We start from the raw sequence: 117,004 nt of genomic DNA on the forward strand, positions 1-117,004 counted from the left end.
GACTGATAACGATTGCTAATTTTTAAAATTTTTAAGATTATTTTACTGTTCCCATTTAGCCCAAAAGCTAAATACTTAGACAATTAAATAAAGTACATTCATTTATGAGATAGTTATATATAGCCATCTCGACGCTTTTGTTGGCTATCTACCATCTCATATCGAACGTGCGCTCATGGAATAATCGTTAAATATGCTGATCTTCTCGACCAATCAGAATGTTCCATTCCTATATTCACCTCTGAAGATTATCCTAATGTTATTTTATACCAGGTTCATATTAAAAAATAAATCTTACCATTATCGCAAAATGGTGCGAACTCCTGTTTTCTGTGTATTTATCGGCGCTGTAGTATTTATCTGACGAAAGCAACTCGCACCAAAATTTTCCATCGGCTCCTTTGGAGGCTGCCAGGTTCACAGAAAAGCACAAAGGATTGCTGAGACATTCAAAGGTGCAATCAAAGTCGTCGTACGCCGCAACTGTTCCGACACCAGGCGCATTCAGATAGTGAAACTCGTGTTTTGAAAACAGACGCTGTCTAAAACTCTGTTGTAAAATGTATGTTTCTATGGGCGGCAAACACATTGCGTTAAAAATAAATGTTTCCTTAACTAGTTTTATATTACATCTACCAAGCTCTATATATAAAATCTTGAAGAAAACTGCGGTTAGGATCTTAGGTACTTAAAGAAAAACGGCTTTTCGTGCCATAAAATAGGAATTGTAGATGATATTAATATTTATTGCACCAAAGGAAACGGTTCAAAATGTACTCTAATCGTTTACAAAAGGTCTTCTTTCGATCTTCACCGCTTATGTCTCGTTATGGCTAGTATGCAAGTTACAAAATTACTGGTAGTTTAAACTGCTGGACTCAACGAGGTAAGCTGACTTCTTAAACAGAAAATATGTACGTTTATTGGTAAATATTGAACGGGTTCCAGTAACATATCGAATAGATAAAGTGAAATTTTTTTACAGGAATTTCTAGTTCAGCAGAGCTGATTAAGGGCCTGTTTATACAAAGAAAGTTTGTTCCTTGTAGAAGATAGCCCCTCCCTCCAAGCCACATTTTCAAGAGCGTTTATGTCATGAAAAGCCAAAAAAGGTCCACCCAATTTCACGCACGATCTGTATGTATAGAATCGATCGCTCATAGTAGACGAGTCAAAAGTGTCCCCTTGGGAAAAGGATGGCTCGTCTTACAGGGTCACTCCACTTTCCAAGCGGGCACTCTTCTATTCTCAAAAGAGTAGGGAGAGAGGAGTGGGCTTGAGAACCCAGCTCACACTGAACCAAATTTGCGATTTCTCATATAAGCGGTTTAAAAAGTTAGGTGATAATTAAGGCTTGGGTTAGGCTTGCTCGGAATGGACAACGCAATCAGGCCCAAAATGGAGCCCTTAATCATATCTATAAATCGTTTGCATAACAGTACTGACAATAACATGAGAAAATTACAGTAAAACACACAAACAAAACCACGAAGAAACAGAGATCAATTAATGTTGCCTGAAGAAACGTAGGGGCACTTTTGAATTTAGGGCAGTTAGAAGGTAGAGATCTGAATTGAAGAGGAAGTGTATTCTGACCAGTCGTCATCAATTTATCGGATTTGCGACACGCCAAATTTAGTATTTTTCAAAAAAATATTTATGTTAATGTTGTATTTAAACAGCACGGAGGAAAACAAACATCGCCTATTTACTTCAATTCCCTCCTTGAGCTTTTTAGTATTTCTTTACGAATTTACTGTTCAATACTCATTATTCACCGGTCTAGCAAATTAAAATCAACCATCATCGAAAAAGGATTTACTTATTCTTACACAGACATGTTAATAACAAGGCTTTTTTCTTTAAAACAAGTTTTACTTACATTTGCATATTGCCAACAAAACAAAGGGAAACTAACCTGTGGAACAGCTGGTCTCGTTTACCAGAGAAAACAGCAAGATGAAAACACTACAGATGAGTTCGGTAGGCATGATCGGTAGAAAATCCTCTCGCGAGGGTTGGAAATATGATACAATACAGTTTCAACGTCGCGTTTGTGATTGTAAGGCAGTTTCCAATTGTAATTATTCTAAAAAAGATTTACATGTCTAAACGTTCTCTGCGTACAACGTTGCCGCCAATTATTGCTCAGAGCTGTCACGATTTGCAGGTGGTCAGTGAAGAAAAACAAAAAGGCCGAAATTAACTTTTTAGACGGATGAATTCGAAATCGCTGACATCAATTATTAATATTCATTTATCGTATAGTTAACACCGGTTCTCCAAGGTAGAGTTATAAGCTAATCAGGCATTTATTCGAGGCACAATAAACCTTAGGAAAGATAAGGCAAGATATATGGCTGTCTAAAACAATGAATGATTACCCTTGCTTAATAAATTTCGGGTTGACCCGGCCAAGTTAGAAATAAATGCCAGGCTTGTTTAATCACGAAAATAAGGCATGCTGTTTTCCTCAGATCAACACTAATATATTACAAAGGCTGTTAAAGTTAACGTTGTATTTTACAGGCTCTTTTCGTTGACGAGCGTGTTCAAGTTGATTGTAACAAACTCATTTTGGGAGTCATGTGAGAAAAAGTGCAAGTAATGCAAGGAAAATTGTGTGTTCGAGTTGTGAGCAACATCCACTTTTACAAACGTATTTTTCGTCCTTTTCAGTGGCCTCAGAAGTAATTATAATTCTTAAAAAGTCCACGTTTGACCCTCGCCAAAATGTATTAGTAATAAAAAACTTTGTTAAGCGAAATTGTGAGCAAATTGGACTCCGTTGTTATGAAAGTGTTTTCTTGAAAATAATATTATCTTTATTAAAAACGTCAAATTTGACGTTGAGGCCTCATGTATTATTGATTATGGCTTAGCATCTGGCATCGCTATCTACAACAATCAATTTGCTTGAGTTTTGTTGACAGTAGAAAATTAAAACTTCCCGGGTAATAAAATTGCTTTTGCACAATATCCAAGCAACTAACAACTTTTAACAGGACTAACCCAACTTATGTGAATATTTGTTTGAGTTATGGTGACAGAAATATAAGCTGCTCATGTAATATAATTGCCTCTTAGCCATAGATAGCTTTTAAAGTTTCGGGATATTAAAATTACAGTGTAATGTTACGATCCTGAAAATAACTGGAAACAGTGCAAAACGATGAAAAGCAAGACGAAATATAAATAATCAAGATTTTTTTTTACTTTAAGACATTCAAGATTGAATCACTTGGTGGCGACTTTAATCTTTCCTGGCTGTCTTAAGTTAAGAATTGCTTCTACTTTAAATTTCGCGAAAGACGTGCGACCCTTGCCAAGAAAAAACGCTTGAAAATAGCTATAAAAATGTTATTATTTACAAATCACGCATTTCAGAGACATTTTTGGTAAAAAAACGGTGAACATACACCTAAGTGCAATAACACTGTCATAGAAAAGAAAAAAAGGTAATAAGAATTAATTAGCGTAGTTTCATAACGGAGAGCATTTACAGCAAACTCACGACTTTTTTATCTACACACTTTGAGGCCATTTTTTTATGAGATAAATTGATTTATTTGTATTTTGAGGCATTTTGAGGTCATTTCTACGAATAAATTTCATGCATGGGCTTAATTAATTCCAATGTGACTTTTTCCATTTTTTTTTCCTTTCTTCTATGACAACCTTATTGCAATGGTGACAACGATTCATACAAACCTGGTAATATTTGAATACTTAGGCTTCTATAGGAGCACACAAAATCGCGTTTGTTGTCGTGAAATTGAGGTCGTAAGTGCAAGCCCGTATGATTCAAACATTGCCTATACACTTCATCTTCATTATTTATCACCGAGCTTAAAATTTACCATTTTTATTATTTACTATTTCCTATAAACTGTTTATACTGATCATATTTTTTGTTTCTGGGGCTTGTTAGGGGAGGGGGGGGGGGGGGTGTATAGCCAGCATTGCTTTGTTGTTACTACTCTTATTTTTGTACGTACAAACATCGAAATTGGTACAGTAACAACCCGCGAGTAAGAACCTAACATTGGAGAACCTGTTAGGCTAAAATTTGCAAACCAATTTTGCCTCAAATTTGGAAACAAGTTCTTATTTTCTATAATTGATTAAAAATATTTACTTTTGGCAAATAAGTTTGGACAAAGCAATATTACTGTGCATGTATATAATGACATATTCTAAATAATTAGTGCCTAATGTTTACATAAGCACTTATGTGGTAGGCAAATTTGATACAAGGAATATGCCAAATACCACTTAAAGTGCTATTAGCATCGAGGTAAACTTTCTTCAGAAAAAAGAATCTATTAGGAACCTGAATAGCGTCAATTTGTGTTAACTACCATTTATATTAGAACCTGTTAAGGGGCGGGATTTTACTGTATCACAATGAGTGTACATGTCGCAATAGGCCATTTCCGAGTTACCGTTTGCCTCTGTTTTAAAACGAGTCTACGTGTGAAACCATTCAAATGAAAATGAGTTTGATTTGCATGAAAATGGACCTGTAGGTGAAACTCATTTTCATTTGAATGGTTTCGCGCATAGACTCGTTTTGAAACAGAGGCAAAGGGTAACTCGGAAATGGCCTATTGTATTTGCTCCATTTCTGTATAATATATAATTATTGTTACTTTTAAGACGATTAGCTTTGCGATGAGAATCACAACTCTTGATGAACCGCAATGGATAGTTATTGTTCCTCAAAACTTTGACCACATGCTCCTTTTCTTTGCGTTTCAATCGTGCAGCGGTGGTGGAAAAGTCAGGCGATTACCACAAGAGGCTTTTCCTAGAAGCGTGGCATTCGCAGAGGGACCAGAATGCGGGAAATGAACACATAGACATCCCTGATGTATATAAATCACTTACATAATGTTCCTAGTCTCGCACAGCGTTCGCGTGTACTTGTATTAGTCACTCGCGCGCGCGTACAAATGTAAAACCGTTAAAAAAAAAACGGTTGCTTTTTCTGCTATGTTAACAACCGAAGAAGACCGGAGATTCTCGGTCGAAACGTCTTGAGTACATTATGAGCGTTGTTTACGCTCAAATAAGTCAGCGTCAGAATTTATAAGGACCATTACACCCAATACGTGCTTAGAACGAAATAAAATATTGTTTCCAAAACAGTGTAACCATGAAAGAATCATCGATAGTAGACACATAACAAAAGATCATGTGTGAAAATCTTGATGAATTCTTCTAAAGATAAAAACGCAACCTTCGAATTTAACCATCAAAGAAACCACTAGTATACTACAAAGACGCTAGTTAATTCGAGGGAACAAGTAGTCGTCATGCACGCCCTTGTACAAAACTTCCATTTTTTAGATAAAAATCATTACGGAAACATATAACAGAAACTTATTGACAGCTGCATTACTCTACGTAATGGATACAGAAACTCCTTTACAAAACGATTAAACAATAAACCTGTTATCAATGGTCCGCCCGTGAGTTAAACAACGATATTTGGCAAACATTTTGGCACTACATTTAAAATCCAGTTTGTTTAAACTTCGATGTCCATTTTCCTGTGTCAGTATTGTTTACATTATTTTTACAAAGCAACACCTTCGAAGGAGAGGTCGTCCTTGATGACTTCCTGAATTATTGACAGAAAAGTGAACTTTCGTGTTAACTAAGGGTTAACTTAAAGTACTACTGTATTGACTACAGTCAACTCTCGTTAAAGCGGACACGCTCGGGGCGTCGTTTAGTGTCCGTAATAGCGAGAGTCCGTAATAACGGGAGTCATTTCCAGTCAAACCTTATTCGCCGGGGATCTGGATTTTGTCCGTAATAGCGAGTGTCCGCAATAGCGGGGTGTCCGCAAGGCGAGAGTTGACTGTAGTTGTTGTTATCTTCATTCTTTAATTCCTTCTCACTGGACTAAGATGTATCCCATGGCTTTGATGTGTGCATATATTTCATCCTTGTTTCCACACGTGTTAGAGTCATCATGTTTCCCTCCTGTACCAAACCCGATTCTGGAATCACAGGTGATGCAGTCATTTTCGTTGTTACCAAGGATACCGATTCGAGCTTTACCCATGTCAATTCTATCACTAGCTGCATTGAAGCCTTCCTTGTTACAGTAGGGCTGCAAATAGGCCTGAGAACCAATCAGCGTCTTCCACGTGTTACGACCCAGTAAGGTGGCGCGGTATTGCCCATCAGCGATCAGTGAGTACAGAGAGTTGGCCTGCTTGTTGATGACAATAAACTTGATCTGTTGGCCGATCTTCATTCCAAGACAAATCTTGGAGAAGGATGTGTTCCAGTAGGTCGGTAACTTGGTCTCTTGTATGTCAAACCCAGTCTTCCCTCCAGGAACGTTGTATTTATTTTTATCACTCCAGTACCCCGAGTTGAAATGAAAGGTGTTCTGAGGAAATAGAACAAGAAAAACATATCATTAACTGTCATATATACAAACTAACACATACCCCGCCGTGGATCTTATAATGATACAACACATACATGTTGTATTAAGATATAGTCCTAGAGAGATAAGAGAAAGTCGTAGGAATGCTGTATAAGATGAGATGATTTTGTTCGTTATGACGTCATACATAGTCAACCTTGGATGTTGGCTATTTTTTTCTGGAAGTCATAAAATAACGCAAATTTGAGATCAAAATAATCTAAAATGATAGAGAAATGTAAACTGTGTTGACTTTGCAATGTTGCTTACAAAAAGTGATGAAATTCATTAAAATTAAGAAACATCTCAAAAAATATCGAAATTTTCCTTAACCTGCGTATGAAAACGTGATAGCCACGGCGACGTCAAAAATAATAGAATTTCAATTCATCGTGTATATATCAAAGTTTCCAGAAGGTATACGTTTAAGCTAAAGCTTTGTTGTCGAGGAGTAAATCCTCTTTTTAAGATTGTAAAAAAAAAAAACTGGAAATCATGGGAGTTGTATACTTCCCCTAATAACTCCCTACCCCCATCCCTTCCCCTTCTTGTACGTCTAAGGATCAAAATTACGTTTAACTTAACCTTTGCCTTCTTCGTTTAGACGTTTTAGACTTCTGGTGTTTTGTTTACTTGTGCTGTCGCTTTCCGCGAGTTTCACCATACCTTAGTGCCATCAATCTTCATGACCGGCGTCCATCCCCCATCTCCACATCCAAAATCTCCAAAGTGACAGAGAACGGAAGTTTGTTGTGAATCAACGTCGAGCATTACCAGCTGACTTGCACTTGACCTAGAGATCGTACCAAAAAATAGGTTAAAATTGATGGTGGTCTTCGAAGACTCTTGCTCGTAATATTTTTACCTCCAGAAACAAACCCTTATGTGGCTTAAGTCTGCGGATAAAAATCCTCTATACAAAAAAAAATGCATAAAACAAATTTCATGTGGTACAGTTTATTCTGTCGTACATGATATGGTTTCGTCCTAGAAAGAAAGCAAATATCGAAAAGATTTCACCTAATGAGCGTTAAAATGGGATACGTGTATGTTAGACTCAGTAATAGGAGTTTAAAATGTCATAAAAGCGACTCATACGACTTACTTGTAGATGTTATACAGTTCCTTGCATGACTTTGCAGCTGAAAGTGATATAATATTAGCTGTTTTAAAATTGTCTTTGGAGGCGCGTTGGTCGAATGGTTTTTTTAGCGTGTTGGACTGAGAATCGAGACATCCAGTTTCGAGCCAGACAAGACTCTAGGTTGCGTTATGAGCACTTTACACAGTGCCTCTCTTTATTCAGAAGCATAAACTGAAACCGGTAAATGGTTGTTGCAACCTGACAGATTATTGAAAGGTAATCTACGAGGGTAATGAGTGGGAGAAGTAATACTCCCTATCTTTGCACGCAGCCAGAGTAAAATGCTGACACTAATAGACCAGTTAGAAGACTGTTAAAAGACTGTAATCTTGCTTTATTTAGCAAGCTACCCAGAGGCTCATTTGTGTAATCGCGCATACCATTACAAAAGCTAAGATTAATAATCCTATAAAATATATTTATTTAATCTATACATTTCGTCTTCTGTAAAGCGAATACAAGGGAGTTTGTTTGCCCCCATCCCCCATCCCGCTTATTGTTCTTGCGTTTCGCAGCAATTCTAAAATATATTATTCTGTAGAGAAGTAGACAAATGGCTGGCCTACCTTTCTCACAATATTCTCCAACAAAACCCCCCTCACAGTGGCACTCATAAGTGTCATCTTTGTATTTTGTCACACAAGTACCTCCGTTTTGGCACGGTGAGGAAGAACAAGGCGACTGTAGTAAGAGCAAATAATTGATTAATAATATTGCAATCCATTTCCTTTAAAAATATTTTTTATATGGAATAATTAAATAAATAAATAACGAGAAAAGTGCAAGTTCTACAAGTTTTTGACACACTAAACAAATGTTATTATTATTAAAATATTGTAATGAATTATTATTGTTATTATTTCCTGGTCTGCAGTTCTCTAGATGACTGTTGGCTACGTGAAAGTACCTAAATCAAGAAAATTAAAGAAAACTGCTAAAAAAAAGGCCCACCTTGATCCAGTAGTGATGCCAACTATTGTTTTCTTTGTACTCCTGGGAGTCTCTGTACTTATCAGAAGACAGCAACTCGCACCAGAGTTTTCTATCGTCCCCTTTGGGGGCGGCCAGGTTCACAGATAGGCACAAAGGATTGCTGAGACATTCAAAGGTGCAATCAAGGACGTCATAAACTGCCACTGTTCCAACTCTAGGCACATTCAAATGATAGAACTCATCTTTTAGGAAAACATGTTGCCGGAATCTTTTAGAGAAAAAGAATGGCGTTGATATATCCTCTTGTTGTGAATAATCCACTCCTGTGTCGAAAAACAATGAAAACTAATTAACTCGGAGAGGAAGAGCAACAGTGTCGACTCAAGATGTATAATATACCGTAAAATTCCGGTTATAAGCCCTGGGCTTATACAACTTCGTAAGGGGTTTTGGGTGGGCTTATAAGCGGAATAAAAGAAACGTTTCGAAACGAGCCACGGGAGTGTTGATTCAAATACGTTTTTAGGTTAATAACGCATAATAAAGCAACATTTAGCCCTGTTCAGTACTGTCATCCAACAGAGGGGGGGCTTATATCCAGGGGGGGGGGGGGCTTACAACCGGATGTATTTTTCTATTTCCAGGAAGATGGGCCTATATAACCGGGGGGGTTTATAAGGGGGGGGGGGCTTATAACCGGAATTTTACGGTATGTGAATAGCGGAGCAATTTAAAGTGTCATTTGCTGCACTTGGTCGCGTGTATGGATTTTTTATGCGACAACCACTTTTTTTTTCGTTTTTAGTGAAACTTTTGTTTTTTAGTAGTTTTTGCATGCTTATATGTTTCTAGATTTTTTTTAATAACAATTGAGAGATTTTGTTACATTTTTTTTGAAAAAATCCAAGAAGATGGATCCAAAATGGTAAACTTTTGATGGAAATGTATTGCAATGCTATAGGCGCGTGTAAGGATGTCATAACTGACAGGTGTTTGCCACCAAAATAAGCATTACTGGTTGCTTTGCACACCTTATAATTTCGGTTACTATTTTTGTGGGGGCAAAGCCGCCACATTGTCATCGACTGAGGTATTTATTTATTTATTTATTTATTTATTTATTTATTTATTTATTTGTGCGTGGGTTTGCTTGTGTCACGTGGTCTTCTGCGAGAGATCCTGGGGATGAGTCGGCGGTCTTGTCGAGTAGGCCATATTGGATTTTGGCGTGTCGTTTCGTGTGGTGATTTCAGCTGTTCCTGTAGTTGCTCGTCATTACAGCAGCTCACGAAGTCATACTAGCCAACATTTCGTTTGGCTGGAAGTCTGTGCAGGTTGCACATCAATTCAAGAGGAGCTTTTACGCTTACGCAAGCCAATATTGAGAGCCGCAAGATCGATCTCTTTCGTATCTGTCGAGCTAGCGTCGTACATGTAGGAGCATTCGAAAACTAAATCGGGTTTCACATAAGCTTCATTAGCGATGGATCTATCTAGAAACCAGAGCGTTGGCTAAAATCGAGTGCGTGGCTGGACTGCTTGTTCGCAAGAAAAGGAAAAGCTTTTCAGATGAAACAGCACAATTACATTTGTACCTGAATCAGTCTATATGTTCTGTTTTATTTTATTTACAGCGTTATTACTTAACAGCTTACATGTAAATTATTCTGCAATGCATACCTACGGAGCGATATAATAAACAAACCATTTTAGTGCTATGGGTTAAAAAAAGAAAAAAAAATCTCTCCTCTGGGATTCGAACTCGCGACCTCTCGATCCGCAGTCAGATGCCTACCCAACTGTGCTACTTCAACGTACTTAGTCACGTGAGACGAAAATATCTTATATCAATGTAATAGACATTCCGCTGTTTATCTGTTATCATGTGCATCAAAGAAATGTTTGAATCACCTGCTGCTCATAAATTTTCAAGGAATGAATTTGCAAAAAAATCGCAAAGATTATTTGCCGCAATAAATAGCAGCCTTAAGGTAATTGAATGTACTAAATGAATTCATAAAAAAGAAGAATCAAATTTGAAATTATCAAGCCCCCACACGTACGCATCGCGGACCGATTTTTAGACTAGTTGTTGTCGGGGATTAGCTCTTCCTAGTCCAACACTCAAGTTATGCACGAAAGGCTCTGGTTAGTTCTAGTTTTCATTGACGCCTCAATTGAACTCGTCTCTGGTTTTTACAATTCAGCTCTGTCGTTAACAGTTTTTCAGCTCTATCTGTTAGCCAGTTTACAGGAAATCATCTAAGAACTTGCATCAGTGCTAAATTAACCTTGGCTTGCTACTTCTGGAATTGAATTTTCAGGCTCTTAACCAATGGAGAGAAGCGGTGGTTACTTCAGAAAAACTTCAGTAATAATTGAACGAGTTTTGATTAGACAGATTAATTATGAGGGTAAATAGCTTATGAGCTTGAAAGGAAGGCAGATTTGGATGGAACCTGGCGAAGCGTGCAAAGGTCTGAGTAATAACACTAAGATCATGCTTTAGCCTTGTTTACTGAGGCGAAAGGCGTAGGCAACTAAGACAACAGGTGAAAAGCCAACATCTGAAAGCTGGTGCCTAAAAAGTGCCAGCGAGTGGCAACTGATATCCTGTATTGGTTCTGGCCATCAGATAGTCAACCATTTCTTCTACTGAGGATAGAAAAAATCTAATTTTACAATAAGTAGCGCCTTAGGAAACCAAGAGTTTTTAGAGGTTCACAGTAAGATCACTATCTGGCTAACAAACAACCACGGGTGGCTAAACCATAGCAGGTGGCCACAACGCCCTAATTAAGTACTAGTTTACCAATGCCTTCTTTTCCAACAACAAATCCTCAAATCCTTTGAAGACAATATCCCATAACAGTAAATTGCATCTCAACATTTAAAACTTCCAACACCAAAAATAAGTTACGGCTATCAATAAATAAGAAAATACTAAATTATGTGAAATAAATGAACGTGTGTCAAGCAGTAGCAATGAAATATATATGTGATAAATGCAAGTGCGGCCATACTACTGAAAACCTGAAAAAACTTTTCAGTCTCTGAACGGGAATTGAACCCACGACCTTTGCGTTACCGGTGCAATGCTCTACCACTGAACTATCAAAGCCACATAAGAGTGGTCGTATATGGGCTAGCCTAGACTTTCCCAAAGACCTTCGACGCGCGGTTTAGGTATGATACTCGGCCGAAGTATCCGTAAAAAAATGAATGTGTGCGAATATGTGTAAAGCTTCATTGCCTGCTTTTACACTGTAAGATGTTTTACACGGTAGCGTTAATACTTCTGGAGATGTATGTAATCATTGCAGAAGTCCTTCATTTCAAAGTGGGTAAGTAAAAATGATGGTTGTCCGTTGTCAAAATGGTTCACAGGTATAAATTTATGTATGTATAAATTTACTCAAGGTGCTATTGTATGGAATAGATTACCGGCTAATATAAAGGAATCAAGTTTTGTAAAACTTTCAAAAATTCGTTAAAAACATATACTCAGCAAGAATTACTTTCAAATTGATCCCGAAATTAGCGGTAATATTAAGGTTAATTCTCCTCATTATGTACAATAGTATTGAATCGACATCAATTGTGAAATTATCAAGAACATTTATCCACATCCTATCTTGAAGCCTAACTTAATGTCACATATATTACGGAAGACCATTATAAGAGAGCTCCCTCAACATGTTACCTATATATAGCGGTAACATGTTGCACAATTTCCTTGGATAACAGTTAAGGAAGTCGCTGCTACAGGTCTTAGCAACAAGAGCCCTCACGTATACCGCCGACATTTAATTCAAATAACATTTCAATTTGAATAACATTGTAACATTTAAATTTGAATTACATTGCAATACCAAACATTCTGGAACTTTGAACTTTTGATGTTCGTTTCACAGTCCTCGAAAAACTATCCAAAATCTAGCTGCAGAAAAACATGTGTGCACGTGAAACCTTTCTATCGTTCTGTTGCCAAAATGAGCTAATGAAGAATTGCTTTTCCACAAGTTGAATGCATTTTCCGCCAGTTTTTATAGAAATTGCCAATTTCCAACTACCCCTTTCAAATCAAGGAGAGACAAGTATAAGTATCATCAGCGTGCTTGCACGAATTTTAACCGTTTACGCATATACTTGCCATGATAAGGTGTACCAAAGTGAACCCAATGGGGAGTTCAGGTTATATTGCATAAAAAGTAGGTTTAATCACTAACCTTCGTTTTCAGCTACGATGAAGCGAATGCAAACTCCCCAGAGAATAAACGTAAAGATTTGAGTCAGCACTGAAGAGCAATAGCATTGCATTTTAAGAAGCACATAAGAGAGCTTCAACAGAATCACGCATTAGTTCACAGCTGCAACTTATGACAAGCTCACCCTACCGCTAATACTTCGTTAAGGTCATGAAATGTACACAACGCATTACTAGTATTTTATTATTCATAGCAGTAATCCTAATGGTAACTCTCATCTTCTTTAGGCGATACAGTGGAATCTTGATATAACGACGGGCCAAGGGACTGGCAAAATATGTTCGCTATAACGAGGATTTGTTATATCGAGGTTCTTTTCCATATATTTTGCTATTACTGGGGCGAGGAAAATCGTTCGTTATATCGAGGACTTCGCTATAACAGAGGTTCGTTAAATCGAAGTTCCACTGTGTAGCGCTTATCCTTATGGATATAGCTGGCGGCTTTCTCAAGGTGATATTAACACTATATACTTATGTGGGATTACGTTTAAAGTTCAAGCAATGAGTGCAAAAATTAAATACCAAAAATATACTTATAGCACGGCAACATTTTGTATACTATTTAAAAGGTCGTATTGAAATTTCAAAATTCTTAGTGACCCGGCAAATAAATTCTAAAGTAATCTCGAGAAAATTAAAATCAAACCTCGTAAAACCTAGTATGAAACGTCCATTTTGATTGAAATATAGATTATTTCAAATCTATTTTGCTCTCGCTGGGTCAGTTGGAGTGCTAAAGCTTTTGCAGGTTTTTTGTTAGCTGTACTTAAACTATTACTATGCTAAGAGTTCTCTTTGGTACCTTTATTTTTGCCTGTATTGCTCGAATGATGGGCGCAAACCATTTTAAGTTTTGAGGGATAAGCTCGGATAGCGCGACGAAATTTGAACGAAAGATTGTCAAATCGTCTGGTTTAATTTTACTCCTGGTACAATTTGACATTTTTTCTTTATTCTGGTAAATTGTTATCTTCGATAAAGAATATAAAACAATGGGAAATAACAAACAGCTGTATCAAGGGCACAATTAAACCAAACATTACCACACTAATGGGAGCAAGGTTTCGTAGCAAGCGTTGCATACGAATGAGAGACAATTTCATCTTTGGCATGCGATAGGTATTATTAGCAAAAGCAAAAAAAGCAAAAAGCAAAACTGAGTAACATCTTCTTCTTATGCTTTGTCAAGTGGGGTGTCTATGAGGCAAACGAACGAGATACGTGAATACAGGCGGTGCACCTGCAATTTTAAAACAAGTTGCACGAAATATTTGGCGCCTTACTTCACTAGAAATATCAATAAAATCTTCGGTTGTAGAGTTGTTAAGCATAAAAAGCTGTCAAAATGGTAACAACCTTCTCTTCTCTTCTCTTTGTGACGAGAGATGGCTTTAAAATGAAAAGATGGTTTTTTTAAGGTATATTGTCTTGAAGGCAATGCATGATTTAAATGTAATTTAAATATACAGCGCCCTCCTTGCATAAGAAGGAGATGATTTACTTTAACGTAAAAATGTTTCTTTATTACTCTTCCCCGATGTAAGATAGTATTTTGTAAAATTTAAGCACGGTCGCTATTTTCTATATATATATTTAAATTCCCCTTTCCTGGGTTTCTGAACCTTTCTGAACCTTTCTGACAGGATAATAATAAATAATAATAATTTAATACTTATTCGGCGCAAATTAGCATGTGAATATGATCAAATGCGCCTACATCAAGTTAATTTAAAACTTAAAAAGAAGAAAAACAAACAAATTTACAAATATTATATGAAGATATATAAGAATACAATTAAAAACTTTCCTAGTATAAAAATCGAAAACTCAAGATTAAAATTAAAACTAAATCTAAAACTAAAATTCGTGGAATTCATGCTAAAAAAGGAGGCTCTAGCTGTAACACGCAAATGCTTTCTTGAACAAGTATGTCTTAATTGTTCGTTTAAAAAGATCGTAGCTTTTTATCGATCTTATGTCCGATGGTAATTTATTCCACAGTCCAGGGGCTGTTAGTTCAATTTCCTTAGATGAAGAATAAAGAATTTTTCAAGATTTCAACTTAGAAAGTTGCTTTTTTGTAAGAAAATGTATATTTAAATATTGTAAAGCTAAAATTATAAACCGGTTTGGTTCCGCGCCTGTAAGTTTCATGCCATTTAATGACAGCCTATTGTCGACACATAGGAAGAAAATCATGTGTAAAAAAAATTCGCAAACTTCGATTTTAACCGTCAAAGAATTGCTTGTATATTACAAGGACGCTAGTTGATTCGAAGGCACAAGAAGTTGTCATGCTTACCCTTGTACAATAATATATTTTTAGACTATAATATACTAATTAGGAGCTAGTCATTCATAATGCAGTTGAAAAACCTTGCTTAATTCGAAATTCATCATACAGAAAGTCCTTTGCAAAACAATTACACAATAAACCTGTTATTGATGGTCTTCAGATGAATAATCTTAGTATCCTCATATATTTTAAAATATTTAACTTCCATTTTAGGTATACTGTAAGGCTTTTTGCGACTTTTTAATTTTTAATTTTTATTATTTTTTACTAGGGCCTTTATTGATAACAGTTTTAATTGTAAAACTGAAAGAGCTACCCTATTAAAATAAAGGTTTTTAATAATTAATTAATTAATTACAAATTAAAGAAAAATATTTGGCAAAATGTTTGGCACTACTTCCTAAATCCAGTTTGTTTAGACTTGGATGTCCAATTTCCTGTGTCAGTATTGTTTACATTATTTTTACAAGGCAACACCATTGAAGACAAGGTCCACTTAGATGACTTTCTAAGTTATTGACAGAAAAAGTAAACTTTCGTTTTAACTTAGTGGAGTGTATTGACTAGCTGTTATCTTCATCTTTTATTTCCTTTTCACTGAACTAAGATATATCCCATGGCTTTGATGTGTGCATAGTTTATATGCTCGTTTCCACACGTATTCGTGTCATCGTGTCGCCCTCCTGTACCAAATCCGATTCTGGAATCACATTGATAGCAGTCCTTCTCATTGTTACCAAGGTAACCGATCCGAGCTTTACCCAACGTGGTAACACCGCTAGCTGCATTGAAACCTTCCTTGTTACAGTTGGGCTGCAAAGAGGCTTGTGAACCAATCAGCGTCTTCCACGTGTTACGACCCAGTGAGGTGGCGCGAAAATTTCCATCAGCGATCAGTGAGTACAGAGAGTTGGCCTGCTTGTTGATGACAATGAAGTTGAGCTGTTTGCCGATCTTCATACCAAGACAAATCTTGGAAAATGACGTGTTCCAGTAGGTCGTTAACTTGGTCTCTTGATTGTCAAATCCAGTCTCCCCTCCAGGCAGATTGTATTCATTTTTATCACTCCAGTACCCCGAGTTATAATGGAAGGTGTTCTGAAAAATAGAACAAGAAAGAAGATCGTTAAACTTCATATACACACAAGCGAACCCATACCACATCGTTGGTTTAATATGAAACAACAATCACGTGTTGTATTATTTAGACAGTCCTGAACAGGTGTATAACATGAGTTAGTATAATTTCCAGAGGTGAATTCAATTCTGATTGGTCGAGAAGCTCGGACTATGGCGCTATATTCACCGCGCTAGGCGGTGAATATTGCATCTGAAGGTTTGGCTACTAAGCCATGCCACGTTTGCCATCCAAGCCAGTGAACATGGCGGCATTTGCTGAATGAAAATTTCTCTCATTTAAAAGAAATCACTCCAAATCCTGGATATTTGAAACATTGGGAATTTTGCAAATTTACTTCCAAGGCTTTTGGACCGAAAATATTTTAAAGCGTTGGTTTTTTAAGGCATTAGAATTGATCGTAAACATGGTGATTTTGGAGATTGCACACGGCCATGTACTCAGTCACATCGACTGGCAAAACATTATTTAGTTCCCTTCTCACTGGAGCAAGTAATTTCGAGAGGGTTCACACAATTGCTCAGAAGTCTCCAACGATTAAACAAAGGTACCGGATATCTATATTTTTCGTAGTGTTTGTTTTGTTCCGTTTTATTGCTAAAACTTGAGTGTAAATTATGATTTCAATCGATGAATTAAACTGGTTTACACGTATGCAAGCGAGCACTGCTGTTTGTTGTTTTCGTGTTTTCTATTGTTATTTTGCAGTTTTTGATATTCACCTCTGAAAATTATACTAAAACAATTATTCGCCTCAGGCTCAGTGATTATTGTTGAATAATCACTTCGCCTTCGGCGAATAATTGTTAAATAGCTTTTTGTTGATCGTTATGCCGGCAGATGATTATGACTTTGACAAGAAAACGACAAAATAATGGAATTTTAATTCAAGGTAGACACATCAAAGTTTCTACAAGGGACGAGTAACGTTTTCGTGGCAATCATGTTTTACATGAGTAAAATCCTTTTTTTTTTACTTTCTAGAGCAATGCTTAAGGTGAGAAGAGCTCGTGATAAGAAGAAAGTTGTCTTGGGAGGAGTTTTGGGCATGGCAATCGGCGCGACTGAGCTTCTTAGTAAAGTCAACGTATGACACGCTGCCATCTTCAGCCAATCTTGCACGTTGCAAAGTGGACAGTGTGGCACATTGCGTCACATCTTGTCCGCCTGCCCCATGAGACTTAAAGATCGGTGCACCTGACGGCACAACCAGGTACTGTGCGTAATCGTAGAAGCTATTGAAACGAAGGTAACTGAAATTAATCAAGGTAAGTTGCCCGTGAAGGAATGCCGAAGCAAAGTTATGTTTGACCAAGAAGTAAAGAACGGAGCGTCAAAACCATCCTCTAAGAAACAAGTGGTGGATGAGAGGTGCCAGGGAACATGGAGGGTGGCGGCTGACTTCAGCAATTCCCTTGTCTTTCCTATTGTAGCAACTAGTCAGCGTCTAGATGTAGTGGTGTGGAGGATGATGCCAGGCAAGTAGTCCTGCTTGAATTAACAGTGCCTTGGGGAGAGAACTTTGGAGATTCAGAGGACTGGAAGAACAGGTGGTACGTAGAACTGATTGATGCTTGAAGAGAGGCTGGCTGAAATCCAGAGTATTACCACCTTGCTGTCGGTTGCCGTGGCTATGGTAGCCAAGAACTGGCAAACGTGATGCGTGGTCGTTTTTTTTCCGCGAGACAACTGATAACGCTATTAACTGCTCTGCAACAGGCAGCAGAGAAAGCCTCATATTTCATCTACTTGTAGTTGAAGCGTGACGACAAAGTGCGGCTAGGCTAGTAACATTAGGCCCCTACTTTATTTTTTTAACTCATGATGCCAACTCTTCTGAAGCCTCCTAAGGGAGAGGCCTCGCCATGGCAGAATACAATTAAGGAGTAGGGGCCTAAGATATTTCCTAGGAAATACTATTATCCTTTTTTATTATTGCTCAGAGTGAGAAGATAATGATAAGTGCCATACCTTTCTGCCATCAATTTTTATGACCGGTGTCCATCCTCCATCCCCACATCCGAAATCTCCAAAGTGACAAAGAACGGAAGTTTGTTGTGAATCAACGTCGAGCATAACCAGCTGACTTGCACTTGACCTAGAAATCGTACAAAAACAACGTGGTATGAGAGCAGATTAGTTCCATTTTGTGCCCCTTAACATGGTTTTAATCGAAATATGTTTACGTTGACATTTGCTTTTTTTCTACCCCTTCTTTAAACCTCTTACAAATTCGATCAAATTTACATTTACTTCCAGAATGTAGCTTAAGACTGTGATAAAAATCTAATGTGGTTATCGCCATCCAAATGAAAGCTTTTGCATAGAAATAGGGTATACATGCATGTTACACTAATGAAAGATTAAAATGGTAGAAATATTATGACTTACTTGAATTTGTAATACAGTTCCTTGCACGACTTTGCAACTAAAATGGATACAATATTACCTTCGTTAAAATGGATTTAAGAAGTGCAGTGGTAATCTAGCGTGTTGGACTACGAATCGGAACATCTAGTTAATACTGTTGGTAACGCACTTTGAGCGTTTACACAGTGCCCCTCATTATCCTTAAGTATAGATGGAAACCTGTAAACGGTTGGGGCAAACTGATAAAATAATAATAGGGTAACCGAGATTAACAAGCAGGAGTAGCAACACTACATATTGCTACACGCTACTGGAGTGAAATGCTAACACTCGAATCCCCCAATAGAATTTAATCGAATACGTATACAAGAAGTTCGTTTTCCTCCCTCCCCCCCCCCCCCACCCTCTCCACTCTTCCCGCTTGACGAGGGAAAGGATTGTCAAATTAGATTATTGTTATTCACGTTTCGTAATTTTTAGAAAGTATTCTTCTTCTTAGTAACATGGCAGGCCTACCTTTCTCACAATATTCTCCAATAAAACCCCCCTCGCAGAGACACTTATAAGTTTCATCTTCGTAGTTCGTTACACATGTACCTCCGTTTTGGCACGGTGAGGAAGAACAAGGCGACTGTAGTAAGAGCAAATAATTGATAAATAAGAGTACAATTTATTTCTAAAAATATATGTTAAATATAATTAAATCAATAACCGATAGCCCGAGTTCTTAAACTTCTTTGCACACCCATGGTTCCGATTATTCGCCAGGTGGTTGAGTTGTTAATGCAATTGTTGTTGTTGTTAAAAGAAAAATGCTGTAATTCGACCCACCTTGATCCAATAGTGATGCGAGCTCTTGTTTCCTTTGTACTCTGTGGGGCGTTGGAACTTATCAGAAGACAGTAACTCGCACCAGAGTTTTTCATCAGCTTCTTTGGCCGCCAGGTTCACAGAAAAGCACAAAAGATTCCTGAGGCATTCAAAGGTGCAATCAAGGACGTCATAAACTGCCACTGTTCCAACTCTAGGTACATTCAAATAATTGAACTCGTCTTTTAGGAAAACATGTTGCCGAAAACTTTGAGAGAAAACGAAGGGCCTGGATATAGAACTCTCTTGTTGTAAAAGATCTCCTCCTGTGTTGAAAAAAAAAAAATTAATGAACCCCAAAAAGAAGAGCAAAGCTTCTAAGGAGTGTTACTGAAAATGTGGGTAAAATACACCAGTGAAGCACCAAAAACTTTAACAAATAAATACAGTAAAACGCCTTGTTTGTGTGTTTCAGGATAAAATACCTTCAAATTTTGCCTTCGAAAGTTCTATCTAGAAATATACCGAATTCTGACAAAACTCAAAACAACCACTGAATGTTGGCTTCATTTTTATTTTTATTTTTTTTTAATTGTTAGTGAAACTTTTGCTTTAAATTAATTTTTGCATGCTTATATTTTTTTCTAAAACAATTAAGAGATTTAGATTAATTTTTAGAAAAAAAACTCCAAGATGGCGGATCCAAAATGGGCGAATTTTAAAATTTTTTTAGGTTTTTGGCGTGCGAGGGCGTCATAATTGACAGGTGGTTGCCACTAAAATAAACACCACTGGTTACTTTCCACACCTTATAGTTTCGGTTACCATATAGCGCAAATTCTTCTGGAGATATATGTAAAAATGCAGACCTTCATTCGAAAGCGGTTGAGTAAATAATGATAGCTGTTTCTTGTAGAAACAGTCTATTTATTTTACCGTTTACAGATCAGGAAAGGGCAAATATATTAAGATTTTAGCCTGATATACGTGTTATTCATTGCTGACGCTGAGTCAGCCTTTCTAGATATATGTTTTAGGACAGTACGCACACGGGGACATGTAAGGGGACATGTCGCAGTGACATGTCGCGACAAAATCCCGCACTGTTCACAGGTCGTCACACAAATTAAAGGGACATAAAGTATGGACAAAATCACAACATGTGTACATGTTCAAACACAAAAAAGCGGCCACAAGTTACGGGATGCATGTTGCGAGTTTTACCTTTGTGTTAACAGTGAATGAAGTCACTGCTACAGGACTCAATTTGTTTCATAGTTCAATTCCCGAAAATATATCCGCCTGTTGCCAAAGCGAGCTGGTAAAAGCTTTTGTATCAGTTGAATCTTATTTCCCGCCACTTATTATAAAAATGCCAATTTCCACTTCCCCCTTTCAAAGAGGGAAAACTGAAGTGTAAGTAGCGTCAAGTGGCTACTTTGACTTTTGAACTTCTTACGCATTCTTGCATAATGTGTACCAAAGTGAAACAATATAGAGTTCAGAATATATATTGTATAAGAAGTAGATTTACTCACAAACCTTGGTTTGCAGATACGATGCAGCGAATGGAAATTCCCCAAAGATCAAACGCAAAGATTAAAGTCAGCACAAAAAAGCAATAATATTGCATTTTAAGAGAGCGGCAAATATCCATTTGTTCAAAGCGCAAATTTTTACAAGTTCTTTGTACCACTGAATACGTCGTCAATTAAGGTAATGAAAGCTCCACAACTCATTGCTAGTAATACATTATTCATAGCAGTAATTATAATGATTATAACACTTCGCTTCCTAACGGCGATATAACACCGCATACGTAAGTTGCGTGGGACTGGCCCTGATGTTGCGACACAATAATGAACATGGAAACAATTTTTATGCCTTGCCCAGCGGGGTGCCCTCAGGCAATCGAGCGATACGGAATTGAGGCGGCGCACCTGAAATTGCAAAACAAGTTGCACGTAATATTTTAAGCGCCTTACATCACTTGCAATCTAATCTAAATCAGCGGTCGTAGAGCTGTAACACATAATATAAACTTTCGTTAGTGGTAACATCCTTCTCTATACTCTTCGTGACATATAGTCTTGCATGCATATATTTTTTTTTAATTTACAAAGATGGTTTTGTAAATGAAAACGCCTATGGATGTATTGACAACTTTCTCGAAAGCACTGCATAATTAAAATGTAATTTAAGACGGAATTTATCAGGAAATCGTGTAATATAAATTTTGGTTGCACAAAAATCGAATATCAGAATAATTTAAATCGCACTGCATTATTTTCTGTTCTTTTAAAAGCTAAAAATGTAAGTTACTATCTGTGATAACACCAACAACAATTTCTTAAATATTAGAGTCTGAGAAAATGAATTTCAAAGCTCACTTGCATCAACCATGTAAACTGTAGGTAAAATTTCACGTGTAGCTATTTTGTAAATTCGACTTTTAAGGAGGCTCGATGTAGTTTTTTTTTTTAGCCTCAGGGTCGCTGTGAAAACTAAAATTATCTAGGAAGCCGATTCAATTTTTGCCAAAATACACAATAATGATCAAATATGACCAAAGTTTAATTTTTAACTGGTCACTTGGTCACAAAGGTTACCATAGCAACGATTGTCGTTTTCTTTTGTTTTCAAACAACCTTGATTTTCTCAAAATATAGATTGACTCTTGGTATTCATATTTTGATATGTTAAAGTATAGTGAATTGACTACCTGTAGACAAAGTTTTGGAAAAATCTGTAAGAGCGTTTTTAGAGTAAATCAAGAAGGAAGTTTTTTGGTAACTTCTCGTAGTATCCTACAATCGGCATTCGATATATTTTGACAATTTAAAAGCGCACATTTCACATTAAAACGGGATATTTCTGAAAACTTCATTCTTGATTTACTCAAAAACGCTCTTACAGATTTTTCTAAAATTTTGACAACAGTTAGTCAATCTATTAAACTTGAACATATCAAAAAAATGAGTACCAAAAGTCAATCTAGTTTTCGAGAAAATAAGGCTTGTTTGAAAACAAAAGAAAACGACAATCATTGCTATGGTAACCTTTGTGACTAAGTGATGAGTAAAAAAATAAACTTTGGTCATATTTGATCATTATGGTGTATTTTGGCGAAAATCAAAGATTGGCTTCCTTGATAATTTTCGTTTTCAAAACAACCACCGAAGGGCTAAAAAAACTACATCGAGCCTCCTTAAATAAGCGATTCAGTGGAACTTCGAAATTTGTTTCCGATGTTTGGTGTTGTTAGAAATAATTTCTTTTGATAAGATATTTAAAACAGTAACAGTAGTTTGTAGTTAAGACGTAAATAATTTTGGTACATTATTTTGTCCAATTAATACTCGAAGTCCTGGCGGATTCCGTCTTGAAACTTTCATCAACACACATCAAAGAAATGATGTTTTTATGTAAAAGAAAAAAGTTGCTCTCTTTCACTGGCGGACTTCCTGCTTTACTTCTCAATGATTTTAAAATTATGCGCGGTGATTGTGTAGTTTTCTTAATTTAGAAATTAACGGAACTCAATAGCCATTAAAATGGTTTATATGTGAAATGAGCTAAGTTTGTTTACTCGTGCAAAGATAAGCAAAAGGGAATATTTCTTAAGGACCGGATTCTTATTCAAAGAATTATTTCCACTCCGAAGAAATCTCAATTGAGGTCAATTTCAATTCTGGACGTGAAAATCATTTAACCGACTAATGATTGTAAAATTAGTTGTTTATACTTTTTTTATGGCGTTTTCTTTAGTGGCAACTTTTGAGCCATGGTAACTTGCATTTTACGAACACATTTGAGCGCTCAAATTTATTTTTAATTTATTATACTGAAAGATTGGGCAAAACAAAAGGATTCGAGCAAAGAATATTTCTTTCAATAGAAACAACATTTTAATGCATATCGTCAGTTCATTAAAGTTTCTTAGACTACTTAATGGGGTTTGACGTAAGCCTGCGTAACTGGCAGAATTAACGCGGCACGAGAAAAATCGCGGGCAAAGCCCGCGTGCACTAGGTCGCATATCCCGTCAGCTAACGTAGGTTAGGTTTGACATCAAGCGTTCTTTACGGTCATCAGTCAAACAAAATCATTCAAAAAACAGGTCTTAAACGTACTATGTCAGCAGCTTACCTCTGAACTCCTGCCGGAGTTTTAGTAAAATTTTAAATACTAGTACTTTTTCCATCCTGAAACACGAAGAAAGTGAGGAATGCACGAACCTTACCGTTTTCTAGTGAGAGAAACCCCTTATGATGATGATGATGATGATGATAATGATGATGATGATGATGAACACGAAGAAGCTTTTCGCATGGTTATTCAATCGGGAAAAACGGAATGAAATTTTCAAGTTAACCGTTCTTCCTCTTCAGAACGGATACTTTACTACTATCCAGTTTTCGCCACGTAAACTGAGCTTTTGTTACCCGTGTGGTCCAATCAGAAAAATTACCTTCAAAGAAAAGTTTATCAGTAATAATTTTAATTATTTTCCAACATCGTGCGAAACGTTAACAACATTGATGTACTCAAAGCGATGTGCGTGTGCGGTTAAATTCAAAGACAGATAAATTCCAGCTGAGGAGCCTATGGCACTACATTCTTAATCCAGTTTGTTTAATCTTAAATGTCAAATTTCCTGTTTCAGTATTGTTTATATCTGTTACAGCAACACCTTCGAAGGAAAGGTCGACATAGATGACTTCCTAAATTATTGACAGAAAACTATGAGGATGTGAGTCCTAAGTAAGAGGTGTTAACAAAGAAAACTCATGTATTGACTTCTTGTTATCTTCATTCTCCAGTTATGTTTCAGTGCACTAGGATATATCCCATGGCTTTGATGTGTGAACCTTCACCCTCGTTTCCACACGTGTTGGAGTCATCATGTTTCCCTCCTGTGCCAAACCCGATTCTGGAATCACAGGTGATGCAGTCATTTTCGTTGTTACCAAGGATACCGATTCGAGCTTTACCCAAGTCAATTCTACCACTAGCTGCATTGAACCCTTCCCTGTTACATTTGGGCTGCAAATAGGCCTGAGAACCAATCAGCGTCTTCCACGTGTCACGACCCAGTGACGTTTTTTGGTGTTGCCCATCAGCGATCAGTGAGTACAGAGAGTTGGCCTGCTTGTTGATGACAATAAACTTGATCTGTTGGCCGATCTTCATTCCAAGACAAATCTTGGAGAAGGATGTGTTCCAGTAGGTCGGTAACTTGGTCTCTTGTGTGTCAAACCCAGTCTTCCCTCCAGGAACGTTGTATCCATTTTTATCACTCCAGTACCCCGAGTTGAAATGAAAGGTGTTCTGAGGAAATAGAACAAGAAAAACATATCATTAACTGTCATATATACAAACTAACACATACCCCGCCGTGGATCTTATAATGATATAACACATACATGTTGTATTAACATATAGTCCTAGAGAGATAAGAGAAAGTCGTAGGAATGCTGTATAAGATGAGATGATTTTGTTCGTTATGACGTCATACATAGGCAACCTTGGATGTTAGCTATTTTTTTCTGGAAGTCATAAAATAACGCAAATTTGAGATCAAAATAATCTAAAATGATAGAGAAATGTAAAATGTAAACTGTGTTGACTTTGCAATGTTGCTTACAAAAAGTGATGAAATTCATTAAAATTAAGAAACATCTCAAAAAATATCGAAATTTTCCTTAACCTGCGTATGAAAACGTGATAGCCACGGCGACGTCAAAAATAATAGAATTTCAATTCATCGTGTATATATCAAAGTTTCCAGAAGGTATACGTTTAAGCTAAAGCTTTGTTGTCGAGGAGTAAATCCTCTTTTTAAGATTGTAAAAAAACTGGAAATCATGGGAGTTGTATACTTCCCCTAATAACTCCCTACCCCCATCCCTTCCCCTTCTTGTACGTCTAAGGATCAAAATTACGTTTAACTTAACCTTTGCCTTCTTCGTTTAGACGTTTTAGACTTCTGGTGTTTTGTTTACTTGTGCTGTCGCTTTCGGCGAGTTTCACCATACCTTAGTGCCATCAATCTTCATGACCGGCGTCCATCCCCCATCTCCACATCCAAAATCTCTAAAGTGACAGAGAACGGAAGTTTGTTGTGAATCAACGTCGAGCATTACCAGCTGACTTGCACTTGACCTAGAGATCGTACCAAAAAATAGGTTAAAATTGATGGTGGTCTTCGAAGACTCTTGCTCGTAATATTTTTACCCCCAGAAACAAACTCTTATGTGGCTTAACTCTGCGAATAAAAATCCTCTATACAAAAAAAAAATGTATAAGACAAAATTCGTATAAAAATCATCATGCGAGATTATAACCATTAAAATGAAAGCTATTGGATAGAACTTTCATATGGTACAGTTTATTATGTCGAAAAATATGTTTTCGTCCTAGAAAGAAAACAAATATCGAAAAGGTTTCGCCTAAAGAGCGTTAAAATGGGGTATATGTATGTTACACTAATAGGAGATTAAGAAAGGGTCCATCTGAAATCCATGCAATATTAAAATTTGAGTCTACATCGACCCTCTCAGATTTCCTTTATATTTTGCATGGGGCTACATATTGAGATGATAATGCTGTAGGTAGAATATTATCGCAAAATTCTTTAACGTGTGGAAGATATCGTGGTCAACGTGCCCATGGTCGGTTTTGAGCCAAAAAATACACAAATTTTGACCCATCTTTCGACCAAAATATCTCTGCAAGAATTGAAGCTTTCCATATCAAAACACCACTGTAATTAGTATCACCTAGTACAATTTAAATGATGTCATCAAGATATTTTTTATCGCTCTCTGGTTTGGTAGTAAACCTATTTTAAAAATAAGGTCTTTCGTGCAATGTGTGACACTAGAGATTTTAGGGTAAAATTACGTTTGAATATCGCCGATGCGGCGTTATTCTGATGGTTCCATTAGCCATTATTTTGTAAAACATTTACCAAATAATAAATTAAAGTCAAAAAAAGTATGTTAAGTTCAATCGGCACGTATGATTTTAGCGTACAAAAATGTGCTACATGTGAGCAAAACAAAAACAAGTTCTGAAAGTTTTAGAACGAGTTTCATAACATGATGGATAGGTCGCCTGAGGACGTGAGAAATACCGCTTACATAAATCCAATAAAACTTTTAGCATCTAAAATGGTTCGTGATGTTAATTATCCGGCTATTTAGTGCCCATAAAAACAGACTTACGGCGTGAGAAAAGGTAAACAAGCCACTTGCCATGTTCATCATCGATCGAATTCAAGCGTATCTTCACGTGCAGATTGGAAAGAGAAAACGTCGCTCACTTCTGTCTACCCGGTAGATATAATGTTCACAAACAATTCTGCAAGGATTTAGTTTCCACTTGTCTCGTAAGCGATGGCCTCAGTACTTCACATTTTCATAAGCCTGGCAAGTTACTTTTCACCTGGGCGCCATGTTGTTTTGGACTAGTACCCAGTCTCTCAAGACTTGCCTCAGTGCTCGATCGAAACGCTGGAATGGACCATTGTTTTACTCGAAGCGTAGTATAGTACAGTACAGACGATTTTTTCCGTGGCGCTCTCTGTCCAAACAATTTTTCCAGCTGCATCTTTCTGCAGACAATGTTTTTTGATGTCTTCAAACAATTTATGTGGGCATTTTGCTATTGCAAACAATTTTTTTTCCAGGATTCTTTATCCCACTTGGCCACTCCTCCAAAAAAATAATGACTTTATGTTGCGTCCCTAACTGAATGTTTGATTTATAGTGTGGATGTGAAAACCATTAATGCCAATTGAAAGGTCTTTCAAAGGCCTTGTTAACAAAATCGAACGACCGCGCAGTTCGATTTTGTTAATAACGCGTATAATTACATACCCAATTGGACTTCACTCAGTTCTTATACACTGGGGTTATATCCACCATCTCTCTAGCTCCTGTTCATGCCATATTGCAGATCAATGTGATATATGGAAATGTTAAAGTAGCTTATACACAATATTCCTTTCAAATTAATGAAAACACCAATGAAGTACTAATAAACCTTAAGTGAGGTTCTCTGCGTCGCATCGTGTGTACTACTTCAAAAAGTCCCTGCAACAAGGCATTTATTCGGTGCACCTGCAGCGAATTTGGAAGAGGGAGAATGTAAACTAGTTTTTGAATTCAATACATGACGCTCTCTCATTGGTTAGTTTATATTTTGTCGCAGTGACTTGTCGCAGAAGTGCACACACGCTGCGACAAGGCTGCTTTCACTCATTTTGTCACTGCGATCAGTCGCACGAATTTAAACTGGTTTGAGTTCGTGCCTGGTGCAGCCTCGCCCTCGTGGATCATGTCTTTCGTGCGCTGTCGACATGTGGTCATGCTGACGCGTATATTTGCATTCTGCTCGCTTGCTGCAAGTAGTTTCTTTTTCGTTGCTCTAGCCTTCACTATATCCTTCTTTCTTTCATCCGTGCTCTCCACTGGCTTCGGGCAGTGTGACTTAGGGCTTTTCACAAGTTGCTCCAGATTTCCCAAAAAGTTGCCCGTAATATCTCAAAAAGTTGCGCAAAAGTTGCTCCAAAAATCCAAAAACGTTGCTTCTGATAATAAACGTTGCTCGAAAGTTGCTCCAAAAAATCCAAAACGCTACTTCTAACCAAAAGAATTTTTTCTAAATATATGCTAATTTCCCTTTGAGAGTAAGATCTTCAAAGCAGTTTTATGCAATTTTACAGAAAAAGAAGTATCTAAATAACATATTAAGGGGAATTCCTTTAACTGGGAAAAATCGTGAAGATATCGATGACGTCATGTTTGCTGACGAGTTTTGTAATGTTTTAATGCAGAATGAGCCGAATGTTGAAACGTCTTCAGATGTCCCTCGAAAATCTTCGGCAAACTTTCTAAGTCTTCGGAAACGTTCGTTTTGCCTTAGAACAGCACTCGTATAATCTTCGAAAATCTTCGGTCTGTAAATTGCTCAAAATGCAACAAGTTGCTCGAGAGGAAAAAAGTTGCTCCAAAGGGAAAAAGTTGCTCGAAACATGAAAAAATGCCAAAAAGTTGCCGAGCAACTTGTGGAAAGCCCTAGTGTGACTCAAAGGGCCTCGATAAGGAGCCGGTTTCTATAGCAACCGTCCAAGCACTTACTTCTCAGTCGGGTTTCCGCTTTCGCCTCGGGGCCACTCCGCTGGTGCCTCATCCCTTTTCATTCCCAGCCAAACCCCGCCTTCTATTCGTTGCGTAGCTTAACAGACATTAACGGCAGAGGTCTCGATCCCTGGCGCAGAACAGAAGGACCGTAGACTCTGGGGGCGAGAACGGTTCATTTCATCTCAAGTCTCCGGTGCATGCGCACAATTAAACCGGAACCATAAATGGCCCAGAGGGCAGAGGACGGCCCAGTTCGGTCAAGGCTGACGGAAAATGCGCAAGTTCTGGGAACGAAATTTAATATCTAAACTCGTTTATCAACCGCTGGTTTAGGGGAACGAAGACCCTGGGAACTAGGATCCAGAGCAATTTCAACAAATTTGGAATCACCTGTATCTCTGATAGTGCTCCTACTGATTTCCTAATTTAAAGCTAGAATGACGGACCGACGTATCGACGGAATTAAATATTTGTATTAGTGTAGATTAGCGTGCCTTTTTACAACTCATGATTCGTCTTTGCCTTGACCAGGTTGTTGAAAGTTCATTTTCACTGAAACTCTCATAATCATACTCTTTTCTTCTATTTTGTGTTCCCACTTTTCCTGTAGGCAATCCTTAGAATAAATGTAAATGAGTGAAATACTGTAAATGATCTAATAAACGCCCACTCTCAAATAAACGCCGCGTAGCTAATAAACACCTACCCCCTGAGGTGTAAAGTTTGTATTAGAGGCCCCCACTAATAAACGTCCCGTGTCTAATAGACACCCCTGCTCCCCCCCATCACCCCCCCCCCCTCCCCAATAAAAAAAGAAAAAATATATTCGCCTCAAAATTCAAGTAAACGTTTCATGGAGTAAAAAGCACGCAATTTTCTTTAGTTAGTTAATTTATTTACGGTAAGTCGGTATTAAAGGCTAATTTTTCGATTTCAGATTTTCAAAATTAAAAAAGATGGAAAATTAAAGCCATGGCGATTTGTGGCGTATTGGATCATTTATAGATGACTCAAATACATATTCCATGGCCCCTGAATGTTAGGTCCTTCTTGAAAGCACATAAACGAGGCCATGACGATCGCAATATGATCTGAGTCAGAGTGAAATTTGAGACATGAAATTTGAGATAAAATTCTCAAGTCGGTCTGTCACGCAATCAACTATTGTCGGTGTTCTTCGAAGAACGACAGCACCAAAAACCACTTGTGCCGCAGATTCTCACTGGATGGAAACGATGACTGCATAATTTCTTTGCAGTGGAAACATGTTTTTTATATGTGAACAAAACACGCGACCGAATTCTAAAACAAGTCGGTTTTCATGATCGGTGGATGTTATATTTGATGCCTCGCCGCCAACTTGTTTTGATAACATCTAAAAATTACTATGGTGCTGGCAAATACGACAAAATGCAGCTTACACACCAAGAGGGCGATGCCAAAAACCCTTGAAGGAAATGACTTTTATGCAATGATGCTTGCTTGTGGGGATATCTTTCACATTGGTGCGGTACGACCAGCAGGTCGGTATGACCTTTGTGTTCGTTTGAATTTGTTTAATTTGCTTATTACCAGCCAACGACTTCCAGTAGTTAAAACTACTAACGATTTAAAAGTATTTTTATGCAAAAAGCTTCATAACGATGTTTTACTTCTTATAGCAACATTCTATCTAGTTTATATTTTACAAACTCTGAACTTATCACGATTTCCGTGTTGAGCTCATTTGCATATTGTCACGAAGTTAACACCATTTATTGATGCGAACCTGTAATTCCTCTTAAACTTAACAGAGATTTTATTTGATAAATAGAGACACCATTTCCTTGGCAATCTATTGATACTTTCAAATTCGATTGAAGAAACGCCGCATGTCTACAAACAACGACTTTTGAAACCCCACTTTTTTGATACGAATTGAATAAGGAGATTTGGAATTTTGCTTTCAGCCAAACGCAGCAAATGACACAAGCTTACTGAACGTTTTTCTATTGTTCGGGACTTGACTTGTCTTATGTAAAAGTTTCGTATCATTTCTTTTTATATTTAGCATGTAGCAGGGGATCAAACATGGTGAATATTTTTAGGTCAAATTTAAGTACTTTCCACTGTCTGACAGTTTGATTGACATTTCTCCAAAACAATAAACAATTGAACCAAAATGTTGCACATGGTTAATGTACTAGTGAAGTTACACAAGTGTGCCAAATTTGAGGGAAATCGGTGAGATGCGCTGTAGACTCGCCTGCATGGCTCTCGTGCGGACTCACTCTTAAAATATTAGAAATGCGACTAATACGACTTACTTGTAGATGCTATACAGTTCCTTGCATGTATTTGCAGCTGAAAGTGATATAATATTAGCTTGGTTAAAATTGTATTTGGAGGCGCGTTGGTCGAATGGTTATTTAGCGTGTTGGACTGCGAATCGGGACATCCAGTTTCGGGCCAGACAAGATCTGGGTTGCGGTTTTAGCACTTTACACAGTGCCTCTCTTTATTCAAAAGTATAAATGGAAACTGATAAATGGTTGTGGCAACCTGACAGAATGATGAAACCGGCCGGGGGTAATAAGTGGGAGAAATAATACTCCCTATCTCTGCACGCAGCCAGAGTAAAATGCTGACACTAATAGACCAGTTAGAAGACTGTTAAAAGACTCTAATCTTGCTTTATTTAGCAAGCTACCCAGAGGCTCGTTTGTGTAATCGCATACTGTGAGGTAAAAATCCCTATTAACATGATTCGTATACAAAAGCTAAGATTAATAAAATATATTTAATTAATCTATACATTTCTTCGTCTGTAAAGCGAATACAAGGGAGTTTGTTTGCCCCCATCCCCCCCCCCCCCCCATCCCGCTATTTGTTCTTTGCATTTTACGTTTCGTAGCAATTCTAAAATATAGTCCCCCGGTCCTATTCCCTCCCCGGGGGCAAGGAACTAAGAGAGTCAAATGGCTGGCCTACCTTTCTCACAATATTCTCCAATAAAACCCCCCTCACAGAGACACTTATAAGTTTCATCTTCATAGTTCGTCACACATGCACCTCCGTTTTGGCACGGTGAGGAAGAACAAGGCGACTGTAGTAAGAGCAAATAATTGATTAATAATATTGCAATTCATTTCCTTTAAAAATATATTTTATATGGAATAAATAAATAAATAAATAAATAAATAAATAAATAACGAGAAAAGTGCAAGTTCTACAAGTCCTTGACACATTAAACAATTGTTGTTATTATTAAAATATTTTAATGAATTATTATTGTTATTATTTCCTGGTCTGCAGTTCTCTAGATGACTGTTGGTTACGCGAAATAAAGGAAAACTGTTAAGTTAAAAATGGACCCACCTTGATCCAATAGTGATGCGAACTTTTGTTTTCTTTGTACTCCTGGGAGTTTCTGTATTTATCAGAAGACAGTAACTCACACCAGAGTTTCCTATCGTCCCCTTTGGAGGCGGCCAGGTTCACAGAAAAGCACAAAGGATTGCTGAGGCATTCGTAGGTGCAATCAAGGACGTCATAAACTGTCACTGTTCCAACTCTAGGCACATTCAAATAATTGAACTCGTCTTTAAGGAAAACATGTTGCCGGAAGCTTTTAGAGGAAACGAACGGCGTTGATATATCCTCTTGTTGTAAATAATCCAGTCCTGTGTCGAAAAACAATGAAAACTAATTAACTCGGAGAGGAAGAGCAACAGTGTTGACTCAAGATGTATAATATATGTAAATAGCGGAGCAAATTAAAGTGTCAATTGCTTGGTTGCGTGTATGGATTTTTTATGTGACAACCACTCTTTTTTTCTTTTTTAGTGAGACTTTTGTTTTTAATTAGTTTTTGCCTGCTTATATTTTTCTACATTTTTTTAAAAAAAATAATCAGAGATTTTCTTATATTTTTGGAAAAAATCCAAGATGGCGGATCTAAACTCGTAGATCTTTGACGGAAATGTGTTGCAACGCTTTAGTTGTGTGAGGACGTCATAATTGACAGGTGTTTGCCACAAAAAATAAACATTACTGCTTGCTTTGCACACCTTATAATATTGATTACTATTGTTAGACAAGTTGTTGCCCGGGATTAGCTCTTCCTAATTGAACTCTATAGTTATGCACCAAAGGCTCTGGTTTATTCTGCCTTTCATTGACGCCTCGACTGAACTCTCTCTGGCTTTTACAATTCTCTATCGTTTACAGTTGTTCAGCTTTATTTGTTAGCCTGTTTACAGGAAATTATCTAACATTTTACATCAGTGCAACATTAAGCTAGGCTCGCTACTTCTGGAATCGATTTTCCAGGCTCTGAACCAATGGAGAGGAGCGGTGGTTACCTCAGAAAAACTTCAGAAATAATTGAACGAGTTTTGACTAGACGGATTGGTTATAAGGTTGAATAGCTAATGAGCTTTATGGGAAGGCAGATTTGGGTCAGGTCGGAACCTAGCGAAGCGTGCAAAGGTCTGAGTAATAGCACTGAGATCCATAGCCTTGTGTACGGAGGCGAAAAGCGTAGCAAACAAAAACAACAGGTAAAAACCTAAAATCTGAATGGTGCCTAAAAAGTGCTAGCGAGTGGCAACTGATATCCTGTATTGGTTCTGGTCATCAGATAGTCAACCATTTCTTCTACTGAGGATGGAAAAATCTAATTTCACAATAAGTAGCGCCTTAGCTATATAGGAAACCAAAAGTTTTTAGAGATTCACAGTAAGATCACTATCGCGCTAACAAACAACCACGGGTGGCTAAACCATAGCAGGTGGCCACAACGCTCTAATAAAGTACTAGTTTACTAATGCCTTCTTTTCCAACAACAAATCCTCAAATCCCTTGAAGACAATATCCCATCACCGTAAATTACATCTCAAAATTTAAATTTTCCAACACCAAAAATAAGTTACGACTATCAATAAATAATAAAATACTAAATTATGTGAAATAAATGAACGTGTGTCAAGCAGTAGCAATGAAATATATATGTGATAAATGCAAGTGCGGCCATACTGCTGAAAACCTGAAAAAAACTTTTCAGTCTCTGAGCGGGAATTGAACCCACGACCTTTGCGTTACCGGTACAATGCTCTACCACTGAGCTATCAAAGCCACGAGAGCGGTCGTATATGAGTTAGCCTAGACTTTCACAAAGTCCTTCGACGCGCGGTTTAAGTATGATACTCGGCCGCAGTATATGTAAAAAAAAATGAAAGTGTGTGAATATGTGTAAAGCTTCATTGTCTGCTTTTACACTGTAAGATGTTTTACACCGTAGCGTAAATACTTCTGGAGATGTACGTAAACTTTACAGACCTTTATTCCAAAGTGGATAAGTAAATGATGGTTGTCTGTTGTCAAAATGGTTCACAGGTATGAATTTATGTATGTATAAACAGTTACTCAAGGTGTTATTTTATGGAATAGTTTACCAGCTAAATATAAAGTAATCAAAACTCCGTTAAAAACATATATTTAGCAAGAATTACTTTCAAATTTATCCCGAAATTAGCAGTAAAAAGGTATTATCCTCATTATGTACAATAGTATTGAATTGACACAATTGCGAAATTATTAAGAACATTTATTTACATTAGTCCAGCGGCTTAGCTCAATATTTTAGTTGAATTGTGCACTTTTTGATACAAGCATGAAATTTGGCACACTGAAAGAGGTCACCAACAGAAGTTTTTATAGATATAGTGCCAAGTCCGAAAAACGCCAGTTTCCATGGAAACGGTAATTTTTTAAAATCAATGAAATTTCGTGAAATATTTGTACTATTATGTCAGGTAGTGATACCAAGTCGCACGTACAAAATTATTTTTCTTCTGTTAGCTAACGGCGAACGCTGGCCTCGGGAAATGAATCGCGAGAGACCAGGACGCTTGCGCAAAATGAAAGACGCGAGGATTGTTTAGCGAGCGAGAATTGATTAGCACTTGAATGCTTGTAATCCTGCAAAGTTTGGTGTTTGTATCAAAAATCGCACAATTCAGAAGCTAAGCCGCTGGACTGCATCCTTTCTTGACGCCTAACTAAATGCCACATATATAACGGAAGACCATTATAAGAGAGCTTGCTTACGTTCTCCCAGCCCAAGTTTTGTTAAATTAGTATGTTGTAAATGATGTTATGACAAAAAAATATACATCTTCTATTCCGTACCTCTATAGCGGTAACATGTTGCACAATTTCCCTGGATAACAGTGAAGGAAGTCGCTGCTACAGGTCTTAGCAACATGAGCTCTCACGTGTACCGACATTTGAATTCAAATAACATTTCAATTTGAATAACATTGTAACATTTAAATTTGAATTACATTACAATACCAAACATTCTGGAACTTTGGACTTGTGATGTTCGTTTCACAGTCCCCGAAAAACTATCCAAAATCTAGCTGCAGAAAAACATGTGTGAAACCTTTCTATCGTTCTGTTGCCAAAATGAGCTAATGAAGAATTGCTTGTCCACAAGTTAAATGCATTTTCCGTCAGTTTTTATAGAAAATGGCAATTTCCAACTACCCCCTTCAAATCAAGGAGAGACAAGTATAAGTGTCATCAGCGTGCTTGTACGCATATACTTGCATAAGGTATACCAAAGTGAACCCAATGGGGAGTTCAGGTCAGGTTATATTGCATAAAAAGTAGGTTTAATCACTAACCTTCGTTTTCAGCTACGATGCAGCGAATGCAAACTCCCCAAAGAATAAACGCAGAGATTAGAGTCAGCACTAAAGAGCAATAGTATTGCATTTTAAGAAGCACATAAGAGAACTTCGACGAAATCACGCATTAGTTCACAGCCGCAACTAATGACAAGCTCTTCCTGCCGCTGATAATTCGTCATGGTCATGAAAGCTTCACAGCACATTACTAGTAATTTATTATTCATAACAGTAATCCTAATGATAACTCTCGGCTTCCTTTAGGCGATATTAACGTTTCATAGCAGTAATCCTTACATATTGAAACTCTACTTTTGGTTATAACTTTCGGCTTCCGAAAGCCGATATTAAGACTATATAGTTAAGCTTTAAGGGACTAGCCCCGATGGCGCGACACAATTTGAAAAAAGGATTGTCAAATCGTCTGGTTCAGTTTTACACTTTGGGGGGGGGGGGGGGATTTTTTCATTTTTTTATTTACTATTTTTAAATTAACAATTCATCACTTCAAGACTACATTACAATACATTATCGTTTGAAGTGAAAAAAAACATAATTACAAATATATTACTTAAAAAGGAAACACTACATCACCTACAACACAATATAATGCTCATTATTATAGCCTCATAACCTCATTTAAAATACTTAATATTGGCATACACAAACAGTCATATGCACACACACATTTCATCCCGAACAAACAAACCTGACCTTGATGTGTTCAAAAATACAGCTGGAAATCACACCTATTTATACACTTTAGGTACAGGTGCAACTTACGGTTTTAATTGTTCGCTTTCAAGAATTTATTCCATTTTTTCGTATAATCAGAAAATGTATTATTAGACTTAGCTATCTCTCTTTTGAGGTTGCGGATATTTCTTAGCCAATTAATAAAAGAGGAAAAGTGTTTTTACATCTGCATGGATACAAATATTGCTTAGCAATTAATAATACGTGGTTTACAAATAACTCGTCATCGCATTTTGGCTTTCCTAGAATAATTTCTCTGATGCTAAACGGTTGCCGATTATACAATGACCTCAGCCCAAAATTCCTTAGCATAATTACAAGATATTAATAAATGCTCGAGGGATTCGTTTTCGTCACCACAAAAGGAACATGCTGGAGAGTGTATAACACCAATTTTATAAAGAAAATCATTTGTCGGAAGATACTGAATTGACAATTTAAATTGAATTGTAATATTTGATAAAGAACATAAAACAATTGAAAATAACCATTTGTTTTCAAGGTTAAAATTGAACCAAACACTACCACACTAATGAAATCGTCTAGCGAGGTTTCGTAGCAAGCTATCTACTATCCGGTTTTGACCGCGTAAACTGAGGTTTCTTGACTTTTACGGTCCAATCCAAGTCGTACACAGTACATTAAATTCAAAGAGAAGTTGGCCACGGCTATTTTTAACCCTATTCAGACCGGGGGGGGGGGGCTTTTGAGGCCCGCGCTGACTTTGAACTTTTATAACTTTTTTAAGGTTAAACCAAACGCTGCCAAACTTTCTGACTTTTCCTAAAATTTATCTGGCAATAATTTGGTGGGGTTGGATGACATGTCAGGAACTTGACATCACCATGGCAACGGCATTTTGACAGGCATGTTTTCCCAAATTTGTAATTTTGCGTGTTTCTGTTAATAAAAATCAACTTAAATGGAATTATTTTTACATTTTTACGGGTCTAAAGCACATTTTTATTTATTTTGAGTACTTTGCAGTGATTTTGGGTGGTTTTCTGGCATTTTGGAAAAATTTTGAAATCCAAGATGGCGGATCCAAGATGGCGGCTGTTTTGACATCATCATGTAATCGCCACGTGATGTGACGTCACCATCCCACGTGACGTATACCAAAATAAAGAGTTTCGGACATACAATACATCCTATAAGTTTCATGGTGATTGCTTAAATATTCTGGAAGATACATAGGGGGGGGCTTCCGAAGCCCCCCCCCCCCGGTCTGAGAAGGTCCAAAAAAGCCCGGTCTGAATAGGGTTAATCATTTGCCAGCAGCGTGCGAAACAAAAATTGATGTACTCCATTCGGTATGCGTGTGCAGTGCAAACAATTGACCGTCAGAGAAAATCCAGCTGAGGAGTTTGGCACTACATCCTTAATCCAGATTGTTTAATATCGGATGTCCAATTTTCCTGTGTCAGTATTGTTTACATAATTTTTACAAAGCAACACCTTCGAAGGAAAGGTCATCCCAGATGACTTTCTAAATTATTGACAGAAAAAGTGAACTTTTGCGTTAACTAAGAGCACTTTTGTATTGACTAGTTGTTTTTTTTTTCTTTTCACTGGACTAAAATGTATCCCATGGTTTTGATGTGTGAACCTCCACCCTCATTTCCACACGTGTTAGTATCATCATGTCGCCCTCCTGTGCCAAACCCGATTCTGGAATCACATTGATAACAGTCATTCTCGTTGTTACCAAGGTAACCGATCCGAGCTTTACCCAACGTGGTATCACCGCTAGCTGCATTGAACCCTTCCTTGTTACAGTTGGGCTGCAAATAGGCCTGTGAACCAATCAGCGTCTTCCACGTGTCACGACCCAGTGAGGTGGCGCGGTATTCCCCATCAGCGATCAGTGAATACAGAGAGTTGGCCTGCTTGTTGATGACAATGAAGTTGATCTGTTGGCTGATCTTCATACCAAGACAAATCTTGGAAAAGGATGTGTTCCAGTAGGTCGGTAACTTGGTTTCATGTGTGTCAAACCCAGTCTCCCCTCCAGGAAGGTTGAATTCATTCTGTTCGCTCCAGTATCCCGAGTTATAATGAAAGGTGCTCTGAAAAAAATAGAACAAGGACAGAAAAAAGAGATCATTAACCTTCATACACACGGACGAACACATACCGTGGTTTTAATATGAAACAACGAACACTTGTTGTATTGAGTAGAAAATTCTGAGCATGCTGTATAAGATGAGACAGTTTTTTGTTCGTTATGACATCATACGTAGTCATCCGCCACCTCGGATCCCGCAGATGACTTTGCTAAGACAACGTCGAAAATAATGGAATTTAAATTCAACGTGGACACATCAAATTTTCTACAAGGGACGAGTTAAAAACTTGAGTCATAAACTAGATTAACTTTTGACTCTGACTTCATCTCGTCCCTAATGGAAACTTTGATGTGGTTTCCATGCTGAATTGAAACTCCATTTATTTTGAAGTTTTCGTGGCAATCATGTTATCACATGCAGGTTAAGGCAAATTTCGACTTGAGACGATTCATCATTTTAATAACTTTTGCAGTTGTTGTAAGCAACAATTCACGATTAGCACAGTTTGCATTCTTCTATCATTTTGGATGAATTTTATCTCAAATTTGCGTTAATTTAGAACTTTCAAAAATAATTCTAACGCCCTCCAGGTTAGTTTTTAACGTTTAAGTGTCAAGGAGTAAATCTCCATTTAAATTAAATCTGCGAAATAACCTGGAGGGCGTTGGTATGGTATCCATCTTCTAATCACTTACCACCCCCACGCCTTCTTCTTCTTGTACGTCCGAGGTTTACAAATTACGTTTTACTTAATCTTCGCTCTCTCCGTTTAGAAGCTTTAATTTTCTATTGTTTTTTTTTAAAAAAACTTGTGCTGTCGCTTTCCATGAAGTTTAACTCTACCTTAAATAAATCTTGAACTCAGATATGTATACAATGTTCATGTGCTCTACATAACAGACAAATAAGCAACAGTTTTCCAATATGGTTGAAGAAGCGGGAGGATGTGTTTTGAAGACCACGTTGCATTTTAAAAAGTTCATAGCTATTTGAACTTTTTAATTAGTGTTTAAAAACAATAATTAATGTTATATTAATTATTGTGATAGTTAAAATCAACAAAGGCTGACATTACTCTACTAAGAACACCATTGATAGCATTCATGGATGACATCACTGTACTTGCAAAGTCTACGAACGCAGCACAAAGAGAGAACAGAGAGAGATTCGCTTCTCAGTAGCTAGAGACACTATACACACTGTGAGAGAACAACCGGTGAAGAGTCTAGGGAGATGGTAGAAGGGCACACTGAGTGACCGTCACCAAGGAGCAGAGGAGATCCTGCAAAAGGCATTGGAAGGCATCAAGGCTATCGATAAGACTAGACTACACCAGCTCTTTTGAAGCCTCCTTAGAGAGGGGCCCCGCCATGACAGAAGGCAGTTGAGGAGTAGGGGCCTAAAATATATCTAAGAAATACTTTTATCCTTGTTTTTTTTATTTTTCAGAATAAGAAATTAGATGAGGATAAATGTCATACCTTGCTGCCATCAACCTTCATGACCGGCGTCCATCCCCCATCTCCACATCCAAAATCTCCAAAGTGACAGAGAACGGAAGTTAGTTGTGAATCAACGTCGAGCATAACCAGCTGACTTGCACTTGACCTAGAAATCGTACAAAAACAACTTAGCGGGATTGCATGCACATGAATGCCAATTTTAGCCGCTGGGTTTACTGGCAATATCTCGTTAACATTTCAAGCTAATTTCTGGTTGATTTTGAAGGATTTGTTGGAGAAGGAGTTGTAAATTTTATAGAAATAAGAAAAATTGAATACATAATGTAAATTGAAAGTTAGAATTTAAAGTTGAACATTAGACGGACACCGAATCAGTCCTCTAAAATCCTGAGGTGCTCTTGCGTGCTCTGTTTTCTTCCCCTTCTTTAAACCTGTTACAGTTTCGATCAAATTTACATTTATCCCCTGCCGGGGAAACTTTACTTCCGGAAAAACCCTCATGTGCCTTAAATTCTGCGGATAAAATTCTGATGTAATTACAACCATTCAAATGAAAGCTATCGCATAGAAATAGGGTACGTGCATGTTAGACTAATAGGGGATTAAAATGGTAGAAATATTATGACTTACTTGTATGTGTTATACAGTTCCTTGCATGACTTTGCAACTAAAATGGATATAATATTAGCTTTGTTAAAATGGAATTAGGAGGTGGGATGGTTATTTAGCATGTTGGACTACGGATCGAGACATCCAGTTTCGGGTCAGATAAGACTTATGGTAACGCACTTTAAGCGCCTTAAAGTGCACCTGTTTATCCAGAAGTATAAACGAACAACACGTGTAAATGGTTGGGGCAACCAAATAAAATGATAAGAGGGTAACCGAGGGTAAAAAGTGGGAGTAGCAACACTCCATATCTCTACACGTTAATGGAGTGAAATGCTGACACTAACGATCCATTTAATTTGGCTTACTTAGCAAGCTTCCGGGAAAAGTTGTTTGTGTAATCGCACACCATGAGACGAAAATCGCAATCACTTCATTCGTACGCAAAAAATTAATAATCATAGATTAATAATCCTATAAAATATGTTGATCTATACATATCTCTACTCATCTCTTCGTCTATAAAACGAATACAAGGGAGTTTGTTTGCCCCCCCCCCCCCCACCCAAAAAAAACTCTACCCCCTTCCCGCTCAACGGAGGAAAGGATTGTCAGTTAGGATAATCAGTTATCTACGTTTCGTAAATTTTAGAACGTACGTATTCTTATTTCTTACTAACATGACAGGCCTACCTTTCTCACAATATTCTCCAATAAAACTCCTCTCACAGAGACACTTATAAGTGTTATCTTCGTAGTTCGTCACACATGCACCTCCGTTTTGGCACGGTGAGGAAGAACAAGGCGACTGTAGTAGAGCAAATAATTGATTAATAAGAGTGCAATTCATTTCTTTTAAAATATATTTTATATGGAATTAAATAAATAATGCGGACAGAGCAAGTTTTTCAAGTTCTTGGCACACTTATGGTTCCGATTATTCGCAGTAGACACACAGGAAGTTGAGTTGTTGTTGCTTTTTGATGTTGTCGTTGGTCACGTGAAATTGCCTTAACCCTATTCAGACCGGGCTTTTTTGGACCTTCTCTGACCGGTATGTAACTTCCAGAATATTTAAGCAATCACAATGAAACTTATAGGATGCATTTTATGTCCAAACATCTTTCTTTTGGTATACGTCACGTAGGATTGTGACGTCACATCACGTGACAATTACATCATGATGTCGAAACAGCCGCCTTCTTGGATCCGCCATCTTGGATTTCAAAACTTTTCCAAAATGCCAGAAAACCACCCAAAATTACTGCAAAGTACTCAAAAACAATAAAAAGGTTCTTTAAACCCGTAAAAATGTAAAAATAATTCCATTTAAGCTGATTTTTATTAACAGAAACACGCAAAATAACAAATTTGGGAAAACATGCCTGTCAAAATGCCGTTGCCATGGAGATGTCAAGTTTATGACACATCATCCAACCCTACCAAATTATTGCCAGGTAAATGTTAGGAAAACTCAGAAAGTTTGGCAGCGTTTGGTTGAATCTTAAAAAAGTTATTAGAGTTCAAAGTCAGCGCGGGCCTCAAAAGCCCCCCCCCCCCCCCCACCCCGCCCCGGTCTGGATAGTGTTAAGTATTAGATAAAAGGAAAACTGCTGAAAATCGACCCACCTTGATCCAATAGTGATGCGAGCTCTTGTTTCCTTTGTACTCGGTGGGGCTTCGGTACTTATCAGAAGACAGGAACTCGCACCAAAGTTTTCCATCGGCTCCTTTGGAGGCGGCCAGGTTCACCGAAAAGCACAAAGGATTGCTGAGGCATTCAAAGGTACAATCAACGACGTCGCAAACTGCCACTGCTCCAACTCTAGGCACATTCAAATAATTAAACTCATCTTTTAGGAAAACACGTTGCCGAAAACTTTGAGAGAAAACAAAGGGCCTGGATATAGAACTCTCTTGTTGAAAATGATCTCCTCCTGTGTTGAAAAAAATATTAATTAATGAACTCGAAAAAGAAGTGCAAAGTTTGTAAGTAGTGTTACTAAACATGGGGGCTTAAATACCCTAGTAAACCACCAAAAACTTTAACAAACCAATCAGGTAAAACGCCTTGTTTACTTCAGTTCAGATTTAAGTCGTGCTTAACCAACCCTTAAAAACTTTTTTTAGTAATAAAATTGAGTTTCAGGATTATAACGTAAGTAAAAAGGACTCTCTTTTTTTCAAATAAAGCCCTTGGCGTTATTCAAAGCCCTCCAAATTTTCCATCGAAAGTTCTATCTAGGTAATTACCCAATACTGACAGAATTTAGTCACCTTTCCACAGAACAAATTTCGGGGAACATTTTTATGTGTCAATTGCTTCGTCGCGTGCTTTGATATTTCTGTGACAACCACTGAATGTTGGTTTCATTTACATTTTTTTAGTAAAACTTTTGCTTTAAATTAATTTCTGCATGCTTGGGTTTCAGTTTTTTAGACTTTTTCTAAAAAAAAATTAAGAGATTAAGTTAAATTTTTGGTAAAAATCCAAGATGGCGGATCCAAAATGGTAGACTTTTGAAATATAAGGCAACGCTTTAGGCGTGCGGGGACGAGGACGTCATAATTGACAGGTGATTGCCATTAAAATAAACATTATATTACTGGCTGCTTTACAAACCCTATAGTTTCAAGTATTGGAGATATATGTAAACGTGCTGACCCTTATTTTAAAACGGTTAAGTAAACAAGTTGTCCCGAGAAAGGTTATTCTACCGTTTACAGGCCAGGACAGGGCAAACATATATATTCAGATTCTAGCCCAATATATTTGTAATTTCTTTTTTCTTGCGGACGCCGAGGCGGCCTTTCTAGATATATGTGTAAGGGCAGTACTAACAAGGGGTCATGTTAGAGGGACATGTCGCAGTGACATGAATTAGCGACAAAATTGTGCACTGTTTACAGGTCTTCACACGAAGGAACATAAGGCAGGGACAAAATCACAACATGTATACATGTACACACAAAAAAAATTAAGCGGGAACATGTTACGTGATTAATGTTGCGGGATTTAACAAACCAATCAGGTAAAACGCCTTGTTTACTTCAGTTTAGATTTTAGTCGTGCTTAACCAACCCTTAAAAACTTTTTTTTAGTAAACAAAATTGAGTTTCAGGATTATAGCGTTAGAGAAAACGACTCTCTCTTTTTTTCAAATAAAGCCCTTGGCATTGTTACAGTGAATGAAGTCGCTGCTACATGACTCAGCAACATGACCCTCGCGTGTACCGACATTTAAATTTAAATTACTCTGTAATATCGAAAATTCTAGGACTTTCGCATTTTGATGCTTGTGTAAACATAGCCGAAATCCAGCTGCCGAAAATCATTTTTAAGTACTTCTATCCTCCTGTTGCCAAAGCGAGCTGCTGAAACTTTTTCCACGAGTTGAATCTTATTTTCCGCCAGTTTTTATAGAAAATGCCAATTTCCACCTTCTCCCCTTCAAAAGGGGGAACCGTATAAGAAGCGTCAGCGGGCTAGTACGACTCCTTTTGAACCTTTCACGCATTCTTGTATAAGGTGTACCAAAGTGAGCCAATATAGAGTTCAGAATATTTTGTATAAGTAGCAAATTTAGACACTAACCTTGGTTTGCAGCCACGACGCAGCGAATGCAAACTCCCCAAGGATCAAACGCAAAGATTAATGTCAGCACTAAAGAGCAATACATAACAGAGCGACGAAATAATCCATTAGTTCACAGTCACAACTTTTAACAAGCTTTTCGTACCGCTGAATACTTCGTCAAGGTCACGAATTCAAAGCTCCACAACTCATTACTAGTAGTTAATTATTCATAGCGTTTATCCTAATGATTATAACTCTCGGTTTCCTTAAGGCGACATTAACTATTCATAGCAGTAATTCTAATGATTATAACCCCCCGCTTCCTAAAGGCGATATAAACACTGTATACATAAGTTTTGACGAACTTGCCCCGATGGCGCGACACAATTTGCACGAAATATTGTCACATTGTCAAGTCTTCTGGTTCAAATTTACGCTTGGTACAATTTGGCATTTTTCTTTGTTCTGATGAATTGTAATATTAATCATAAAGAACATAAAACAATGGAAAACAACAAATTGCATCAAGGGTAAAATTGAACCACATCATTCACATACTTATGAAAACGTCTGGCGTGGTTTTGTAGCAAGCGGTGTATATGAAGAAGAGACAATTTCACCTAAGGCAATGGGTGGAGCAAACCTGTGTAACATCTACTTCTTATGCCTTGCCCAGTGGGGTGTTTACAAGCAATCTAGGGACGTGACTCACGGCGACGCAACTGAAATTGCAAAACAATTTGCACGAAACATTTGACGCCTTAAATCATAGGAAATATGAATAAAAACTACGGCTGTAGAGTCGTAACGCATAAAAATCTGTCAATAATGGTAGCAACCTTATCTTCTCTTCTTGACGCACAGTCTTGCGTATTTATGTAAATTTAGTTTTAATTTAAAAGATGGTTTTGTAATGAAAACACTTAAATAAATTTTGAACTTTCTTGAAGGCACTGCATAATTAAAATGCAATTTAAACCTTTAATCTACAGCGCGCTCCTTGCATAAGAAAGTGTTGTTGTTTGAATGTAGAAATGTTTCTGTATTCCCCTTTCCCGATGTAAAATATTATTTTGTGAAATTTAAGCACGGTCAAATATTTATATCCAAGTCGAAAATGTTATATCAATATATAAAGTCCAGCCTCGTGGGCGCACATATATTAGCTTCACTTTTGTCCCACGCATGCTGTTAGGCGTCAAGAGTTAAAATGGGAGTTGCAAGGAATAAAAACAGCCTCAGGCTCCTGCTTTTTAAGAACGTAGCCATAGGTTGATTTTAAAATTAGAATTGATTCTGCGATCACTGAAAAAAAGAAGAAAAGTAAGGGATATTGTACCATAAAAATGGGATAAAGTTGTTAAATCGCAAACCCTCATTTTACTTTAAAAAAGAAACAATATTAGTAAACTTTTATTACTCATTATGCCTTTGTTGCAAACGACACTCGTGAACGAAGACAGCCTGTAAAAGGACCGCTTTATGCAGTGTTAATTTGCTACAACAAGATGAAAATATCAACTGTGCTTGACAACATGATATCAGCAATTTCATTTGCCCAAAATAATCATTTTCCGGTCTTTGTTTTTCAACTAACCACCTGCCGGTAGCGAGATATCTCAAAGTTTACTGGCTGTTACTTATTAACCGTAGAAAGCGTTTCAATATGCACAGAGTTTAAAGCAAATAGAACTGCTAGAGCTGGATACTGGTTTACAAGAGTGTCGTTGGCTTTTCCGACCGCCGAAATTCGGCCGTTTTTAATCTGATCATGGCTTCCACTACTATCAGTTGCATTTTCATCTTGGTAGCTTTTCTGATAAGCGAGGCCAGCTGCTCTTCAGGTTAGATTCCCTTTAGAATTTCAGTTTTCTCTTTATATCACGCAAATTAACACGTTAACGTTTATTCAAGAAAGCAACGTCCTTCGCTGTTTTGGGATAAGGTGCTTTATCGAAGTGTCGTATTTTGATACCAGGACAGAAGGCAATTTTGTAAAAATCCGCCTTCTGCCGCCATCTTTCGAGAAGAGCCCGGTTATTATCTCACACTCATATATATATTTCACAACGATAAATGAGACCCTTTTCGATGAGTGGTGATTTGAACCTGTTAGTTTTTTCAGATTTAAGTGTAAAAAGGAAAAGTGAATACTGTCTGAAATAATAAACAAGGAACATTGAGCATTGGCTTAAGAGGTAAAATTATGAAGTGATATTAAATACATGACACAGTATTTATACTGCCGCTTCCGTCCTCTAGATAACATCGGTAAGATCATCATTATCGCTGATTCTTGTATGAAAGAAATTGTTGCAGTTGCCAAAGTCAAAGTTTACGCAGTAAAAAATATAAACACAAGGATACACTGTCTTTCAAGTCTCCGTTTTCCTAAACTTCACAGCATGACACCTTGCATGGAAGTAAACACACTTCGCTGTAACCATTTCAGCTTGTTGTTGTTGCTGTTCTAACGTTAACGTTCTTTTGAGATTCTTAAAATCGTGGATTTTACTCTGTACGGAAAATGGTAACATATGAATTTTCGGCGAAATAATTTTTAAAGTCGACAAAAAGGCGCTTACGTACTGAGTACTACTATTACGTAGACCTGATTGGTTGAAGAAGATATAAAACATGCGAAATTTCCCGCATTTTCAGGGCAAAATTCACATATTGAAGACCGCTGAGTGTGAAATAGAAAAGCAAATCCCCCGGTTAAACGAAACAGTATTCTTCAGCCCGCTGATCAAAATTATTTGCAGTAAAATGTATTCGAACAGAACCCCGGCATAACGGTCTCCTGTTATAATGGAAACTTTTTTCCAGTCCCTAAGCACTTCAAAATTTGTCTTGATGTACTTTTGACATCAATCATTAGTTTTGTTTGAACATTTTCTTTAAATACATTGCTTATTTTAAAGTACATCACTGTTTTCACCACAGGTCTATATTTAAAAGACGAGTTCCACTATCTGAATGTTCCTGGTATTGGATCGATTAAAGCGTACGACGACTTTGATTGCACCTTCAAATGCCATCGCAATCCTTTGTGCTTTTCGGTGAATCTGGCCGCCTCCAAAGGAGCTGATGGAAAACTTTGGTGCGAGCTGTTGTCTTCTGATAAATACAACAATTCTGATGAATACAGAGAAAACAAGAGTTCGCATCACTTTGCCATGATGGTGGGATTTGTTTTCTAATATGCGCTGATATGTACAGTAACACTATTCAGACGGGGTGTTTTGATCTTTTACGACCGGAACAAAGGGTGGTTTCGACCACTGTTCCTGTCTGGGAGAGGGTAGAGGGCATATAGCACAAAACGATTTATTTAAGGTCGACAACGTGAGAAAGTGACGTCATATGATGTTGGAATTAATCATGGTTTTCGATAGCCAGTCACTTGAATTTGCCCTCCCTGAGTTCATAATGTTTTCATGACGTCAGAAAGCCACTATTTGTTTCTTTAGAAGTAAATAATCAGCCAAGCACTTTACGAGGTAGCAAAGCCTTGAAATTCTTGCCTATCCAAGATGATGGATTGAAGATGGTGTAAGTTTAAAAATCATGACGTCATTAAATTGCGATATGGCGTCAAAACAAAGTAATGAGTACAAATAAATTTAGATAAACTTTACATTTTTTTTTACTGTAATAAAGTACATAAAATAAGCGTAATATAGCGCACACGGTCCTTAATTGACTTTTTAAAATGTCAATAAAACACTAACGTAAATAAATAAATCATGAAGACTACATCACAAAATAAAAGCTAATAGAAACATAAACGAAAAATAAATTCTAGGATTATTAAATAAGTCTTAACATCACGCTAACATAACATAATAATAAAATTATATTATAGTGATCTCATCCCCGTAGCTTTTCTACTTTTATGACACTGCCCACCCTAAGTCTCAACCATCAAACAGTAAGCTCAAGTTTAAATAGCTGCGACCTATCGTAACTGCTTTTAATAAATATTCTCGAAACAAACCAGAATATTTCAACATTTTTATTTTACTTTTATTCCAAGAGTCGCAGTAGTAAGCTTCATTGACTGATCAACTACATGTTCTTATTTCAGTCACCTTGCTTACCGTCACCATGTCGAAACGGAGGTACCTGTGTGGCGAACTACAAAGATGACACATTTAAATGCCTTTGTGAAAATAGGTTCACAGGAGAATATTGCGAGAAAGGTAGACGCCATTAGTTAGTTCGTTAAACTGTTTTTAGCTGTTAAACCAAAACAGTTGTTGTGAAAATTAAGTGCTTTAGCCTAAATGAGCTACGTCACGGAGATTTCGCAGATTTTTGGTCTAGACTGTTTTGTAATTAGTTGCAGGGAATTTAACCCATGAAAAACATTATGCTTTAACATCTAAAGAAAGATATAACCTTAATTTGCGGATCAAGCTCGGGCTATAAATATCGATTTTTTGGAAGATGCTCGGAAACAACTTGAAAAGTTGCAATCCCTTTTTCATCCCAGCCATCTGCAGCCAAAGACGCTTGTTAACAGTTTCAGTGTTCTAATACAGCAATTTCTAATGAAAATGGACTATTATTTTTAGGTTTCCTGCGACAAAAATATAAATTTTGTCCGTTCAAAAATCTTGTAAAATCGTGACAAAGTCCCTTTAAGTTTTATTAGTGTTCGACTGGATTATGTCAGTTTGATCAAAACGTTTTTAAGTTCAAGTTCAACTCGAAAGGTGCAACATCCCCTAGGATGCACGCGTTTGACTTCATACATTTTCAAGGGTACTGTGCGAACTTAACTTTATAAAGCTAATATTGATCATTCTGTATATTGCAGCTGTGACGTCATGCAAGGTCGTATATGATACTTACAAGTAAGTGACTTCAATTAACGTTTCAATTATGTTTCACTTTTACTGAACATTATACGGTTAATAATTTGGTCAATGTTTCATGAGATATTTTCCAAAATATACTCGGATAGGTTTTTTCATATATACATGTAAAAGATCGTGACCAGAAAATATTCTGCAATTTAAAAATAGACTGATATGCAGTTCGTTTTTGTTTTTGCTTTTTTGTTTTTATTATTTTTTGTTCTGTTTTGTTTTTTAATAGCTATATATGTACTCATTTTGACGTTAAGAAAAGCGATAACAGAAACAGACCTGAACACATGCATGATCGTGTGGTTCTAATGATCCAGTAACGGAATCCAAGCTTGAATTAACAAGTCCAATCTTATCAGTGGCCCAAGACTGCTCCAATTGGGATAATGCATGTGCTTTGGAGTTGTTAAACCTGAAAACGGCTTGATGAAATCGAAACGGTCTAAGCTTTTTTAAAAACTTTTTTAAACGGAAAGCATTGAGCAAACTTTTAATTGTTTTATTGCTGTCGAGCCTTAGCGAGACAGCACACTATTCTTTTCTGTAGGGCGAAAAATCCAAAATTTTCTCGGATGTAAGACTCGAAGCCTGCGCAGTAGAGTATTATCCGGGACAGTTGAAATTAACGACAATCACGCGCACATCACATGGCTGTCAACTTCGAAACGGATTTTTTTCTTCCGCTGTTTAGAAACGTCCGACATTCACAAAAAAATAATTATAATTCTCCGCTTCTACAAGCTTACGAAGGTGTTTATAACAGCAAAAACCTCTGTAGTCAATGAAACAATTCACGATTTAGACTAAATCGATGCGAAAGTTTTTGTTTGATCTCGTGAATAAACACGCGCCGACAAGAGTGATTTTATCTTTCGAAGCGTCGCGACAACAATTAAATCTCCGCTTCTACAAGGTTTACGAAATTGTTTCTAGCAGTAAAAAAACTCTGTACTCAAAGAAAAATAATGTGATTTAGCTAGAAACGATGCACCGAGTATGCTTGCGACATTTTTGCGAGCGAATTTTCTTGTTTCATCATTGAATAGAAACACGCGCCGACAACTGCGGATTTTATCTTCGATGTTTGAGAAGCGTCGCGACAAGAAATAAATCTCCGCTTCTACGAGGGTTTCGAAGGTGTTAACAACAGTGAAAATCTCCCCAGTCAAAGAAACAAATACGCCGAGTATTCTTGAGCGAAAGATAATCACGCGAGCGAAAGTGATTGTCTGTTGATAATTAACACACTCCGAAAAACGTGATTTCATATTTCGTTGTATCGAAAGCGTCACGACAAAAATTATATCTCTGCGTCCACGATGCAAAAAGTTAATTTAAGTGGCGGAAGACTCTATTTAACCACTTTCCCCACCCAGCAAACAACAAAGCCTTTTCAGCAATTTCCCAGTGTGGGTCAAACAACGTTAACTCCGTTAGCCTTACGATTGGGCCATTTTTCAATAACACCACTTGCTGTATTAATTATTACAAATCATCAGCTAGGGCCTACTCTGGACACCCCTACCCTCCAAAGTTCAAAAACTATCCAGACCTGTTGACTGTTCAATTCAGTTAACCCTGTTTCATTCACCTTCGACAGCACTCACTTTCTTAATGAAATTCCTAGTTCTTACTTTAGATTTTAGACATTCTTCCATTTTGAAATCTATGTTTTCCTCTTTCTTTGCTATCGTCGCCATGTAAAACACTGGGTCGCCAGTAATGGATGTTTTGTTTACGTTAAATATTAATCTTGTTTTTAACTTTGTATTAAAATAGTTATTCAAAGTTGCTTTCTTAATTTTTCAACAGGTTTAATGTAAGCCAGGTAGTTGAGCTCTACTTTAGTGTCGAACAAACTTCCGTTCTCTGTCACATGGGAGACTTTGGATGTGGAGATGGGGCATGGACACCGGTCATGAAGATTGACGGCAACAAAGTAATTAAGACTTTTGGGTTTTTATTTAACCATCGGAAGGACAGTCGTTTTTTCCTTCTCTTGCTTCATCAGTATTAAGCTACAACTATGAAACTCAGATGATGTAACGTAAGTCTAAAACTGTTTCTTTTGACGTCGGCAAAACAAACTTATGACGTCATTTAACGTGTGGACTACGTCATGATGTTCGAACAGCCGCCATTTGGTTTCCTTTATTTTTTCACTGATATCAACTGAGCCACGGAATAATGACAGAAGGCCTTAAAAAACTTTTGATTAGTGGCGCTATTATGAGCTAGATTGTTGTTTGTAAGAGTTAATTTCCAGGCATAACAAAATATGTTGTCGATTTTACGTCATTGTTGAACGCCGAGACTTGAGTGACCCTTTACAGTGGAAATAGAAAGCAGAAAAACGAAACGAGCATTAATAGGACTGATAACGTTTGTTTATATGATCAATATTTTAAATAAAACAACCCATGTTTTTTTATTATTCTTTTAAAGAACACCTTTCATTATAACGGTGGCTACTGGAGTGAGTTATCTGCCTCTATCTTAAAACTCGTATCTAGCTCTTGTCAATATAACACGATTTGTCTAGCTTTTTTTGCATTTGTATCACTAACATACAGTTTTCTGATAAATATTCCTCCTTCAGCAAAACTTTCACTATGATTCTAACCTCTGGAGCAACAAGGAAAGCTTCAATCTTGATGGAGGGAAGACTGGGTTTGACACACAAGAGACCAAGTTACCGACCTACTGGCACACATCCTTCTCCAAGATTTGTCTTGGTATAAAGATCGGCCAACAGATCAACTTCGTTGTCATCAACAAGCAGGCCAACTCTCTGTACTCACTGATCGCTGACGGGCAATACCACGCCACCTCACTGGGTCGTAACACGTGGAAGGCGCTGATTGGTTCACAGGCCTCTTTGCTGCCGAACTGTAACAAGGAAGGGTTCAACGTAGCTAGCACTGATGTCACTTTGGGTAAAGCTCGGATCGGTATCCTTGGTAACAACGAGAATGACTGCATTCAGTGTGATTCCAGAATCGGGTTTGGCACAGGAGGACGACATGTTGACTCCAACACGTGTGGAAACGTGGAGTTTTATACACAAATCAAAGCCATGGGATACATCTTGGTGCATTGATAAAATGTAAACGTTAAGATTATTTTAGAGCAGTTTTCAATTGAGTGTCATAAAACCAAAACCAAAGTAATCACTCTTGCCAATCACAAAGAACACAGACAATCCAGTAAACCAATCAACACTCGAAGAAAATACGTGTAGCTGGCACGAAGGGCGGGAAAACGTGCGCGAGCGAGTTCCAATTGGTTTTGGCTTTACTTCTGATTGGCTGAGAAAGTGGCGCGAGAGCTTTAAACCAATCACCAAGCGTCGTAATGCAAAACCAATGCCAACGCGAACTACTTTCGACACTCAAGTAAAAACCGCTCTTTGTATATTATTATACCACCTAGCCTTGTTGAAAGGATTTTACTCCAACGTTGTCGTGGAAAAAAAAAACATTTGGTTACTGATAAATATGTAAATGAAATATCAGGGTTTTTTCCTTTTACTAGATAACTACTATTCTCAGTACCGGATATAAAACAAGAATATTTCCATAACAATTGATATCCCACAATCCTTAGCGTTGTATATATTACCACCTTTCTTTGTATTGTGTACATTTGTCAAACAACATCTCAGAGTAAAGACAGCGACCCACCCACCCACGCCCCCGGCCATGACGCGGCGCACTACCTTCAATGCATGATTGTATTTAATTTTAAGGTTAAGATTCATTTTCCTTATTATATATCAGTTTTTATGGCTCGAGTTAATTGTTTCACACAAACTGATATTTCCTTGTGATAAACGTACTTTCTTTTTAGAAGTTGCCATGATATTTCACACGCGATTTCATAGGTAGTTTTACTTTGTTTCTAGCAGTTTCAGCATATATATATTGCTTGTAATTTTCTTTATTTTTTTTAAAAAAAATTGACTTTTATCCTTGTAATTAGTTTGAGTATATATTCACGCACGCTGATTGGTTCACTTAGAGGTGATTAACAAAATACTATTCACCACCGAGCAGCTGAAGAGAAACAAACTGCTTTCGCGCGTCGCTTTGTTTACCGAAAGTGATGTTTGGTCCGCTAGTTATTCAAACTATGTGCGTGGTATATATTCTAAAACAATTATTTCCCTCAGTTTCGGTGAATAATTGTTAATTATTTGAGGATTTTTTCTGAAAAGCAGGTTATTTGACGGGAGCCTCCTCTTGAAATATTATTTTGTTAAAATTATTTCATTAATCCAAAATATACATGGATAAAATATACGTTACCTTATCCTAATATTACCACTAGATTTCACATAATCAATGTCACCAAATTAATTAAAAATGCGTTCACCGTATTTTACCAAAAATATATCTTAAATGCACGACTTGTAAATAATAACATTTTTCATAGCAGTGTTTTAAGCGTGTGTCCTTGCTGTATGCATCAATGTAGTTTGGCTAACGTCAAACGTCTTTCGCGAAATAAAAGGTGCAAGCAATTCTCAATTAAAGACAGCCGGGACATATTTAAGTCGCCGTCCGGCAAGAGTTTGTTTATTTTTATCTTTTTTTTTTACAAAGACAGGATCGTTCTTCATCAGAAACTTGTCTTGCTTTTCATCATTTTCCATTGTTGTTGGTTTTTTGGGGGGATCAGAATATTACGTCGTATTGAAATAAAACTTCAGAAGCTATGTAAGACTTAGAGGTAATTTCATTGCCTGAGTAGCTTTTCGTCTGTCAATATGACTCAAACGAATATTAAACATTAGTTGAGATAGTCCTGTTAAATATTGCAAGATACTTGAACATTGTACAGAAGCAATTTTAATTACACGGGAATTTTTTTTACCGTCAATAAAACTCAAGAAAATTAATTGCTGTAGAAAGCGGTGCCTGATACAAAGCTATAATCAATAATACATGTGGCCTCACCGCCAAATGACATCGTTTCTTTTAATAAAAAATAATATTTATTTTCAAGAGAATGTCATCTTTAGAACCACAGCGTCAAATTTGCTCACGATTGTGCCTAACAAAGTGTTCATTTATATGGTTTGGCGAGGGCTAAACTTGGCTCTGCATGGTCACCCCCACGAACCTAGACTTTCTACCTAATGATGCCACCGAAAAGAAAATTCGTTTGTAAAAGTGCATGTTGCTTACAACTCGAACACACACGTTTTCTTGCCTAATTACACCCGCTTTCAGTGTTACGTGCATAGCTATCTTTTCACATCCATCTTTCGACATCATCTTTCGACATCGTCTTTCGACGTGCTGTTTGAAATGATGCTTTCTCTCCGCATTAGCATGAATATGAATAAAAAAATAAATTTAGCTTTTGAAACATGCAGATCCAAGCTTAACCCCTAACCCTAAGTCATAAGTTTTATTACATTATTTTTATAAATAGTTTCAAGCCGTTTATAGGAGTAATCGCAAATTTGGCTCGGAATGAGTGGGAGATTCTTCCACCCGCCCTTCTCTTCCTACTAACCGGAGTGGAAGAGAGTGAGTGGGAGATACTCCCTCACTCACTCTGGCGACGCGCCAGCAGTTCCCCATGCAGACACTGCCTATTCTGACTAGTGAAATCGGGAAGGTCAATATTTTGGCTTGTTTGGCAGAGACAAGCTTTCTGATAAACGCTCGTTAAAATATGGCTCGTAGAAGAGGGAATCCTTCCTTCAATTAAGCGACAATTTTTCTTCATATTAACAGGCCCTTAAAAGTATTTATGTCCAAGAAATGTAATCATTAATATATCTGTTGCGAATAGTTATGTTACGGAACCCGATCAATAATGACCAAGCACAAACCATGAAAGATAAGACGAACAGGATTCTGGGTAGACAGCATTGGTTTATCTTAGTGATATATTTATTTATTTATTAATTTATTTATAATCAAGATATTTTCTCTCTTTGAGAGCTTTTAGAGTATGATCTATGCAACCTGTGTTACTATAATGTTCATTCTGTCACAGGTGACGATTACTTTTTTCTGGTTTGGGTCGCATCGTTTATGGTTAAATTATGTGCATATCTCCTGTCAAAAGACGCCTAACTTACAGCGTTTTTTATGCATGGCTCCAGCAGTAAAAACGACAGTTAAATTTGTATCTTTTGTTTCCTCTAAAGGCAACGCAAACAACCTCGCTAACTCGAACAAACTTCCATTTCCCTTGTATTTGAACCCACCTTTCAGTCTTATTCAATCGACCCCGATAACTTGAAACCCCGCTAACTCGAACTGCTTTTCGTTTCCCTTCAGAGTTCGAGTTACAGGCGGGTTCTACTTTATAAAAATTATAGACTAGTGAACATTTATTTTAATCGCTTTTAAACACTTACTCAAGGACAAATTTAAATTCTCCCCTGATAAAGTTGTTCTTACCGCCCACAGAAATTTACACTTTACAACAGAGTTTTAGACAGCGTCTGTTTTCGAAACACGAGTTCCACTATCTGAATCTGCTTGGTGTTGGAACAGATATGGTGTACGACGAATTTGATTGCACCTTTGAATGCTTAAGGAATTCTTTGTGTTTTTCTGTGAATCTGGCCGCCTCCAAAGGAGCCGATGGAAAACTTTGGTGCGAGTTGCTGTCTTCAGATAAATACCACAGCGCCGATGAATACACAGAAAACAAGACTTCACATCACTTTGCCTTAATGGTAGGATTTTCTTTCTAATGTGAATTGTTTAAAAGAATAATCGCCGTAACGCGCGCAAGCCTTCTATTGGTGGTTTTCATGTGACGTCTGGACTGTTAATCTGTTCTTTTTATAGGGTACAGAAGAGGGTATAAAATCCCATTTCCCAGCCAATTGTTTTTTTCCGATTTTGCAAATAACAGTCACGTTCTGTTGTTAATTTGTTTTTGATTACAAGTCCCAGGGACCCAAATCCCATTTTCCCAGTGAAAATGTGCCCAAATCCCATTGCAGTTAACATTTTACCCCCTCAGGTCCCCAGCATTTTTTACATATTCTAGACAAAAAGAACATAAACCCATATGCACATTGCTAATTTTGATAACGATTCAGTGTTTCGTTACGGAGATAAAGCATTCTGAAAGTTGTAAAGTCCAAGGAGAACGTGTTTTTTAACCGTAACACAAATAAATAATTTTTATCGAATTTTTCAATTTTCAGACGGGTTAATAATTACGAAGTGATAACTATAATTATCTTTAGTAAAAAAAATATTAAAGGGAACCTCCACTCTTACAACAAGCTGACGATGAATTTTTTAAAATAATGCCTAAATTCCAAATTTGACAGGACAAGGGAGAAAAAAACATTTAATAGCAACAAAAAGTGGAAAAGATTATGGCTTTGCACAATATTGTTTGATCTGTTTTCTAACAATAGCGGAACAATTACACGTCATAAAATCCAAAATGGCGGCGCGCGGGAAATATAAAAGACATAATCTTTTCCACTTTCTAAAACAATTCAAAGTCACTTAGGGCCTATGGACAAGCAGGTAGGGTAACCCTAGTGCTAGGGTTACCGTAGCAAGAGGGTTAGAAGATAGCCCGGGTTTACAAGCAAAAATTCGCAGGTAGAGTAACCCTACTACCCGGGTCAACTTACACCGGTACGCTTCAGTTAACCTTGTAAAATTTTGTCGTAAGATGCTGTTATTCGAAAATATTTCCGTTCCAGTGCAAAAATACGACAAACTGTGAATGAACACGATGTTTCTTGGTCACAATTCGATGTTTTTGTCGGTATTTTTAAACATATTTAGCTTCTTGGAGCCAAAATAAAGTTGTCCCGGGTAGGCGAGTTATCCCTAGCAGAGCGTTTACAAGGCGCTAGGATTACCCTGGCGCTAGGGTAACCCTAGCACTCAGCTAGGGTTACCCTAGTGCTAGGGTAACCCTAGCTGCCTTGTAAACACGTCGATGAAAAAAAGAAGAAATGTGGGAGCGCTAGGGTAACCCTCCAGCTAGGGTAACCCTAGCATTAGGGTTACCCTACCTGCTTGTAAACAGGCCCTTATTGTATGAGTGGAGGTTCCCTTTAATGGTAAAACCTACTCCTGATATTTATTATGCGAATTTATATGGAATATTAATGCCAATTTATATGTAATATAAAGTTAATGTGATAACCATGAAGGGATTTTAGAGAAGTAAAAAGAACGCTCCAGTCAAATATACAGATCTGTCACGCAATAGGCTGCAAGACTAATACTCTTGCATTACATTCAAAGGTCAAATTCACTTCTGTACCAGTATGATGCGCAATTTCGGGCTGGCCAATCATAGCGGAGCTCTACAGCGGCCCGCAGGGCCGCAGAGCAGAGCACCATACGCATGAAAGAAGGAACACTATCGAAATGAGTTTTCATGGTCAACATGGATAGCGGCATGGTTCGCGGGCGCGTACGGCGTACGGAGTCGCGCAACATGGCCGCCATAGTTTGATGGTAGAAATAGTGAAGCAAGAAGGCCGTATAAAGGCGGCGGTATAAAGGCGGCCTTTAAAATTTAAAGAGGTTTTAAAAGAAAAACAAGAAGCAATGAAACAAAATGTGGCTGAAAATTACGTGTAGAAAGTAATCGACCGCCAAAAAAGTGGACATTGAGAGCCATAATCGATCGATGACTTTCGTGTCTATCTGTAAAGCCAGCATCGTACATGAAGGAGTATCGAAAAGCTAAATCGGGTTGATATAATAAACAAACCATTTTATTGCTACGGGGTAAAAAAAAAAAAAAAAGAAAAAAAAAAAGAAAAAAAAAACTTGACCCTCTGGGATTTGAACTCACGACCTTCCGATCCGCAGACTGGCACCTTACCGATTGAGCTAATGCGACAGACTCAGCGATTCACGTTGAATATATTCTATATCAATGTAATAGATATTGTGGAGTCTACTAAACTGCTGCGAAACTTTTACAGGATGGCGAAACTATTTTCTATTGCTAGAAAGCAGATAATTTACTGTACTCTAAAGTAATTTTTCGTGCCATGAGTAATGATTTTGCCCCGCTTTAAGATTATTATTTTTGTCGTACTGCTGACATTCGGTTTAACCGTGAGCTATTTAAATTTGTCTTGAACCTATAAACCGCCATAAACATTAGTACTTTGGCCGCTTATTCACTAGAATGAAAACATTGTAAGCTCCAGTGAAAATTAAATAAATGGGGAGCTCCGCTTTTAGGCTTGCCTAAATCTATATATTATTTCCCCTATTCTATCATGTCAATCAAGACCATGCGGTTTTGTCTAGACATCATTAATTTTACTTCAAATTCTCTGAGCTCTAAAATGGTTCTCACAATAATTCCCACCCACCCAACCCTCTTTGGTTTTCTTTTAGCATAGTACTCGTAGACATTAAGGCAATGTTGAAATTCTACACACAAATACTGCTATGTAGAGGGTTGTCCTTTATTATAATTATGAGTATTATTATTTTCAAACATTAGCCAGAGCTGATGGACTAAAGCAGCAATTCTGCTTATATAGAAACTGTTATAATTGTTATCATTTCGTATGCTAACTCAAGTTTCAGTAGAACTAATGGACTTAAGCAGCATGCCTGCTTATAGAGACATTGTTTTTTATACTGTTACCATTTTGTTAACTCAGGCTTAGAGCTTATAGACTGAAGCAGCATGACTGCTTATTAAAATGTTGTTAGTATTGTTAACTTTTTGTATGCCAACTCAAGCTTACAGCTGTTGGCCTTGAGCAATATCTCTTCTTCTTGGGACATTGATATAACTGTTACCTTAAGTGCTAAGCTGGCATATACTAACTCGACCATTCTGTTATTTGTTTACTGACTTTCATTTCTGATCTACTTCAATAGGTTTAGGCCATCTTACCTAAGTGTTGTTTTTCTTAAAGTAAATAAACCACGGGAAGGGATGAAGTGCTCCATACAATTCGCCCTTTTGCCTCATAGCCTCACAGGGTCAGCTTTCCCTGTAGAGTGGGCCCCCCAGGGTTGCTGTACTTGGCTGTTGTTTTTGTTCCCAAGGGTCCTGGAGATTAGGACCCCAGTTTCTTGGGAACCAGGGAATGTGGTTGTGTTTGTTCCCAAGGGTCTAAGGACCCCAGTTTCTTGGGAACCAGAGAATGTGGTTGTGTTTGTTCCCAAGGGTCTTAGGACCCAGTTTCTTGGGAACCAGGAATGTGGTTGTGTTTGTTCCCAAGGGTCTTAGGACCCAGTTTCTTGGGAACCAGGAATGTGGTTGTGTTTGTTCCCAAGGGTCTTAGGACCCAGTTTCTTGGGAACCAGGAATGTGGTTGTGTTTGTTCCCAAGGGTCTTTGGACCCCAGTTTCTTGGGAACCAGGAGTAGTGGTTGTGTTTGTTCCCGACCTCTCGTTGCCAACCAACTAACCTGTGATACCCTGCATGATTCCTATTGGCAACTCGAGCACTTCATCCCTTACCCCTTTTCTCCCACTGAACTTGTTGTCTTGTTTTCATTTCATGGGTTGGGAGCATTAACTGATTTTATAATTCATTCTATGGCCGTCCTATTTGTGCCATAAAGAGCAACACAAACATGGCAGCTACATATTAAATACTGTCGGTTTTTGCAAACTATTTTCTAATAACTCGCTTGTGAAGAACGCTATAAAACTTTGATTTGGGCAAAACTTATTAATTTGCCTGCTTTATAATCTAATAGTTTTTTGACAACACAGAAAAAAACAACCACCATTTATCAAATGATTTTTTTTTTTGCAGTCGGCATGTTCTTCCTCGCCGTGTCAAAACGGAGGAACCTGTCTACCGAACTACAAACATGACACGTTTGAATGCCTTTGCCAAAAGGGTTTCACTGGAGAATACTGCGATAAAGGTAGACACTATTACCACTGTTACCTATTTTGATTCCAAAGAGAGGTTTACAGGGTTTACAGGATACTTACACTACTTAACAATGTTACGTTACGATGTTTTTTACTTAAAAGTGACTTAAAGTAGTAAATATACAGCCGCCATCTTTTTCCTTACGGTGACCTTAGTGTGTTTACTAGGTTAATACCCTATCTGTTTATTACAGCTGTGACGTCATGCAAGGAAGTGTACGATGCACACAAGTAAGTCACACAACTAGTGTTCTACATGACGCAATTCTTATTTGAGTCAGTGCCTTTCAAATTTCACTCGTACAGTACATGCTTCTGGGAATTGAAATGTAGAGGTCTTCTGGAATAGCACTCTTAACTTGACATCAGCTGTTTTTAATAAAAAAAACTAGCCATGGTATATTGCAAATTCTGAGTTTCGATTGGTTAACAGGCCATAGTATATGAGCTCATATTCCATGGACCACAAATATGGTAGGTGTACGCGTCAGCGAGAACAGCATGGGGAGCTCAAATATTGCAATTCTTTGGGTGTTTTAAATATAACAATTATTCCACTCCTCCTTGGTAGTTATGAGATAGTTATAGCCAACTCGGCCCTGCGCGCCTCGTTGGCTATGTACCATCTCATATCCAACGCACGCTCATGGAATAAATGATAAATATAAATACCGAGAAAATGTATTTTCAACGACTTTTGTCCTTGGACAGATTTTGAACTTACCAACTTAACACTTTCAATGTTTTTCTTGTTATATTTATAGGCCCAAACTGAGTCAGCTGGTTACTCTCCAGCTGGACTCAACACCAATTTCCGTCCTCTGTCACTTTGGAGATTTTGGATGTGGAGATGGGGGATGGACCCCGGTCATGAAGATTGTCGGCAACAAAGTAAGATAATCAACATCAACGAAATTTTCGGTTTTTCTTTTACCATCGTAAGCACAGTCGTTTTTTCCCTCTCTCTCACTCCATTAGTGTTAAGCTACGACTATGAAACTCAGATGATATAAGACCATATAACGTAAGTCTAAAACTGTTACCTTTGACGTCGTCATAACAAACTTATGACGTCATTTAACTTGAGGATTACGTCATGATCTTCCAACAGCCACCATTTGGTTTTTCTTGACTTTTTCACTGAAATCAACTGAACCACGAAATAATAACAGAACGCGTCCAAAAAACTATTGATTAATGGCACTATAAAAAGCTATAAGGGTTAACTGTTTGTAAGAGTTAATTTCCAGGCATAACAAAATATATTGTCGATTTTACGTCATTGTTGAACGCCGAGACTAGAGTAACCATTTACAGTGGAAAAAGAAAGCAGAAAAAGGAAACGGGCATAGATAGGACTGATAAATAAAACAACCAATGATTCTTTTCTTTTTCATTCTCTTAAAGAACACCTTCCATTACAACGCTGGATACTGGAGTGATAAAAAGGAATACAACCTTCTTGGAGGGAAGACTGGGTTTGACACACAAGAGACCAAGTTACCGACCTTCTGGAACACATCCTTCTCCAAGATTTGTCTTGGTATGAAGATTGGCCAACAGATCAACTTCATTGTCATCAACAAGCAGGCCAACTCTCTGTACTCACTGATCGCTGACGGGCAATACCGCGCCACCTCACTGGGTCGTAATACGTGGAAAACGCTGATTGGTTCACAGGCCTCTCTGCTGCTGAACTGTAACAAGGAAGGGTTCAATGCAGCTAGCGGTGATGTCACTTTGGGTAAAGCTCGGATCGGTATCCTTGGTAACAACGAGAATGACTGCTTTCAGTGTGATTCCAGAATTGGGTTTGGCACAGGAGGGCGACATGATGACTCCAACACGTGCGGAAACGAGGATTTCTACACACATATCAAAGCCATGGGATACATCTTGGTGCAGTGACTAATTAAACTTATTAATCATCAATACTTTTTTATTTAATTAATTGCAACAACAGTATGCAGTTAATACGATACGTTACTTACAAATGCAACACAATGCAATACAATAACTTAAACCTAACTTAAAATACGTTATTTTACATGTGCTCTTCTTATATTAATAGATACTACTAACGAATTACATTCAACTTATACATACAATACTACATGCTATTTATAAAAACAAGGTATTTGCACCCCAACATTTACTCTTACGTTTTGTCTGTAATTTTACTTATATATAATTTTTAATTTAAGATAACAATTTTTTTATTATTATAGTTAGTTTACATCTACAATTAATCTTACAAAATAGAAATAATCACTTATTAAAGCAGGAATGACCATCTTTAATTGAACTTTTGGAGTGTTTTTTGAGCAATCGCAATTTCTTTTAATATTTGCAGTTTGTCTTGCAGTCGCAAAAGAAAGCCTTGGTGACCATTTGAGCAAAAGATGTGATATTTTTCTAGTATAATTGAGTAGTTTAGTGCCTGCCAGTGTGATGTTTTCTCAAAGCAGCCATCAATACACTTTCATCACAGTAAACATAAAATTATGTGTTTTATAGTATATTCTAGCAAGCCTTGTTCAAAAGATTTTATTTCAACTTAGTTGTGGAAAATAAGACATTTTGTTACTGATAAATATGTACATCATGCCAATATATATATATATATAAAAAAGTTGTAATTAATTTATGTTATACAGATAATGATAAAATATCAGGGTTTTTCCTTTTGCTAAAAATCGATCTCTTCGCCATTTGAACATACTATTTTTCATCTTTGTCATATGAAGATATCAATATCGCCATGGTTACTGACATGATTACTTTTTTCTTTTGAAATTGTGAGCACGTTTTCGCATTTAAATATTTATTTTCTTCTTTATTTTTCTTCAGCTCGATTAAACTTTTTTGGAAGAAAGACTAACATTTTCCTGAAAAAAAAAACGTACCTTATTTTTAATATGTTTGTCAAGACATTTTTTGCGAACTCGGGCTTCATTAGCTATATAATATCACTCGCGGTCCCGCAATATGCTTTATATATATTAAGTTACATGTATCTACTTTTTTTCCGGAAAAGTTAGAAAATCTATTTTAAATGCATCCAACGAACTGTCTTTTCAGTGTGTGATACCCGGATGTTAATAACGTAACAAAACCGTGTTTACACATACAGCCTAATATAAAACAGCAGCTATAAAGGTAATAGCTTTATTGGTATCGTTTTAGTGCCCTTTTGGAGCGACTTATTTAGTGTTTTAAATGTCTAAAGAGCGGTCTGCCTTGCACCAGTCAGCAGTTCTCTGAAGATGTGACTATGAAACGCTGTTGTTTCTCGATGCTGCCTTTCGTGTTTGTTCTCTGGGTAGCTTGCCTTAACTTCATCATAGTAACTACGCAAGGTCTAACACCCTCTTACACCCAAAATTTAGGTTAGCTTAACATATTTTTTCTTAAAAAAATAACAATAATTATACAAAATGAAGCGAATACAAATGCGGCATAAGTAAGATTTTTGTACAAATATAAGAGGAGTAGAAACAAAGCAATACTGCCTATAAAATCAAACCTGGACCTCTAGCCCTACAACCAAAAAGTAGTATATCAGTACAAGTATAAGGATGGCCATGCGGTGTCGGACCCCGCGCCCTCCGTTTTACAACCACGAACGCGATTTCATATAAAGCTTTACTTTGTTTCTAACAATTCAAAATAAACATAGTTACCTATCTATTACCCTATCCTAATATAATCACTAGGTTTCACATAATCGATGTCATCAGAATTAAGTAGAGCTGATACGTTCACCATATTTTACCAAAAATATCTCTTAAATGCACGACTTGTAAATAATAACGTTTTCACAGCAAATTTTTAAGCGTGATTTCTCGCTGTATTATGGTAGTTTTTCGCGAATTAAAAAGTTGCAAGCAATTCTTAATTGAAGAGAGCCAGGGAAGATTAAAGTTGCCGTCCGGCGAGAGTTTGTTGATTTTTTGTCTTTTTTTTCACAAAGACTCACAATGCTATTCATCATTTTCCACGCTTGTTGGTTATTTTTAGGATCGCAATATAACACTGTAATTTTAAAATAAAACTTCAGAAGCTATCTTTGGCTTGGAGATAATTTCATTTCCTGAGTAGCTTTTCTTCTGTCAATATGACTCAAACGAATATTAAAAATTAGTTGAGGTAGTCCTGTTAAATATGTAAAATAGACCAGAATCGTTTTTATACTTATATTATATTTTAATTTAAACAGTGTCCCCGATTAGTAAGCTTAAGGCTAGCTAGAAGACCAGACACTTAAATAAAGTTATTATTTTTTTTTATGCTAGACACTTGGACATTGTACAGATGCAATTTTAATTACACGGGAAGTTGTAATTTTATAATGTCAATACGGCTCAAGCAGATTGATTGTTGTAGACAGCGATGCCTGATGCTAAGCTACAATCAATAATATATGCGGCCTCAACACTAATTGACATCGTTCGTTAAGTAAAAATAATATTTATTTCCCAGAAAACATCTTCAAAACAACAACGTCAAATTTGCTCACGATTGTGCCTGACAAAGCGTTCATTTATACCGTTTGGCAAGGGTCACCCTTGGTCACCCTCACGAACCTGGACTCTGTGACTTACATAATTACTTCTGAGGCCACTGAAAAGGAAAAAAATGCGTTTGTAAAAGTGGATGTTACTTACAACTCGAACATTCACTTTTTCTTGCCTAATTAAAATAATATGACACAGGAATAAAAAGCACACATGACTCCCAATCTGAGTTTGTTACAATCAACATAAACACGCTCGTGTACGAAAAGAGCCTGAAAAGTAAACGACAGGCTATGCTAGTAATTATATTGATGATCTGTTCAAAACAGCATACCGGAATTTTGAATGTGGGTCAACCTGGCGTTTATTAAGCAAAGGTTGTCATTTATTATTTTTGACACCGTATGTCTTGCTTTATCTTTGTACATAGCTAAGGCTTATTATGCATGCCTCGAATGAGTGCCTAATTGCCATGGAGAGCTAGCGTTTGCTCGATAATAACCGGAGTTTGAATAAGAGAACACTGTGCATGAATAATTGATGTCAGCGATTTCATCCGTCTAAAAAATTCATTTCGTCCTTTTATTTTCCTCTCCTGACCACCTGCAAATCGTGACAGCTCTGAGCGATAATTGGCTGCAACGTTATACGTGAAGAACGATAAATTTAAACACGTACATCTTTTTAGAATAATTACAATCGGATACTGCCTCGCGATCACCAAAAACGACGTGGAAATTAGTCATTTTTCCAAACCTTGTGGAAAGATTTTTAATCGATCATGCCTACTGAAATCATCTGTTGCATTTTCTTCTTGCTGTCTTCTCTGGTAAACAAGACCAGATGCTCTCCAGGTTAGATTCCCTTTATTTTGTTGATAATATGCAAATGTAAGTAAGTTAAACTTGTATTTAAGAAAAAGCCTTGTTATGATCACAGGTATATATAATTCAATAGAATACGTACATCCCTTTTTGACAAGGAATGATTCTAACTTGCTTTACGGGTGAATAATAAGAACTGAACAGTACTGGCTAAATTCGTAAGGAAATATTGGAAGTAACTAAGGCGATACTTGTTTACCGCCGGAGTGTTTTCTCTCCACATTAGCATAAATAGTAAAAAAGATTGCTTGTGAAACACGCAAATCCAAACCCTAACCCTAAACCCTAAGCCATTATTTTTTTCATTTGTTTATAAATAGATTCAAACCGTTTCTATGAGAAATCGCAAATTTGGTTCGAGTTGAGTGGGACGCAGTTCCACCCACCCTTCCCCTCCTACTAATCGGAGTGGGAGAGAGTGAGTGGGAGGCACTCCCTTACTGACTTTGAAAATAAGGTGACCCTGGGTGTAGACACTTTGGCTTTTTTGACTCGTGAAATCGGGAATGCCAACATTTTGGCTCGGTTGGTAGAGACAAGTTTTCTGATGAACGCTCCTTAAAGGTGGCTCGGAGGAGAGGGTATCCCTCCTACAAGCGACAACGTTTCATATTTTTTTTCCCTTAAATAATATTTGATTAAATACAAAATGTAATAATTAGTATATCTGTTGCGAATGGTTATGTTACCACCGATCAATAGTGACCAAGCATAAAGCATGAACGATAAGACGGAATAGGATTGTGGGTAGACAGCATTGGTAATCTTAGTAATATTCCATTTATTTTTTAATCAAGATATTTTCTTTCTTTGAGAGCTTTGAGAGCTAATTTAGGCAATCTGGCTTACTATAATCTTTATCCTGTCACAGACGTCGATTACTTTTTTCCGGTTTGGGTCGCATCGTTTATGGTTAATTAATGCTTTTTATGGGCAACGTTTCTCTTTTCTTCAATCAGGTGTATATCTGCTGTTTAAAGACGTCCAAATTACAGTGTTTTTATGCCAGGGTCCAGCAGTAAAAACGTCAGTTCTTTTGTGTTCGTCGTTGAAATTACATTTGGAACCGTTCGCTTTTTAGGCAACGCACCCTTAGCCTGCGACAAAGTTCGGTGTAACCCCAGATTTGTTGACGTGACATAAAAACTATAGTTTAGTGAACATTTATTTTAATTGAATTTAAACCCTTTCTCAGGGACAAATTTAAATTATTCTCTGATAAAGTTATTTTTACCGTCCACAGAAACAAACACTTTACAACAGAGTTTTAGACAGCGTCTATTTTTGAAACACGAGTTTCACTATCTGAATGTGCTTGCTGTTGGAACAGTTATGGCGTACGACGACTTTGATTGCACTTTTGAATGCTTAAGGAATTCTTTGTGTTTTTCTGTGAACCTGGCCGCCTCCGAAGGAGACGATGGAAAACTTTGGTGCGAGTTGCTGTCTTCAGATAAATACCACAGCGCCAATGAATACACAGAAAATGAGAGTTCACATCACTTTGCCATAATGGTGGGATTTATTTTTTTTTTTTATATATGAACAGTGTCTAAAAAATATAATCGCCATAATGAGTGCAAGCCTTCTATTGGTGGTTTTCATATGATGTCATCAAAATTTTAACGCCGGTCTGAACTGTTAATTTCACAAATCTGTTCTTTTTTAAAGGGTTTTGAAGGGTTATAAAATCTCATTCCCCCAACACAGGTTTTGTTCAAATCCCATTTCCCAGCCTATTGTTATCCCGATTTTTCAAATCCCAGTCCCTTTCTATTGTTTATTTGTTTGTGATTCCAAGTTCCAGTGACCCAAATCCCACTTTTTAATTAAGAAGTGTTAGCTAAAATTGGTTTTAGTGAAAACCAATAATATTAATGGTAACACCTACTTTACTGATATTAAGTACTGATTTCATAATTCTGTGGTCGCCATATTTGTGCCCCAAAGAGGAACACAAACATGGCGGCTACATACTAAATATTGTCGGGTTTTTTCAAACTATTCTCCTAATCACTCGCTTGTGAAGAATGCTACAGAGCTGTAATTCGAACAAAACATTTTTAATTTCCCTGCTTTATAATCTTATCTAATTTATAATCTACACGGATGAAAACACTAATCAACTTTATCAACTTTAACTTTTTTTTTCAGTCGCCTTGTTCTTCCACGCCGTGTCAGAACGGAGGTACCTGTGTGGCAAACTTTGAAAATGACACGTTCAAATGTCTTTGTGAAATAAGTTTCATTGGAGAATACTGCGAGAAAGGTACACACTATTAGCTACCTTTTTTAATTACAAAGGATGCGCGGTGGTCAAATGGTTAGTGCGCCGGACTCCGGATCGAGCGCCGAGTTCGAGCCCTGGCCGGGGTCACTGAGTTGTGTTCTTGGGCAAGACACTTTACTCTCATAGTGCCTCTCTCCACCCAGGTGTATAAATGGGTACCGGCGACATAATGCATGAGGGGGGGGGGGGGTACCCTGCGATGGACTAGCATCCCATCCAGGGGAGAGCCGCTTAATGCTACAGAAACCGGGATAAGCTCCGGCAGTATGGGCCGCATGGCTCGAGGCTTCCCTTTTTTTAATTACAAACAGAAGTTTACAGGGTTTACACCAGACTACTTACACTACTTAACATACATCCCATTATAATGTTATGTTACGACGTTTTTTTCTTACAAGTGACTGAAAGTAGTAAAATATACAGCTGCCAATTTTTTTCCCTTACGTTGACCTTAGTGTGGTTACTAGACTAATACCCCATCTGTCAATTACAGCTGTGAAGTCATGCAAGGAAGTGTACGATGCACACAAGTAAGTCATACAACTAGTGTTCTACATGATTTCTCATTTGAGTTAGTGCTTTTAAAAAATGTAAGTTTAGTACGAAAAAGTTGGAAAAAACTTGTACTACCAGAAACCTTTTCTTCTGCTTGTATTATTTTTTAATTGTTGTCTAGCTGGAATTTATATTATCCACAGGCCTCATGGTTTCCGTGATTTAGCAGCTTGATCCAAGATTTTTTCCCCAGGGTGCTGCTTTTCTTGTAGAAGCGCAGCTTGAATTATTATGTACTTGTCACCCGAATGCCATGAATAGCTTTATTTGTTAAATCACGACAAAATGCATATATTCTCCAGCTATGTTTTGTTAATTATCTTTTTACAGCAAATGTTCTTCAGAAATGTTGCAGTGTACTTGTTTACACGGAAGTTGGACAGTATCAAAAAAAGGCGACAGATGAAGATCTGCAGGGGAATTGAAATGTATAGCTCTTCTGGAATAGCACTCTTAGCTTGATATCAGTTGTAATATAAATACCAATCTTGTCCTTGGACAGATTTTAAACTTACCAACTTAACACTTTCAGTGTTTTTCTTGTTATTTTAATAGGTCCAAAGTAAGTCAGCTGGTTACTCTCCAGGTGGATTCAACAGCAATTTCCGTTCTCTGTCACTTTGGAGATTTTGGATGTGGAGATGGGGGATGGACACCGCTCATGAAAATTGACGGAAATAATGTAAGATATCACCCCATTTGTCCGTATTAGTATAGGTAATCATACGGTTTCGAGTTCAATTTCCTTTTATTAATCATGGTATCTTTTGATCAGAAGGAGGCTATAAGTTAAAAATAGTTCTTTTATGTAGCGCAATATCACGAGTTTTAAGGTGTATTACAAAAAAAGTTAAAGTAAAGTTAACACTTCAAACATCTGGCCATCCAAAACAAAAGATTTTTTTCCAGGGTTTCCGGTATGGTTCACTTCCGGGGATGATTTTCAGAATTCGGTGTTGATTTCTATTGTTCTGTGAATGACCAATAGAAAAAAAGCTATTTATTTCGGCCACCTACCGCTGACCAACCGCTGACCGACGAGTCGGGGACACTCTTGGCTCGAGATTGACCTCGATGAGGTGTACACCTGAGCCCGCGATACTGGTCAGCGGATACCTTGTTTTGTTTTGACAGCTGTCAATTGATCGTAATATGGATGACCAATTTCCTATTGTCTTTCAGCCAATCAAAATCCAGAATATCGATGAGTAATTTGCACTGGTGTTACACTTTTTGCACTGGTGTTACAACTGAACTGCACTGCTCTCAGCTAATCAGAATCGAGTATTTTTTCATGTATATTATTAGTTGAATAACGACTGACCAAAACGAATAATGAACATTTAGATACATGGAATGTATAACACACTGGGAAAGTTGCATCCACAGACTGGAAGCTACAATCCAAGTCATAATTCCTTGGGACACTCATTTTAACAGCGGTAACGTGACATTTCGTCACAAATTCCCAGAAATTGAGAACCTTCTTCCCCCAAAAGCATAGACGGTAACGGGAGGCATTTTTTCAAGGTACACGTCATTGGATCTTGGATAGTAGGAAAAGGAAATTAAACATACACTAGTACAAAACACTAACGAATGTCTTGTTTTGTCAGATCACCTTTCATTATAACGCTGGGTACTGGAGCGATAGAAATGAATACAACGTTCGTGGAGGGAAGACTGGGTTTGACACACAAGAGACCAAGTTACCGACCTACTGGAACACATCCTTCACCAAAATTTGTCTTGGCATGAAGATCGGCCAACAGCTCAACTTCATTGTCATCAACAAGCAGGCCAACTCTCTGTACTCACTGATCGCTGATGGGCAATACCGCGCCACCTCACTGGGTCGTAACACGTGGAAAACTCTGATTGGTTCTCAGGCCTCTTTGCAGGTCAACTGTAACAAGGAAGGGTTCAATCTTGTGAGTACTGTTACTTACCGGTCTAGAGCAAGAATCGGTATCCTAGGAAACGAGGGGTCTGACGGATGTGACAGTTGTGACTCTCGAATTGGGTTTGGTACTGGAGGGAGTCCTGACGATACAAACACGTGTGGGAACGAGGCTGGAGGATCATCAGACAATGGAGCAAGACAAATCAAAGCCATGGGGTACATCTTGGTACAATGATAAAAATCTGATAAAGAGAACATCGAGATACCCACGGCTTCTAAAGGCACTTTCCATTTGTCAAAAGTGACTGGCCAGACCAGTAAATTTGAGAACAGTCAATGCACATTTATTACACACTGTTGTGGTGGTTGAAGGTGAAAATCTCGTGGAAAATGCCTATTTTACATTCAAAAGTACCGGACTGGCCGGCCAGTTCTGACAAATGAAAATTAAAGCTGTAGGGACCGATACGAAAATATTGTGTTAGGCTTTATTACTCCCAGCATCTTCCAGGCGAATGGAAACTTTGTAGAACCACCTATAGTCAGTCGTAAAACATTTCAGGACTTTTCAAGGCAAGAGATTGCTCAAAGCTACTAAAAATAGCTTTCTGATAAATGTTAGAATGTTATTGGGGAGATGCGCGAAGAGAACGAGATTTCATTTCCAATGCGGTCCCAAATGCGAATTCCACTAGCGCCCAAGAGGGGAGTAACGGACCTCTGTGCGATTATGAGTACTTAAGAAAAATACCAATCGAGTGTGGCTGAAGAAAATTCCGGTCGAAAATGGCCACAGAAATAAAAATGTCAGTCAACTGCGACCGAAGAACACTAAGTTATTCGAGAGAGACTAAAACCAATACAAATCGGATACTCTGTAGCCTGCGAGCGCAACTGGTTTGTTCGGATGGCTAGATATTTAGTTATTACATTTTTTATAGCTTTTGAATGCAGCGTAGTCATAGATAGTTTGTGTTTTGAAAAATATACGAAAAATCAATATGTCGCCAATATGTTACATAGATTGGTATACACTATGAGCAGTCCCTCAATTTTCTTAGTATGTCAAGCGTGGAGCGAGAAAAGGCGCGCAGCGATTTTTTTTTTCGCTCGCGCGTTTTTTTTTTTTTTTTTCGCCTCAAATTCTTCGAACTAAGGGAAGAAGAGGGGCTGCTCCTAGTCTAAGATTTAAACGGCTTACATTTCACAGAAGTCTTTGCATACCAGTTTTTTTAATTATTTGAGATATGATTTTATTTAATAGAATTTATGCATATTATTTGATTACCAGTATAGTAAGCACTAGTCGAAGCGTGAAGTTTGTTTGAGAATGATAGGTTTGAGCAATAAAAGGGCCTTGCTAGGGTCCTGCGGTGCCTGTTACAACCTTTGTTCCGAAAAAATTGCATTTATATAAAACACCTTTATCCCAAGACCCTGCTTGTTTTTCATATAATTTCAGCTAAAGAAAACAATGAGTCTCATGCTACTAGAACTCTCCCCTTCTTACTGAGTTTGTCTCTAAACATTAAGTTTGAAAAGGTGCTTTAATCATGATAGTTTGTATAATGGTCTTGCTTACACATAGTATGCAACTCTTTCCTAGTTTTGATATTTGTAGGCTTTGATTTTGTGTCTGTGTGTAACGTTTTTTGTTTGAATAGATATCTTCAATAAAGATTGTTAAAAAAAATCTTTACACACCTTTTTTAATTGAAATAGCCCGTGGGGAATGCCGGAAAATTGCATTTCCAAATTTTCAAGAGATTGGGGAGAGGCATATAACCAACTCTAACTGACTCAAGAATAGCCCGTTCCCTACTGAAAAAAAAACTACGACCCTGTATTTGTTACGGCTGTTTCGCTAAAACGTGAAGTAGGTTGACTGATAAATATTTTGGTTAAAAATTTCAGTAGAAAAAAATAATTCTGAATCAACATGCTAAAAGGTGCAAAATCACAAGAGATGTGGTTGGGACTAGTTACAGCAAGAAAATGTTCACAGGGACATGTTACAGCAACAAAGTTTGACGAAGAAATGTTGCAGCGACCTCAACCACACGTGCGAGCTAATACTCTTCAGCACAACTCGAGTTTGCGATGCAGCTAGTCATTTTTGTGTGTGTCCACGTAACATGTTCCTCTGACGCTTCGAGATATTTCCCTGCGATATATCCCTTCTTACATGTGTATAGTTGAACTGTAAGACGTTCAAAGGTCTCCAAGTCCAATACCTTCCGTATAAAGCACAAGCGAGAAAAACAAATGAAACAGTTTTGACATCCTTCCAATAAATGCTCTAGCCCATAAAGTTGATACCTGTCTCGTATCAGTTTTAACATGCACAGAAGCCTGTTTAAATTTGTCAAGCTTAACACATTTTTTTCTATAAGAATATTGTTTTTCCGACCCAGTCTGTATATTCTTATTTTTCTGCCGATGTCAGGCTGAAAATATTCTTGAGAATATTCTTAGATTATAGCGTATGACATTTCCGTTTGTGGTGTATACATACATATGTATTACATGTACCGTTCATCGAACTGTCATTTGGCTAGTGCAGGTTTCTATCCTTTTATTGTCTAGTTTTGCCGTTTAGAAAAACGACGAATTTTATAGGTATTAGTAAAAACATTATAGTTGTATTGTCTTTACAAATTTTTAACACACGAAATTACTATTCTTTGCAAAATTTCAGCCCCGGCTTTATTCTTAAGTGTGCATCCAAGAGAGTACCAGGCAACAGGTGATACAGCTCAAATCACCGATTTCGCCCAAACTTAGCATAAATGTTGGGTATGGTGAGCTATTCCCTGTGGCAAAACATTAGCTCAAAATATTTTATTCCCTTGGAGTTATGGCTCCTTTTGCAAAATTGGCCATTTTTCACTAATTTATGCATATTTAATTAGCTGACTTTGAATGACCAGTTCCACAAGAAAAAAAGACTTCTGAAAATAAAATTCACTGCATTATATTCTGTGGTTATAAGGCTTTAAGTACAATAATTTACTTCAACCGTCCGATTTGATTTCTTCTCCTCAAACAGATTTTTGGAAGGTACACATTTCGTACTGTTGGAAATAGCCTTCAATTAGTGCCAAATATCTCCCTTGAGCAACAACTTATTCTTACATGGGTAATGAAATCCATCATTTAACTTCACAAAAATGGCACAAAATGTTTGGGGACCAATATATTTTATTCGTACTGAGGAACTAAACACACGTGACTTAACGATTTCTTGCTATTTCATCAAAATTCACCGAAACACAGAAGCCATTTATTTACTCAATTTGGCACAAGGGACAGTTCTCTCAGTCAGTTTACATGATATAAATTTAACTGGAAATAAACAGCCGCTATCCCCCGCCATCTTGGATTTATATTGAGCCTGCCGTTTCAGTCAGCGGTACGGCCCGTTCACGTGTCATCACGCGCGACCACACGCGTGGTCACACGCGTGTTCATAGATATATTTGCTTTTCCTCCGCGAATGTTCGTTTTTGTCATGGTCTGGCTGAGAGAACTGTCGCTCCGTGAACTTTGAACAGCTCTTTGAATGACTTTATTGACAACCTGTTTATACCTTTCACGAAGTACGAACCACGATGGATTGGCTGAGTTCAGCGTGCCTAAAAGCAACAGTACACATGTCAACTGAGATCGAAGTACAACAAGGAGAACAAAATCTTCAGAAGAAAGCATCTAAGTGTCGATAAGTGGCATGTATGTAGCATTACTTTCTTGTTTCTTAACTTTGATGTGCCTAGATGTTGGATTGAGCGAGCTTGTGAAGAAAATCTTTCGCTGTTGTATTTACATTTGCTATCACAACATTGCCGAATTAAGAAGCTTATATGGCTCTGAAAATGCTCCGAAAAATGCCCATCTTGGCATCTTCGTGCAAAGAGATACATGAACAAAACAGGTGAGAAACATCTGCAAGCTGGAAACCCTAATTTTCAACGGAGATGCTCACATCAAATTTTCACAACTGCTTCATATCACTGGTATTTCTTTGGATATAGACTGTCCACAGCCACCCCCTGGCTTCTTCAGTTTTGCGCTGGCGTCCAGTTCACTCGTTGTTCTCTCCACCACGCGCTCATCGATCGAAGAAAACACGAAAAAATAGAGGGCTGTGGACAGTCTACTTTGGATACGTTTTCAACGTTATCCTCATCTTTGTTTTGTTTTGCTTTGTTGTTGTTTTTTAGTGTCTGGTGGTCTTTCCCTTTACTTTAATATGAACCCAAGGTTCCCTTCCTCCTGTTCAACAGATCAGTTGATCCCAGTTAGTTCTTGAGTCATGAAAATACTTTTCTTACTCACTACCAGGTCTCGAGGAAACGAAGCTTACTTGCTTAGAATGGACTACGGCAGTGTTCCTGTTTACTGTCACATGACCAGCTCTGGTGCCGGTGCATGCGGAGGAGGTGGATGGTCGCTGGTCATGAAGATTAATGGAGAAAAGGTAAATCGTCTGATATTCTATAGTTAGCAAGGGCTTAGGTGTCTTAAGGCGAACCCGTGAAATACTCCCTAATGATTCTTTAAATCAAATCTATAAATCAATTATACAACCTCACTTTGATTACTGCTCGCGTGTTTGGCACACATGTGATAAAGGGTTTACGGACAAAATTACAAAGACTACAAAATCGTACAGCCAGAATTATCACTAGGTCTGGCTATGAAGTCAGATCTGCTGATCTAAGAAAGGACCTAGGATGGCAGCCACTAGAAGATCGCTGGTACACTGTACCAACAAAAAGTAATAACTATGTATAAAATTGTCAATAACCTAGCACCCCACTCGTTGGCACGAAACTTCACTCCAGTTAGAGAGACTCGCCACTATGAAACTAGAGGCTGCCATATAAACCTATGTGTTCCAAAACCCAACACTGAGTTTCTTAAAAGGAGCCTCGCCTATAACGGAGTAGTAGCATGGAATGCACTTCCTGTGGAAGTCAAATAATCGAAAGACCTCATAGCTTTAAAAGAATGGTTAAGTATTAATATAAAAGGTAAAGTCTGCTTCGAGCCTAGTGGCCCATACAGGCCGGAGCTTATCCCGGTTTCCGTAGCATTAAGCGACTGAGAGTATTGCTACTCCCCCCTGGATGGGATGCTAGTCCATCGCAGGGTTACCCCCCAGCAGTAAATTCGCCGGTACCCATTTATACACCTGGGTGGAGAGAGGCACTGTGAGAGTAAAGTGTCTTGCCCAAGAACACAACGCAGCGCCCCGGCCAGACCTCGAACCCGGGCCGTTCGACTCGGAGGCGAACGCGCTAACCATTAGGCCACCGCGCCTCCCAAGTATTAATATATCTACACATATTTGAACTCATTATTTATTTTAAAATTCAATTTTGTAATTATATTAGAGCACGGATCTCTGGAAGACCATCAATTGATGAATGTGATTCCGTGGATAAATAAAGTTTTTCTATTCTTCTATTCTTCTATTCTATTCTATACTTTCCAAAGCTATTCGTTACAAAAATGTCAAAAGAAGCGAGAGCGCTGGAAACAAGAATGTAAAAAATCCATTTCCTCTTCCTAGCTTATGATTGACACCTGTTGTATAAAGCGCATACGTAAATCCTGCTTAGATTACCCATACTTTACCCATTCAGTCCTTTTGTTTTACAATATAAAGCAGTACTCAATCAATAATTAAGGCTTTTATTTCTATTAAACAGTAGCTATAGATCGACACTGCAGTGGACATCAGCGCACTGGAGATACCTTTTCTCTGCTTGTTTTGAACTGAGTTCACCGGTCAACTCAATCTTTCAATTTGTACCCGTAAATTCTATCGCGATTTTGGTGGGCTTGAGGAGGGGGGAGGGGAGGGGGGTTTATTTTCGGAAATTTACTTATGGAATTTTACAGTATTTTGTATCAACAGCATGTCGATCGCTAAAAGCCATAACAGATCTATAAACATCTTCTCCCTGGCAATTCCTTTCTAAAAAAGCAAACGTTTTATTTTGTAGCGGACGTTCCATTACGACTCACATTACTGGGCCAACAAGGAACACTACAATCTTGATGGAGGAAGGACTGGGTTTGACTCACAAGAGACCAAGTTACCAACCTACTGGAACACACCCTTCTCCAAGATTTGTCTTGGAATGAAGATCGGCCATCAGATGAAATTCATTGTAATAAACAAGCATGCAAACTCTTTACACTCGCTGATCGCTGACGGGAAATACCGTAATACCTCTGTGGGTCGTGATACGTGGAAGTCGCTGATTGGTTCCGAAGCATTCTTACAGACTGGCTGTAACAAGGGAGGCTTCAATGTTCGTGATAGCTCTGCGGCAAAAACCAGAATCGGAATAGTTGGTAGCAAAAATAAATACTGCTCAAGCAGTTATTCCAGAATTGGCTTTGGCACTGCAGGGCTTCGTGGTGATGACACCAACACGTGTGGAAACGAGGCAAGATATGGAGGAGCGCATATCAAAGCCATGGGATACATTTTGGTTAAGTGACACGAAAATCACTTGAACACTTTACTCATAAAACGTCTTTTATTCAAAGCTTGTGACATCTACACTATAGGGTTAAGTTTCTTGACCAGTGGATATTTTTTCCATTTTTTTTAATTGTCAGTATATTTATATTAACGAGTCTTTTATTACACATGTGTTATAATAAAAGTAACAGTTAATGTCAAAATAATTCAAATGAAATTAATAACAAAACTCCCTTTGTTGTCAATATGTGTTATGAAGCTTAACATTTTTTTTTGGAATTGAGTAATTTTACTTCATGATCAATTTTTTATAATTTTGTAGCTACTGTGAGATTCTTCTGATTAAAGGGCCTGACAGCCCGCACAGAGATTTAAAGTTGTTTGTCTTTGTTTATTTAGAGCTCTTAGCTCTAAACAATAGTTTCCATCGGTGGTCGTGTTTGGGTTGTCTACTGACCTGGTTTGGACCTCCATAAAAGAGTCAACGAGATTCGTATCTAAACATGTCTACAATTTAGCTATGTATAGTTGATGAACCTTCGAGGTTGTAGCAAGAAGTCAGTAAAACTTAGTCAGTTAGTCAGTCGCAGTTGAAGCCAAATAAAAAAGAGAGCCAAACGATTTGCGATAGAGTCCTGGTTATACCTCTAACACGTCTAATTCCCCAGCATCTCAACTAATTGCGTCGGGAATTTGTGAACATATATCTGGCTGAAAGCTTACTTTCTGGTGTGAGTCCTATCTTTTGGGAAGTGTTTGATATACGACTATCCCCGGGCGACTTACCTCAGTTCAACATCCCGTAAGGATATTCTTCTGATCACAAAATTTTTCCACTTAGAAGCGGTGTCCGCTTATGGGAGGTTTAAAATTTGGTGTTTGCATGCTGAAGGGGATGAATAGGGTACTCAAATCCGCCGTTCTGTGCTAGTTTTTGGCCAAATCCGTAAATCCGCCAATATATATATTTTTTCTCACATCTGAATCCGCATTACTTAAAAACTTTGTGTGATGTAGTTTCACTACTACTGACAGTAAATGCTGTTTTATTTCAATTTTTTAAAGAAGTTTCGTTTTATTCCTTTTTTTGCGACAATTTCGCCAACATACCGACAAAGACTGACCAAAGTGATCCGAACTTCGTTTAGTATCCACGATCAGAGCTTCCTGATATGAGTGTCCGGAATCCGCGCCAAAATTCTCAGCTTATCCGCGATCCGCTGTATTTTTGAAGTCCGCGAACCCGCTCTATGTATCCCAACAAATCCGCGAACCTATTCACCCCTGTCTATGTGCTTGGGACCGTGACTAGTTGTCTGCTAATAGGGCTCATGTGTTCGCCAATAGGGGGTGTCTTTAAGCGGAAGTTCGACTGTATTTGCAATTGTTCTCCTTGGACTTCTTTTTTTTCTTAGAAGTCTACTCATCCTCTGAAGGGTTTCCAGTCTCAAAGGTTTCTCCCTGCAAATAGAAAATTTCCCGTCTACCTTTGTCCCAGACAAGAACGAACGTATCCAATGATTTTGATTTTTTTTATGAGATTTTACCCAGTGAATAAGACGCTATATCAGGTAGCTAGAAATTATCAATGGAAAAATTTCATTCGTACAGTGGCCTGTAGTGGAAAGGTGTCTTGTTACGGGGTGTCCCATTTGCGTGTACAAGCTTAAGCGGCAAACGCATGTACTGTTCACACAAGGAGACATGGAGCGGGGACCTGTATTAATACTAGAGGGGAAATATGGCAGAGACAAGTCACAGAATTAACTAACTCAAGAAAATTATGCAGCGAGCCATGTGCCTCAGTGATATGTTGCAGCTAAATGTCCCCTTGAGCTATTTGTGCAGGGCAGGTTTTAAGTTTGAAATGAGTTTCCCAAGAGGGAAGACTGGCAGGAACAAACTTGCGTGATGCAGTTACGTGACGCCGTGCGTGACTGAAAATGGTAGTCCTGGGTACTAGTGGGCGTCGCAGGCTCAGAACGACGAAACGAAATTTGCGAAACGAGCTTCGAATTTGCAGTCGACTGCTTTCCTACAAAAAAACACACCTGGCAGTCAATTTACTTCGTTTCCAATGTAAAACTGACTGTAAAATTTTTGTACCAAGGCAGAATATCGTATGCTTTGTAGATGAAGGCGTTAAACGTTTGAAAACACCATGCCAATATGACAAACTGGAAGTACTTCGCTCTTTTCGCCCTCGTGGTCTGCCTCACGCCTTGTTTAGCGACAAACAAGCGATGTGTTTGGGTGATTGATGCAGTGGAGAAAGGAAATCCTTCAATGGTGGCATCTGTAATAATCCCAGAAGGAAAGTATTTCTTGAGGATAAGAGTAAAATGCGATAAGATGGTAAGTGTTTTTGGTTGCAGAAAAATGCATGTTGATTTCACCGCCGTCCGGCTTCGTAAACTTATGCAATTCATTAGCTTAGAAGTTCGTTTATCGATGCATTTTACTGTGTGTTCTACCTGACTATCAATCATTCAACTTGTGAGTTTTCTGTTGTTCTTTCTTGTGGTATAAAAGTTGTCTATTTGGTGGCGAATTTCAGCTTGAATCTCAGTTCAGTGTTGATAGTCTAATTGTACACTTTGCTTCCTTCTGCAGATAAATTCTGAAATGGTGAGATCCCTAGTCTTAACAGGTGTTAACCCACTGATAAGTATTGAATCAGAAGCATTTGGATTAAATCATCACAAGGCTAGGAGATATTCAATGCTTATCTCTACATCACTGATAGAAATGGGAAATCAGGAAAGTTGTGGATGTCTTTCAAGAAATGAAAACAGTGGAAATGACAGGTGTGTTCATTTGTGATAAGGTGTTTGTTGATGATTTGTGATTTTAGCAAGAGATGTGCTATTTCTTATAAGCATGTCCCGCTGTCCGTCTATTAGGTAATGGCACAATCTGATTGGCTACACAGGTGCTGTGCATTGAGTGCACGCTCAGTTTTTTGCTGAATTTTATCAGTCAAAACCTTCAATAAATCAATTCTAGAGATATTCTGTTTTCAATAAATCGGTCAATGGTTTATTCTTAATCAATTAGACGGGTTGCTCTCAGTTTCATCGACCGTCGATAGTTGACTCGGGGCTATGTCCCTCGCCAACTATCAGCTGATACAAGTATGTGTGTGTGTGTGATGGGATGGTGGGGGGGGGGGGGGGGGAGGAAGGGTAAGAGAAGTCTGAACTGTGGGTTCCCATTCCTTTTATTTCTGGTCCCTACGGTACCTATTTCGGTTATTTCTATCACACAATATTATGCAATATAAAATTAATTTGTAATTCCAGTTCCAGCCAACTTGGAAATCCCACTCCCATAGAGTTCTTGAATCCTCTACTCCCTGATTTCTGTCACCCCCCCTCCCCCCCCCCCCCCCACAAAAAAAATATCCCAATTGTATAGAGTTTTTCAAATCCTCTACTCCCAGGCTCCTATAACCCCCACACCCCTGTACCCCCACAGTTTACAAATCTTTAAATTTTACTGGCTGCACTATCATTTACTGAATATTTGCAGACAGCTTTACACGTAATTTAGAACATATAAGTGATAATTTCATGGTTTCACTTCAGGTCAAACAAATGCTTTTGTAATGGTGTTAAGCCCAGTTGTTCGCACTCGGAAACTTTTGAAATGGTTAAGGCAGGAATTGAATGCTGTCAGATTGAAAAGAACTGTTCAAGTTTCTCAGAGCTGTGTAACCCAGCCTGGCTGGCACCTCTTCATATTCCTGAGATGGTGACAACATTACATTGCAAAGTTATCGACAGTGGAATTGGACCTTACATAGACTCTCACAGGTAAAAAAAAACTCTGAAAAAACTGATGTCACTGGCACAAGAACTACCAGCATTAGCTTGTCCCTTTTTTGACGGCCAGCTTAGCTTGCTAGCTTCCTAGTTCCCTGAAGAAATGTACTGTCATATTGTTCCTCTAGCATTCTGAGGAGAGCATCTCTCATGTTAGGCTGACAGCTTGTCGCAGGAGAGAGTATCACTAAGTGCTGAGTAGAAATGGAAGGTTCATTTATTGTGCAAATTGAAAGCTATTAATAGCAGATGGAACATCAAAATACAGGCGAGTTTTACTACCTTTAGGATTTGAGTTTTTCATCGCATGCCTGATTGCTCATCCAAGACAATAACATTTCATGCGCCTATCTTTAGACCCAGAGTAGGAACCACATTTACCTTTAGGCTAAATTTCAAATTGGACCCCCTTTTTATAGAAAACCTATTTAGCCTTAAATTTGGAAACCAGTTCTTGTTTTCTAAAATTGATTAAAAATGTTTACTTTTGGAAAAATATAATTTGGACAAGTCATTACTGTACATGTATATAATTTCATGTTCTGAATGATTAGTGCTTCAATTTTACATTATGTGGTATGCAATTTTACACAAAGAATAGGCCAAATACAACTTAGTTTTCTTAGCAACAATATAAATTCTTCTTCAGAAAATTAAAACCTAAAAAGCCTAAGTTTGTGTTAACTACCATTTATGTAAGAACCTGTTTAGGCTAACCTGTCAAAATTAGGTTCTTTTGTGTGTTCTTACTGTATCTATATTCATCCCTATGAAATGGGCCGGGGCGGGAAGTGAGGGAAAACAGTAATGTGTGAAGCTTGACGAGAATTCTCAGAGGGGCAGGGTGGAGGAGGGGGTCAAACTGGAAAGCCATCTATGGGTGAAAAGACAACACAAGATTTTTTAACACTGAATTGCTAGAAAATGCTGTACATACTAGGAAGTTCTTTATGTTTATTGAATTTTAATACACTAAATCACTAGAAAAAAGACTAGTTTTTAAAGATTATTTATTTTGTTGTCAGATTTACTGTACACTTAGATGGATTTCACTTGTTTGTCAACAACACAATTCATAACAGACTTGGAGAGGAAGTCACACAGCTGCCGACAGTTTCCCGACAAATACCTGTCAACTGTGTTCCAAACCTTAGTCCCATCTGTGTCATTGGATCCTTAGAAATGTCAAATCATGTCATTTACACTGCTTCAGAATTGGAAAAGATGCAATTTGTAAAGATTCAAGTGAGTAAGGCTTGGTACAGGTCTTATAGTATATGTTTTGATGAAAACAATCTCTTTTTTTAAGTTTTGTTCTTAAAATGCAACTCTATAAATGTTAAATAACTTAAATTTTGTAATTTATGTCTGAACACTTTTAATTTTTTTTTTTCACTTAATTACTTGTCAAATTTGAAACTCGATCTAGGTTGGGTCATTGTGTTATCTTCTTGGACAAAGCTTTTTTCACTCAGGCATATATATGGGTACCAGCAAATTTACCATCCAAGGGCTGACTTTTGTTTTTAAAAAATTACATAATAGAACTGTCACTAGTTTTTTTCACAGGAGGATTATCGCTTAATAATCACAGTGCGGTTAATATTGCTCTCCATAGACAGTGAGGCAAGCCAGTGTTCTGCTCTAATTGTTCTCCTTTTTTGGCAGTTTGAAGACACAGTTCAAAATAGATGTGCATCTAAACAGTCACAATCGTCCGTGGAAGTTAAAGGAGCACTGTCTTTACCAAACCGGATTCTGCTTAATACTGGTGTAAGTTGACAAGTGTTTTGCTTCTCCAGTAGTCTTTTTAATTACCTTATTTCTTCCTTAAAAAGATTTGATTTATACTTGATCAAACAGTAGTGAAATTTATTTTAACATTATGACAATAAATAAGTTGGATGTCATATACCAGTAGATTAAACTATGTTTAATTTGTTCTGACCTAATCTTTCAAAGGCTGGTATTTTCGAGGTACAAGCTGACCACACAAACATGCCTACTGATGTTAAATGTAAGTATGTCCTTCAGGAAAAAATGATAATCAGTGAAAATCCATGTTTTCCGCCTACTCCTTTTCCCTTATCTTCCCCCTTTGTTATTCCTTCTTCTCCTTAATCCCTTTCCCTTCTTTCCTTTAACCTTTCCCCCTACCCTACATCTTCCCGCCTCTGTTTCTTTTATCCCCCTCTGCTATGCCACTCTCATTTTCCCGATTTCCCCTCCCCATTCAGCCTTATGGTCTTATTGTTCTTGGTATAAATTATCCAGTCAAATCACCCTCTTTTTCTTTTAAATTCCTTTTTTAAAATCTTTTTACAGCACTCAAGGATTATACACTTGTGTTCTCTGGTTGTGTCAGCCATGTGGTCAGCCCCGCCCAGCCCTCAGTTCACACAGTTACACTTTTGGGTTTTGGAGAATATCAAGATCAAGAAAAGATTTTTGTGGCTCTTCCAGAGAAAGGTAGTTTTAACTTAAAAGTGGTGGTTACATAGTCAATAGCTAGTTATGTTTTATCAGCTTTTAATTTGTGATCTAAACTTAAACTTAAATACAAACACATCATGAGTATTCTAGTCTCTCAGAAGCACTTTGACTAATTCCAGTGACTGCCACAATCATAGCAGAATACTAAACAATTATTCCACGAGCGTGCGTTGAATATGAGATGGTAGATAGCCAACGAGGCACGTATCGCCGAGTTCTATAACGATCTCATATCCGAACAAGCGCGAGTGGAATAATTGTAAAAACGCCCATAGAATTACCATAATATTTTAGTTCCCAAGCTGTTTTTATTTGTGGTTAATAGTATATGAACTCATATACCATTGCCTGTTAACCAGTCAAAATGCAGGAATTGCAATAATCATACCATTGCTAGTTTTTAATAATAACATATATACAATTACACATTTTGTTTACAAAGGCACGCCATTAAACTTTACAGAGCAGAAGGATTCTAGTGGTCGAAATGTCTGTCAATTCTTGAGAGTCTTGCTTAATACAGGTAACGAGAGAAATACTCATTGTATTTTTCATTCATAATATCAATAACTTACAAACCTGTTGACAAATACACTGTCATTTCCTTTGTTAATAACGTTTTGGATCATTGATGCTAAATAAAAATAATCTGTCTTTCTATCTTTATTGCGGATCATTAATTCGGAATTCTGTCTCTTTGAACCCGTTATGGACCTCAGATGGTAAATGGTATTTTGTGAAAAGCCAAAAGCTAACTTCCATGGTCACTTCCAGTTTAATCTAGCTTGGCATAGAATAATTTTTTAAGCTGGTGACAGAGCGGTGCCACGGTGTACCACTTGAACAAGGAATCTGAGCTGATCCAAACTCCACGTAATTGACTTTGTCCATGTCGTGGTTACTACCTCGCAATCGTGTCGAGTGCTGTTCTAGAAATTGTAATTAAATCATTTTTGGAGGGTTTCTTATCGCTGATTCTTAAAGTTATGGCGGAAATGACAGTGGTTCTACGGCGTTCCAGTTAATTACAGTATTCAGTACATGTTTTCATTCCCACAGGGAGTTATCCGTGTCAGGTGATATCAGGGAGTGTTAGTGGTGTAATGGCACAATCATTTGTTACCCTAGTAATGCTGAAGACACCTCATGCAGAAACATTTCATTTGGTGCAATTTGAAGGTATCATCACATGCACAGAAGATCCTTTTAAACAATAAGACTACGAGTCTGAGTCTTCTGTTGCTCATAAGAAACAAGCCAAGTAATTTGCTTACTTTAGTAAACACCAGACCATCAGATATTTCAAGCAGAAAATCCAGAATTTTTCTTTCAAACAATCGTGTTCTAACCGTGAATGGTAGAAACTCGTCCGTTTTCTGTTGGAAATCCGCGAATCTGATTGGTTTTCCCATTGTTTTCTGTTCGCCGATAGAACACAATCATCGCACGCGCATTTCTCTTTAAAAAGATAATTATTCCTGAGTTTTAGTTGTCTTAAAAGTGCATAAAATTGTAGGTCAGTTTGACTGCAATTCTTTAGAGTTTCTACTAAAACAATTAGATTATTAACTCGTTTTCTCTGAGCGATGGTCAACTCGGAAGCGCCTCGTTAAGTATTCGGTCATAGAAAACTCGAGCTCATTAAGTCTAATTTCTCAATGGAAATTTAATAACAAAAACAATCTGTTATTCTAGTGCATTTGATCATCATTTTGCATTTCGAATTCTGACATCTTTTTTTTCTGTTTTCAGGCTCAACACAGGCTGGAAATTGGACAACACTCTTTCATTTCCCAACGTCTCTTAAGCGTTTACAAACAGGTAGCTGATTAGAATATAATTGGTATAATTCTCTCTGTAGGATGTCTATAATACAGCCACAGAGCTTTCCCTCTAGACCAGTCCGAAGTAGTCCCTTAGGGTAAGTCTAGTAGACGCGCTCAAGAAAATTGCATCGCCCCCACCAAAAAAAATATAAAATCAACTCTTTCTAAAACGGACACCGTCGGGACCGGATCCAACTGTCCGTTTTACAGAGTTGTCCGTCTTATAGGAAGTTTGGTTACAGTAAAATAACTGAAAAACGGCAGGAACGGGACCATCGCCAGGTGTCCTTCTTAAAGTGGTGTCCGTTAAGAGAGATTTGACTGTAGACTCTCTTGCAGTCTTAAGTTTACTGTGTTGACTTTCGCCAGCGATCCTGGTATGTGCAAGGAGATGCTTGACATTTCTCTGAATCGTCCAACCAGTCAATTCAAGGTTAATCTACAGTACTGTACTTTGTTTTTATCCAGAGCACGATCACTGGCAGAGAATCGAATCAACTTTCAGTGCTGACAACTCGAAAGGCATAACATTGTCTCTCACTGGCTTGGCATTCACGGCTTTTGTCTGTGACAGTTTGTTTATTTGGGGAAAGGCGCTGTTCTACAGGTATTGATTTAATTGTAAAACGTAACGAGGACTGAATCTGCCCAATACCATAACCCTTAAGAATTTTCTGGTCAGGCTCACGTTTTGGGATTTATCTCGACTTTCCCCTAGCAATTTCATCGAATTTTTCCTTTTCGTTGATCCGTTGAAACCCTGAAAACTTTGGTTGAAAACTTTCTCAGAAGACCGTGTAAGCAAGGCTACGCGTTTGCGAAACTTATTTTTTGAACAGGGTTGCCACAGGTCAGGAAATGGTCAGGGAAAAATAAAATTCTTCAAGGTCAGGGAAAAGTCAGGAAATTTATTTTGAGTCAGGGAAAATGGACATTTTGAAGAAAAGTCAGGGAAAATTGGAATATAACACCGCTGATCTCATGCAATTGATTGCTGGAAGAAATATTTCAAGTCTTTCAGGTCAATGTGATCTCCGCTTTTTTTCCTTCTTGGAAGTGAGGGCGGAGGCCGCTACTATATCTGACATTTTGAATTTATTTGGTCAGGCAAATTTTATTTTTATATAGGAAAGTCAGTGGCAACCATGTTAAAAGACCAAAAAGTACTTTTCAAACAAAATGTTGATAATCAAATTGTTTTCCAAAGTTCAAAATTTCTTATTGGTGTGAATTAAATGTTGTTTGCAACGCTTTTTTATATCTCTATTTTTTTCTTCAGTCCAGACGGTGGAATTTCCATTCACTGGCTTACTGACTTTCCTGGGAATTCGACCATAATGGTGTTCACTTCGTCGCCGTTCGATGGAATGTTTGCATTTCTCACAGATAATCAAGAGGTGAGATTTGTACTTGTTTGATGCTACTTTGACAAAACACAACCACTGAACTGAAACTCAGGAACAATTGATCACCTTATCTCAGTCTCAAAGGAGCGTTAAGTCTAAGTGTCAACTGACAGTAACCCTCATAGACAGTTCCAAGTTTTCAAAGAATTTAATGTAGAAATGAGGGGGTGGATAGGGGGGCTGGCCTGAAAACGCTCTCCGATTGCGAATTTTTTTCCAATACATTGAGCGGATTTGCAGATCTCGAAAATACAGCGGATCACGGATTAAGCTACGAGAGACTCGTTGTGAGCTGGGCCAGTTGGTTAGAGCGCCCAACCGGTATCTGGGAGGCCATGGGTTCGATTCCCACTCAGAATTTTTCTTTGTCCCATGCTCGTGTCATGTTGAACATCTCATCTTTATAATTTATTACCGAGCTTAAAATTTATCATCTTTATTATTTACTACAAACTTGATGACTTCGACATTGCTGATCCTAGCAGGGGAATAGTGACGGATTTACGTATTTGGCGACAAAAACATAGCACGGATCGGCCAATTTGCGTACCCCTATTTACCCCCTCAGAAATTGAATGGAAAAGAGAGCAAAACCCGCTTTAGGTTAATGCATCTCGCTCAACGAGGACTGTTGTGTAGCGACCCTAGACTGTTGTAATGGCTTACGCGAGAGACTAATCACGTACAGTTTCCATTTTTTTTTACAAATTGAATTTTTGAAAATATATATTTTTTTTTTTTTTCCCATTCGGGAAAATTAACATTTCCTTTTTTTTTTTTTTTGTTCTTTTCACAGGTCTGGGTAGGTCAAGCAGGCTCCGCAAAACTGCAACGCCTCGAAAGCATTGTGGGTGGAACGAGACTCACACCAAGCCTCTATAGCTACAACCAAAACGATTCGTTTGTCCTGTCGATATTCTTTGACTCGGCTGGAAGGTTGCAGCAGGTTAGTGTACAGTGATCTAAACAGGCTTATAGTGGCTTATTGCACAGTGAAAGAGGATATAGAAGGTTCGTGTCAACGAAACAGGTTACAGCAACTTAGCGTACATTGGGAAGACAGGTTGCAGCAGGTTTATTTGGGAGAGAGGCGTCTGTGATTCGACTCTATACTGATGACGTAGCTCGACAGAGATCGAGGCAGTGTCTGATTGGCTGTTGCTGGGTTTTGAATTTTCGCGCGGAAGTGGCAACCAATCAGAGACACTACACGGATAGCTGTAGAGCTACGTCATCAGAATGGAATTTTTCAGGTCAATTTTAGACTGCGTGACAAACTATTACTCAAATTTTGCGGGAAGTTTAGTGAAATGCCAACTCTGAAATTCAATCTTCAACCAACAGTTTACGCTTTTTGCTGCTGTCAATCATCTTAGCACACCTGTTGAGAAACAGAACTTCACTTCAACCGGGCCAAATGGTCACGTCTAGTTTTTGCAGATTTCGATCTATTTTTGTTTTTTTCTGTTTTTGATGGTTCGTTGGCTGTCGCCATAATTATGATTGACGGCAGAGAAAAACGCATTATCACTGAAAACCGGAATAAATCATTTGCTGTTCCCTCAGATTATAGCTGATGGAAGAGAGGATGATGGCAAAACAGGGTGTATCTCTCGTGAGGAAATCCCTGTCGGCAGAATCATTTCTCGTCAAGTGTTTGCTCGAAAACAAGAAGAAAACATAAGAAACTTTCAAAACGCCAAGACCAAGTCAATTTCTTGCGTCCAGAAACCATCGACCAATCAGAATCTACTCACCAGTGTGGATGGCCCGTGTCCTTTCGCGCGGATAAGCTTTGAAGCTAAACACGATGTGTTATACACGAGAAAGTGCTTCTACAGATTAGAGCCAGCTGTCCATTGGGATAGCGGTCTCATACAGAAGAGCGCGACACTTCATGAGTACTTCGCTAGAGTGAACAAGGCTGTTAACCCTGACTGTAGCGGCATAAGTCAAGATAGAAGAGAGTCTCTAAAGGAATTTTTACCAGATGTGATACATCTCGGACGATCCGAGGGGTACTCTTTTGTGTTTTATCTTTATTTGGATTACGATTACCAAGTTGGTGAGTGAGGATTGCTTGAGGTATGATGTATGTAAATATATCAATTTTTCGATGCATGTTGTTCTTCCAATTCATTGCCAGAGGCACATTGAAGAAGCCATATCTTGAAACCTTTGTTCATTCTTTTTTTTCTGTTTTTTTTTTTTTTGTTTTTTTAATGTTTGCTTTTGTTTCACTGATTGTTTGTTCGTAGGCTAAATAATAATCGCCATATTATAGTTACTAAAATGTCTAATTCACATAAACCACTGTTCTCTGTTACCCAGAAACTAGTACGCACTCGTGGAGTCTCACTCATCTCCAGGCCTCTCTTCACGTGTCAGACGCCACAGTTTTGAATATGACGTCACGAAGAACAGAACTCATTCCCCAGAAAGCAGTCAAATATGAGGTAATATCAAGAACGAATTCATGTGGCATGCAAATATATATAGTGACATATTTGAACAAAGTTATAGGAATAGCTCCCAGAAGTCCCTCTGTAGCTCAGTTGTAAAATTTACGACTGGAGCGCCGAAGGTCGTGGGCTCCACTCCTTCTGGGAGAACTCGGAAAGTTGTTCGAAAAGTTTGTATCACTGAGTGATTTAAATAACTTTTTATTCAAATATTAATAAATAAAAGTTTGGCCAGCACCTTTTTATCGACTTTTCCTTTGTAAACACGTTGGAGAAGAAAAGAAATTACGACAACATAGAAACCCAGTCTGGACGAATAAATCAATCAGTAGTATAGAGGGAGTCACACAAATAACACCTCTGAATTAGACGCTTTATCGCAGCTGGAGTTCGTTTTTTGGCAAGTTTTAATGAGTCACGGTAAATTCTCCGACTTTGTTTACCCACGCGGAAAAAAACAAAATTTGCATACCATGTTCAGGCAAGCCCTTGACATGTTCAAACAAGCCCGTGACTGTCACGTCACGCGACGCTTTTTTCACAGCCGGTGTTTTGTTATTGGCGATGAGTCATGATATTACAACGTCTAAAAATATCATTCGGGTAAACCCCCGACACCCACGCACAAATTTGCATGCCGCTCGCGGCTTCATGTCAATTGAACATTTGTGCTTTTTAGTTACATGGCTTTCAGCAAGACCTTGTTGACCGCGAACAAAGCAAGTCAATTTGACGAGTTTGTTGAGCAACAAATTGAGCGAATGCCTCAAATATCGGGCCCACTTCGTGAAGTTGTCCGTAATATACTGGATGAACCGATCCCGCTTGAAGTGCAAAAGCGTTTGCTAAAACCGTTGCTTTCACAAAAGTATCACCCAAAACCCCCTCAGCGACTTCGTCGCAAGGAAAAGAAGGAGCAAAAAGGAAGAACATTCTAAATGAATTTGATCCTTTTGTACCACACGAAAATCGGGTGGTAACAAATTATCAGAATGAGATTTTAAACCTTCTTGATGTCGCGGAATACGAGGGGGAGGAAAATAGTGGCCGGCGTTTTATTTGATGGCGCTTTATCAGAGGTTTGGAAAAAGACCTTACACCAAACTTTATGGAAAAAATTCGAGAAAATGTAAACACAGCGTTTTATATCAGACATACTTACTCGTATCGGTTGCGCAACATTGATGATGATACGGTCATTGTTTACTACATTAACAAAGGCTCACCTTGGATTAATAAGCTTTCTGCAGCGAGAAAATGGTTGACCGAACAGGAGACAAAACGCCTGGCACCTGACAATATCAAAAGACCTTCTACAAAGTGGAAGTTTGAAAGCTTTTTTAATGTTGATGTAAAGGTTGTGCTTGACCGACAACCGCTGTTAGGCACAGGCCCCTTACCAGACTGGCTGCGCAACCTTGCACATGGCCGGTCGATGGTGGCGCTAGATACCTATCGAGATAATTTGTGTCTATGGCGTTGCATTGCTGTGCATCAAGGAGCGCTCCCACATCGAAGCACAGCAGCAGCTCGAGGTCTCGCAAAGGGGTTTTTTAAACTCGCAACTGAGCCGACCGACTGTCTAAAAACATCTCTTGATGAATTAGATAAAGTTGAAAGGCATCTGAATCAGGGTGCCGCTTTTTCTGATTGGCTCGGCATTCGAGTTTATGAGCCTGTGCGTGAAGAAAATGAGGAAGTCGTATGGCACCTAAGAAGAAACTCTCCAGCTATGCTGACGAACATTCTGACAATCGGAATTTACGAAGGGCACGCGTTTGTTATTAAAGATATTGAAAGGTTAGCCAAGACGTATGCATGCGCCCATTGCAACGCGAGATTTACAAAAGTTTGTAACCTTAAACGGCATACCCAAACTTGCAGCCAAGGAAAAACAATAATTGATTGCCCGGGCAAAAAGGTTGAAGAACCGCAGACAAGCTTTGAGAAGGCTTTCTATCCAAGCAATCAAGCTTCCAAAGAATCGCTTCGGTGGCTTGAACGAGAAGCCAAGCGGCGGAAAATTCACATACACCACGCGATGTGCGGGCATGGTGGCGAGCGTTGGGTTGAGCGCGCACCTGTCGACGGGTACGACCCTATTTCAAAAACTGTATTTCAATACCACGGCTGCCACTGGCACGGGTGTCGAAAATGTTACCCGCAAGATCGTAACAAAATCATTGACCGCAACGACCAAACACGCGAAGACAGGTTTAAAGCCACAATGAAACGTACAAGATTGCTACGAAGGGCCGGCTACCGCGTGATCGAGGCTTGGGCGTGCGAAGTAAGGGAAATCGTTGTTGATCCACCGCGGGCGCAAACAAAAAGCTACCCGCACGCGATCTTGTACGATTTCGAGGCGTATGGCGACAATAATCAGCGAAAGGAACCGACGCCAACACTCACGATCGAAAACGCGCACGTGCCAATCTCGGTAAGCATCGGTGACACTCTTGAAAGAGAGCCCACCCACATCTGTGAAAGAGACCCCGCGGAGCTGGTCCGCAAGTTTATGGAAGAGCTGGAGAGACGCGGAAAAAACATCCGGGCTCAAGTAAGAGCGGAATTTATGCCAAAAGACGTTGGCCTGCTTCCAAAAGCGCAGCGACAAAAAATTGAGGAATGGTGCAACCAGGTTCCTGTAGTTGGGTTCAACTCTGGCAGTTACGATCTGAATCTGATCAAAAATAACTTCGCGGACCGCCTTGCTGACACAACGGGCAAAGTCAGAGTGGCAAAAAACTGTAACAAAATCATGTTCTTGCTCACTCAGGGCTTCCGTTTCCTTGACATTATCAACTACCTTGGGCCAGGAACAAGCTATGAAAAGTGGGTTAAGGCATACGGATGCGAGGCCACGAAATCGTGGTTTCCTTATGAGTGGTTTGACTCCCCCGAGAAGCTTGACTACCCAGGGTTGCCGGATTATCTTGCTTGGTATTCAAGGTTGAAAAACTCCTTTGTGCTTAAACTTTCAGAATGGCGAACCTGCAAGAAGCTGTTCCGAGAAAAGGGTATGCGCACCTTCGCAGATTGGCTTTGCTATTACAACAACCTTGATGTTGCACCAGGCCTGGAAGCGTTAGAAAAGATGAAAGCCTTTTATACAGAAAAGGGTATCGACATTTTTAAAGATGCCGTAAGCATTCCAGGTGTTAGCTTGCATTACCTGATGCGAGGATCGATCGAGAGAGGAGCAGATTTGTATTCTCCGAGTAAAGAGGCTTATGATATGTTGAAAGGGGCGGTCGTTGGAGGGCCAAGCATTGTTTTTACAAGATACCACGAAGCTTTTGTTTCAAAGATAAGAGACCACCAGATTGAAAACCCGAAGCTTTGTAAAAACATAGTTGGTTACGACGCAAACGCTCTTTATTTATCAACAATGTTAGAAGAAATGCCTTGCGGAAATGAAGAAGTCCGCCACTTTTTTGGACATGAAGAAGAAGAGGCTGTTTTACTTACAAGAGACCTGAAAGGCGCTCGGAGCTGGTTTGGCTTTGCTGAAGTGGATATTGAGATTCCAGAAAAATTATGGAAAAAGTTTGAAGAGATGCCGCCTTTCTTTTATAACAAAGAGGTACCAGGTGAAGCCGTTCCAAACCACATGCTTGAATACTTGCAAAAAACAAAAAGAAATCGAGGTGACGGAAAAAAGTTAGTCGGTGCTCTTTCTGCCAAAATGATTCTTTTGTATGCACCACTTTTGCGCTGGTATGTAAAACATGGAGCAGTGATAAAAGCTGTTTACCGGAGGATTAACTACCAACCGAAAAAGATCTTCCCATGGTTTGTGGAACAAGTGACAGAGGCGCGGAGAACAGGCGATGTTGATAAGAGCAAGGCCTTGCTGGCTGACGTGTTTAAGCTGTTAGGAAACAGTGCTTACGGGAAGCTGATCGAGGCTCTAGAAAGGCAAACAAACGTAATTTATACAAAAGACGAAAAAGTGGTTGACCGAGCCCTGCGAAGCGCGTATTTCAGCGACTTAGATGAAATCGGGCAAGCGTACGAGTTGGAAAGCCGCAAGCCCCGGATAACTATTAGCAGGCCTTTTCAAGTTGGGATCGCGGTTTACCAGTTAGCAAAGCTGCGCATGCTCAAGTTTTACTATGACTTTTTAGACAAGTATTTTGATCGAAAAGATTTTGAGCTCATTCAGATGGACACGGACAGCTGTTACATGGCCATTTCTGCTTCGAAGCTTGAGGACATCGTAAAACCTGAGCTAAAACAAGAATTCGAGGCCCAAAAAAAACAATGGCTGGCTTGGGACAAGTGGAGCGGCCGCACCCCTGGTCTCTTTAAGCTTGAGTGTACGGGCAGCCGGATGATTGCGCTTTGCTCAAAGTGTTATTTTATCGAGGAACCAGAAGGTGAAAAAAAGAAGTTTAGCACCAAGGGGGTATCTAAGACGCAAAACGAAATAAGATGGCAAGGATTTAAGGCCGCTCTGAATGGTCATAAGGACATGGCAACAAACAGAGGCTTCCGTATGAAGGAAGGAAAAATGGTAACTTACGAGCAGGAAAAACTGGGTTTGAGCGCCTATTACGACAAACGTTGGGTGCTTGAAGATGGAATACATACCGAACCGATTGAATATCACGTTTAGCTGGCATTGACTGGTGGAAGGGCGGTATCAGGAGGTACTACGAGCAGCTCCTCGCGCACAAAGCCACGCTTGGGGCCGTCTTGCAAGTAATACAAAACAGGTTCGTTCGGGTTCATTACAGCTCTTTCAAGCGAAAAGACTTTTAAAGACCAGATTGGATCGGTGGCACGTTTTCCGCCACCTTCTAACTCACCCGGCTGGTACAAATATCTAACATTCACGGAGGAGGGGAGCTTTTTTTCGCTCTTACCAACAGGCCTCAAATAAGGAGTCGACGGCTTGGCAGCAACGGCTTTTAATTTAATAGCTTCTGAGGGTTTTTTGCCCGTCAGCCGTGTAACTTCGTTGTTCAGAGCGGCAATAACTTCGGGTAGCCTCTTAACCCACGCTGTCGACCGCTGGCCAGATGGCAGGGTCAACTCGACACTGTACTGATAACCAAACAGGCGCTCTGCCAGTGTGCGGTTGAAACGTTCAACAATGGCCTGATCTCTGTGAATGTTAACACGCCCGCGTCGAATAGCTGTTTTTCGATTTTCCATTTCTTTGGTAACAGCGCCCATGAATTCGCGCCCGGGGTCAACTTGCAGCATCTGTGGCCATTTCAGTGCACTACGCCTGTAAATTGCCTGAAAACCTTTTGCAACCTCAGTTGAATCTTTTGAGGTCAAAGGCTCGGCCTCTTTGTAACGGCTGGCAACGTCAACAACAGTCAACGCGTATTTGTAAACTTTTCGCCCTCGCGGCAATCTGTCATGAGGAAGAAAAAGAAGGTCCGCCTGGTGGACCGCGTTAGGAGTAGAAACATCAAACTTTGGACGCGGAACGTGTCGTGGTGCGGGAAGGTAGATTTGCCAAAACGCTTGTTTTCCGAGCCACCTTTTTACAGTATCTTCGGAAACCTTTGCGGCTTTGGCTAATTTTTTTATTGCAGAAATTCCTTTCCAGTATCCTTGCGGGCTGTAGTAACGTGACTCCAATTTATTATTTTCCATTTGAACTTAAAAGACTTAATATAACATGGAAGAAAAAAAATATTTTGGAGTTGACCCTTGTTTCCTTGCAGGCTTTAGTAATAATATGGCTCCGATTTATTATAACTTTGTTGAATCTTTAAGACTCAAGTGGCTAAAAGACAAAAAAAAACTTGGCGATGACCCTTATGGTCTGGGCGTTAAATTAACAAAAAAAGATATTGAAAATTTTTTTGATTTGTTGAAAAAAAGGTCTTTTGAACCAATTGTTTTTCCCGAACACAACGATTTTGCAGAACTGGAAGAGATAGAAAAACAAACGATTGTGCCGGTGGCGAACTTGTCATATTTGAAAACAGTTTTGAAAAAAAACGGCATTTTTTGGGAAGATTTTGAGCCGGCAAGGCTGCAATTTTTGGCAAACGCGGTGAAAGAATACAAAAATCATAACAAAAACGTCAACTACGGCTGTTTTTTGTATTTTTATTTCCAAAAGCTACCCGATTCTTGGCCAAAAAAAGAAGAAATAATCGAAAAGCTTGCGGAAAATTTGACGAAAAGTAAAAAAACGAAAAAAGCTGCCGAAAAACGTTTTCAAGATTGGTGGGGGCGCACACCGTCAGTGTGATTTGAGTAACGCAGTTTCGTTTTTTCAGAAGAGAAGGCACCGTACTTTTTGACGATTTCTTGGTATTCGCTGTCAGAAATTTTTCCATCTTCAAGGGCAGCAGAAGTAAGAGAGTTGATCGCTAACAGAGTTTCTTCAGCAAGTGAAAGTATTTTTTTGTGTTTTTTTGCTTTTCGCAAGAAAAACTTGACAGTGACGCTTAAAGAAGTTGTCGCGAGAGAAAAAACTGTTGCTGTCGCAATCAAAGGCCCGCCAACGACAATGCCGACAGCGGAAAGCGAAGCTGCAAGACCTGAGCCGGTAAGAATTGTCGCGGCACCCCCCGTTAAAGCGCAAGCTGTCTGACAGCGAGTATGCCAGCGCTTGAATTTGGCGGAAGTCTTTTCGTAGTGGGCCTGCTGATTTTCCAAAGTCAGTTTCATAGCCTTGATTTCGGCTTGTCTGTATTGGGTAGCGGTGGCCATTATACTTGTAAGCAAAAAAATTTGGATTTAATCACAATAATGGTTAACCCATTTTCCTGTTTTTTTGTTATAAACTGTGGCTGAGCAAGAAGGGTCTTGGTTTTCAGAAGGGTGAGTCCAAAACTTTTTGCTAAAGAAACCTGTTTTTTTGTTAAAAGCGCCCTTGGCTATGTCGCCTGACCAATATTTTTCAAGAAGCTTTTTATCTCCGCCAATGGCTCCTGTAATCATCATAGCAAGATCTTGCGCTTGCTGAAAACCAGGAATTTTTTCCCCGATTTTTTTGTTTACGGTTTCTCCAACCCCTAAGCCAACCTTCTGCTTTGATGCGATAGCGTTTCTTGCCAAAGCGTGGCCCCACTGCCGCTTGTTTTTCGGAATCGCGTCGAGAGCTTTTACCATTTTTTTGTCTGCAGCGTGTTTACAACTTTTTTCATCCTTTTTACCAGCACAGACAGCGTAATCGACGTCGTGTTGCATTGCGACCGCGTCTGTCGCCCCCGTCGGTTGCTGTTTGATTTTCAAAATCTTTCCGGTTTTGGGGTCGTAAGTCAGCTGCTTTTCAAGAGGATTGTAAGGCCCGGTGTAGTTGTGCCCCGGCAGCGTCCACCCTTTTTTCGGTTTCGGTAGCTTGCCAATGGCTTTGTGGATGTCAAGGCCTGCACCGTTTTTATTGGAAACAAATCGAGTTTTAGTAATACCGCAACTTGCGCAGGTAACTTTTAACATTTTTCGGCCGTTTTTTGTTGTTTCCACCCTTTCTGTTTCAGGCACATTGGGAGTAAACTTCCTTTCCTTTACACAATAAACCTCCATTCTATACCTGTTTAAAAAATTTTGGTTTTTTGTTTGGCTTTCCACGCGTCTTTGGTGGTCCAAAAACCTTTTACCGGATCGTAAACAACGATTTTTGTTATACCGCAACTGTTGCATTTGGCTTCAAGTATTTTTTGGCCATCGATGTTTATCGCGGTTTTTTTGCTGCCAGGCTCGTTGTAAGTGCAACGCCTTTCTTTTACGCAGTAAACTTTTTGAATTTCCATTCAAGTTTTTATCTTTTTTGTTCAATTTATGTGCTTCGAAAATAGTTAACATTGTCGCCCACTCCTTTGAATGCTTGCCCCGCAAGTTTGGCGGCCGCGGTCGCAAACGTGGGAGAGGGGCCAGACAAAAACATGCTTGCTCCCTCGGCGATTTTGTCAACTAAGCGTGGCTTGTGCCTTGCCAAAGCTCCTCCTTGGCTCTGGCTTTTTGAAAGGAACCTTGTCTTTGTGATGCCGCAACTTGCGCATTTGACTTTTAGCATGTTTCGGCCGTTTTTGGTAATCACCACTTGTTCACTGCCTGGCACGTTAGAAGTAAATCGTCTCTCTTTAACGCAATACACCTCCATTTTATACCTGACGCAAAAAATATCTTTTGACCACAGCCTCGTTTTTCAACAAATCGTCAGAAAACATTTCAAGAATTTGTTTAAACGACCTTCCTTTGTTTCGTTCGTTTAAAAAAAGCAAACAGTAGTAGCCGCACCGGATGCTAAGTTCCCACTGAAGCTGGTTGTCGTTTCGCAAAAAGCTCTTTTTTTCCCTTAAGAACAAGATCATTTTCCCATTCCGCGGGAGGCGGCAAGCCGAAAGAGTCAAAGTACTCGTATCTTTCTCTTTCTTTAAAGCAGCATACCCAATGGGTGCCGGGACCGCCCAAGTCGTCCATGTTAATTATGCAGGGGGAGTGATTTTTTGGTAAAAATTCGTTTCTTGAAAAAATGCCTTTTATCGGTATTTTTAGATAATCACACCATGCAAGCAGGTCAAAATCAGTTAAAGGAACGTCCTCAAAATTCATTTTTTTTCCCAAGTTCCAATAAATGGGGGCGGCCGCCGCATCACGTCTGCAGGACGGACCCTCATGCCATTGCCACCTTTTGGTTTTACCTGCAACCCTTTACCAAGAACCGCGGCCTTGACAAGCTTGAGTGAGTTTCTGATCTGTGTTTTGCTCATTTTTAGATCGACTCCCCTTTTGTCGCTAACGGCTTGCTTTATTTTTTTGATTTGACGCGCTGTTAGATGCAAAGTGTTTCCATCTCCTTTTGCAATGTCTTCGTACTTCAGCCTTAGTGTAATTGCTGTTTTATTCGAAAACGCCTTGGCGAGGCTTTCTTTTTGTCCCTCAGAAAGCACGACCTTACGTGAGTGGTAAGAAGTCATCGTGTATATATTTTGTGAAAAAATTTAGACCACAACCAGTTCGTTACCCACCTCCTTCAGAACCATTTCGCTTTCGTACAGAATAGCTGCGAATATCGTGTAATCCTGGGCATTTGCCGCTTCATTGAGCCTGTAGTGAAAAACCATCTGCTTCGGATCGTTTGTCAAGTTATCTTTGTTTTCTCGAAGGTCGAAGTAAAGAAAAGGGTAAAGTGTGCTAAAGTTGCTTGTCTGCAGCTGAACTCCTGTATTGTAATCATTCTTTCGGTAACGGTAATTCATTACGTCGTTAAGGATTCGCAGCTTGAAATTTTCGTCATACTCCTACTCAGGATAAAAGTTGGAAGCACCGTACTCCAACCTGCAAGTAGCGAGCTTTGCTGAGTCATCTCCGTCAATGTCAAAAGTGTCAAAAAAGTACGGGTTCTGGGTAAGAGCGTTTACTTTTCGGGTCTGCTGGATGAAGATGAAAACGTGCTTTGCGTCTTTAATTCCAGGATTTATCTGCCAAGTTCCAAAAGCCGCACGTTGACTGGTGCTGGGCGCTACCATTTCTCTCATGTAAGTCCACTTTCTTGGTTTTAAAAAGTCTTCGTTAGCAAGCGTCTGCCCCTCGCTCGTAAACCGAAGCTTTGGAACCCACAGCTCAAGGGTTCTTACAACAATTCGCCTGTTTGTGCCGTCGTTCTGCCAAATCATTTCTGCGTCAGACTGAAGTTGTAATTCAATCTCAAGCTGCATTGGTGGCAAAAGCTTGTCACTGAGCTCTTCGAAAAAAGAATACCTGTTCAGAGGAATAATAGTGTTGACCGTTGCACCCGCGTGGGCTAACAAACCCCTTGCTTGGATTCCGGAGTTTGTTGCATCCGCTGCTGCTGTAACAAGACTGTTATCCGTGTCAAGATACCAAAACTGGCTTTTTGCCACACTTCTTGCGTAGTCATCAGAATAATCCAACAAGTTTTTAATAAATATCAGCTTGTGAATGTTGTCAACGTTATAGAGAATTTTTCCCCCAGATTTTACCATAAGTTTATTTATCAAAGAAAAAGACCCATTGATAGGAGCGGAACGAGTGTCTCCCGCAACCGCGGCCCCATCTGCGGTCGCTTCAAAAGTGAAATCTGCTCGAAGGTAAGCGTTGTACCAGTCGTACCAGTTGCTTCTGTCGGTTACAGAAAATTTGTAGCCAGTTTTTGTCTGGTGCTGATTATTTCCAGGAAGGCTTATTGGCGTGGAAAGACCAAACCGCACAAACTCAGTTTTTTCCAAAAACTTTCCGCTTCTGAACATCGCTCCCAAAGCAGGGTATATATAACTGCAAAAAAAATTTAATTTTCTGAAACGATTTGGTTTACCTTCAACCTTGCTTCTTTTCTTCTTAAACTATTTTCAAGCTTTTTTCTCGATGTTTGGTTAAGTTCTATGTCTTTCATCAAGTCCTCAAGCTTTTTTTGTGACTCAGGTAAGAGCCTTTTTTTTCTTTTTAGAACTTGCTGAATTTTTTCCGCGCCACGCTCAACAACTTTTTTAGTGGTTTCGGCCGTTTTTTCAAGAGCTTTTTCAGCTGCTTTTTCAGCTGCTTTTTTGGCAGCCTCTTCTGCCCTTTTTTTTCCGCTTTTTGCGAATCGTTTTCCGATAGCCATTAAAGTATCTCTTACGACCCCTGTTCCTTTGTGCCGATATCTGTATCGGCCTCTGTCGTAAAACCTCGTCCACTCGCTTGGGTGATTCATCCTATATACTTTTCTCAAAAATTATTCTTCCTCTTCGATAAAAATGCTCAAAGCGACAGGTTGATCATTCAGAAAAATGTCATTTCCCTGTCCGTCACTAATTCTGATTTTTATCGAATCAATCCGGTATTTGTTAACCGGATGCCACAAGAGTCGACGAGGCTCTTTTGAAAATGGGTAAGAGATTTCAAGAGTCGATGTTGACAGCGTGTACAAAATATCGTCTGCAATATTGTCAACAGATCTTGAAATAAGGTCGCAATGAATATAAATCCAGTCTACCCCTCTTGTCAAGTTCGGAACACGATCACCAACGTTGTTCATGTCGTTTAAGATTTTTTTGTTAAATCCAATAAGCTCTGACAAATTGCCTTCGCTCAAATCAAGCTCGTAATCGTTTGCAATAAGAATTATGACCCTGTATGTCGTAGTGTGAAAATAAAGTTTGAAAATGTCTTTCGAATCATCCGTTTTTCCTGTATGAGATTGAAAAGCGTCGTTTAGGTCTTTGTAATCATACATTCCTTCAGGAATAGTGACAGTGATCCAGTCTGAGTCACTTTTTTTCTTCCATTTAAATTTGTTGTTGTCATATTTTTCCGAAACATTAAACCAAGAATAGCTCATTGTTACAAGCTCGTTCAGAGCTGCTTTGTACCTTTTTGAAGAGTCTAAATCGATTGGTGGATCAAAGTGGATTTGAAAGTTGTGAGGTTCATTTCTTGCATCTTTCTTTTTTGCAATCGCGGAGTTGAGCAAAAGGTTAAGATGTTTCATCTTATATACTTATGTAAAATTTTTTTTGATTCTTCTGTTGTCAGCACTTTTTGTTTTGTTAATATTTGTAACAATATCACTATTTGTCTTTGCAACTTTTTTGAAGTGTTACCTGCCTTAATGGAACCGATGCTTATATAAAGTCTGTCAACAAGATCGTTCACATCAACAACACCACTCCCCTCTTGATCTGGTGGTTCTTTTTCAAAAAATAAAGAAGATTTTGCTTTCTTTTCTCCCCTTCTTTCTAAAATTTCGTCTCGCGCTTTTTTTATGTCTGAAAGAGTGTAACCGTAAAATTTTGATTTCGGACTTTTCACGACATAGTTGGGATTGTTTACATTTTTTGTCAACATGCTGTTTAGCACCTGCAGGTCTGTTGATTCTGATCCCTCGATTCCTGGTTTTTGTGGTGTTCCCCATTTGGCCCGTTCAACTGACTGAGACAAGTCGTGTGACAGCGTTGCGCCATCATCACCTTTTGCTGCATCACCCCCTTCTGCAACATCATCACCTTCTGCATCATCATCATCATCATCATCATCATCTTCCTTTTCCGCAAGAGGTGGGACTGGTGATGATGTTAATGGTGGTGATGATGTTGGAGTTTCCTCTTCGAAATCTTGGTCAGATTCAACCATCGAATAGTCAGGTACTTCTGGTGACGGCGGCGGAGTTGGTGGGGGTGTTTCCACATCTGGCCTGAAATCTTCACCAAATGGGTTGTTAAGATCGAAATCGTCCAGGTTATAGTTTGGGCCTTCTTCAGCATCGGTTTTCTTTTGCGTGGCAAAAGAGCGGTCTAGCCTTCGTGTCAGCGGTTTAAATACCTCCTCACCTGAAAGCTGTCCGAATTCTTTTTCAATCGCTTTGTTTTTCATTGCGGCAAGTATTTTGTCATTTTGCTGCTCAACCGCGGCCTTTTTTTCAGCAAGTGTTTGCCATTTTTTCATCGACATCTTTTCGCGTATATATATATAACAACTAAAAAATGAAGATTCCAAATTACGATCCTGAGTTTTATTCGCAAAGTGCTTTCAAACAAGGGCATCCAAGCATGCCCTCTGACACCTTTCGCATGCTTATTTGTGGCCCGAGCAACTCTGGAAAAACAAACATTCTTTTACACATGCTTTATGAGCTTTTAGTTTACGACAAAATTTATCTTTGCGCAAAAAACCTTCATCAAGAAAAGTACCAGTTGATTCTTGACGATTTTGAAAAAAGAGTTAATCCTGAAACTGGTTATGAAGTTATCGAAGCTTCCGACAACGTCATTCCACTTGACGAACTTACAGACGATAACCAAAAAATTGTCATATTTGACGACATGGTTTGCGAAAGCAATCAAAACGAAATCATCAATTACTTCATAAACGGAAGGCATAGGCAATGCAGCGTCATTTATCTTTCTCAATGTTTTTTCAAAGTACCCAAAAATATTCGTGATAATTGCAGCCATTTTTGCATTTTTTCCTTTCTCCCAAGAGAAAATAACTGTATAGCGGATGAGCTTGGAATAAACAGAAATCTGCTTGATCTTGCAACAAAAACAAAATTCTCTTTTTTGTATCACGACAGGCCAAAAAAAACAACAACAAAAAATTTTGACGAATATATATAATGGGTGCTTTCAACGGAGACACCGGACATCCTTCAGACAGCTCATCAAAAACTGGCCCTCCCGGCCCCCCTGGTCCAAGAGGTTCGCCCGGCCCCGCTGGTCATAAAGGCGACACTGGCCCCCAAGGTCCACAAGGTCCAACTGGTCCTGCCGGGCCTCAAGGCTCTCAAGGTCCTACTGGCCCCGCTGGCCCACAAGGCGACACTGGTCCTCAAGGCCCCCAAGGACCAACTGGCTCAAGAGGTTTCGTTGGTCAAAAAGGTGATAAAGGTGACAGCGGCCCAACTGGCTCTACTGGTCCTGCTGGTCCACAAGGGCCCCAAGGTGCAACTGGCTCTGCTGGCCCCGTCGGTGCAACTGGTCCTGCTGGCCCTGCGGGTCCAAAAGGTGAAACAGGTCCAACTGGTCCCGCTGGTGCCACAGGGCCTGCTGGGCATACTGGGCCTGCTGGAACAAAAGGGCCAAAAGGAGATGCTGGACCAACTGGCCCTGCTGGTCCACAAGGTCCCGCTGGGGCAAAAGGCGACCCTGGACAAATGGGTGTTGTTAATCAAAATTTGGTAATGAACGACCATTCAATCAAACAGCTTGCAAATCCTGTTGGTGACCAAGACGCTGTAAACTTAACATCAATGAAAAAATATGTTGGAACACACACAATTTCTTCAGGAACAAAAGAAAATCTGTTTTCTCATTTGTTTTTTTCAGCATCTTCTTTTACAGGAGTTACAAATTTTGACTCATTAACAACTGTTAACAATTTTAACTCTGGTGTTCACTTAGTTAACAGAAGCGCTTTTCGTTTTAATTTACTAAAATCCGGAGACAGTTTTAATTCAAGATTTAAAATCGGCCTCACCGGATTGTTGCCTGGTGATTATACTCTTTGCGTTGAATTTTTCTTTCCTGAAAGTGATCTTAACTGGAGTTTAAGTGCTTCCTCACCTTTTGGGGGAAACACAGTTAATTATCATACAAAACGATTTAACAATCACAGCCCAAAATACATGCGAACAATTATTCACTCACAAAAAGATGTGTCAAGCAGTGACGACAAACTTTTTATTGATATAACCAATCCTGGTTACTTTGGGTCAAAAGCAAGTGAGCAAGCTTATTTAATTGCTTATGGTGTAAAAGGTTATCAGTCAGATGTGCCAAGCGATGTTTTTGAAAAGCCTTTTACTTTTTCAGGTGGAGACCTTTTGTTAGAAACAAATCTTGATCTGAATGGATACGAGTTAAAAAACTATTTTCTAAAAAAAGACAAAAATTTTGTCATAAACGGTTTTTATGATGGAACAGATGGTACAACTACTCTTGGAGGTGGTTTTGGCTCAAGTTCTGTTGTTTTTTATTTGGTTAAATTTAATTTTAATTTAAATTACTTCATTATGCCCGTTGATGGAATAATTGAAGAATGGCAGTTTTTTATTGAAAGTAAAAAAGATGATAATATTGTGAATGATAAAGTACAGGTGTTTATTAAGGTTCAAAAAAAAGATGGTGGAAGGGGGTCAGCCACAGTCAGTCCAACCGAGTCTAATTTCCAAAAACAGGACGTTTCATTAGAAGCATCAAAAGGAGACAAAATTTTGGCCGCAATTGCAAATAGAAACGGAGCAATAAATACAAAAACAGGTTTGTTAAATTTAATAATTTCTAGTAAATATTAAGACGTACAAAATACAAAAGAGTCAATTTCCTGTCAAGAGGTTTGCGACAAGCCCTTTGTCAAAAGTTTTCAACTGCGCGATCGCCTCTTCTGACAATAAAATCCTTGGTTGTAAAGCATCCTTTGCGATTTTTTCGTGTTTAAAGATTTCTGATGGTGGACCGATAAAATTTTTCAAGTTTTTTTTTCCACTTAAAAGACAAAGTCCACGTCTTCCTCGACCCATCTTTGTGTATATTCCAATGGCCGCAAATGTTCAATTGACATAAAGCCGCGAGCGGCATGCAAATTTGTGCGTGGGTGTCGGGGGTTTACCCGAATGATATTTTTAGACGTTGTAATATCATGACTCATCGCCAATAACAAAACACCGGCTGTGAAAAAAGCGTCGCGTGACGTGACAGTCACGGGCTTGTTTGAACATGTCAAGGGCTTGCCTGAACATGGTATGCAAATTTTGTTTTTTTCCGCGTGGGTAAACAAAGTCGGAGAATTTACCGTGACTCATTAAAACTTGCCAAAAAACGAACTCCAGCTGCGATAAAGCGTCTAATTCAGAGGTGTTATTTGTGTGACTCCCTCTATACTACTCAATCACATTTGAACTAAAGAATGAATTCAATGGTGATTTATTCCGAGTTTATTTTACATCATACAGCCTCAATTGTTGCAAAGTTAGAATTGGTAGTGCATTTTTTAAATAGTTCGTTAAATTCAATTCATTTTACCTAAAGGTGACCGTTCAAGATGGTGGACTCAGACTCCCACAATACCGCCCGGGCGAGGGACTTACTCCTGCGTCGTTACACATTCAGGTAAAACGAAGTATGCTGTTACTTTGATACCCCTCTGCCCAAGATCGCATGCTCAGCTATTTCTTCAAGAGAAAATTCATTACAGAATAGTACTTGTGTCTTGCTATGGCCGATTTACACGGTTCAACTTTCTCGCATGCGACAAGCTTACGGCAGGCCTATGAAATGACTTACGACCATTTTAATACACGCGCGCGTCTGTCGTAAGGGTGTGGTAGGTCATGGCGTAAGCGTGTCGCATGCGATAATCGTAGCCAAAATGGCCAAAATCGTACCGTCTAATTCTTCCATAAAGTTCCTTCCACACGTGACTGGCCAAACACAACTACTAGATTGAACCAAGCTAACCAAAAGGCTAAATTTACCAGAAATGCTAAGCCCTCAGGTCTATTGTTTCATAATTGCTGGGAAAGGACATATTAAAAAGCTGACCAACTTTCGTTTGACAGAAATAGATGTACAAAATGAGCCTGAAATATAGTTTCCCGTTTTCCGTGTTTCCATAATTGATCTCAGCCTGTATTTAAATTCCTTGCAGATTTGGAATTCTGGTTTGTCCTGTACTACCGGTTATGACAGTACGGGCTCTCTTCAGGTAAACCAACATTGTAGAAATATATTTCGCCTGATGAAGAAAAGTCCCATAGTGATTGGTTGTCCACTTGTGAGGGAAAATGCAAAACAGAGTTATAACAAATCAAAAACACTACTTGAATCTCTATAAAGCTACGGGATCAGTTTAAATTGTACTGTACAGGTAGTGGCTATATATATCAGTTTTGCTGATGAATGTTCCCGTTCAATTTGGACATTTGGACATTAGATATTTACAGGGGCGACTATTGTGTTCGTGGTCTGTCCCCTTAGAATGCATAGGTATGAGTTTGTATATATTCGTAGAACGTACTGCCTCATTCGCCTACTGGCGTGATGAGACGTGATGATGATGATGATGATGATGATGATGATGATACGCGTAAAACCAAAGTGACTATGCCCTCCACTCCAAGCTGAAACGTAAACTGTTTCGAACACTGTGCCGGTTCGAAGTGATGAGATATAAGTAGTGTTTGTCTTCGTACACAATAGTCAAACTATAAATAACAACAAAAATATAACTTAATTCGTTCCGAAAAGCTCTCGAAAATCCTAACCTTGACAGTATAATGTTATTGTAATAATGTAATATACTACTTACAATTCTATTAGCAACTCCCGTGAATTTTTCTTGAAAAATTTCCTTGAACTTGTACTCTTGTACTTGTACTGCCGCTTAACTCAACGTTCTTTACCGCTGCCGAGCTAAAGGGCGTATTTAAATGCTCTCTCAGTCTCTAGGGACTCAGCCCATTACACTCTCTTATAAATTAAAATAATCTCACATATGTGCAAAACATAAACCGTTCAAAGACTACCTACTTCCCCAATCAAAAACAAATTCCAATCCTGACATTCTCTCCACCAGGGCTCCTACGTCATGACTGTGCTGCTCGGGTGTCCCGCGGGTCGTAAGCTGGAGTTTGATCCCGAGGCCTCCAAGAACGCCTCGGGTAAAAAGCACTTCTGCTCTCCCGTTCATGGTGTGCCATGTTTTTATTTTTACCGAGGTAAGGGAATTGTAATTTGCACTGCCTCGTCCCCAGGCGCCGGTCGGCCGGACGGCAAAGGCGGTAAGGCGGGAAAACAGGGAGCACGGGGGTTGATGGTCAGGGAGCGAGCCGGGGAGCGCGTCCCCTTTCCCGTCCGCATCAGGCCCAGAACGCCAAGCGAACCGTGCTCGACAAAGAAGGAGGACGCCTGGGGACGAGGCAGTAATTTGCATGTATATTATAAGAGCAGTATAATTGTTAACAACACTTATTTCAAGACTGACTGTCTTCAAGAATTGATTAAGCACACGATTTCAGTAATAAGGTATGTGCACTGACTACGACAAGCCCGGATGTGAAAAGCTTTAAAGTGGCTCTCCTATTCTCAGTACCGAAAATAAAACAAGAATATTTCCATAACAATAGATATCCCACAATTCTTAGCGTTGTATATATTACCACCTTTCTTTGTATTGTGTACATTTGTCAAACAACATCTCAGAGTAAAGACAGCGACCCACGCCCCTGGCCATGACGCGGCGCACTACCTTCAATGCATGTGAGTATACCGCTGTCCACTCCTGTGGACAGGGACCATTTTCACCCTTCCATATCTCACTGTATATTCATGTGCATTGTAGGTAGTGAGAATAGTCAAGGAGTAACATGTTATCACTAATGAATATAATCGGAGTTTGGCTATTCGAGCGCGCGCGTCGGCTATCAACGCTGAGTCAACGATTGCACAGTTACAGCAAGTTTCAGAAGTTCAGCTAGTTTCTGATAATAATTATTAGTTTTAAAAATACAATATCGTTATTTTACTTTTATTAACGTTTATGCTTACACCTAAAAATAAAACAAGGCAATTTTTTTTTCGCAGACTTCCTTCCAGTGTTCAAAGTATTAGACCTGGCCACAGGGCAAATAAACCAGTTTCATGGAAAATACGGACTGAAGATTGTGGGAGGAGGACCGAGCTATCAATCAGTCACGGATTACTCACAGGAAGAACAAACAAAGTACAACTATCAAACTACAAGGTAAACATTCACATCTCTTATTTGTCTTAACTAGAAGTGATCACTAGGGTTCCCCCTCACCATTTTGACAGATTTTCAAATACTTCACGATGCTTTTTTACAAAGAGACTACAAAAGCTTGATTTCCAAAACTAAGCTCATCCCTCCGCACAATCAAGAGAGCCAGGTTATTCAAAGCAAGCAAAACACTGCCATCAGCTGAATTCATTTCGGTAACCACTACAAAGTACGACCATCGCGGTTTTCACGAAGCACCACCCCTCTCCCCTAATCAATCGAATTGTTCTTGTGACATTCACATTCTAGCTTTGGACGGCATAAAATAAAGCACAAATACAGCCCTTAGATACTCAGCGTTTGTTATAGCAATTATAACAAACATGCCCAGGGTGGACAAGAACAACGCTTTGCCAAGCAGAAATTCAAAAGCCAGGCTGTTATCAATCCTTTCTCCTCACCTTTTTCCACTCTCCGTGCTTCTCAGTTAAAACGTTTTTCGCGCTGCTCGCGTCCCCACTAACTACGCGGAAATCCTTTAGCTGCCGATATCGGAGCCGGCAGGAAAAAAGCCCATTGATTTATTCACCTTTACCCCTTTCATAACGTTTTTCATGTTCGTTTGATTTTCAGCTCCATGGCGTCTTTGATCTGGGCTTCAAAATTAAAGACGTTAGGAGATGTCCCTGTTTTTGATAGCAAAACAAATGGCATAAGGTTAGTCAGCTGTGTTTATTCCCACAAATGTTCACCGTTACCTTTATATAGCATTGTTTAGATCGAGTTGAAATGTTTAAACCTAGGGCCAGATAACTTGTCTGAACGTATTATCTATCTGAAATATATTATTCGTCTAGCGTGAAAATAGAACAGGTACAATGTTAGACAAATAATCCGTCGAAATGTTTGCTTTTTAATAGAAAAGAGTATGAAACTTCTCCGTCAGAGCATTCTGGAAATTGTGTAGATATAAGTTAGGTAAAGTTAGTTCGATACTGACTTAGCTTGAGACTCTTTCAGCTGGTTGTGCGGTACACAGAGCCCTTGCGCTGACATTGGTCCAAACTTTCCCGGAAATGCTGAGTACTATTTCAAGCTGGAATTTTCAAACAGGTAACGAAAACTAATGTAGAATTGAACCTGAGACTATCACATGTAACTTCCAAAACAATCTGAAAATAGAGTTTTGACAGATTTGCATAAGTGACGATGGGGCGACCCACTCTCTTAGTGATTCTGATTTTGATGGCAACCCACTTTACAGAATTATGTCCGTATTTTTTAGATATATACACAAATATTCATGTAGAGCACATGTCAGTTCAACTTCTACTCCGACAGTGATATAGACATTTGCGTTTAAGTCTTTATCAGACCAACTCTAGACACCTTTTAACAGACCATCTCTCACCCTTTCGTTTCTCTTAGCCGGCTTGGCACGAGAAAACGAAGGGCTCTGGGGACATAGGATTTTTGAATTAATTTGAATTTTTTGATTGGCTGTTTGGAACAAAGAATTCCTAAACAGAAGTCGAAAACGTAACGAGTCTCCTTTTGAAACGTCATGACCGCATACATGAAGACCGGAAGTCCTAGAATCTAGGATTGGAAATCCTGTGTCCCCAGAGCCCTTCGTTTTCTCGTGCCAAGGCCCAGCTGGCTAAGAGAAACGAAAGGCTATGGGGACGAGGATGCACACAAAACAGCTAGGTAATCGGGCCCAGAGCAGCTCAAGGTAGAGAACGCTGTGATAACAGAGTAAACTTTGAAATTTGGCAAGCTTGGATGATGCTGTCTTGTGACGTCCATTCAACCTTGTGCTAGAGTGTATATAGAGAAGTATTTTTAAATTTTGTTAGGTATAGTTGCTGCTGCTACTTTAGGTGTGGGTCTGTTCCTGTGAAGGAACTTGTTGCCGCAAATTTGACCCAGAAAAAGAGGTGAAAGGTGACCACAATTAAAAAGTCTCATCTTCGTCTACTCCGACGCAGTTTTTCTCCCTCAACACTACCTCTATTACTGTTAGTTATTCAAAACTCCTGCAGATATTGTTTTATCTATTATTGATTTCAGGATCGTGGATGCTGATTCTTCAAACTGTGATTATACAATCCGATTCTTAATACGAGTTCACGGCTTACCGCCAGGCTCATTCAACCCGTCATCTGTGATTGTGCTGGTAAGACATTGACATACAACATTAACATAAAAAAACGTTTTGGTAAAACTTACAAAATATAATGCCATGAAACGTTTTTATCGAACTAACTTATCGACGAACCAACGAACGGACAAACCAACCAAAATAAAACCAACGAGTCCAGTTTCGCTTAAATTAAAAACCTTAGAACAGGCCAGACTGGTCATTTTAGGCAGTTGTGTGGCATACAAAGTAGCAATCGAGTCGAATTAAAACTTCTAACAGTTATTTGAAACTGTGCAAGATGCCAAAGCGTAGCCTGCGTACGGCCTTCCCTATTTAGGAGACGTCTCCACGCAGGCTACAAAAACCTACAAAAAAATAGAACGATATTTAGCTGGCCCCAGTTGTTCAAAGGGTGGATAACGCTATCCACCGGATAAATCGCTTTCCGATGGATAGCCGGTAGTATGTTTTGTCAACACGTAGCCACTAGGTAGCGATTTATCCGGTGGATAGCGTTATGCACCCTTTGAACAACTCGGCTCTGGAGTTGACTGATTGAGTTGTGTCTCTTCTGTTTGCAGTCGTGTATCGGCATCTTGGTCGCTCTCATTTTAACCTTCTTTTTGCTGAAAAGACAAGAAGCCAAGTTATGGGGACAGTTAAAGAGTGTGCTAGCTTTATTACCTAACCTGTGTAGGGAGAGGATATATAACGCGGGTGGGCTGGGGATGCGTCGAATGTTGGGCCTACGCAGAAACAGGGTCGACCCTTTAGCGGACCAAATCCAGCTAGAAACAATTCATCAAGGTAATGTATTAAAAACAAGCCAATTTGGGACAGCGACCATTAGTCTTTTAATTTACCTTTAACAAGCTCCTTCGTGCCAAGTAGCACATAATTATTTCCTCTAAAACGTTTGGTAATCGATTAATCTCTTGGGGGTTGGATGATAAACCCATCGCGTGATCGCCTAGCCTCCAAACTGGGAGGATCAGGGATTGTTGTTCGTTGGGCATCTTCCCCTCGACTGCTCTGCAAGGTCCCCGTCGGCATAGCTGTCAGGATCAATAAGTCACGCAAGCTTCACCACCACGACAAGGTTACAGCCAAGCCAAGGTGGAGATCGTCTAATTCACGTTAAGCTTTTAAGACTGGCTGACTTTTGGCGCAAAATTTTGATTTCCTCAAATGAAAATCCTGAAGAAAGTCAGCAGCTTCTTTAACGAACTTTACTTTTTTTTCAGAAATGAATAAAGATACTGAAGGCAATGGTGATTCTTCCGTCGACATCAGGGGAAACACGCTAGAACAACACCAAGCCTCGACTACAAACGTTTGACTTCATACTCGATCGTCTTTGTTTGTCGCACGAAGCTGACTGAAACTATATAATGGTGGTCCTTTTCCAGACTCACAACGCTGCTGCAGTCTGATCTTCTCTGCGGTAGTTCAAGTTCAGCTACTGGAAGCCTTGCGTCGCTTTGAAAAACAAATTTTTCTCTTAAGCCCTGACCAAACGCCAACGCAAGAAGACGCAAGATGAAAACTTGCGTCTACTTGCGTCTACGTTTGGCCAGAACTTGTGTGCACTTGCGTTGACTTGCGTACATTTGCGTTGACTTGCGTTCACTTTGGTCGAAATCAGTTTTGCACTTAAGTTAACGCAATTTTTTCACCGTTTGGCCACCCAACGCAAGTCATATCGCAATTTTTGCAGTTTACTTCATATACCGAATAACAACTCGTAGCATTTGAAATGACTTTTTGCAAACTTGCGTGCACTTGCGACTCAACTTGCGTGTCCGTTTGGCCACCCAACGCAAGTCTGTACGCAAGTTGAACTTGTGTTACCGTTTGGCCAGGGCTTTATGGCGCTAATGTCTTTCTCCTCTCGAAAGACCCGCGATCTGAGGTCTGAGATTCGACCCGAAAAAACCAATACTGTCTGATAGCTCTTCGAAGATCACCTGTTCGGAGATAGTGGTATGTCCCCGATAAGTTGTCACTTGCAAAAGAAACTAGAGAAAAATGAGCAGCGATTAATTAGATTTTGAAGGGTTGCACCATTTGACCGTTTAGCATGGAGTTTTCGAGACCATTCTCGTCACCTCGTTTAGAGGGCAAAACAAACATTTGTTCAATTGGGTTACGATTCACGGAGATGAACACACGCACATTACTACCAAGTTGAACGTTAGTATCCATTGTAAAAGAAAGCTACTGAACTAGCTATAGCACGCGTTGTAAATGGAGCTCAGGCAACCCCGTTTTCAAGGTCCATTCTCTCCCTAGAAGGGTCCCTAGCCTGCAAACGAGGTTGGAGTACGGGTTTGGGGGACGTTTCCCATCTTACCTAGCGCGTCTATTTCACACCCAGGTCTCCCACAGTTGAAATAACGTATCAACATTCCTCAGTGTCATCATTGTAAACGAAAGAGAATCTCACAGTTCCTTTGATTTGTTTTTAAGTGGACGTTATAGTATTCTTCAGCGATCAATATCTTTTGTTGCTAACTTGATAGCTACATGTATGATTTATTGCCTTGGAGTTCTAAATAAAATGCCGTTTACCTGATTAGAAGGTGGCTATCATCTATTCTCTTACCGAATGTCAAAATGTATTAATTCTGCAATCCTGCTTTCAGGCTGGAACGATTAACCGACAAATAAAAACTAATTAAAATGAAAGCGATTGCGATATTGGTGATCCTCTCAACAGTATCGTAGCGGTTTTGCAGCGGGCCCAGGCTATCGCAGTCGATTTTGGCCGAAAGGGGCACATAAAACTACGCCCAAACCATGAAGTGGGCTAGCGCCGCCCGCTTAACAAAAGATGGCTAAAAGAATATGAAGGGGGGAGGGGGATTTACTGTTTTTTCGTACTCGGGAGTCAACAGTTCAATCACAAAAAATATTTGAACACAAAAATTTAATTTGATTCAAAGGATATTTCTTAATGCAAATTCGAAAGCTCTGAGCGTCACACAGTGTAACAATTTCAATAAATAAATTCGTGACGTTTTCAGCTAAAAAAATCATCAGCGGTGAATAATTAATACGGGGCGTTTACACGCTGTACCTCAGACGCTGTGAGGTTTTATTTTATAACCTGTTTTTGGTCCATAGTTTGGCTTCAAAGACGTTAGTTTCATTAAGCTGGTACATACTCTTTATTGCTCGAAATCAGGGGGGGCCGAAGACTTCGCGACGCCTGGCACTTTTTTCGTGTTTCCACTAACTGCCTTACACTATCCCGACAGACTGATTACAAAACACTCATTCCCTTGGCTTACTCACACTGCTCACATACAACGCTCCAAAAACAAGACAACTGACTGTAACAGACCAACAGTTTACTACAAAACCTTGTACAATCAAAGTCTCTTCGAGCACAGGCAGCCCAAGCTCACGTTTGGAGCGGTCGGTAGGTATAAATTGGTGTTGCGTAACACTAGACCGTTGAGAATATTATAAGGCTTTGTATGGGATTTGGGTCGATTTTGCCGTATTTATGCTTAAAATACTGTAAATATACAAAATAAACTTACTTTTGCCATTTGCTGTGTCCTCTTGCCTGTTTTGCGTCTAGAAGTGGTGTTTTAGTCGATTTTTCTTTTCCCTGTTCCTTCCTTCCTAAGACGGAGTCAAGGCAGAACACTGGCATGGCGATCGATCCGCCATCGAGCGGCGATTTTTAGCCCGAAAATCGGTCCCAACGGCGTCTTTTCATTTCTCACGTAAAGGTCGTTAGCTTTCCTCCTCCCACGAATCCACAGCTTTGGAAAATCTCAATGCATACCCTTTGAAATAAACCGATTTCCACGACTAATCCATAGGTTTCGGAGGTCTGCAATTCCTGTGTAATTCGAAGTGGACACGACCGTTTCAAACTCGGCTTAGCGGCCTGGCCTGGTGTCAAATCCACATACGTCCACGGGAGGGAAGGTAAAAATTTCGGATTGCGACTAAGAAATTTTTACCTTCCCTCCCGTGGACGTGTGTGGATTTGACACCAGGCCAGGCCGCTAAGCCGAGTTTGAAACGGTCGTGTCCACTTCGAATTACACAGGAATTGCAGACCTCCGAAACCTATGGATTAGTCGTGGAAATCGGTTTATTTCAAAGGGTATGCATTGAGATTTTCCAAAGCTGTGGATTCGTGGGAGGAGGAAAGCTAACGACCTTTACGTGAGAAATGAAAAGACGCCGTTGGGACCGATTTTCGGGCTAAAAATCGCCGCTCGATGGCGGATCGATCGCCATGCCAGTGTTCTGCCTTGACTCCGTCTTAGGAAGGAAGGAACAGGGAAAAGAAAAATCGACTAAAACACCACTTCTAGACGCAAAACAGGCAAGAGGACACAGCAAATGGCAAAAGTAAGTTTATTTTGTATATTTACAGTATTTTAAGCATAAATACGGCAAAATCGACCCAAATCCCATACAAAGCCTTATAATATTCTCAACGGTCTAGTGTTACGCAACACCAATTTATACCTACCGACCGCTCCAAACGTGAGCTTGGGCTGCCTGTGCTTCGAGATACCGACTTTTTTTGCATGAAGTATGAGTCGAAGGTTTATCCTGAGCATTGTTCTTCGAACTTATCATTACAGTTGCTTTGTAGTTTAGTCCAGTTAACAATTTCCTATCTTCGCGGAGGAAATGCAGCCATATAATTTTGTCAAAAATGGCTCGTCCGCGCCGGGTATTTATACACATATTCCTCAACATTACACAAATAAACAGTACAAATTTCACCGAGATCTGACAATTCTATACTTTAAAATTGCAAGGACCTTTCGAGGCAGTCGATTACGGCAGCGAAATTAGCAAATAAAATAGCAAAATATGCGTTCGACGCTTTGTTTTTGCGACGCCATATTTGAATTGTTATAGGTAGACCGCTGTTCAATGTGTTCAAGGCCGTATCGTCACGATTGCTCCACGAAAAAGCACGAAAAAAAATACGGAAATTTCCGACTACTGTCGGAGAAAACATTGCGCATATAATTGCGGCGTAAACAAATCGGGTCGGATATCAAGACAGCTTCTTCGTGGGCTTAAGAAGGATTAAACAAAAGCCATATATACAGTGAATGCTTTCGAATTATATTTGAAGATGAAATACGAAAGAATTTTGCTGTCTTTGACTGAAATTCCACTCGAACTGCGTAGACACGATCGCATGTTGTAAAGCCGATTCATGCAAGATTGCTGTCAACGCGAGGTCACGTCCCTAACGACCTAGGCTGATGACGAAATAGAATGGCGCTTGTAGCGACCAAATTTGGCCTAATTTTTAACCGCTCCTAAGCTAAAAGAAGCCCCAATCTCTTAAATTTGTTTTAACTTCAATAATATCTTTGAAAAGAGCGAGTTTTTTGGTATGGTTTATTTTTGACGTTTGTAATTTTTAAACGATGTAAGTGCTAGTGATTATTTATTCGGGTCCGCCAACGCGGTGAGTTACACTAAGTGAGTTATCATGTGAGTTAACGGTGGTGTGAGTTGCCAAATCTTGAATTTTCAAGATTTGGCGGGACAAATATTGAATTTTCAAGATTTGGCAGGACAAATACTGAATTTTCAAGATTTGTCCTGCCAAATATTGAATTTTCAACATTTGTCCTGCTAAATATTGAATTTTCAACATTTGGCAGGACAAATGCTGAAAATTCAAGATTTGGCAGGACAAATCTTGAAAATTCAACAGTCGGCAGTCCAAATCTCGAAAATTCAACATTTGGCAGGCCAAATCATGAAAATTCAAAATTTGGCCGGTGAAGTTTCTTTCTGACATGTTGTTCTGCATGTGGTAATCCTTGTCCGAGAATACACTGCGTTATTTTGGATTTTTCGACATGGCTGTCTTAATATTTGTATTGGCTCGATAGTATTTGAAGGAAACAAATGTTTATCTCACCATTCTAGCTCGTGACGGAAAATCGAGCAGTTGGACGACTATTGATAAGACGTAGCTTTGAGACGTACGACGTACGACTGCCGAGTGTCGCAATGTCACGCGATCGCCAAATCTTGAAAATTCAAGATTTGGCAGGACAAATATTGAAAATTCAAGATTTGGCAGGACAAATATTAAATTTTCAAGATTTGGCAGGACAAAGGTTGAAAATTCAAGATGTGGCTGGGCAAATCTTGAAAATTCAAGATTTGGCAGGCCAAATCTTGAATTTTCAATACTTGGCCTGCCAAATCTTGAAAATTCAATATTTGGCCTGCCAAATCTTGAAAATTCAATATTTGGCCTGCCAAATTTTGAAAATTCAACATTTGGCAACTCATCACTGTTTAACTCACTGACTCAACTCACCATTGATAACTCGCCCTGTTACCAAACCCATTTATTCGTGTTTTAGCGTTAGTTACGCAATCCATTGTTTGTGCGACGCTTTTTATAGATCGCCTTTCAGACACACGTGCGTTGAGATAAGAAAGCTGACATGTCACTTTTAAAATTGTTATATAACGTTTGTAAATGTGACAAGTCACGTTTTTTCCACGAGATCGCAAGTGATCACCCACAGCGGAAAGAAATCCCTTGAGAAATTAAAACAGTCCCTTGAGAAATTAAAAAAGTCCCTTGAGAGTAGACAAGAATGTGGTTCCAAATTTTGCCCAACATAACTGCTATTCTCCTACTTTCGCTTGTAAACAAGCAAAAAAAGTCGAAAAAAAGACAAACGTACCGACAAAATTGTCAGCAGCATACTTCGCAAATACCACACACCGCACATCCCACACCTTACAAAAACCTACTGCAACTCTACCAACTACTCTAAGCTATAATTCTTTTATCGACATCTGTCCACAAATAGTCGAAGCAATGTCCCTACAACCTCCCTCGACTGCATGGACCAAAATTAATCGAGGCTGTCCACTTCAAAAAAACGAAACAAACACGTCCACTTGAAAATTATTTTCGACGATTCGCGGAGACGACGCGCTCGACATTTTTGCCCATTTTTGACCGGATGTGACGTCAAATTTTCGACGATGATGGTAACACGAAAAATCCGCGAGTCTTTGGCCCCCCCTGCTCGAAATTTACGGTTTTATACGAGTCAAAAAACACGTGTAAAACAAACCTAAGGTGGAACATGCTTGGGTGTGTATGCTAAAGAAGACTTCAAGAGCTCACGCAAACTGCGTGACTTATGCAGACCTCCGGCTTCTGTGTAACGGTCATTCGAATCATCGCTTTATTGACACCACCCCGGCCCCTCCACTAAAACACTGGGGAGGGGGAGGTAAGTGGAGTAAAAAGCTCGATAGAAGAAGGTGCAGTAATCCATTTTTTTGGTTTATCCAGTGGTGTATCGATGGCACAAGGTAAAGAAACCAACAAGTTTTGGATTGCTTTGGGTAGATGTTTGAATGTTTTTGTCTCCCGTAAATCTACTATTAAATGATATTGGAGCATGGCACCTAAAATATGTATCTTTGAAGGAGAAGATCATTTTAAAGTGGCACTTTTTTTCTTCATGCCAACGATAGGGTAATAAAATGATATGTTATTCACCAAAATTTCAGCTTCCAAAAAGTATTAAAACCCTATGAAATCCTCGTTTGAAGTAGTACAAAAATCCGGGGGGGCACGTCCTATAAATGGGCTAATGAGGATGTGCCGCTGGATGGAGTCGCATTCTCACGACTGGACTGACTATAATGGGGTCGCCTTTTTCAAGCATTTTTTTAACCCTATTCAGACCGGGCTTTTTTGGACCTTCTCCGACCGGGGGAGGGGGGCTTCGGAAGCCCCCCTATGTAACTTGCAGAATTTTTTAGGACATATAGTATGTCCGAACATCTTTCTTTTGGTATACGTCACGTGGGATGATGACGTCACATCACGTGAAAATTACATCATGATGTCAAACAGCCGCCATCTTGGATTCGTCACCTTGGATTTCAAAATTTTTCAAAAATGCCAGAAAACCACCCAGAATTACTGCAAAGTACACAAAATCAATAAAATTGTGCTTAAAAACCGTGAAAAGGTAAAAATTAATTGCATTAAAGTTAATTTTCATTTAAAGAAACACGAAAATTACAAATTTGGGAAAACATGCCTATTAAAATGCCGTTGCCATGGTGATGTCAAGTTCCTGACTCAACAGGCTATCCTACCAAATTATTTCCAGATAAATTTTAGATAAACTCAGAAAGTTTGGCAGGGTTTGGTTGAGTCTTGAAAAAGGTATAAGCCTTCAAAGATAGCGTGGGCCTCAAAAGCCCCCCCCCCCCCCCGGTCTAAATAGGGTAACACTTTTCCGGGATTTTGAGAGTAAGAAAGTTCTGGCAAGTTGTGATTTATAAACGGAAAGATTCACTGGAAAAAAGTTACCGTATTTATTGCTGTCGTTTCATATTTGACAAACGGCTCCCAGTCCACAAAGTCCACATTCGTGTCACGGTATTCAATTTCTATTCTGCGTCCATCGAAGTTAAGATAAGTTGGATCTTCTTTTGCGGTAAATTGCTTTTTATCCACATCAAGAATGTTATTATAATGTCAGTGCTAGTGTAATGTTACCATTAAAGAAGAATGTTTGCATTTCAACT

At 38.8% G+C, this 117,004-nt stretch overlaps 9 protein-coding genes and 1 pseudogene across 11 annotated transcripts in view; 5 read left to right on the forward strand and 5 right to left on the reverse strand.

The window, feature by feature from the left end:
• The window catches only part of LOC144636097 (uncharacterized), a 5,536-nt gene extending 3,464 nt beyond the window's left edge, over positions 1 to 2,072 (reverse strand). Inside the window, exons 1-2 of the mRNA XM_078495240.1 lie at positions 1,919 to 2,072; positions 299 to 570 (exon numbers count right to left, since the gene is read on the reverse strand). Coding sequence (XP_078351366.1) covers positions 299 to 570; positions 1,919 to 1,991 — 345 coding nt within the window. The 5' untranslated portion in view covers positions 1,992 to 2,072. The remainder of the gene's footprint in view (positions 1 to 298; positions 571 to 1,918) is intronic.
• Positions 2,073 to 5,883: 3,811 nt separating this feature from the next.
• On the reverse strand, positions 5,884 to 8,233 carry LOC144636074 (putative skeletal organic matrix protein 5). The gene is made up of 4 exons (XM_078495217.1): positions 8,159 to 8,233; positions 7,554 to 7,590; positions 7,115 to 7,241; positions 5,884 to 6,409 (listed from the first exon to the last, which is right to left on the reverse strand). Exons 3-4 carry the CDS (start codon positions 7,217 to 7,219, stop codon positions 5,906 to 5,908), a joined length of 609 nt encoding a protein of 202 aa, XP_078351343.1. The 5' UTR covers positions 7,220 to 7,241; positions 7,554 to 7,590; positions 8,159 to 8,233; the 3' UTR covers positions 5,884 to 5,905.
• Positions 8,234 to 15,660: 7,427 nt separating this feature from the next.
• Positions 15,661 to 21,812, reverse strand: LOC144635582 (uncharacterized). Its single transcript, XM_078494674.1, has 6 exons — positions 21,800 to 21,812; positions 19,431 to 19,735; positions 19,116 to 19,230; positions 18,621 to 18,657; positions 18,201 to 18,327; positions 15,661 to 16,189 (listed from the first exon to the last, which is right to left on the reverse strand). The coding sequence occupies exons 1-6, from the start codon at positions 21,810 to 21,812 to the stop codon at positions 15,686 to 15,688; spliced, it is 1,101 nt and encodes a 366-aa protein (XP_078350800.1). The 3' UTR covers positions 15,661 to 15,685.
• A 2,427-nt stretch (positions 21,813 to 24,239) lies between these two features.
• Positions 24,240 to 34,805, reverse strand: LOC144635583 (uncharacterized). Its single transcript, XM_078494675.1, has 6 exons — positions 34,730 to 34,805; positions 31,916 to 32,220; positions 31,529 to 31,643; positions 30,865 to 30,901; positions 25,448 to 25,574; positions 24,240 to 24,740 (listed from the first exon to the last, which is right to left on the reverse strand). Exons 1-6 carry the CDS (start codon positions 34,803 to 34,805, stop codon positions 24,240 to 24,242), a joined length of 1,161 nt encoding a protein of 386 aa, XP_078350801.1.
• Positions 34,806 to 37,475: 2,670 nt separating this feature from the next.
• Positions 37,476 to 40,917, reverse strand: LOC144636075 (putative skeletal organic matrix protein 5). Of its 2 annotated transcripts, XM_078495218.1 has the most exons (4): positions 40,823 to 40,875; positions 40,151 to 40,187; positions 39,539 to 39,665; positions 37,476 to 38,057 (listed from the first exon to the last, which is right to left on the reverse strand). In XM_078495218.1, the coding sequence occupies exons 3-4, from the start codon at positions 39,641 to 39,643 to the stop codon at positions 37,557 to 37,559; spliced, it is 606 nt and encodes a 201-aa protein (XP_078351344.1). In that variant the 5' UTR covers positions 39,644 to 39,665; positions 40,151 to 40,187; positions 40,823 to 40,875; the 3' UTR covers positions 37,476 to 37,556. The 2 variants fall into 2 exon arrangements, with proteins under 2 accessions (XP_078351344.1, XP_078351345.1); XM_078495219.1 differs by lacking the exon at positions 40,151 to 40,187 and having other exon boundaries at positions 40,823 to 40,917.
• A 4,560-nt stretch (positions 40,918 to 45,477) lies between these two features.
• Positions 45,478 to 51,683, forward strand: LOC144635584 (uncharacterized). Its single transcript, XM_078494676.1, has 7 exons — positions 45,478 to 45,550; positions 46,653 to 46,891; positions 47,797 to 47,911; positions 48,532 to 48,568; positions 50,396 to 50,522; positions 51,029 to 51,088; positions 51,456 to 51,683. The coding sequence occupies exons 1-7, from the start codon at positions 45,478 to 45,480 to the stop codon at positions 51,681 to 51,683; spliced, it is 879 nt and encodes a 292-aa protein (XP_078350802.1).
• A 3,405-nt stretch (positions 51,684 to 55,088) lies between these two features.
• On the forward strand, positions 55,089 to 61,368 carry LOC144636087 (uncharacterized). Its single transcript, XM_078495230.1, has 5 exons — positions 55,089 to 55,286; positions 59,336 to 59,450; positions 59,655 to 59,691; positions 60,225 to 60,351; positions 60,868 to 61,368. Exons 1-5 carry the CDS (start codon positions 55,104 to 55,106, stop codon positions 61,366 to 61,368), a joined length of 963 nt encoding a protein of 320 aa, XP_078351356.1. The 5' UTR covers positions 55,089 to 55,103.
• Positions 61,369 to 66,131: 4,763 nt separating this feature from the next.
• LOC144636061 (uncharacterized) lies at positions 66,132 to 69,936 on the forward strand. Its single transcript, XM_078495204.1, has 5 exons — positions 66,132 to 66,376; positions 67,016 to 67,130; positions 67,645 to 67,681; positions 68,262 to 68,388; positions 69,323 to 69,936. The coding sequence occupies exons 1-5, from the start codon at positions 66,194 to 66,196 to the stop codon at positions 69,842 to 69,844; spliced, it is 984 nt and encodes a 327-aa protein (XP_078351330.1). The 5' UTR covers positions 66,132 to 66,193; the 3' UTR covers positions 69,845 to 69,936.
• Positions 69,937 to 73,493: 3,557 nt separating this feature from the next.
• On the forward strand, positions 73,494 to 76,465 carry LOC144635585 (putative skeletal organic matrix protein 5 pseudogene; annotated as a pseudogene). Its single transcript, XR_013567382.1, has 3 exons — positions 73,494 to 73,540; positions 73,951 to 74,086; positions 75,621 to 76,465. The product of XR_013567382.1 is annotated as a putative skeletal organic matrix protein 5 pseudogene (transcript).
• Positions 76,466 to 78,114: 1,649 nt separating this feature from the next.
• On the forward strand, positions 78,115 to 109,916 carry LOC144636017 (cation channel sperm-associated auxiliary subunit gamma-like). Its single transcript, XM_078495154.1, has 24 exons — positions 78,115 to 78,463; positions 78,722 to 78,915; positions 79,696 to 79,923; positions 80,958 to 81,177; positions 81,601 to 81,705; positions 81,895 to 81,949; positions 82,258 to 82,401; positions 82,868 to 82,948; positions 83,485 to 83,604; positions 84,178 to 84,246; positions 84,720 to 84,858; positions 85,531 to 85,648; positions 86,454 to 86,603; positions 87,224 to 87,722; positions 87,989 to 88,113; positions 103,563 to 103,643; positions 104,182 to 104,238; positions 105,109 to 105,250; positions 106,116 to 106,275; positions 106,906 to 106,989; positions 107,293 to 107,385; positions 108,346 to 108,451; positions 109,000 to 109,225; positions 109,663 to 109,916. The coding sequence occupies exons 1-24, from the start codon at positions 78,278 to 78,280 to the stop codon at positions 109,755 to 109,757; spliced, it is 3,477 nt and encodes a 1,158-aa protein (XP_078351280.1). The 5' UTR covers positions 78,115 to 78,277; the 3' UTR covers positions 109,758 to 109,916.
• The last annotated feature ends 7,088 nt before the right edge of the window (positions 109,917 to 117,004 follow it).

The sequence above is a fragment of the Oculina patagonica genome, chromosome 13, assembly GCF_052425735.1.
Source record: "Oculina patagonica isolate OP01 chromosome 13, crgOcupat, whole genome shotgun sequence".
Classification (NCBI taxonomy): domain Eukaryota; kingdom Metazoa; phylum Cnidaria; class Anthozoa; order Scleractinia; family Oculinidae; genus Oculina; species Oculina patagonica.

What these genes read in the sequence shown, in the direction of transcription:
- LOC144635583 (XM_078494675.1), bottom strand. Translation starts at nt 34,805, where the DNA reads ATGTTGCTAAGACCTGTAGCAGCGACTTCCTTCACTGTTATCCAGGGA. An exon ending in CGCATCACTATTGGATCAAG is followed by an intron (nt 31,644 to 31,915) that starts GTGGGTCCATTT and finishes CTCTTACTACAG; the next exon opens with TCGCCTTGTTCTTCCTCACC. An exon ending in TGGAGAATATTGTGAGAAAG is followed by an intron (nt 30,902 to 31,528) that starts GTAGGCCAGCCA and finishes TATCACTTTCAG; the next exon opens with CTGCAAATACATGCAAGGAA.
- LOC144636017 (XM_078495154.1), top strand. Translation starts at nt 78,278, where the DNA reads ATGACAAACTGGAAGTACTTCGCTCTTTTCGCCCTCGTGGTCTGCCTC. An exon ending in TCTTAAGCGTTTACAAACAG is followed by an intron (nt 84,247 to 84,719) that starts GTAGCTGATTAG and finishes GTTTTTATCCAG; the next exon opens with AGCACGATCACTGGCAGAGA. An exon ending in TACAACTATCAAACTACAAG is followed by an intron (nt 106,276 to 106,905) that starts GTAAACATTCAC and finishes TTTGATTTTCAG; the next exon opens with CTCCATGGCGTCTTTGATCT.
- LOC144636075 (XM_078495219.1), bottom strand. Translation starts at nt 39,643, where the DNA reads ATGCTCGACGTTGATTCACAACTAACTTCCGTTCTCTGTCACTTTGGA. An exon ending in TGAAGGTTGATGGCAGCAAG is followed by an intron (nt 38,058 to 39,538) that starts GTATGACATTTA and finishes TATTTTTTTCAG; the next exon opens with AGCACCTTTCATTATAACTC.
- LOC144636074 (XM_078495217.1), bottom strand. Translation starts at nt 7,219, where the DNA reads ATGCTCGACGTTGATTCACAACAAACTTCCGTTCTCTGTCACTTTGGA. An exon ending in TGAAGATTGATGGCACTAAG is followed by an intron (nt 6,410 to 7,114) that starts GTATGGTGAAAC and finishes CTATTTCCTCAG; the next exon opens with AACACCTTTCATTTCAACTC.
- LOC144636087 (XM_078495230.1), top strand. Translation starts at nt 55,104, where the DNA reads ATGGTGTACGACGAATTTGATTGCACCTTTGAATGCTTAAGGAATTCT. An exon ending in TGGAGAATACTGCGATAAAG is followed by an intron (nt 59,451 to 59,654) that starts GTAGACACTATT and finishes TGTTTATTACAG; the next exon opens with CTGTGACGTCATGCAAGGAA. An exon ending in TGAAGATTGTCGGCAACAAA is followed by an intron (nt 60,352 to 60,867) that starts GTAAGATAATCA and finishes ATTCTCTTAAAG; the next exon opens with AACACCTTCCATTACAACGC.
- LOC144635582 (XM_078494674.1), bottom strand. An exon ending in CGCATCACTATTGGATCAAG is followed by an intron (nt 19,231 to 19,430) that starts GTGGGTCGAATT and finishes CTCTTACTACAG; the next exon opens with TCGCCTTGTTCTTCCTCACC. An exon ending in TAAAAATTGATGGCAGAAAG is followed by an intron (nt 16,190 to 18,200) that starts GTATGGCACTTA and finishes TCTATTTTTCAG; the next exon opens with AACACCTTCCATTATAACTC.
- LOC144635584 (XM_078494676.1), top strand. Translation starts at nt 45,478, where the DNA reads ATGGCTTCCACTACTATCAGTTGCATTTTCATCTTGGTAGCTTTTCTG. An exon ending in AGGAGAATATTGCGAGAAAG is followed by an intron (nt 47,912 to 48,531) that starts GTAGACGCCATT and finishes TGTATATTGCAG; the next exon opens with CTGTGACGTCATGCAAGGTC. An exon ending in TGAAGATTGACGGCAACAAA is followed by an intron (nt 50,523 to 51,028) that starts GTAATTAAGACT and finishes ATTCTTTTAAAG; the next exon opens with AACACCTTTCATTATAACGG.
- LOC144636061 (XM_078495204.1), top strand. Translation starts at nt 66,194, where the DNA reads ATGGCGTACGACGACTTTGATTGCACTTTTGAATGCTTAAGGAATTCT. An exon ending in GAAGTGTACGATGCACACAA is followed by an intron (nt 67,682 to 68,261) that starts GTAAGTCATACA and finishes TTATTTTAATAG; the next exon opens with GTCCAAAGTAAGTCAGCTGG. An exon ending in TGAAAATTGACGGAAATAAT is followed by an intron (nt 68,389 to 69,322) that starts GTAAGATATCAC and finishes TTGTTTTGTCAG; the next exon opens with ATCACCTTTCATTATAACGC.